The following is a 144,179-nucleotide window of genomic DNA, read 5'->3' as shown; positions in this document are numbered from 1 at the left end:
ATGAGTCAAGGCATTTGGGGCTCTGTTCTCAAATGTTCTGCCTTTGGCCTCCACCCCATCTCAGGTTTTCTAATGGAGTTTTGCCTTGGGGACATCACAGTTAAGAATTTCTGATTTTATTCACTTAGGATTAAGTGCTCACAGTTGGCTGGATTCCTCAAGATTCTGCTGAATACAGAAATAATTGAGAAATGCCTCCAGACATAAAATAGCAGAAAGTATGGGCAGAATTGAAGTTGAGATGCAATTCAAAAAAGGGCAACACCACCTGGGGAGACGATGTCTGAAACAGACAGTAAGTGAGCAAGAAAAATACTAGGAAGCTGGCTGCAAGTATGGCATGGCAATAATGGGTGGAAAAGCATATTTATGTTTGTAATGGGATTCAGTAACAGAAAATAAACAGACTGTTTGGGATGGGGCACACACACAAAACAACACCAAGTCACAGCATATTGGGGACATTGTCTCTATGGTCTTTGGTAACACTGTTCTTAAAAAAAGGACTGTTCCGTTTTGTCAGCGCCACAGCAAAGGAGAGAGATGCCTTGGAGGAAGTTCTGAGAAGAGCAAGGAATGGGAAGGGTAATTGGCTTTGGGGGTAAAAGGTAAAAATGTATAATGCTTCTGAGGGACTGTCATAATAGTCTTCCATTACACTGTTAGAAACCAGAGACACCACGTGGGGAATGAAATTACTTGGGTACACAGAGTTTTGCTGGAAAATGACTGTATACGGTCAGGAATATCAAAATAGGTTATACTTGGGGATAAAGTTCTAGTAGAGAGAATCAATTTATTAGCAAACTGAGTCACCATGCTAGAGGTAAGAACAGCTTATACTTATAAAGTATAGGATATATATCTTTCCTCATAACTTTTAAGCATGGTATGCCTCCAGCCAAGCCATTTTTTGTTTTCTTCTTGAACATCTTTGTACTCTCGGGAGGGTCTTTGCACCTGCTGATTCTTTTGTCTAGATCAGTAGTTGCCGACTTTTCTCGCACCCCACAGAGATCACTGAGTGACTGGTTCTTTCTTCCTGTTCAAGTCTCAGCTAAAAGGTCCTATTCTCTTCTTTGAAAATGAAGTGATGAGTGGTTAAGTAACATGACAAGTATCACAGTGTCCCACTCCAAACCCTACCTTCCATTTCAATACCATTTTATTCAAAAAGAAATATATATTTCAAAGCAAAATGAGTGTGTTGATATCACAGGAGACAGAAAAGTAAGAGCCTCCCATCGCAAGTCTAGGAAAGCTCAACCAAAAAGGAAGAGCACCTGGTGACCACAAGTCATCATCTGGGATATCTTGAAGAAGGCTTTATGGTAAAAAATGAATGGGACCTTGTGAGAGCCACCAGTTTATACAGAATGTCAAATGGATAGACTTTCTGTACATTTTACCAAAATAATTATAAACCAGATTCCCGAGGTCTAATATCATTAGTCTCTGATATAGATTTTGGTACTAGGGAGTGGGTTAGATATTAATAATTATGCATATGAATATATATTTATGCATGTTTTATTTTAAGGAACAAGTTCATACAATTGTGGCAGCTGGCAAATCTGAAATCTATAGGGCAGGAAACTGAAGAAAGATTTCTATGTCACAGGTTTTTTTTTTTTTTTAAGATTTTATTTATTTATTTGACAGAGAGAGATACAGCGAGAGAGGGAACACAAGCAGGGGGAGTGGAAGAGGGAGAAGCGGCTTCCCACGGAGGAGGGAGCCCGATGCGGGGCTTGATCCCAGGACCCTGGGATCATGACCTGAGCTAAAGGCAGATGCTTAATGTCTGAACCACCCAGGAACCCCAATTTTTTTTTAAAGATTAATTTATTTTAGAGAGAGAGGGAGGGAGAGCAAGTGGGGGAGAAGCAGAGTGAGAGAATCTTTAAGCAGATTCCCCACCGAGTGTGGAGTCCAACTCAGGTCTCTATCCCACAACCCTTGGATCATGACCTGAGCTGAAATTGAGAGTCGATGCACAACGGACTGAACCACCCAGGCCCCCCCTATGTTGCAGTTTTATTATTTTTTCCATTTTTTATTATGTTATGCTAGTCACCATACAGTACATCATTAGATTTTGATGTAGTGTTCCATGACTCATTGTTGCATCTAAGGCAAAACTTCGTCTCTGGAAGACCTCAGATTTAACTCTTAAGGCCTTTCAACTGATTGCATAAGGACCATCCATATTATTTACTGAGTGTAATCTCCTTTACTTAACAAGAGCCGATTGTAGATGCTAATGGCATTTACAAAATATCCTCACGGCAACACCCAGATTAGTGTTTGATCGAATAACTGGATCCTACAGGCCAGCCGAACTGAAGCAGGAAACCAACCATCACCAATGCCTGTCTCGTTTATTTTCCATTTCCGGCTTAACATTTCAAATTACAAATGCATGGCAGTTCAGGTGATGTCAAGAATGTGAGAACAGGAGTGGGGCTCCTTTTCATTTTCAGTGCACATCAACATTTTTGGGTACTTTTTTAGTGATCGCTCTTTGTTAGGTTGGTGCTGGATTTGGTTTTATTCAGCTCTCATTGTTTCATTTATTTATTCCACAAATATTTATAGAATATTTATAGAATACCACTGGGTTCTGGGCGATGGAAAACAGTCTTTATCAATCAGTGCTTTCTGCAGTAATGGAAATGTTTTATAACCTGTACTATTTAAACCATTACCACATACGGCTCTTGAAGTGTAGCTAGTATGACTGAGGAACTGGATTTTTACTTTTGTTCAACTTAAGTTAATTTATTTTACATTTAAATATTCAAATGAAGCTACTATATTAGGCAATGTGGTTCTAATTTGCTGTTGCTTTAACTAAGATCTAGAGATCCATCAGATTATGATTATTGCTCCAGAAAATGTCAGAATTTAAAAGGACTTCAGAAGTCATTTGGCCAACCTTTTATGGATGAGGATACAGAGGTCAAATGAGTTGCTGAAGGTTAGAGCTTGTTAGCAACAGTGCAGGACTCAGAACTTGAATCAGCTCTCAGTCCACTGTTCATTCTCTTAGTCTATACTACCTCTAATTAGACCATTTGATTTCCCCTTGGAATCTCCAGCCCATTTAGACACCAAATAACAAATACCTATAAAAATGGAACTCAACCATGCATATGGTTTCAGAATGATTACATCTTGCCTGCACCATGGCAGAATGATCTGGCATTTTCTTTTTTGGAAGCTAGTTGGCTTGTGATACACCTATCACCTCTGCAGTGATGCCAATGGGATGTTCTCTCCAGTCATGCATGGCCCCCATATGCTGTACTGAAGAACACCATTTTATCTGTATTAACACTTAGTCATCAGCACTTTCTTCAGAGGAAAATGCAACTTGGCCCACATGATCCAACTTTCAATACCGTATCCTCTTTGATATATCTCTATGTGACAGAAATGGGGTGAGCAGAGCATCCCAAGACTTTCTCATATGGCCCCGATGGACTTTCTTGTACTATGAGTCTTTCTTTGTTCATTTCCACTGTGTAAAATAAACAGATTTATAGACAGCGTATCTTTGCCAGGACAGCGTTCTTGTTAAAATGAGCTTGATAACATTTTGCAATATTACCAAAGCAGGATGCCATATTGACTCTGTATTTAATTTAATATCAAAATATAAAATATAGGCCATGAGGACTCAGAGGAAAGTTTGCCTTTGCTTTTTTAAAATAAAGTAAATTTTAAAAATAATGGCAATCAGTTATGGCATGAATGAACCTGTGTCTTGTTATGTGCATTGGATTTGAGGAGCAGATGGAAAGTGTCTCTGAGATGAGAACGATTGAATAATATAATTTTAAACATGGTTTGCCAACAACCAATTTTCTGTCACAGTGATCAATTATTGAAGATGAAATTCTTATCCCAGCTAGAAACGAGGATTGTTATTTAAGGGAAGGAGATGATATTATCTCTTAGTGCAGAGTTTTATTATTTGGGGCCAGACGGCCACTATCTGTGATTGACACAACGATCCAAGTTCCATCATTCCTATGAGAGGAGAGTCATCCATCCATTGCTATCAGAGAACCAAATTTAGATTGGATATTTGAGCCATAAATGCAACTTCTCCAAATCTGCTCAGCTAAAAAAACAGAAGTAACTAACACTGAAAAATCTACAGGATAAATCATTACAAAATCAACTACAATTCAAAGACAGTGGATTGGGGTTGGGATTATAACTTTTATTTTGCTTTTTGAGAAAGTTTCAAAAGTTATAGTAAGTGCGGTAAAACCAAGTTCATTCCAATGATCTCTCTTTCACTCTTATTACCTTACCATTCTGGTATTAATTGGCTTGCTCTGAAATATATGATTAGGGATATAAATTTTTAGGGAAAGAAGATCTAGGGAAATTTGTTGTTTAATATTTATCAGCATCACTTTATATTGTATATGTATATTTTTTAAATTTTGATGAGTAAAACTATGTTTCTTCCTTAATCAGTCTTGGGGCACTAGTGGAACAATTAAAACATTCAAAACTATCAGCAGCAGTATGAATAAAATATCAGCCACCTCCTAGCAACATTTCATGTTTAAAACTTCCATTAAAGTTAACAGGAGTTTTGCCTGCACAAGGACTGCTGGTTGGGAAATCCATGCAGGAAGCCAATTTTTAAATGGGTAAATTAAAATCACATGCTCCCAGATGACAAGAATAAGCAGAATGGTGTTTACAGTGATATGTAACAATGGCCACAGAAGGTCTGATATGCTACAGACTTTTCCATTTTTATCTGTACAAAAACTCTTTCCATAAATGGCTCCAAAATTGCCAGTGCTACTTTAGCCAGGGAGTGGACAGTGCTCAGAGGACACCCTGTCAATGCCCAACCTGAACAGAAGAATGGAGCATGATCCCTTCCTCATGGTGCCATTAGATAATAACAACCATCCTACAAAAATGTTTAGAGAACCACCATTACCCAACTTTCACAGATGATGAAGCCAAGGTGAAGATCGAGTATGCAGCCATGTCCACACACAGCTTCTTCATGACAGAAAGCAGATTCCAAAAGTTGCTGAGATTCCTTGAAGCTAAATGGATGGGTGTGGAGCTTTGGCCTTAGTCCTGTTGGCTCGCCTCTACAAGCTGAACAACACCATATCTAAAATGTCCTTATCTACTCCTCTAACCAATTGTTACTGAGCATCTATTGTGATCCTGTCTTGGAGCTCTTGGCTATTTGAGGATTTAACAAACTTACATTCCTGGATTCAGTGTCACCATTTGTTTAATGACTTTCTTTCTTCTGTGTCAGTTTTGCTCTCTGGCACGCCCTCTCCACGAGGTGGCATTCCATGGCTATAGCTTTCCTTCTCCTAAACTGGGTATCCCATAGAATAAGGATGGTCTTGACTGATGGTTCCAGCAAAAGTCCTGAGGTTGAGTTTTACTGGATTGTTCTGCATCAGGTGCTTCTACCTGAACCAATGATAGTGGCCAGAGGGATTGAAAACTGATTGGCCAGGCCTTTGTCATACAACTGACCTTGGAAGAAGGGAGTGTGGGGAGAGCCTCATGTAAATTTCATTAGTGTGGGGAACAGAAAATTCTCCAAAGAAAATTAAGGTAAGAGGTAAGTTAAAGTGCTGTTCATTCTCTAAATGGGAAAATTGAGTCTCAGAGAAATTAAGTAGCTTGACTAGGGAAAAGATGGTGATGAACTATAGAGACAAATTTCTTTACTTCTAGCTCCTGAGAAAATCCTCCCATGCATCCATCACATATCGTGATCACTCAGGTCAGGAAGAAGTGTTCCATTCATCTTTTAAATCCATCCACTACAAATGGGAGAGAACAAGAGAAGCTACTAACCAGATTTTATAAACACCCAAGAGCCTTGAGTATATTTTGGCTGGGAAGTTGTTTGCTCACTTGTGTTTAATGAATGGCTCCTTATCTGACAATGCTGAAACACCCATTTAAACTACAACATCTGTATTTACGTTTGCTGAAGACACACTGTTATTAAGCTGAAAAATTGCTATCTCAACAGTCTCATGTGCTTTCAACTTTGTCTACCAAGGTAAAAAGTCTTTAACAAAAAGCCTTAGTGCTGTTAAGGACAAATACTGAGAATTCAAGGAAGACATTCTATTGAGGGGATGATGTAAGAGGAATTGTCACCCTGGGTACCAGTCAGGAAAATGCTTCACAGAAGAGACAGCTCAGCAATTATAGTGATTAAGATGTTCAGAATTACCCTTTCTTTATTGACTTTTCCAAGCCCTCTCTGTTTTGAAACACTAAACTCTAGTACCAAGCATTTCTGAATCTTAAAATCCCCATTATACCTTTTAAGATAGGTATACAGGGCAAGATTATTAGAATAAAAATATGTTGATTAAAAAAAAAAAAAAAACCTCTCTAAGAAGGAAGACAGAAGATGTGACTGCTCTGGATGTTTAGGGTGGCCCCAGAGTGAAATGCAGAGACTTGTCCAGATTTTTTCCACTTCCCTGAATTTTATAGGAATTCAGCAACATTAGCTTAATAAAAAAGCCATCAAATAGGTGGAAATTGAAGTCTGACACTGTGCATTCTATTGCTTCCTCATTCTGAATGACAGAACTGAGGATATCTTTCCAGTCCTGTGGGTGTAAATGGCAAGAAAGATAAAATGAGCAGGAGCAATGACATAAGGTTGCCATATGTCATGGTGTACTGCATGAGGATGGTGACCCAGGGAAAGGCAAGATGTCCTCCCAGGAGTGGCCGTCAGACTTGCAGAGGGCGGGTGTGAAAAGTTGAAAGTAAAGAACCTGCAGGAGGTGGCAGGACACCAGGTCACACACTGAGCATACAATGAAGCTTCACGTCTTGGGGGTGATAAAATACATGGAGTCCCATAGGGTCTGAGAGGATCAGGGAACTGGCTGAAAAGGCTGTGTGTTCTGGGGGGAGCCAGAAGGGAGTGACTATGGGAACTGGGTGGTGTGTGTGTTTCTATATCCAAATCTATACGTGTATCTGCAATTTTGCTTAATTACATAAGAAATAATCATAATCATAATGCTACATGTACATCACCTCATCTAATCTTCACAACCGCCCCGAGAAATGACATAGGCAGATCAGGGCCAGTATCCTCTTTCTCATTTTACAGATGAGGATACTAAAGTCTGAAGATATCAAGTGATCTGCCATAAGACGGGCAAGCATTTAATGGTAGACAAGTCCATGAAAATGTAGGGAGGACAGAGTACAGTGATTAATTGCTTAGACTCTGAAATCAAACAGAACTTTATATCCTGATTCTCCCTTATTTGTCACGTTACCTTGGGAAAGCTCCTTAACTCTGAGCCCCAGCTGTCTCAAAACAAATCTTTATAGGTGTTTGGATTTGATAAAATTAGACACATAAGGGGAGGAGTCAAGATGGCGGAGAAGTAGCAGCTGAGACTACTTCAGGTTGCGGGAGATCAGCTAGATAGCTTATCTAAAGATTGCAAACACCTACAAATCCAACGGGAGATCGAAGAGAAGAAGAACAGCAATTCTAGAAACAGAAAATCAACCACTTTCTGAAAGGTAGGACTGGCGGAGAAGTGAATCCAAAGCGATGGGAAGGTAGACCCCGGGGGGAGGGGCCGGCTCCCGGCAAGCGGCGGAGCAACAGAGCACAAAATCAGGACTTTTAAAAGTCTGTTCCGCTGAGGGACATCGCTCCAGAGGCACAACCGGGGTGAAGCCCACGCGGGGTCAGCGTGGCCTCAGGTCCCGCAGGGTCACAGAAGAATCGGGGGTGTCTGAGTGTCGCAGACCTTACAGGTATTAGAACGGGGAAGCCGGCTACAGAGACAGAGCCGAGGAGTGACTCTCAGCTCGGGGTTACCTTAAACCGGTCGCAGGCTCGGTCAGCTCGGAGCGCGGCCGGAGGCCAGGGTGATGGGAGCAATTGGGCGCTGTTCTCTGATGGCGCACTGAGGAGTGGGGCCCAGACTCTCGGCTCCTCCGGGCCGGAGACTGGGAGGCCGCCATCTTCATTCCCGACCTCCAGAACTCTACGGAAAGCGCTCAGGGAACAAAAGCTCCCGAAAGCAAACCGAGCGGATTACTCAGCCCGGCCCCTGGTAAGGGCGGTGCGACTCCGCCTGGGGCAAAGACACTTGAGAATCACTACAACAGGCCCCTCCCCCAGAAGATCAACAAGAAACCCAGCCAGGACCAAGTTCACCTACCAAGGAGTGCAGTTTCAATACCAAGGAGAGCAGCGGAATTCCAGAGGAGGAGAAAGCAAAGCACGGAACTCATGGCTTTCTCCCCATGATTCTTTAGCCTTGCAGTTAATTTAATTTTTTTTTCAAATTTTTTTTCTCTTCTTGTGCCAAATGTTTTTTTTAACTTTTACCCTTTTCTTTTTTAACGTTTTTAAGCTAGTTTATCTAATATATATATATTTTTTTCTTTTTTATATTTTTTCTTTATTCGTTTTCTTTTTTTTAATTGTTTCTTTTTCTTTTTCTTTCTTATTTTTTTCTTTCTGAACCTCTTTTTATCCCCTTTCTCCCCCCTCGCAATTTGGGATCTCTTCTGATTTGGTTAAGGCATATTTTCCTGGGTTTTTTGCCACCCTTTTAGTATTTTACTTGCTCCTTCATATACTCTTATCTGGACAAAATGACAAGGTGGAAAAATACACCACAAAAAAAAAGAACAAGAGGCAGTACCGAAGGCTAGGGACCTAATCAATACAGACATTGGTAATATGTCAGATCTAGAGTTCAGAATGACGATTCTCAAGGTTCTAGCCGGGCTTGAAAAAAGGCATGGAAGATATTAGAGAAACCCTCTCGGGAGATATAAAAGCCCTTTCAGGAGAAACAAAAGAACTAAAATCTAACCAAGTTGAAATCAAAAAAGCTATTCATGAGCTGCAATCAAAAATGGAGTCTCTCATGGCTAGGATAAATGAGGCAGAAGAAAGAATTAGCAATATAGAAGACCAAATGACAGAGAATAAAGAAGCTGAGGAAAAGAGGGACAAACAGCTACTGGACCACGAGGGGAGAATTCGAGAGATAAGTGACACCATAAGATGAAACAACATTAGAATAATTGGGATTCCAGAAGAAGAAGAAAGAGAGAGGGGAGCAGAAGGTATATTGGAGAGAAATATTGGAGAGAATTTCCCCAATAGGGCAAAAGGAACAAGCATCAAAATCCAGGAGGTGCAGAGAACCCCCCTCAAAATCAATAAGAATAGGTCCACACCCCGTCACCTAATAGTAAAATTTACAAGTCTTAGTGACAAAGAGAAAATCCTGAAAACAGCCCGAGAAAAGAAGTCTGTAACATACAATGGTAAAAATATTAGATTGGCAGCAGACTTATCCACAGAGACCTGGCAGGCCAGAAAGAGCTGGCATGATATATTCAGAGCACTAAACAAGAGAAACATGCAGCCAAGAATACTATATCCAGCTAGGCTATCATTGAAAATAGAAGGAGAGATTAAAAGCTTCCAGGACAAACAAAAACTGAAAGAATTTGCAAACACCAAACCAGCTCTACAGGAAATATTGAAAGGGGTCCTCTAAGCAAAGAGAGACCCTAAAAGTAGTAGATCAGAAAGGAACAGAGACAATGTACAATAACAGTCACCTTACAGGCAATACAATGGCACTAAATTCATATCTCTCAATAGTTACCCTGAATGTTAATGGGCTAAATGCCCCAATCAAAAGACACAGGGTATCAGAATGGATAAAAAAAAAAAAAATCTATATGTTGCCTACAAGAAACTCATTTTAGACCCAAAGACACCTCCAGATTTAAAGTGAGGCGGTGGAAAAGAATTTACCATGCTAATGGACATCAGAAGAAAGCAGGAGTGGCAATCCTTATATCAGATCAATTAGATTTTAAGCCAAAGACTATAATAAGAGATGAGGAAGGACACTATATCATACTCAAAGGATCTGTCCAACAAGAAGATCTAACAATTTTAAATATCTATGCCCCTAACGTGGGAGCAGCCAACTATATAAACCAATTAATAACAAAATCAAAGAAACACATCAACAATAATACAATAATAGTAGGGGACTTTAACACTCCCCTCACTGAAATGGACAGATCATCCAAGCAAAAGATCAACAAGGAAATAAAGGCCTTAAATGACACACTGGACCAGATGGACATCACAGATATATTCAGAACATTTCATCCCAAAGCAACAGAATACACATTCTTCTCTAGGGCACATGGAACATTCTCCAGAACAGATCACATCCTCCATTCTAAATCAGGTCTCAACCGGTATCAAAAGATTGGGATCATTCCCCGCATATTTTCAGACCACAATGCTCTGAAGCTAGAACTCAATCACAAGAGGAAATTTGGAAAGAACCCAAATACATGGAAACTAAAGAGCATCCTTCTAAAGAATGAATAGGTCAACCAGGAAATTAAAGAAGAATTGAAAAAATTCATGGAAACAAATGATAATGAAAACACAACGGTTCAAAATCTGTGGGACACAACAAAGGCAGTCCTGAGAGGAAAATATATAGCGGTACAAGCCTTTCTCAAAAACAAGAAAGGTCTCAGGTACACAACCTAACCCTACACCTAAAGGAGCTGGAGAAAGAACAAGAAAGAAACCCTAAACCCAGCAGGAGAAGAGAAATCACAAAGATCAGAGCGGAAATCAATGAAATAGAAACCAAAAAAACAATAGTACAAATCAACAAAACTAGGAGCTGCTTCTTTGAAAGAATTAATAAGATTGATAAACCCTGGGCCAGACTTATCAAAAAGAAAAGAGGACCCAAATAAAAAAAATCATGAATGAAAGAGGAGAGATCACAACTAACACCAAAGAAATACAATTATAAGAACATACTATGAGCAACTCTACGCCAACAAATTTGACAATCTGGAAGAAATAGATGCATTCCTAGAGACATATAAACTACCACAACTGAACCATGAAGAAATAGAAAGCCTGAACAGACCCATTACCAGTAAGGAGATTGAAACAGTCATCAAAAATCTCCAAACAAACAAAAGCCCAGGGCCAGACAGCTTCCCAGGGGAATTCTACCAAACATTTAAAGAAGAACTAATTCCTATTCTCCTGAAACTCTTCCAAAAAATAGAAGTGGAAGGCAAACTTCCAAACTCATTTTATGAGGCCAGCATCACCTTGATCCCAAAACCAGACAAGGATCCCATCCAAAAAGAGAACTACAGACCAATATCCTTGATGAACACAGATGCAAAAATTCTCACCAAAATACTAGCCAATAGGATTCAACAGTACATTAAAAGGATTATTCACCACGACCAAGTGGGATTTATTCCAAGGCTGCAGGGCTGGTTCAACGTCCGCAAATCAATCAATGTGATACAACACATTAATAAAAGAAAGAACAAGAACCATATGATACTCTCCATAGATGCTGAAAAAGCATTTGACAAAGTACAGCATCCCTTCCTGATCAAAACTCTTCAAAGTGTAGGGATAGAGGGCATGTATCTCAATATTATCAAAGCCATCTATGAAAAACCCATCGCAAATATCATTCTCAATAGAGAAAAACTGAAAGCTTTTCCGCTAAGGTCAGGAACACGGCAGGGATGTCCATTATCACCACTGCTATTCAACATAGTACTAGAAGTCCTAGCCTCAGCAATCAGACAACAAAAGGAAATTAAAGGCATCCAAATCGGCAAAGAAGAAATCAAACTATCACTCTTCACAGATGATATGATACTATATGTGGAAAACCCAAAAGACTCCACTCCAAAACTGCTAGAACTTGTACAGGAATTCAGTAAAGTGTCAGGATATAAAATCAATGCACAGAAATCAGTTGCATTTCTCTACACCAACAACGAGACAGAAGAAAGAGAAATTAAGGTGTCCATCCCATTTACAATTGTACCCAAAACTATAAGATACCTAGGAATAAACCTAACCAAAGAGGCTAAGAATCTATACACAGAAAGCTATAAAGTACTCATGAAAGAAATTGAGGAAGACACAAAGAAATGGAAAAATGTTCCATGCTCCTGGATTGGAAGAACAAATATTGTGAAAATGTCTATGCTACCTAAAGCAATCTACAGATTTAATGCAATCCCTATCAAAATCTCACCCATTTTTTTTCCAAAGAAATGGAACAAATAATCCTAAAATTTATATGGAACCAGAAAAGACCTCGAATAGCCAAAGGAATATTGAAAAAGAAAGCCAAAGTTGGTGGCATCACAATTCCGGACTTCAAGCTCTATTACAAAGCTGTCATCATCAAGACAGCATGGTACTGGCACAAAAATAGACACATAGATCAATGGAACAGAATAGAGAGCCCAGAAATAGACCCTCAACTCTATGGTCAACTAATCTTCGACAAAGCAGGAAAGAATGTCCAATGGAAAAAAGACAGCCTCTTCAATAAATGGTGTTGGGAAAATGGGACAGCCACATGCAGAAAAATGAAATTGGATCATTTCCTTACACCATACATGAAAATAGACTCAAAATGGATGAAGGACCTCAATGTGAGAAAGGAATCCATCAAAATCCTTGAGGAGAACGCAGGCAGCAACCTCTTCGACCTCAGCCGCAGCAACATCTTCCTAGGAACATCGCCAAAGGCAAGGGAAGCAAGGGCAAAAATGAAATATTGGGATTTTATCAAGATCAAAAGCTTTTGCACAGCAAAGGAAATATTTAACAAAACCAAAAGACAACTGACAGAATGGGAGAAGATATCTGCAAACGACATATCAGATAAAGGGCTAGTGTCCAGAATCTATAAAGAACTTAGCAAACTCAACACCCAAAGAACAAATAATCCAATCAAGAAATGGGCAGAAGACATGAACAGACATTTCTGCAAAGAAGACATCCAGATGGCCAACAGACACATGAAAAAGTGCTCCATATCACTCGGCATCAGGGAAATACAAATCAAAACCACAATGAGATATCACCTCACACCAATCAGAATGGCTAAAATTAACAAGTCAGGAAATGACAGATGCTGGCGAGGATGCGGAGAAAGGGGAACCCTCCTACACTCTTGGTGGGAATGCAAGCTGGTGCAACCACTCTGGAAAACAGCATGGAGGTTCCTCAAAATGTTGAAAATAGAACTACCCTATGACCCAGCAATTGCACTACTGGGTATTTACCCTAAAGATGCAAACGTAGTGATCCGAAGGGGCATGTGCATCCGAATGTTTATAGCAGCAATGTCTACAATAGCCAAACTATGGAAAGAACCTAGATGTCCATCTACAGATGAATGGATAAAGAAGATGTGGTATATATACACAATGGAATACTATGCAGCCATCAAAAGAAATGAAATCTTGCCATTTGTGACGACGTGGATGGAACTAGAGGGTATCAAGCTTAGCGAAATAAGTCAATTGGAGAAAGACAGCTATCATATGATCTCCTTGATATGAGGGAGAGGAGATGCAACATGTGGGGTTAAGGGAGTAGGAGAAGAGTAAATGAAACAAGATGGGATTGGAAGGGAGACAAACCATAAGTAACTCTTAATCTCACAAAACAAACTGAGGGTTGCTGGGGGGAGGGGGGTTGGGAGAGGGGGGTGGGGTTATGGACATTGGGGAGGGTATGTGCTATGGTGAGTGTTGTGAAGTGTGTAAACCTGGTGATTCATAGAACTGTACCCCTGGGGATAAAAATATATGTTTATAAAAAATAAAATTAAAAAATAAATAAATAAATAAAAATTTTAAAAAAATTAGACACATAATGCATTTAGCACAAATTCTGGCCCAGAGTAAGTATTTGATAAATATTACTAGCTATTATTATTGTTATTTTCAGGCAGGTTACCAAGAAAAGATCCAGATATTAAGAAAGTTTGGGAGCCAGTTATCAGAAATGGTGTTCAAGCTAGGGACTGGGTTTTTGAATCAAGGAAAGACCTAATTATCAGAATTCAGACATAATATAAGATCACACATAATAGCAGACCTCTTGCTGGCATACCCATCATCCCTTCCTTCTTTTTTTAAGTAATAGTTCCTCCAGTTTCCTTTGGGGAGCTACTTCTCCAAAACTCCAGCCCAAGAATACATCTCTGGCAATGGTGATTGGTTTATTTAGCCTTGGGCAAGTGGACTAAGCTCACTAAATTGAAGTGAATCCTGAGACTTTCCTGTGAACTGCTAGCCAAGGAGGCACTTTCTTTCCATTGGGGCTGCTGAGAAGTAGGCAGCCATCTTGCCACCCCAGGAGGACACCTTCCTGATAGTGAAGTCAACATGGAGGAACACAAAGCTGAGAGATGGAGGGGAACCTGAGTCCCAGTTACATGATTTCAGGTAGCTGCACAGCAAACTATCTCTGCTTCTGGTGGAGGTTTTTTGTTTTGTTTTGTTTTTAGTTTTCTCTTTATAATTGAGGAGTTTGGGGTTCTCAAATCCAAAATGTCTTTCTTGCTCAACATCTGGAAATGTCTTAGATAATGGGGCTAATCTGTGCATTGGGAAGAGCCCAGTGGTCCCAGGTTGGTAAGAGGAAAGCTGCAGAGGTTAGGATATAAGCAGTAGCATATGCCCTACATCCCTCTATGAAGAGCAGGCCATCCCACTCCTCTCTATTCTAATTATTGTCCCCACAAAACCCCACTTCCTGAAAAATGTCCTGTTCCTAGGAGTTTGTGGAGGTAACACCATTCATAGGCTGTTATACATGACAAGTGTTTTCATGCTTTTCTGAGATAGATTCAAAGTGTCAGAGTGTCTCGTGCCCCAGACTTCAGAATGGGATTCCTAGAAAATGGCTTAATGTGTATTATATTGTTCTAGCTCACCAATTGTTCAGAGAATTCTAATTAAGTTCTGTCATATTCATCTCTTATTCATAATAGAACCCATTATTTCATAGCTCAGTTTAGAACAGTTAAATATTTCATTTGAGATATAAAACCCTGTTTACCACACAGGAACTCTGTGTAGATAAGGAAGTGGCATATATGAAAAACCCCTTCAGAATCAGCTGAGTGACAAGATCTGGGCTCTAATTTTAGCTCTGATGGAAAGACTGGGACAACTCTGACTTCTTTCCCCAAGGCAAAAATGAGAATGGGGAAATTGTTATACTTTGTTGAACCTTGGCCGAAGTATGAGGGAGACAATGTCTTCAAAGCACAAAAAGCACCTGGAAAAAGTCATCATATTATGTATAGGGTCAAGAACATATTCTGATGGATGAAAATACATAAGTAAACTGAATTGTTATGGCCTCAAGAGTTAGCACAGGGCAAACACTGAGGTGTATTCCAAGGATGCTCCTTCTCTGAAAGTCTTTTGTTTTACCATCAAGTGATCACATGGAGTTCTTCACAGTCAACACTTTCTTTGTTTCATTGCATTGACTGCTCAATTAATTCTTTAATTCACTACTTATTTCCCGAGATTTTACTATTTGCTCAACACTGGTGATACCAAAAGTGGGTCAAGCATGGTTGGTCATTCATTATTTCCCTGTCAATAAATACCTGTTGAGTACCTACTGTGTGTCAAGCAGTGGAGATATAAAGACAGGATAGCATGGTCACTGCCTGCTAGAACCTCTCCACTCAAATTGTGGTCTGGAGACCAGCATCCTCAGCATCCCTTAGGAGTTTATTAGAAATCCAAAATTTCAGGTATTGCTTCAGACATACTGAATCAGAATTTGTGTATTACCAAGATTCTCAGGCAATCTGTATGCACATGAAAGTATGAAAAGGACAGCATTAGGAAGCTATATATCATAGTGCAGGTTAGTGGGAAAAGAATGAACCAGTAGTCTAGAAACTTAGGTGCTAAGGGTTGCCAACTTTCTGCTCTGATGCTTGTTATGCAATGAAAGCAGTCACTATCTAGGCTATGACTCAATGCATTACCTTCAAAATGAAGAGAATAATATCTGCCCTTCCTCTCTTGTGTGCTATTGGGAAAACAGTTACACAGTGTTAGTGCCATCCCAAAGACGGCATTGCTATTAAAACATTTAAGGTTTAGAGAGGTCTCTGTAATATTGAGCCTAGCTGCCCAGGAACTGGGGTTTGATTCTGATTGAACAAGTTCCTGCATTATGATTCTACGTTAAAGCACTCTTATCTCTAGGACTCAGAGATGTGAATAACAGTTTTGTTAACATGCCAGCACGCAGAGAGGTTCTAGTGCTTTTTTAGCTATATACATACAGAAATGGTTATAGCAGACATTTTATCCATTCAAGTCATTTCAATAAAACTTATTGAGGGCTTGACTCCTGGGAAGAACCATGAGATATGGCAGGTTTGGTTCCCGCCCTCACAGAGTATTTATTTTAGGATGATGATGTAATATGCAAAATAACTATAACATGATGCAATAGGTAGGTGCTCTGAAAGAGGTTCTGACAATAAGCAAAGACACAGGTAGATTTGGAAAACACAAGAGATTTGTAAAATGAGAACATGAAAGATTATTTAGAGATTGCATTTCTATCACCTGCTCCTTTAGCAAACTCTCAGGTCATTGGGTTGTGAAATATCTACAAGTGTTGTAGAAAACTGTTAATAGATCACTAGAAAGTGATGACCTAGCTCCAGGTGGGAACAAACACCTTGTTTTATTATCCAACAAAGTAGAGAATTCAGACACATACCACTTAGGAATCTGAGCTCTTTTTTTTTTCTTTTCTCCTGTGTTTTGGAAAGTTTCTCCTGGAAAATGCCAACATACTGCTTATCTACAGTTTGAAATAATTATTAGAGGAAATCAGACAAGAATTTGGATGAAAGAAACAATGTATAAGAACCATCACTGAAGCCCTACATTACCATTTCATACCTCCTCCCATCTTGCTCTCTGAATTCCTTGCTTTTGAACAGCAAGGGAGTATACTCAGTGGAGTAGCAAGGATTTGATGATGATGGTAAGTGGAAAATCAATCTGAAGGAATTAAGTTTTATTACTGAACACTTAAGCGGTGGGGTAATCACTTAGAGTGAATTCCCCCATCAAAGGCTAAGCTGACCCCTGCCATCCATAAATCCCTAGCCTTCCTATTACACAGCGCATCATTTTAAAAAAGTGAATTAACTGGCTGTTCCGTGAGCCAGAGGTTTGAGGTTCCCACTTCCCCTCATTCAGCAGATTCTCAGCCTTAAGAGACATGTAGACTAGAGATACATCCTGTATGAAAATGTATGTATGAAAATGACTAAGTCAGCCCTCCGGAATGACTGCCAGCGAGGCCTGGAACAGTCTCAGGAATGAGAATAAGGAGGTCTGAAGTCTATTTTAGGCTCTCCAAGATAATCACCTTCTTCATTTCTCTAAATGGAAAGCCAGCAAGAACTGCTCCAGTTAGCATGTGATGGGGCAAACTCGTGAATTGCTCAAAGTTATCTTTGCCAAGTATCATCACTGTTTGCCATTCTGCCTGCCCTGTCTTCTCCCGTCAGTCTTCTGTTTCAATTCTATTTGTCCCTTTTGGGTAATTACTTCTTGCCCGTCCACCTTCCCCCCGGATCCCTTTGGTATGCATTGGTTTTTAGTAGCAGTAAGTATTCATGTTAGATTATTCTTCCATAATCACAATTTTATTTCACTCCACAAATAGGCATCGAGCACCTATTATGTGCCAGGCAAAAGACAAACAAAGTCCTTTCTTTCCCCGAGATTCCTTTTGGACAAGGGATGCAGATGCCATCCAAACAAACAGGTGAAATAGGTTCACTTCAATTAGCAGTTAAGTGGAAGACAGTTCAAAAGTCACATGATGATGGGGATGGCACGAACTGGGAGCCACATTCTACAGAGTCATTCTACACATTGTACAGAGCATTGAGTAAATGCTCAGTGAGGCAGTGGGAGATAAGCCAAGACCTCAGTGATGAGAAAGGGCCAGATCTGAGAGGATCATTCTGGAAAGAGTCATCACAGGTGCAAAACCATTGTTGGTGCCAGATTTTTAATCCAGGAGGTGCTTGGGTGTAAGCTGATAGGAAAGAAGGATTCAGGATTTATCTGGACGTTGCATTTGCAGAGCAAGCACATTCTTCTTGCTTATATAGTGTGTTGAAAGACTATACTTTCAGGGATCATTTCTATAGTTTGTTACTTATATAGTGTGTTGAATGTGTGCTTTTATTGTGAATGGCTTGGGGAAAGTTTGTAGAGATTTTACAGAGGGGAGAAGAGCTCCTTTGTCAATGGCATAAGGGACATCCTGCTCATGAGGGCTATGGCTTAGACACAATACAGGGTAGACTACAGGAAATTCCCAGTGTCCTAGACACACATACACTCTTTTTAGTGCTCCAGAAACATATCAGAATGCAAGAGTGGAATAATTACAGGTATTACTTTCAAGTCTGCTTGATTTTCATACAGAAATTTAGAATTAGAATTATTAATTACACATTTTCCCAGCATACCTCACACACTGTTGAGTAGCCTGTCATCCAGGTCACTCTTTTTCTTCTTGCCATCATCAAAATTTCTCCTCATGTAGTTATTACAGTGAAATTGGAAAAGTTTGATGACTTACTTTTTACCCAGTTGTCCTTAGGAAATAGTGACCTAATATGTCTATTCTCCAAGTATGTGCCTTAGAATAAGGGCAATGATTTCATCGGTAGAAAGTCCTCGGATGTGGGTGAGTGAGTCAAGCCTAAGTCAGGGATATCAGAGACCAATATTCAGTCAGGAGCCCTTCAGAACTCTTGATACTACCACGTAGCTCTTCTCCATGCATAAAGTGTTGCCTACGATCCTAATGTTTTAGAATACTGCTGTGGTTTTTAGGCATTTGAAAATTAATGGGGTGACACTCCATAAATGCCTAAAACTCAGCAAATAATGAAAAGAATTTGTTGCTACCTTTGTTTTTGTCCTCCTAGAGGGCCCTCTCTTGCAAAGAATTTCTTATTTCTGTGAAGTATAAGGCTTCTTCTGAATAAGAACACAAAACCAAGAATAATTATAATAGTAGCCAACATAGGTGGTGGTCTCTGTGTCCCAAGGTTTGTGCTGACTCATGCTGACTCACTTAATCCTTGCAACAACGCTGTGTAGTGGGCTCTGTTGCCCATCTCAATTTTAAGAACAAGAAAATGGAGGCACTTATGCTAAATTCACACACTTGTAAATGGGTGGATAATTCAGGAACTGAATATGTAACAACACCTCAATAAGAGTTTCCACCATGGAGTCACATCCCAGAGGATAGAATTTATTAATCAATAAACTCATCTGTCAGAATATGCCAACGGCTTCCACTGTTTGGGATGAGGGTGCCTTATCAAGAAAATTTATTCTTGTTAGAGAGTGCTATAAAGCTACAGAGAGGTTTTCAACTTTTAATTATTAAACTGAAATAGAATTTCAGATGAATCCCTCAGATGTGATTTATATTCTAATGTTTTGTATTGCTTTATGTACAGATGTCAGGAAAGATGACTCTAAATGAATTTTATAGCATTAAGGGAGGGCTCATGTCAGGAGGGCTCATTTCTACCGATGAAATCATTGCCCTTATTCTAAGGCACATACTTGGAGAATAGACATATTAGGTCACTATTTCCTAAGGACAATTCTCAGCTCCAGAGATGAAGGCCTGAAAGAAATCTTCACTAAAGCCTGAAAATGTCAGAGGTAAAAGGCCTTTCAGACTAAGTATTTGGCTTCCAAGGTAAAACTGCAAGTTAAGGCTAACAGCAGGGTCTGTCTCATCTTTTCTCTTTTTATTATATTTGCCTTTTTCTTATGAACTTGACCAAGAATTCATTGCCTAGAGGTCATCAAAATTATGTAACTTCTCTTAACCTAATTTTTCAAAGACTTTCAGCCCTTGCAAATTTAACTCAGAAACAGTCTGGGTTATTTTTCTAGTTGATACTATACCATTTCTCTCTCTCTCTCTCTCTCAAAAAAAAAAAAAAAAAGCCTTTCAAAACAACAGTTGCTCACAAATAAAATAAAAGCAACTGCCCATCTGTCATTATTAGTCTTTTAAAACTAAGAGTTGTCTTTCTAATTTCTCTTCAACTTATGACATACAACTCAAAACACCTTTTCACTGACAGGCTATGTGGTTATTTCAAATACTGTCTAAAAACTCTATAAAGAGATTTGATTAAAATGGAAGCACAGATGACTGATACTCTTAAAATAATTGCTGTCTTAGTGATTCAACATGAGCCCTGCCATTTATTACACTTTTAAGTGAAATAATCTAAATTAAAATCTTCTAAGATCAATAGCTCATTTTTTTTTTTTTAAGCCACAGCACATCCTTAATGCATTACCAGACCGGATAAGTCATATTTTCAGAACTTGAAAGTCTACAGCAGCTCAAAACGAATGTAGATGTACAGAAATATTTTACAGTGGGCCCCTTTTATTTATTTATTTATTTGCACAAATATATTAAAAAAGATCAGCCATCCAAAGTGTAAAATTTCTCTAAACGTATCTAGTTTCGTCTCTCCCTGTACCTCCTCACTTGAAAGATACAGTTTTTCTTTTTTTTTTTTTAAATGTGTGAAACCACTCATCAGTCTGGTCTTTTATCACCTGAACAACAATTTGAGACATTCACCTTTGCATTACTGTCAGGTGATAGTAAAACTTTGGTGAACATACAGAAAGAAAATCATGCAAACAATTCACTGAAAGTTGACACTCAGTCAAAGATGTGGTATTGGGAAAATGCAAAGGGCTCTGAGCCTCTGAGAGAGGCCTAATGTCCTTGGGGAGTCAGAATTGATAAAAATCAAATATGGCGTCCCCTTCTGTGCAGCTTCCATGCCAAGGAACAAAGAAGCCCTGATTTGGAATGGACAGATCCAAGTTTTCATTACCTCTATCAGTAAGAGGGCTCTGGAATGGGTTCGAGGCAGGCTCTACTGACAGGCTAAGAGAAACCTGGACGTGGAGCTGGTAAACGGGGGGACCAGCACTGGTGGGTTGAGGTCTAATCAACCATCACAGAGTTGTGTTCTGCTCACGAAGCAATTCACAGTTTTTGCTGTTGTCTCTACCACCTGTAGTTCATCTGCTTAGTGTTCAGGAGACATCTGAGAGCGACGCTGGGCTAGAGTGCTTTGGAAGCATTGCCTCTTTCCTGTCTTTGTAGCTCAGACTGAGTTTGTAAAGGAGAAAGAAAAGGAGGTGCCTGGCCAATGCCAGGGTTCTGCTTGCTAAAGTCTCCCAATTCATTTGCCACGCCCACTTCAGTCAAAGAGGAAGCTTAGGGGAGTGTGAGAAGAACATATTCTCTTTAGAGGGATCCTACTCTCCGACCACGCATTCAGCCATCCTTCCTTCCTCTGTACTGCAACCCTCTCTGCTCCCCGTTTTTGCATCACCTCCTTGGGTCACAAATGTGCTCACTGAGCCCAAGTTCCATTCTGCATGGTTAATACCATGTACAGTTCCTCTCTAGCATATTCTCGGGGAGCCTAGCATCTTGAGAGGTGATGCTGGGCAGGTGCGATATTATGTTAGTATCGAATATGAAGTGTTCCTACAGTGTTGTCTCTGGTATGTGGACTTCTACAGAAATAGAAACCAGGGTATTAGAGGGCTCAGTTACATCTAACACTGCTTTAGTGGGTGTTTATACTCCAGCTAATTACTTCCCAGTAACTAAGTTTTAGAAGCAGTAGTAAGGCTGGCTTTTGCATGGCCTGTAGACTCATTCTCCTTGGTTTATGGTTGGATCCTCCATGGGAAAATGAGATTAAAAGACACATTTACGGCTGCAGAGTTTAGGCCCTTGCATCCTTTAATAACAGGTAACATGTCTTGAGTTTGAGGAAAGGTAGGTGGTCTTCCAAGTGCTATTCATACTTCATCTCTTTTAATCATCACAGTGATCCAGTAACTTAGATACCGTTCTGATCGTTGACCTTTTACAGATAAGAAAACTAATTAAACTACAGGCCCAGTTGCCTAGCTCCTAAGTGGCAGAACTGGGATTCAAAGCCAGGTTTCTTGCTCCCAGGGTCCCCTCAACCACTGCCCTACAGCCTCTTCTCAATGTACTCATTGTAGTTTCTAACAGCTGGGCTCACTATCTATAAGAACTCTTCATCTGAGGACAGATGTTCATAGTTGGCCCCAGATGAACCCATAGTGGAGGCAGGCAATTTTAAACATTCTCACATTCTCATTTAATAAGACTCAGTATTAGCTTCCACACCATATTCTAGCTCTGGGTGTCCACTGAAGACTCCTGAGCTGCCTGACCCCTCACTGAAGCTCGAGTCACCTTTCCCACTAGTGGAGGACCACAGAGCCTTGCAGTGTCCTCAGCAACCCTGTTGATGACGATACTCTGCCTTTGTTCCACAGAGGACCCCAGTCCCCATTCGCCTTCACGGGGCTCTGACATTGAATTGGTCATCCCTCTCGACCATTAGAATGTACACTCCTTTGGAGAGTGACCTGTTAGACTCAGCGACCATTGCAGCATCAGTGCGGGGCACACTGCTTGGCATGGAGTAGGCATGAACCACACACTTATTTGCTGAATGAATTAATATGAAGTTTCCCCATCTTCTGTCTCACCTTAAAGTGTATACCTCAGGCCAGTCTCCATCTCCTCCACCTTCACTCTTTGTTCCTTAGCACTGGAAATGAAACTTCTTCTCTTGGACCTAAGTTTTAATACATGACAATTGATATTGAACCTTCCCATTTACTCAGATGACACAGACTAAAGGTCTACTCCCCTGACCAGATGGCTTCATGTTTTAAATATGTGATCTACCTGATTTTATGAAATGCATTAACAGACATCAGAATGACACTAATGATGGCATTTACATAAACAGGCTATCCATATTAAACTAACACGATAGAACCTTTAAATGTAACATTAATTGGAAACCTGAACTAATTCTGTTATTAGCCATTAATACCCTGAGGACATCAACATACTTCCTGAAATGCTGAAATGAAAGTTTGTGGTACTTTTTTCATGTGCAGAGTAATATGAAAATCTTGCAACATAAGTCAATAGTTGACTTTTGAATTTATGCTTTATTTAAAGCAATCACCTATTTCACTGGATTCATTTTGAATGGCATTTTAAGGTATTATTTACCTAACATAAAATTCACTTGTTTTATGCCTGCACCTCAAGGAGTTTTAGTACATTTAGAGTTGTGAAATTTCATCACATGCTAATTGCAGAACACATGTCATTCTTCGTGTACTTCACATACAATAGTTGCTTATTTTGATTTCTCAATTCATTTTCAGATGTGGCGGTACGAACCACAAAAAGACACTGAAGATACTGTAAACTATTGATGAAGCTGAACAAAGAAACAGCACAAGGTATTAGCTAGTCCAACCAATATACTGACTTGCTGTAGGGAAACCTTCCTTCTATCATCTTTTTGTTTGCAATTGGGAAGCAAGTGCCTGGTTAGTTTCATTTACTAGGACCTTGATTGACAATGTCCAAGCAGAGGCAAAGCTGGGGAGGGGAATGGGTGGGCAAATTCTTCAAAAATGGTCTCTTTTCAGGCTTGGAGTCTTGTCAAAGGGTAGAACCTGTTTTATGTGGTCATTCCCTGACAGTAAAACCTATCTAAGGGAATGCAATCTTTTGCCATAGGGAGCAAAGGGTTGTGCCAGACCTTTGTGATAAGATTACTGTGTTAGACTGAAGAAGTTAGATTATGCTATAGAAACAAACAAGCCGTAGGTCTCCACTGTTTACAACAACAAAGCAGCACGTTTCTCCTCAGATTACAAATCTAATTACCAGAAAGTAATTTATGTGACTTTCCCCCTTCACCCACTGGTAATTAGCAATACGACCACATGCCTTTTTAAGAGGGCAGAGAAGTCTTCCTCCATGTCCAGAAAGAGAGGACAATTGAAAATCAATGGATGGCAGGAAAGATTGTCACGTACATAGTACTATTTCATGAAATGAGGGAAGGAAGGTCAAGAGACCAAAACTGTAGCATCAGAATTCCTTTTAGTGAGAGAAGGCTTCTCATTTGGGAAAATATCTTGATAAGCATTTTAATGTAAGGAGAGAGAGAGCTACATAATGGCAACAGAAGATTATCCTCGGGTTACTGTGAAGGTTATAGGTTTAAGTATTTGCTCTGATTCTAAGAGGAAGAAAAGAAAAGAACAGAAAAAGAATGAAGTACCAGAACCTAGCAAGATGGACAGACTGAGGCAAAGTGAGTGAAAGGTGAAAAATCTTTAAACCTATTAGTACAGGGACTGAAGTATCTTTTTGGAATACTGATGCTTACGGTCCCATTACATAATTTCACATGGCCGCAGTTTAAATTTCTCCTTCTCCTCTGGCCTCCATTTTCACTAAATCCTCTATGTTCATTAGTGTGCTGGGTGCATAGATTCTTTTCTGTGAAAAAATGGAGAAGAGTCTTTTCTGGTTTAATATGTTGCTAAGAGAAGATAGTTTACATGGAAGGAGAACCAGACACCTTCCAACTCCTTCTGTTCCTTTCTATTCCTCAAGAAAACTGCCAAAATAAAGGGAAGTACTTGGATTTCCATAGGCCATGGACTGTAGGGTTCAAAGCAAATATCTCAGAGGCCAGAAGACCCCCCAGTTGGTTATATCAGCATATATCCAGGATTTTTAGCAGATAAGAAATCTAGGTGTTTAAAGAAAGTTCTTTGTTGCATTTACTGAGATTATTTAAATCTAGTCCTCAAAATTGGAAATGTAACTTTGTCTTATGGGCTTTAGGGTTTTTTTTTTTAATTTCTTTATTTTTCCATTCTCTTATACTTTCTGCATTGTTCCTTCCTCATTGCACATGAAGGGACACCAGCTCAGATTTGCGTGTGTCCAGTGTGGTTCGTGGAGGAAGCAGGAGTGTATGCCACCAATTTTCATTCCTATTCCTGGAGCCTTAGGACTCTAGGAATTTCTTTTCGACTCACGGAAAAAATCCACCAAATGTTGTTATGGATGGAGATATACATGGGAAACTGGTCACATCACTGTGTGGCATTGTGGAGAGTGGGAGGGGACCTCTCTCAGCGTGGTTCTTGAGGCTTGGGAAACCAACATGGCTGGGATGTTCAGAAATGCAAAAAAACTTCCCAGGTGGCTGTGCCCTCTTCTCATCTCAGCTGCAATTATAAGGCTGATAAAATGGAAAAATAAATATTTGTGCAATGACTGGGAAAAGCCAATTAGTTTTGCACCAATGAGAAATAATGCAGAGCTCCTCATGTCCTATAATAAATTGGCTTTCTCCGCGTATATTTTTAAATGTATACTGTTCAAATGTACTTAGAAGCTTACATAGCACTAGAATAAAGTATATCCTGAAAGTTTAGTAAGAGAAATAAACAATAAAGTTTCTATATTTTAAGAAGGTAAAATAATTAAAATAGCATCTAGTTGTGTGATATTTTAACTAGTCAACGTCAGGGTTGTCTCTTTTGCTTCCATGTGTCAGCTTGCATGATCTTCTCCTCTCTCTTGCTGTCTTTCTTTCCCCTTCAAGGAGGCATAGATAAAGCTAGGACATGCCAGTTAGCAATGCAATTTCAAGCTTAATACCCCTGCCAACTCCAAATTTTTTTCAAAGACAAAAAGTCCTGTCTCTTATAGTTTTCTTCTTATAAGTTGACTTGACAACTAGATCTAAAAGTACTTTCTGATTTTTGTGTTCATATTTGATCAGGCAGAATTGCCTATCTGATTACAGGCTGGCTTTACCTATGAAGTATTAACATGAACATCTAATTATTCTTATTTTACAGGAAAGAAAGCAAAAGGTTCAGAAAGGTTCCCCACTGGCAAGTAAAGTGATACCCAATTCTCCATGACTTCAAATGGTTTACCCTGAATCACTATGTAGTATTTCTCACCAGTATTTTCCATCTGTCCATCCATCCATTCATTCCTTCATTCATTGATTTAAAAAATGTGTATTTTTTTTAACCCATGACATACCACACACTCTCTACCCAGAACTGAGGACAGAACAGTGTGAAACAGCAGAACTCATTCCCACCAAGAACTTACATCTCATAGGAGTGGATGAGACCAGAAACAAAAACATAGAGAGGGTAACACAGATGGTGATAAGGTCTTCAAAGGAAAGGAAGAGCGCAACGTGGAGAGAAACTGGGTGTGGCTGAGGTCACACGCTTTTCACAGGAAGGTCTGAGAAGGGCTCCCTGCGCTGGTGGTTATCTGAGCTGAGACCTTACAATGAGAAGGTTACACCATTACACCTGTGTGCAGTTAGAGTGAGACAGGGGAGTGTTCCAAGAAGAGGCAGTATCGGGGAGGTGTCTAAGGGGGCCATTTCCAGGTGGGGGAGCTGACATTTTTGAGTGCCAATTTTAAAAACAAGATAACTGGTTCAGTGGAAACTGTCTACCATTGATTATACACATGCTGCTCTCTAGAAGAGAGGCCGCCCGACCTGCCCTCTGGATTTTTGTTGATTACATTAAGGCCACTATGACATCCTCAGGTGTTCAGTTTAGATAAACAACTCTAAAGTCTGTTTATCATCTGTATCACATTTATTTTTGAAACCTAGAAGAAAGTCTCGTGTGGAGGTTCTTAGGGAAAATGATGGGCAAGTCACACTTCTAATTAGTCTTTTCACATTACTTAATGTCTTAGTTAAATCACTTTTTTTTGGTAGCCTTCCCATTTCCTCTCATCTACTGAATAATAAGTTGCTGAGTGTTTGTAAACATTATGCTGAAGACGAGGAACTGAAATTCTCTGTAAAAGAGATATGCAGTGTAGAGTGAGGAGGATAATTTTGCCCTTAGGGTGTTGGAAGAGATATTATTTCTCGGGCACTGTCATTACTTTCACAATTAGATGAAGCCAGAAAAGATTCACCTTCCTGTGACATTTCCCTGAAAGATGGGAAAATATTTGGATTCATGTGACAAAGTAAATGTTTCATTTTAAGTTGTCTAACTGTTCAGAACAATGTTAAAAGCTTCAGTGTCTGTAATTTCAGGCCCTGGAGAGTGAGATTTTCTCTTTTAAGGCCATGAGAAACTGTAAGATAATATATGATGTGTAATGTTGTTTTTGATTGACGGAGCCAGATCTAGTAACCCAAGGGTCTAAGATAGGAGTTTCTAATTTCTAGTGTTGGCATTTGAAGGTAACTGGGCTGGTGATAGTCACTTTTATCCTCACTCTTCGCTCAGGTTTTGTGAATGAATGTTATGTTCTTTAAGTATAAATATGTTGGCAGTACTGTGACATGTTTGCTAGCTTGTGATTACTATGATATGTCACCCAGTACCAAATGGATTGCTTTTTCAAAGGCAGTCCTCCTTTAGATTATAAATTCCCAGACAGCAGGAATTATGTCTGTTTAAATCACTGGAGCTTAGCATAAACTTATAGCTTAGCTATAAGAAGCGGGAATTTTATCAAGGCTTGGGAGGAAGAGGAGGATGGGTTGATGCGCCAATCGTTGGGTTGAGCAATGGAGCTGAGTTCTCTCTTACGGCTTCTTATTTCTTCTTCTCTTCTTTCCCAGTGAAAGCAACTTCTGTGAATTTTAGCCTGTTCAATTTGCTAGTAAACAAGTCAGGAGGAGGGTGTGGAAGTGTAGTGCTGCAGAGTCATGGGGGAGTTATGGACCAGCCGCCACAACTATCAGATCTTCTTGCTCCAGTAGGCAAAGGACAGGCCTGGGAGTCTCCCAGCAAAGGCAAAAGGAAAGGAAATAGCTTCATTATTGATGCTTACTTTAACATTCACTCAACAGCAGCCTCATAAAAACTGGACAAACTTGGCTTAAGAAAGTGTGTGTGTATAAATTTTAGGGCAGGACATTGTAATGGTAGATGCGTATCATTATACACTTATCCAAACCATGGACTGGACAGAGCCAAGAGGCAAGCCTAACGTAAACCATGCACTCTGCATGACGACGATGATAATGATGGGTCCATGTAGGTGGGCCAGTTGTAACATACACCAGCTGGTGTAGGATGTTAGTAACTGAGGAGGTTCTGCATGGGAGGGGACATGGAGCACGTGAGAAATCTCTGTACCTTCCACTTAATTTTTCTGTAAACCTAAACTACTGTAGAAAACACAGTCTATTAATAGTTAAAAATAACATGCAAGTAATTAACTGTTGACAGGCCCATAAGATATTCCTAAAATATGCACTGAATTGAACTGCAAAAGAAAAAAAAAGTGTGTGTGTGTGTGTATCCATGAACACAAAAAGAAGTCCATGAAGATATTCAGGACATTCTTAAAACTGATTTATTTCCTGGATCTTAGCCTCGGATCTTCAGTGGAGAACATATCACCTATTGTCTATCTTTTTGAATTTTCAACATGTTTGACTGTGTATATATCTTACTTTTTAAACTAAAAATATGTTTACAATTTTATTTCTGTGGTATTTATCTCATGCTACATTTCATCTCTTTTATCTACAAATGACTTCTCAAATTTTAATGTATTTAACAATATTAAATACTTGGAAATAGTTTTGCTACTTTTGAAGGATGACGGGGATTATTTTTACTCACAAGTCTTCTGAGGTGGTTCAGTACTGTCATTCAAAATTTTCTGGTTAGGAAATTGGGGCAGAAAGAAGCAAACTTATCTACTGATTGACACGCTGAAAATCAGCAAAAGGAACAGACTTAGATCTTATAGCCCCCAAATTTACTAACTGGGTGCTTTCAGCATGATAGCATAGTCAATTTGGCAGTCGTTTCAGTTAAAATGGGTGGTTGGGGGGCACCTGGGTGGCTCAGTGGGTTAAAGCCTCTACCTTCGGCTCAGGTCATGATCCCAGGGTCCTGGGATCAAGCCCCGCATCGGGCTCTCTGCTCAGCAGGGAGCCTGCTTCCTCCTCTCTCTCTCTGTCTGCCTCTCTGCCTACTTGTGATCTTTGTCTGTCAAATAAATAAATAAAATCTTTAAGAAAAAATGGGTGGTTGGGCTGGATTCAGGTGTCCAATATGATAGTTCTGAGGAGAAATATCCTCAGAAAAGAATTTAATATGTGGAAGTATACCATATTGTCTAATAAGCCATTGGGTAGAAATTAAATAATCACATCTACCCGACAAAGACTTCGAATTAGTAGCTAATAATCACAGAGGGTAGAGTGGAATGTTCAAAGGCCTATAATCTGGTCAGTCAACCAGTCATCCAGTGGAAAGGATATATACAAACAGACAATGAATCCAATGTGTTCCTCTTAGGATTAATCAGCATACTTCTCTTCAGTTAGGGGCCTGGTCTTTATTAATAAGTTAAGGTAGAAATGGCTGTGTTGTATACAGCAGATTAAAAAGAACAATTCTTCATTTGCTGACAGCAACATCCATAATAATGATGATTCTAAGAAGTAATGAAGAATTAGTATTCATTGGGACATTACATTAATCATAGAATCGATTTCTCCTTCTGTTTCCTTCAGGAGAAAATGGCCAAGGGGCATCTGACATTACTTATTCACCAGCTTTCTTGGAAACTAACTTGTGACTAGGAAATGCAGGTTATGCCAAATCCCACTCTAACCAACTTCTATCAAACACTGTTCATACTGCTTTGTCATATTGATTTTTGTGGCATAAATAATATTTAAAATATGAGGACACTGTCACTGTGCCTTAGATATTATTTTTTGTGGTGGTTTAATCTGGGCATTTATAATGTTTAAAATGAAATTTTTATCTGTGAATGATGAATTATCACAATTCTGTGGAAGACTGAGAGAAAAATCTTAGTTTTAAATTCTGAAGGGTAAGGGAGAATGTTACCCTAGGTATTTAAAGCTTTAAGTAATCCCTTACAAAATGTAATACTCTCAATAATACATTATATATTTGTCCATGACAACTAAATACATATTTTTGCTCTCTTTTGGAGTTAACTGCCTCTGAAGGAAATGCAAGCTTCCATCCTCTCCCCCTGACCAATACCTGAGTGACTGAGTAGGGAATTTAGGATTGCAACATGCAATATGATACCTCACTCATGGGCGCTGGATGCAAATTCCAAGAACGCATCCACTGATGGTGGCGGAGAGACTCATACAGTTGGATTGGTGACATTTTATTTTTATTTTTTTTTTAAAGATTTTATTTCTTTATTTGACAGAGACAGAGATCACAAGCAGACAGAGAGGTAGGCAAAGAGAGAGCGGGAAGCAGACTCCCCACTGAGCAGAGAGCCAGACGTGGGACTCGATCCTGGCACCCTGAGATCATGACCTTAGCCGAAGACAGCAGCTTAACCCAATGAGCCACCCAGGTGCCCAGATTGGCGACATTTTAAAATGTAGGCTCACCAGATGGAAATCTGTTAATACCCAAAGAAGAGATGAATTAGCTAGCAGTGCGTTGTGGTTGTGCTTCCAAGCAGAAAACCCACCTGACGTCCCGTGATGCATTTTGGGTTTGATGTGAAAGCAATGGCTCCGTCTTTCAGGGGAAAGCTTCCAGGAGGCTTTTGTCTTGTCTTCTGGATGCTCTCCTGAGAGGCAGTCTTGTCAGCCTCGAGTCAAATAAATCCAGACTTGGAGATTCAGAGGAGAAGATGAGCTATGTCTTTGCTCTCTTGGCATTCATCTGGGGACTTGCTGTGAAAATCCTTCTCTGAAGATGAAAGGCCCTCAAGGCCTTCACTAAAGTAAACTGTACTCATAAAAATTAAACGGTAGCATTCCAGATAATGACAAGGGGCTCTCTCTAATTCAGGAATTCAGTGCTTTAGTTTTCAGTGATGTTTTTGCATATTTAGATCAAGGAGCTGGAACACTAGAAAGTATTTTTTTGTCTACCTTTTTTTTTCTTCAAAAGGCTCAAATAGGGAAGTAATTTTCCAGATAGACTAATACGAGTGTTTGTCAGCCACAATAAAAATGCTCAGATAATAATATCATGCATCCAACAAATGTCCAAAACAGTAACAACAGAAATAAAATTCTGGTGATTCGACAAAGCAAACCAATGGGATTGTTGTCTTAAAGCCAAAACCAGAATAAAACCTAGTTCGATTGAAGTTTTCTGTGTGAACTGAGAGGCAGACTGACATTCTAAAGTGGAGTGTCAGAGACAAATACTCATTAGCTACTCTGAGGGGCCGTTCTCCGTAGGCTCCTTCCTTGACAATTCGACACTGTAGTTCCAAGCTCTGTGCCTTCCCTTCTAACAGAGTAGAGACAGGAGCAGGGAAAACAAAACGCAGATGGTAAGAGGTAATCACGAAGTCTCCTAAAATCCTTTAGCAAAACTTAACCTCTTAGACATGAAAGCAGTGGGCTGGATGGGCAGACACACCCTCTAGGGGACAGTTTGTGTCTCCACTAAGTGCCAGAAGCAATCAGCAAGGGAAAGAAAAACTAATTGGATGAAATGGACCAGCTGAAAAGACAGAGAAGTGACCCTTCTAGAAACGAAGGTCATGGCCAGCCATGCTCCAGGATCCTCTTTTCAACGCAGAGCTCTTAAGGACCAGCATCCTCAAGATCCTGCAAGCTCCCCACCTTGGGGCAGCCTCCCCTGGTAGCCTTGAGTATTGTCCGTGTCCCTTCCGCTGGGATTAGAGCTGTTAGTCTTGGTCTCCCTACTGGCAGAACAGTTTATGTTATAGTGAATTGTTGATCCGTAATCATTTTAGGGAAGAGACTGTTGGAGATCATTAATTCCATCAGGGGTTGGCACAGAGCCTATCTAAATGAATTCTCACACACACACACACACACACACACACACACACTTCCCGAGACTGTGCCTTTTATCTTCTGTTCCCTCGGGCTTAGTGAGATGCCTGGCACATAGTAGTCACTTAATACCTTCTAAATAAAATCAAACTATGAATCATGCTAAAGCTCTAATTTTATTTATTTGTTTATTTAAAATTTATTTTTATCTCCTGCAAAAGGCAAATGATGTGTTTTTTCCCTCTGCTAGCCCCAAAAGAACATAATAATCTTCTGCCTCACAGAAGTTTGAAATTATAATGTTTTTGCTCAAGAATTTCAATTACATTTTTTTTCTTTCTGGGTATTTTTTTTTTTTTTCTGGTTAAATTTCTATCATCCAATGATGGTAACTTCAAGGTGACTGAATAAGGATATTTACCTTTTTTGCCATTAACATACTAAATTATCTTTAATTCATCTGCAATCTAACTACACAGCTAATTCCTTGACCTTCTTAAATGGTATCTCTAGATGGTACATGGAGGCCAAAATGATTGCTAATGTCATTGTTTTTTCATTGCCATTTTTCAAAAGAAATTACATTTTTTTTTTGTAGTTTCAAAGAAACCAGGTGATAACAATTTGAAGGAATATTTAAGGGTCCTTTTTTAAAAAAAAGCTTAAAAATTCATTTAAACTAAAAAACATAATTTATCCATTTTTCTCACCTCTGGCAATCACCTACTTGTCCTCTATCAACTTAGATTTTTGTATATTTATAAATTTATATATATACATATTTTATATTCCACATGAGATAAACATATTGTATTTGTCTTTCTCTGTTTGACTTATTTCACTCAGCGTAATGCCCTTCAGTACCATCCATGTTGTTACAAATGGCAAGATTTCCTTCTTTCTTATGGCTAAATAACATTTCATTGTATACACATACCACAATTTCTTTATCCATTCACTCATTGATGGACACTTGTGTTGTTTTCATATCTTGGCTAGTGTAAGCAATGCTACAAGGAATATGGAGGTGCATATATCTTTTTGAATTCATATTCCTGTTTTCTTTGCATAAATATCCAAAAGTGGAATTGCTGGATCTTACCGTAGTTCTATTTTAAATTTCTTGAGGAACCTCCATACTTTTTTCCATGGTGGCTGCACCAGTTTGCACTCCCACCCATAGTACACAAGAGTCCCCTTTACTCTACGTTCTTGCCAACACTTGATATTTTTAATCTTTTTGATAATAACCATCTTAATAGGTGTGAGGTGATACTTCACTGTGCCTTTGATTTGCATTTTCCTGATGATTAATGATGTAGAACATCTTTTCATGTACCTGTTGGCCATCTCTACGTCTTCTATGGAAAAATGCCATTCAGATCTTCTGCCCATTTTTTAATGATTATTATGTATTTTTTTTTGCTATTGAGTTGCATGATTTCTTTATTCCCTAATCAGGCACATGATTTGCAAATATCTTCTCCCATTCAGTAGGTTCCTGTATCATTTTGTTGATGGGTTTCCTTTGCTGTGCAGTAAGTTTTAAGTTTGATGTAGTCTCACTTGTTTATTTTTACTTTTGTTACTTCTGTTTTTTGGTGTCAGATTAAAAAAATTGTCACCAAGAACTATGTCAAGAAGCTTACTGGTTCTGTGTTCTTCTAGGAGTTCTTTTGTGCAAGTCTGTAATCTATTTTGAGTTAATTTTGTATATCGTGTCAGATAGTGGTCCAGTTTCATTCTTTTGCATGTGGCTATCTGTTTTTCTCGGCACCATTTATTGAAGACACTGTCTTTCTCCACTGTATATTCTTGGGTCCTTTGTTGTAAATTAATTGACCATGTATGTGTGGGTTTAATTCTGGACTCCCTATTCAGTTCTATTCATCTATGTGTCTGTTTTTATGCCAATACCACAGTTTTAATTACTATAGATTTATAATGCAGTTTGAAATCTATATTAGATAGAATCTAATCTCTATTAGATAAATGTGATGCCTCCAGCTTTGTTGTTGTTCTTCTTCTTCTTTTTTTAAGATTTTATTTATTTATTTGACAGAGAGATCACAAGTAGGCAGACAGAGAGGGGGAAGGAGGCTCCCCACCAAGCAGAGAGTCTGATGCGGGGCTCCATCCCAGGACCCTGAGATCATGGCCTGAGCCGAAGGCAGAGGCTTAACCCCCTGAGCCACCCAGGTGTCCCTTTGTTCTTCTTTCTTAAGATCGCTTTGGCTACCTGGGCTCTTTTGTGGTTCCATACAAATTTTAGGATTTTTTTGTTCCATTTCTGTGAAAAATGCCATTGGAATTTTAATAGGGATTGTGTTGAATAAATCGCAGTGGGTAGTATGGACATTACAGCAATGTTCTTCCAATCCATGAGCACGGAATATTTTTTCATTTGTTTCTTCTTCAATTTCTTTCATTAATGTTCTATAGTTTTCAATATACTGGTCTTCCACCTCCTTGGTTAAATTTACTCCTAGGTATTTTGTTCTTGTTGATGTGATTGTAAATGGGATATTAAAAAAATTTATTTTTCTGATCGTTCATTTTCGATATATAGGAATATAGCAGATTTTTGTGTAGTGATTCTGTATTCTACAAATTTACTGGATTTGTTTATTGGTTCCAACAGGATTTTTTTTTTAAGATTACTTATTTATTTGAGAGAGAGTGGACAGAAGGAGAGTGAGAGGGAGAAGCAGACTCCCCACTGATCCGGGAGCCCAAGGCAGGGCTTGATCTCAGGACTCTGAGATCATGATCTGAGCAGAAGGCAGATGCTTAACTGACTGAGCCATCCAGATGTCCCAGTTCTAACAGTTTTTTGATGGAGTCTTTAGGATTTTCTGTATATAGTATCATATCCTCTGTAAATAGTGAAAGTTTTACTTCTTCTTTTACAATTTAAATGCCTTTTGTTTCTTTCCTTGCCTGAATGCTGTGGTGAGGACTTCCAATACTATGTTGAATTAAAGTGGCAATGTGAGCATTCTTGTCTTGCTAATCTTAGAGGAATTGCTTTCAGCTTTTCACCACTAATTGGGGTTAATATATATGGTCTTTATTATGTTGAGATACAGTCCCTCTATGTCCATGTGTTTGAGAGGTTTTAATCATAAACAGATGTTTTATTCTGTCAAATGCTTTTTCTGAATCTGTTGAAATAATCATGATTTTTCTTTTCTTATTCTTTCTTATATCTTTCTTATTCTAATGCCATAAATCATGGCTTAGGTCCTTAGAATCCTCTCTTGCTTGTCAAAGTAAACAAAATAAAAAAGAGAAACACAGGGGCGCTGGGTGGCTCAGTGGGTTAAGCCTTTGCCTTCGGCTCAGGTCCCGCGATCGAGCCCCACATCGGGCTCTCGCTCAACGGGGAGCCTGCTTCCCCCCTCTCTCTGCCTGCCTCTCTGCCTACTTGTGATCTCTCTCTCTCTCTCTCTCTTTGTGTCACATGAATAAATCAAATCTTAAAAAAGAGAGAGAGAGAGAGAAACATAAATAGTTGTGAGAATGTGAAGCCAGCAGATAACTACTTCGGAATTTGCAAGATGAAGTCAACCAGATCTATCCTGGAGAGTGCATTTAGGGGTTAATTAAGTTTGCAGAGTGCTTGTAAAAGGAATTGTGGGACAAGGAGACTCATCAATAAGATATACACTTCATAAACATTTTAGCCACCTCGTCCCAATATTCTCCCCTACCAAAAAACTGCTAGTTTATTTTTGTATTATTTATTTGCATCAACCAAGCTTGATAAAAATATTTCCTTTATTGTTTTAGCATCAATATTTTATCAAGTTTTTTCAACAAATACAAATTACATTTGCACTGAAACATTTCTATAGCTCAATCTTTTTAAAAATAAAAGTGGCAAAAGAAAGAGTTATATAGTCCAATTTATCAAGGAGAAAATAAAACTCAGATGGCTCAGTTCATTCTCGCATAAAGTAAGAAATATCAGGAAATGGTTTGTGTTTTATACATGTTTACTTTAGATTAAAATGAAATTTCCACAACGTTCTTCAAGAGACAATCCAATTAAATTTTCAGTGTCTTTGTTTTCACATTCCTGGATGCAACTTGTGAAAAACTCACACTGTAGTAATAACCATAAAATCACCTTGCTAAGGAAACGCCACTGAGCTTAGAAATAATGTCTTTATAGTCTGTGTGGGAATACAGAAGTCCAGAATCTTCAGCAGGTGATTACACTGATTGAGTTCTCATTTCCTTCCTGTTTTGTCCTCTTTATGTAGGACACATTCTGAATTGCACTTGACTGCTAAGCAGGTAGAATGAGGCAGGCACAAATTCATTTCAGAATTCACAAATCACACATTATTTGAGCGCATTGGGCCTAAGAGGGCTTGACGGATTGACCTGAAGTCATAGCGGATGGTTCAAGTCCCCCAGTCTTCTTTATAATAACTTCTACTTCCTTGGTGGATTCTTCACTCATGGGTAATTCTTAGCCTCATGCTAAGACTGGGGTCAATTTCTCTGAGACAGTCAGGACATTTTACTTAGACATGGCTGAATCCATAGCAACTCACTTCTATACAACACTGATTATATGCCAGATGCTAGGCTAAGAGCTTTTATACACATTGTCTCTTTTACTCTTCACAAGCACTCTGTAGACAGGGACTCCATTAATGTGCCATTTTACAGATGAGAAACCGAAAACCACAGAGGCCAGGTGACTTGTTCAAGGTCACACATGTAAGGAAATGGTCAAACTGGAAACTGATATTAAGTGTATCTGATTTGAAAGCCCATGCATTAAGTCACTTTACTATACTGCCTCTCCACACAAATAAGAAAAAGCGAAACAGAATGAAAACCAACATGATTATTTTAAAACAAGCTCACTTTCATGTCTCTTTTTAAAAGGTAGCTACATGCAAACAACAGCAATATGAAGTGTTTCTGAAGTATGAGTTTAAATTTTGGGAATGCAAATCTTGAGAACTCAGTACTTGAGTGTCTAGGGAGGATCACGGTGGTTTTCCAGAAACACACCCTTTCTGCGAGTGAAATATCAAAATGATGTGTGAGACACCTGTGTAAATTATTTTTGCACAAGTATTAGTTACCGCTTGTAAAATCCTATAAAGAAATTATTGCCAACGACAGCTAGGGCTGGGGAGCTGAACCAGTTTTTCTGTCATGTCAGTGATGTTCTTGTGGCTGACAGGATATTTATTCCCAGAAGTAACTGTTATAAATTGCATTTTGCCCCTTCAGTTGCTACAAGATTGTGATGGTGAGTGGGCGGAGAGGACAACCTGTAATTCAGGATGGTTTAGAAGCTGGTTGCCTTGGAAACTGGAAAAAAAAAACCAGCATAATGCCCACCAAAGCTGACTGTCAAAAAGAGAAAGGATTTTCTTTTTTTGATCCATGTTGCTTTCCAAGTACATATTTTGTGAATTTTGCTAGTCTGATTAGGGCCATTGGTCCTTAGTGGGTGGCACAAGCCAGAGCAGGGCAAAGGTTAGTCGGAGAGGATGGGAAATTCTTCATAAACATTGTCCCAACAGAATACTGAGGGGAAGGGGGTGATGGTGTAGTTAGAATGAGTTTATAAGATGACAAAGTTATCAACAGGTGAACGTTTCACACAATGTGACATGCAGGCAATTCTTACTCATAATTTATCTACATTTAAATTTGTAGCAGGAAAACTTACTTTTTTTAACACAAAAGTTTTATTTGCTATAATGTTTGCTACTCTTATGCCACTTACACCAGAAGTTTTGGTTTATACTAGAGCAGTTATTTTCAAGGGCAGCACTTGGAAATTCACGTAAATTTGATGAAAGTAATTTCTTAATACTTTTAAAATATGCATATTAATTTTTTAATTTTTAAATGGCTCACACATGCACACATACACATTTTATAGGTTTGTGTATATGTGTGAACATATATTTAAGTAAATCATAGGAAATTGCTGATTTTAGACTGCATTAGGTCTACAAAATGGCAATTTTATATATTTCAATTTATAAATAAAGAGCAGAGATCACAGAACACATGTTTTTTTCCTCCTTTGTTGGGGTCCCCATTCCCTCTTCTCTCATCTCCACCTTACCCTTTCCTGTGTCAGTCCTACCCTACACTTCTCGTATATCCTCACTCTCTTCTTGCCCCGTAGGAAATTCACATTAACAACCTAGTATGTATCTCTGTGCTCACAGAATCATGAACAGATCTAAATATGTCTGTGCATCTATATATGTGTTAGTGACAAAACTTATGATGCAGAATCTCAAACTTACAGATTATTTCTTTTCCTGTTGATAGCTATGGCTATACATTCTCTTTCCTGCATTTGAATATAGCTTATCTTCTTTCCTTTGCACTTACATCTAATGGAGTTCAGCCTAATTCACTTTCTGACATTCATTCACTTGAATTCTATTTCTCTCCTATGTTCTAGAAACAACTCACAAATGATCCAAGCTGCAAAGCGTTGCAACATGTTGCACAGATGGGTTAGTAATTCTTTTCTGGTTTCCTACTTTGTATCCACAGAATAACCTATTATTTTGTAAAGTTAAGAGTAAGGATATATGAGAAGGAAATGCTTTGGATTATTCTAGTAACGCCAGACCCAGAATTTCTCCTGCAAGAAAAAAATGGCCTCCCAGAGCCATTTCTCTGGTTTCCATCTGTCCCAACCAAGCTAATGATTGGTTAGGCAATGGGGTCATACAGAAAGACCTTAGAATTTATCTTATGGCTGAGACTATTCGAAATCTTAAACATGAGGTACAGCTTCACTGAAGATGTGATAGGACACCTGAGGCTCTCACTGTTGGGCAAAGGTGTCTTCTCCTCTTACTGCTGCTGGAATTGCCATTGAATCCCATTTTCTTTTTCAGAGACAGTATTTATCCTATTAGGCTATCGTGGCAGACTTTTGCTCAGAACGATGGGCAGATTCCCAAGATGCTGGGCAGCTGGGCTATTCCTGGACTCCACTACTCTGTCTGAGTTTCCCACTAGGAAGCAAGTGTTGACAGAGGGAGAAGGAATGAGGACTCAGCGGTCGGAGATTTATGGCCTTTTCTCCAGTCTGCCTTGTGCATCTGTACAGATCTTGGATGCTCTTTGGCCTCCTCACAAATGCCTACCACAAAGGGCTGCTGCCCTCAGGTTATAGTCCCTTATCTTATTTGGAAAGGAAAATGCTTAATAATGAAATATAATGTGAATTCCTACAAGTTTGGGGGTTGAAGGTCCTTTGGGATCAAATCAGAAGATGCTGTTTCTGAGTTGTGATTTGTTTGCCTGATAGGATTTCCTTGGATGAGTCTTTTATCTTCAACAAAGGATACCCTAGCCAGGGAGAAGACAGATCATTCCAGTTCTTGTAGGTATGACTGAGGGCTGTAATTTATTTAGAAGCTGAGTCTGCCCTTTTTCTGCCTGTCAGAAGGGCTTCAAAGCCGCCACACCAGGAACTGTTTCAGATTACAGACCATAGCAACTAATGACCCATGTCCTCCCTTCAGTAGTGAAAACCGAAAATGGTCCTAGGAGAGGAGAAGTAAATCCTGACAGCTGCTTAGAGGTCATCTTAGAACTAAATCTCAGGAGAAATGTTTTTAGGTTGAGAGAGAGTTTCCCCCCAAAAAACGGCAAGGAAAAGAAAGGGAAAAACACGAGACTAGTGCCCAGAAGGGTGTCTACAGCTCACCCAGGTGTGTTTTGAAGACCAAATCTCTACATCAGCAATTAGCAGGAAACCTTGGAGCTCCTCTACCTCTCAGCAAACAGTGGAATCAGACAGCATCGGAAGCACACTTGCGCGCATATACACATAGACACACAGACACACACACAGGGGCTTCACCGGATCCTTCCTGCAGGTCTCTGTAGGAGAGGAGTTTCTGTGGGGGAGAGAATGAGACCGGATGATGGTCCAAGAAGGCTGTAATTTTGGCACACCTGCCAAGAACATTGATGTAGGAGGCTTGTTACTCTAAAGCCCAGAAGCCTTTTTATTTTTTTCTTTAGAAAGTATGTGAATGATTGTAAGGCTGCTTTGCTTCCCAAACTGGGCAGTGAGGTAAAAACAGCAGAAGCCACAACAACCACAAACAACAGCAGAAGTTCTCCTTCTGACCACCATGGAGTTTCTGGAAAGAACTTACCTTGTGAATGACAGAGCCACTAAGATGTATGCCTTCACCCTAGACAGGTAACCGATATCTGTTTCTGATTCACGACTTTCTGTGTCTTGAGTATTCAATCAATCCTTAGATCCTACTACTTCAAAATCAGAAACTTTTGCTATGCAACTCAGGGGCATTTTGCAAAATCTGATAAGCTGTTGACTGACCTGTATGATCCATATCCTGAACAATGCAGGATTTGATTCCTTAAATATCATTAAGTACACAAAGGATACTTAATTTTATTTATTTTACAATAATTTATTAAATAATAATTTATCATAAATAATTTATTATTTATATGATTAATAAATATAATTAATAAATAATTAACAAATAACTAATAAATATATTGTTTATTTATATAACAATTAATTAATTAATAATTAAGAAATATATTATTTATATTTATATAATGAATATAATTTATTATTTAATTTTATTTATTTTATATGATTTTATTAATATATTTTTCATCTCTAGTTTATCTTTCAGAAAACAGGCATACATGATCTAATCTATTTGCCTTTTTTTCTTCAATTCTTCCCATTTTTAAAGTTAAAAGTAAAGTTTACTAAATTATATTTAGAAAAAAATTAAGGCTTTTCAACTATGTGACAGAATTGGGGTTGCGTTGATTTTTAAACCAATTGCTGTTTTCTTAATCATGAAATGCCATAATCAGATGTACACAACCATAATGAATACAGCTGAATTTAATGTCCTGTGTAGTTCTAGTTCCATCTACTAGCTCCACAGTATCACGTGCACAGTACCACATTCATTCATCTTCCTCTTAACGAGCTACTATTAATTAAACACACCCGATACGTAACAGGAGGAAAACATGTCTACTCTCAGATCTCTGTCCTCTTGAAACTTGGAGCCTAACATGGAATGCACATAGAAAATAGGCAATTGCAAAATACCATAGAAGTGTCATTCTGGAGGTGTTTAATGAGAAGATCTCAAAGGAACTTAGGCATTAGCTAGACTTTAGGGGTCAGAGAAAGCATTTCAGAAGTGATAGAGTAAGAACTGAAAAATGAAAGTGAGTTAGAGGAAGGTTAGGAAAACTCCACATAGAAAATACAGTTAGGGGACATTTTCCAGTCTGAGATAATTTGCCTGGTAAAAACAGACACATGTAAGAGTAAGAGTTTTGTGTGTTTGGGGATTCAATCTGAATGAGGAGCAAAGAGAGACATGCTTAGGACAGATGAATGAATGGAAATCTAAAATGATTTCATGGTTAGGAGCAGGGCTTAGGAGAATACATACCCATTAGTAGTATGTGTAATGTTTGTGTTTGTTTCATGGAACTAAATTCATATTCTGAAGAGGAGCAACATTATGTTTGATAGCATCAAATGTTTGAACAACTGCAAGGGACTTTTTTTTATAGGGTCTTTATAATTTTGTTTTAAAAATATATGATACACAGACCTGTATCCCTGGGGCAAATAATACATTATATGTTAATAAAAATAATTAATAAAAATACATGATAGAATCTAGCATATCTATTATCTCACATTATAAGAACTATTTTCTATTAGATGTGATTTATTAAGACCACAAATAACAAAACCTCATGTTAGATCAGGCAGAAATTTTAGACAACGAATTGTTATTACTATAGGCACTGTTAATAGAGCATCTCTACGTTATCAAAATAACACTATTTCCCTTCTCATTAAAATAGACCATTAATGCTCTGCTACACAAATAAAGCCAACCTTTTATAGTTACAGGGTCTCTTTCCCTTCCTAAATGGGTATGATTTTCAGGATATATTGATGAGAGAAACTATCAAATGCATCTTTATTTTCTTTTCATATAGAAACAGTTATACCTGGGAGAGATGATTTATGCCGATCCCTCCCTTATTTTACCAGTTAGGAACCTGAATGCCAAAGAGAAGAAGTGTCTTTCTTAAGGTCAGATGTCTAATTATGACAGAGTTGGGATCTGAACCCATGCCTTCTGTTTGTGAATTTAGTGTCCGTTTCTTCCTCTTCCACCTCTCATTCACACACATTTTCACCTTGTGGCCTCCTGAATCCCTAATCTATTTCTCTCTGAGGACACATGGACCTTGATTTCTTATTTGCTTCCTTTTATCATCTTCCCCAACCACCTTTCTCATATATTTTCTTCTGTCTCTATTTCCCAGACGACTTTGTCCTCTGATATTCCTTCTCTTTTTTCCTTCCTTCTCTTTTCTACTTATAATCAGGTTTCAATTTAAATTGTCAACAGCTATTGAGAAACTTAACCTGAAGGAATTTTTATTCTCTAATTCTACAAAAGGAGTGTTTCATTTATCTACTGCTGGGCTACCAACTAGTCTCAGAATGTAGTAGCTTCAACAGCAATCATTTTATTATCTACAATTCTTGGGTCAGTGAGGTTTGTTCACGGGGCTGTATTCTGCTGGTGTCTGGGATGTGGAAAAAGTTCCAAGATGGCTTTACTCACATGTCTAGGAGCTTTGTAACGGCTTTTAGTGAGTCTTCACTCTCCTTCCCATGACCTCAAACTTTTCCCCCTTAAAGGAAATTCATATTTTGAAGCCCAAACTCCATGTGACTATGCTAGAGACGGGACCTTTAAAAAGCTGTTTAAGGTTAAATGAAGTCATTTGGATGGAGCCCTGATATGGTAGAACTGGTGTCCTCATAAGAGGAAAAGATATCAGAGATCTCTCTCCATCATGTGAGGATATAGCAAAGCAGCCATCTACAGACCAGGAAGAGAGCTTTTGCCAGAAATTGAATTTTCCAGCACCTTAATCATGGACTTTGAGTCTCCAGAACCATGAGAAAATAACTTTCTGTTGTTTAAGCTATCCAGTCTGTTATATTTTGTTATAGCAGCTTGAGAAGACTAACACAAGGTTCAGCTTTAACTGGATCAGACTATGGAGCAATTTATGCCTTAGGGCATTTTTGAAGACAGGCATCAATAAGTGATTAAGTAGGTCAATAGTCGGATGTGATACCCATTTAGGCAGAGCAGCCAGAAGCTTAACAGTGAGACCATGGAAAGAGATGGTCAAAGCAAACATGATTAAAATGATCAGCATCCTTGGGCTGGGTGGAGGAGATAAAGATGACTCTGTGTATGCCAAGGCTGCACCCTCTTGGGAAGAATAACAGACATTGCTCATGTAGGGGACATCAGAGGAAAGAGAGTCCACTTAATTAGACAAGCCATTCCTAAGCAAATAATAGAGCAAACAAGTAAACATCAGCAGCAATGGGTCTTTGGGGATCAGAATCCAGAATTGCTACTGTGTATTATCTAAAACATCCAATTTCAGGCTACATATTATAAGACCTGGAAAGAAACAGCAAAAAATAACCCATACACAGTAAAAAGAGCAGGTAATAGAAACTACCTTTAAAAGAGCCCAGATGTTGGACTTAGCATTCAGAGATTTCAGAGTAGTCATTACAAATACGATTGAAGAATTAAATGAAATCATGTTTTAAAAAATTAAAGAGAGGAATGATGGCAGTGTCTCATCAAACAATGCCAATAAAGAGATAGAAATTATATAAAAAAGAGCCAAATGGAAATTCTGAAGTTGAAAGTACATTAAGTAGAATAAAAAATTTGCTAAAGGGGCTCATCAGTAGATATGAACTGACGGAATAATCAATGAACTTGAAGACAGATCAACAGATATGCAACATAAGAACACAGAGAAGAAAACAAGGAGGAAAAAGTAACAGAACCTCAAGGAAATGTGGCACATCATCAAATGCCTTAACACACACATAACAGGAGGACCAGAAGGAGAGGAGAAAAAGGAGGAGAGAAATATTCAATATATTTTGAGAATATTCAAAATATTCAAAGAAATAATGGTTAGAATTTTCCTAAATTTGGTGACAGTATTAATTTACACATCCACAATGGTTAACAGACACTAAGAAGAATCAGAGAAAACAGATCTACACTCTGACATAGTGAAAATACTGAAAGCAAAAGATACAGAAAAAATCTTGAAAGCATCAAGAGAGAAAAAAAGATCCATCATATTCAGAAGCACCTCAGTAAGATCAACATCTGACTTCTAGCAGAAACAAAGTACCTGGAAGGCAGGGGAATGACATGTTCAAAGGGCTAAAAGAAAAAAAGAACTGTCAACCAATCAGTTTATATCCAGAAAATCTATCTTCTAAAATAAAGGTGAAATGAAGACATTTCCCAGATGAGCAAAAACTGAGAAATTATTTTGCTAGCAGACTCACTTATCAAGAAATAGTAAGGGAAACATTTCAGACTGAAAATAAATGACAACAGGCATTAACTTGAATCAACACACAAAAGCCAAACAGCATCAGTAAAGGTAATTATGAAAGATAGCATATTTACTCTCCTTTCTTCTCCTAACTGATTTAAAGGCAAGTTGCATACATAACATATATATAATATTAGATGAAATGTTGAAGATATAGAAAGATACAAACTACCAAACTAACTCAAGAGAAAACAGAACATCCAAGTAGATCTATAATAAATAAAAAGATTGAATTAGTAATAAGAAAACTTCGTGCAAAGAAAATTCTAAACCCAGATGTCTTCACTGGTGGTCTTTACCAAATACATAAAGTAGAATTAATACCAATTCTTCACAAATTCTTCCAAAACAAAAAGGAATGAACATTCTCCAACTTATTCTGTATTTCAATATTTCATTTATAGCAAAATAAAAAGATACCACAAGAAAATAAAACTATAGGTCAATACATCTTATAAATAAACATAGATTCAAAAATCCCTCTACCCAATACTAACAAACTGAACACAAGATATAAAAAAATTATGAACTATGGTGAAGTCAGATTTATCCCAGTAATGCATATTTGATTTAACATTTGAAATATAATGAAAGTAATACACCACATTAATAGAATAAAGGACAAAACCCACCATATGATTATCTCACTAGATGCAGAAAAAGCATTCAATAAAACTCAACAGCCTTTCATTATGGTGACATTCACCAAACAAAGAATAGAAGGGAACTTCTTCAACCTGATAAAAAGCATCCATGAAGCTAACATTAAACTTAGTAGTAAAGATCTGAAAGCTTTCTCTTAACATCAGGAACAAGACAAGGATGTCCATTTTACTGTGTGTTCTAGCCAGGGAAAACAGGTAAGATAAAAATAAAAATAAAAAGCATCCAGATTGGAAAGGAAGAAATAAAATTTGATACTATTTGCAGATGACATCAACTGGTATAAAAAAATCCTACAGGATCCAATTTTTATGGAGCCTCTGAAGCCCACCTTTGGATCTTTTGCTTAGTATTTCAAGGAGCAATCTCAGCTCAAAGTAAGTTAATATTAGAGTCTAGGACAACAAAGCAGTATTTAAAGGTAAAAAATTGGCCAGGTTTCTTGCCTTTTCTTCCTGTGGCATTGCCCTGAGGCTGTACCCTTAGTAGGATTCCTGCCTTGTTCTGACTTCTGCACTGCTCCAGAGTAAGTTATTTCTCCTCCTTACTTACAACCTGGTTTTCTCTGGCCACAAGATTCATGAAAAATATAAATAAAGCAAAGCTTCATATGACATCAGCAAATCAGTGGTCATATGAATACTGTCAGAACAATCAGTGACCCTGTCTTGCTCATGTTGCCTTCTCAGCACGAAGAAAGAGGAAACCTCTATCATGCTTTCTTTTTGGTTCTCAGGCTCCTCTGAGTTGATGGTCATTCGTGACCCACACTGCTACATGATATATTTGTTATTATCAGGGCATGTACCACATTGCAAAGGCAAGAATGTATGGATACAAATACTCTAGGTGCTTTTTGCCAAATGGTTCCTATTCCAGCAAAGGAGATTATTTGCAACTCTTAGAATGTTCAAAATCCTTAGTGCTATTAACATCATCAGTACAAACGTTCCAAAGTCAATTTGGTGATATATACCAAAATCCTTAAAAATATAGATACCTGTTGACCAAATAATTCCCATTTTATGGTTAGGTTACATTTTGAGAAGATAATAATATACTGAGTAAAGATTATTAACCATAAAGATCAACAGCCCCACCTATATGAGCAAACAACTGGGAAAGAATGAAGTGTTTAATAAGAGGAAATCAGTTCATTATGTATGACATACTCTATTAAATACAGTGCTCTCTATACGTTAGAAATAATAGTGTAGAGTATTTAATAAATAGAGAAAATGGCAACAACACATTTAGCTAAGAATCATGTTCCAAAGCTGTATCTTCAGTAGGATCCTAGGGTGACACTGTCATTTCATCCATAACCCATTTCAGCCTGTCCCCACTGAGTTGCAGTCATATGATCTGGATAGCATCTACCCCAATCTCAGCTCCAGGAGTCAGCATGGTAGGGTTTAGCCAATCTGATTATAACAAGGTCTAAGCCAATGAGCCCATCCACATTCTTCTGGCTATAAAGGCTGGTTCTCATTTGGCCAAATCAGCATGCAACTCAGGACTCTTGCTTAGGCATTGGGAATGGACACTCTCTCTGCTTGTATAAGAAAAGGCAGGTGCACAATTCTGATTACCCTGGGCAGCCATTCCACTACCATGGGGAAAACCAGCCTGCGGTTAAAGTGTACTTGAGAATGCAGAACGATGCATGTGGAGTCTTCCTAAATCAGGCTAAAGACTGATACATCTCGATGTTTTCAGTTGCAGAACCAATAATTCCCATTTAATAGCATGAGCTTTTTTCAGTACTTGTAACCAAAAACATGCTAATTACACATTCTGATTATGTTTTAAAAAAGTGTGTTTATATATTACAAAGCTAAGCAAAAAAAAATATCAGTAATAATTGTCTTTTGGAGGTAAGGTTACCAGTGATTTTTCCTTTGCTTTGTTGCTTTTCTGGAATTCTAGATTTTCTGTAATGAATGTATACGTTAGTTTATTCAGGAAAAACCCAAATAGAATGATAATTAGAGTCATAATAATTATCATCATCTAAGCCAAAACCTTCAGAGCTTTAATTCCAGATGGTGATAAGACAAATGAGCTCTCCAAGTGGAGGTGAATTTATTTTTCTTTTTATATCTTTCAAAGTCATGAATGCTAATTTCTTAATTCTAAGAATCTTATTAATGTCTTCTAATAAGTTTATTAAGGAAATGAAAGTCTGATCAGCTCAAGATCCATGGACATTGATATTGGTATCAGTAGAGGTTGGTTTCAGGTGTCCTAAAGTTCAGGTAGGGAGGCAGGGTGGAACCCAGTGGAAAAAACACTAGACTTAGAATCCCAGTTCTGCTGTTTCTTGATTATATGGCCTCAGGCAATTACTTAACCTCTCTGAACCTTGATTACTTCAGGTAAGAAACTATGGGATTGGACTTAATGTTATCTATAATATTTCCATCTACGAAATTCTACAGTTCTATACGTGGTTCTAAATAATGCTTTATATTTGAGAAGAACTTATAGGTGCTGCCTGCTTTAGGAAGTATAAGTAAGTTCAACTCCCAATACAGATTTGATAGATTGAGAGAGATTGTCTGCAAAGCTGTGTTAAGAGGGTTTCTGAGAGTCCACATGGATTCAGCAGCAGAAGGAGAAAATGATCTATTAACTGCTGCTGTGGAGAAGAATGGAAGAGTTTTGGCATTTAATAGTGAGTATTTGAATCATCAACTTGGCTCCCATGCACATAGCCAATATTGCCCTGTCCACTCCCCCGTTTTTAATTTGTAACACAGGATCCAAAATCTTTTCAAAGCCCAGTAATTTGGAAGGAAATGCATCAAAGTGTATCTGCTTCCCTTCACCTGTTCCTTTGACATTTCTTAGTCACTGCTGGTATAGACTGAATAAGACCTTGGCTGAATAAAAGCAAAACGTTTAGTAGTTGAGAATTCAAAGGAAATTTCTTGCTTGTTCCTTACATTGGATATTTCTTGTGGAAGGAGCTGTGAACAGCAACTTCCCAGCTAGTTAGCAGATGTCCCAATATCAGTTCTGAGAATGGGCAGGGCTGACAGTGACGTATTTGTTTGCAACCATGCTCACTTCTTGCTTCTGTCAAACTCATCCACAGTGTGGAACTCCAGCAGAAAGCCTTGAATAAAGATCAATGTCCTGGAGAGAAGCCAGAGGAGCTGGAGTCAGGAACCATTTATCACTGCCACAGCCACTCCAAGGCCACAGAGAACAGAGCAAACAAGCAAGTTTACGCCAAGTGGAAACTCTGTGCTGCTTCAGGAATATGCTTTGTTTTCATGATTGCAGAGGTCGTGGGTGAGTATTACTTAAAAGGACTTTTCTGATTAAACAAGCAAACAAGCAAAAACCTCATATCACTGCAGAAGGGTTATACAAGTTCCCCTTTTAAAGGAAGATTTCCTATTTTTTGTAAGCACTGAGTAAGTGCAGAGTAAGCTCATTGTAGATATGGTGGAAAATATTAGGAAACAAAATAAAATTTATCACCATCCCACATTTGAGTAATAACCTCTAATAACAGTGTGCAGTATTTTTGTACAATATATTTTTCTATTCATAACTCTGTTTTCTTAACATAACTGAGAGCATGCTGAATGCTTTTGACCATGCCATCAAATACTCTTCAAAAACATTTTTATGCCTGAATAATATTCTATAATAAGCTCCACTGTGATTTATATAACCATCTCTCTATTAGAAATTCAGGGAGTTCTTTTTATTCCTGCTATGGACAATGCTGCAGTGAAAACTCATGAATAAAAGTCTGCCTGCCTCTCTGGTTAATCCCTTGAAAGAGATTCCCAACAGTGGAAAATTGATAGAAGGATATAAATATTTTTATTACTTCTTGATGCATATTGCCAAACTGCTATCCAGAAAGCTGGATAGCAATTCATATGTCTGCCTGCTGTATGTAAGAATGATTCTCCAAATCTTTACCAGAACTTATTTTAATCTTTTAAAAATCTTTGTTAATATATAGGTGAATATGCTTTATTTTATTATTCATTTTTTTGGTTACCGTTAAAATATTTTTTGCATGCTTATTAGTAATCTAGATTTCCCTCTGTTGATGCATTTCCTGCTTGCCTGTTAATGTCTCCCATTCATTTGCTTTTAGATAAGTTTATAATGCTATATATTGATTTCTGGGAGCTCTTTATATAGTTAGGATATTGAACTTTTTATATTTGTTTTAAGTACTTTTTCAGTTTATGGTTTACTTTTTAATTTTTGGTTTCATGTAGATAAGTTTTAAATTTTATGTATGTAATTGTACCAAACATTCCATTTTGAGCTAACTTCTTTTATTGCTCTTTCATTATGTTAGTGCTTTGGTCCCTGTCTACTGAGAAGATAAATACCATTTTGTTGTTCAATATTTTGCCTTTAATTTTAAATCAGTGTGGGATTAGATTTGCTCTAAGGACTAAAAATTCTTTTTCTAAATGACTAACAAAGTTTTCAGCATTATTTCTGGAATAATTAATTACTCTTTCCATTGATTTTTGATGTTTCTTTAATCAATTATCAATATTTCTTAAAGAATAAGGGTTTGGTTCTAAGGTATTTCATTGATCTGCATTGTTCTTCTCTGTTATTAGTAACACATTTAATTAATGTAGATCTACGTGTTATAATATCTGTTGTTCTTTCTTCATTATTCCTTGTTTAACAGAAAAAAGGAAAAGCCCATTTATTTCTGTTTATCATTCTAATTAAACATGAAAATCATTGTGTTCAGTTCTCTCCAAAATTAGATTATGATTTTACTGAAATGTAAGTTAATTTGGAAACACAAATCTTTTTAAAATACTCAGTTTTCTCCTCTAGGAATATGGTATGTTTCTCCATTTATCCCAATTTATCCATTTATCTCTAATTTGTTTTGTGATTTTAATTAGTTGGCATATTTGTATGTTTTAATAAAGGGGCAGCCTATTTCTTGCCAGGGTTATTAGGATGTGTTTGATTTACTCTTTCCAGAGGTGAACGGTGTCTTCCTTTTTTGCATGTCCTCTTTTCTAGGTGGTTACTTTGCGCATTCTGGAAAGTTTTCCATTTTGCATGTTCATTTTATACTCATCAGTGTATTTGCATTATTTTCCTTCTAAATGTATCTCAACCCACTTTCTTTGTTCCTCTCTCATCCATCCTCCCACCTCCTAGGAGATAACACTCACTTGTGCAAAAAAACATATTTCTCTTCTTTTTCAATAATTATATCTTCTGTATGTTTCATATTTTATCATGTTACATAATATCTTATGCTAAATCAAATCTTCTGTGCAACTACCTGTTAAATGAAATATTTCCTGAGAGGGTAAGTATTTTCATTATGTGAATGAGGTTTTTAAATGATTAACAAATAACCAAGGATACTTATTAATTTTTATCAAGTATCTTTTCTTTTAAACATACTCTTAAAATTTTTTGACTCATTGTTGATGTGTTTCATATTCAGAGATTTCCTAATATGATATGGTCTTTGCATTTCTGGCATCATAATGATGGCATTATGATGCCAGAAATCACCTAGCATCATCTATTAATACTTATTATGCGCCAGAAACTGTGATGAGTGGTTGTCATTGTGTTACCTTCCTTAATCCTGTCAAAATCCCTGAGACGTAGGTCTTCCTGTTATTAATTGCACTATAGAGATGAGGAATCTGAAATGCAGAGTTAAGTACTCTACTTGAGTAACACACCTTATAAGTTCGCAGGCATTCTAATTCAGGGGCTCAAATTCCTGGACTGTCATTATCGTGCCTCTCAAATAGCCTGTGGTGGACCATTCTTTCAATGCCTTGCTCAATCTGGGTCACTCGTATATCCATTAGGATTTTTTATCTTTATTGATGATTGAAATTGATAGTTTTGTTTGGAGCTACTTTTCTAAGTTTTTTAATTAGAGTTATGCATATTAAAATGAAAAGTTTAGTTTTAATGGTACCTTATTTTAATAAAAAAATGGAAATGATTTATATAACACTGTAATTATCTCTTCCTTTTTTTAAAAGAAGTTCCTGGCAAACTATCTAGCTTTGGAGACATTCTTGGAAATAATTTTTAAAATATATTTATTAGCTTCCTCTTCATTTTTTGATGTACTCAAAATGTCTACTGCTCCAGTAAATTTTGGTCATTTATGTTTTTCCGAAGTCAGCCATCTCATAGAAATTTTCCAATTTATTACCATACATTGGAACATGACAGTTTCACATTAACATTCTCTTGTTTATTCTAGCTACTTTCTCATTTTAATATTGTTTATTATTTTCTTTTCCTTGATTTAACTTGATAGATGTCTAGTTTCTTTACGTTATTTATATATGTGTATGTGTGTGTGTGTATGTGTATATAGAATATATTATTATCTAAATTTTTCTTCTATTTTTAATTCACAATTTTGGCTTTAAAAACATTTGTTGGTTCCTCTTTCTTCAAGGTCGTAGTCTTATTGTGTTTTAGTATCTTGAGTTATATATTTCTCTGATTCTTTTTATCCTTTCTTTTTATTAATAATAAAATTATGTTTAGTTATGAACTTAGTCTGAAAGTTTTTATATGCAATGTAGCTTATCTATTATCCCCCACCCCCAAATAAAATAAAGAACACTAGGAACAACCTGGCATGTGGTATCATAAGATACTCTTACTCCATTACCAGAATTACCTGTTACACTCCTACCAATATTTTGGATTAATTTTCCTTTACCCAAAAGGTGGGCTAAATTAATAATAATCTAAGACTGGAGGAAAACAGAACCTGCTATAGTTTTTGTTTTTGTTTTGTTTTGTTTTTGTTTGGTTTGGTTTTGTACTATCACAGCTAACAATCAGAATTTATTGGTTTCTTAAACCTCTTGAGTCTTATGACCTATATATTCATACTCAGACTTTTATACTTTCTGAAAACTGGAAAAGAACTTAGATTCATGCAGTCCAAGAAAAACCAAGAGTTGACACATGATTTTCCAGTCAAAGATTATAAAAGTAATTGATACCACATACTTTCTAGAGCCAGGCTAAGTCTTTTGAAGGGACCAACTTAATAGCTTGATGAAGTTGCAAAGAATTTACTTCGAGTAGTTCCAATCTAAAAATTCACTTGGAAAATCCACTGACATTTATGCCAGAGGTATATATTTTTTTATTAGTTAAATTCGTAAGATCATAGACAGTATTCATGTAGTTCATGTAGGAGATGGATAAAATGGAAAATTTAAAAAACAGAACCTATTCAGAATGTGGCTTTAAAAAGGTGGTATTCTGGAAATTCATAGCTTTCCAGATAAAATACTGGCATCACTGCATGCAAACACAGGTCAGCAAGATGTATACACTGGCTTTTTCTCTCCAGTACTTTCCCTCTCTGCTGTCCCCAGAATCCATGTAGATGCTGAGAACAGATGGCATCTTCTCCCCAGGCGATGTCTATTCAACAGTCTGAAATGGGATGGTCTCCCATTCATAAAACTCACTTTTCTCCTTGTGCTTTTCCTATGCCCTGTCATGTTGCTTTAAAATGACTTCTATTTTTAGGGGAGAGGGGATGAAAAACTATTCACTTGGAGTGAACAAATCAATCTTCCTCTTCTCTCTCATTCTTAATCATTAATTAGTCCATAAGTTCTATTCTGGCTTTAGTTTGGAGCCAGAAGAAAGTGATGTTGTCAGTAAAGGAATGAAGTGGAAACTGACAGACTCATTTAGAATTTGAGCTGCACTCATTTTGAACTGATCTCCCTAAAACATTGCTCTCATCATGTTAAATCTGTCTTCAGAATTTCGAGGGTTCCACTTTGCCTAGTTCAGTGTTGCACCATGTTTCCCCCAACACGGCAAGCACAGGAAACATTACTGTACTGGGGTAGGCCCACAGGCGTGTTGTAGCAGGGAGAGGCTGGTTCAGGGGCTCTCTCTGTGCTAGGGTCTCTTGGCTACCCCAAGTGAAAAGAGAGCAACATATTCAAATGCTCTGGCATTCTGGAAAAAAAATGAAAAATTCTTACTTTGACTTTCAAGTCATTCCACCATCTGGCTGCCAAAGTGACCATTAATCTCTTTCTTTTATGACGTCACTAATGACTCTTCTGTTTCACCTATTTACCCATCCTGTGCAAAATAACTGTTGTATCTTAAAGTCTCTGTAGCTTTTGCTTATGTCTTTTTATTTGGGTGGAAAAGGACTCTCCTCATTGCCCACACTCATCAAAACCCTCATCCTCATTCAAGACCCCAACCAGACCTCACCTGAAGCCATTCTTGACCAGGACAGAGAAAGCAACTGTTATTCCCTGGTCACTTTTGGGATACTGGGAGGGTCCTCATACATGGTGTGAGATTTGAGACAGGCCTCAAAGTTTGAGTAGGAATTGAAAAGTGGGCCAAGAGGGAGATGAAAAGTCCTTGCAGAGGGAGGGGCCTCATGAGCAGTACCTGATCACTGCCGTGGTCCAGGAGGTAGTAGATATCAGCCTTGCCTGGACAGATTTTAAGTGGGTAGGTCAGCAATAGGACAGGAAATCTGTATTGTTGGAAAAAAATTCAAGTGACTCTTGATGTGTCGCTTCATCTGGGGGCCACTGTTTGCAGTGGTCAAGGATTGCCTGTTACAGAAGCTTCCTCGTACTCACTGTGCTGACTGCAGTTCTGGTCCTTTTAGACCAAGAAACTCATGCTCAGAGGCAAGGCTGGGTATGACATGCCAAGTGAGACTACTCAGAGTCTCTGGGTCTTTCTTATAGGGAGACTAGAGGAGGGGAAAGCTCTCTATCCTCTACCAATATTTTGCTGCGTATACACTCTACAGTGCTGTTCGACCTTTTGGCTGCAGTTTCATGTTAGGGTCTTATAGTGTGAATGATGGTGCACAGCTCTACATGATTGACCCATCAGGAGTTTCATATGGTTATTGGGGTTGTGCCATTGGCAAAGCCAGGCAAGCTGCAAAGACAGAAATAGAAAAACTTCAGATGAAAGAAATGACCTGCCGTGATGTTGTTAAAGAAGTTGCAAAAATAATTTACATAGTACATGATGAAGTTAAGGATAAAGCTTTTGAGCTAGAGCTCAGCTGGGTTGGTGAAATAACTAAAGGAAGACATGAAATTGTTCCAAAAGATATGAAGGAAGAGGCAGAGAAATATGCTAAGGAATCATTGAAGGAAGAAGATGAATCATCTTCTTCATATCATCATGATGATAATACGTAACATTTCAGCACCTATTTTAAATTTCTAATACAGTCCCATGTAATAACTCTTTAGCCCTATGGATTATCTCCCAATTTTCATTAAATTTTTGTCTTGTAACAAAAAAACCCTGGTGCTTTTTTTTGTTATATATAAACCTGGAGCTTCCCAAGTCCAACCTTCCTTGCTAAGGGCGAAGTAGTCTGTCTCCAGTAAGACAATAAATATCATAGAGACAGAGCAGAGCCCCCAAATGTATTTTGAACTTTAGGATTAGGCTGCACTTGATCCAATTCTTCCCAGATTTGTTCTCAGTTTTTTTGTGCCAATAAATCATTATTTTGTTGTTGTTGCTGAAGGTGGTTTGAGTCAGGCATTTATGACTTACAACTGGACCTCTTTAAGGTCTATCTAAGTCAGTGATGTAAGATAAAAGATGGCGAGTAAAGAGCAGAACTAGAATGGTAGTTGGGTTCAAGAAAGACCATGAGGTCTGGCTGGAGAACCTGATTAATTCTGCAGGCCTTGCCGAATAACTGACATTTAGAACAGGGGAGAACCAGGTCATGGGGCTGTGTTTCCAGAGAGAACTGGCCACAGAGCAGATTGGTAGAAGCAATTAAAGAAGGCAATGAGATTAGTGTGTCTGCTGTCAAGGAAGCTGTTGAACTGGGAATCTTTCTGATGACTTGTGAAAATTCCTAATTATGGAAAGGCCTTAACATGCATATATACATCTGTATCCTTATTTAAAAAGACAGAAATATGGACACTGAGAATTCACAAGAATCAGCTCAAAGATGGCCAGCACTGGAAGCAACTGAGAATGGCCGGAGAGAGATGTGCTGAAGGAGGATTGTTTAGGGTGTGAAGCAGAGTTGGGGGACTCAGGGGATTGCTAGACAGGAAAGCAGAGCAGGGACTGCCCTGGGAAAGATAGTTAAGTATCTCAGAGTACAAAACTTCTCCTAGAGAGAGTTATGGCTGGGTGGTTTGATAACCACAAGCTTTACTGATAAGGAGGCTTACTTTGTACTACCATCAGAGTATCTCAGAGGCTTAGGCCCATTATAATTTTTGAGGTTCCTGGTTATTAAAAATTTTAAAAAGTGTCCAAACACATCTGTGCGAACTCTGGTGTGTTTTAAATACTTGTTAAGTAATAACTCTATGCATTGAGTTTTTGATAGTATAATTTTGTTCTTATAGTATTATGCTATTGTCATATATATTATTAATATACTATTATATAGTATAATAATGCTATTCATAAGACAGTTAAAGGATTTTAAAAATATGAATTTATAGCAGACAGCAGTGTCATCTAGTAATGGGACACAGGCTAATGTTGTCAGTTTTGCTTCTTTCATTCTGGTCAGAATGTCTCTGTTCTCCACAGAACTTGTCTTGTGTACTTAACACCCACTCTCTGAGCCTGAGGTGAGTATGAGATGCAGGCCCAATGGCTCCCCCAATGTCCTCTTACCCCACAGGCCCTAATAAGAGTGCATTTCCAGAACTCAGTCCTTAGTGCCTCTCCTGTCTTATTGTCAGTACACTGTTTTCTCCATCTTGTCAATAATCCATACATGAGTGCTCCTGCCTTCCTCATGGCCTCCTTGTATTTCCTTGGCTCTTGATGTTGTGCCTTAAACTCACAACAAACCTGACTCACAACAAACTTACAAACAAACCTGACTCCCTCCAGGTCAGCCTCCACATTGTCGGCAAAGATCTCTCTCTCCAACACAGATCTGAGTATGTCACAACCTCGCCTCAAAATCATAGTAGATACCCCATCCCATAGGATAACATTCAAAAAAATTTTTTTTAATATTCAAATTCTTTAGCCTGATATAGTTTCCCACAAGTGGGTCCCCAACCCACATTTCCCCACTCCTATTTCTGGTTATTCCTCCGATACGCCACACCTCTCGCTTTTCCACAATGGCGCCATCTTCTTTCATTTCTGTTTGTTGTTTCTGCTCTTACCCTCCCTGAAAAACTCTTCCCTTCTAGCTCAGTCTTACCCCTCCTTCTTGTGAAAAGTTCCTCAGTGCTCCTGAGGAGAGCAGTTGTCTGACCCTCTAGCCCACCACACATGTCTTCAGCACAGTGAATGTTGGATGATGAGGGCACTGAAGACGGGGACTGCAATGTGTTTAACTTTATCTTTCTATACCCCATCCCTGTACCGCACACAGCAAGGGCTCAATAAATACCAGCTGGGTGGCTGCGTTCATTGTCAATAATACCCCATGCTTTCAGAAGCAAATGCGAGTTCAGTCAGAAACTATCTCTTGGACACAGTTTTCTCCATAGGACTCAGCATGATTGCTCATGGTTTTCTGGACTGTTGTTATAAGTAGCAATGATGGTTGCAAGATGATTCTCACTTCCCGGGCCTCCATATAAATATGCTTCTTCCAAAGCAAGTTCTTTTTCTCACTCAGTTGCCTCATGATTCAGCTGAGCCTGTTGAAGAGCCCTTATAGGACTCCATTTCCTTGCCTTAAGCTACAACTTGAGCCCAGCACATGGAGTTGTCACCATCGTTCTTTGCTGAGATGGTGGACGGCTGCTAATCTGCATGTAGCCATTCTTCATGGAAGAAATAATGCATTATTAACACAGCTTTATTATCAGACCTGAGTTTGGCAGATAGAACAACGTTAGAGGATAATTGGAAGAAAAGCCGATTTGTTAGCAAAATGTTGCTTTTTTGGCTAATGAATCATGCTGATTTTTTGCACTGACAGCTCAGTAACAAGCTTGAATGCTACTTTGCTTCAGACCATTAAACTTTGACAAACCAGTTATTAACTACAGCTAGAGCCAGTGGTCTGTGGGGATTATTGCAATTATGAGCCATACATGTAATTTTTAAAAATCATTAGTTGAGACAAGGTGAGTCTGATGATAGAGGGGCTGGTGACTGATAGTCCCTGTTGCCTCGTCATACGCAGGCAATAAACAGCTGCTGGGAGGACAATGGGTCAGCAATAGCTCTTTTTGGGGGAGAAGTAGTAAGAGCAACAAAGATTGATCTCCGACAACGAGCCCTGTTTGGGAAGGAAGAGACAAAAATTTCTCCTGACTTCTATTTGGGAGGCTGGAGGTCTTTTCCCGAAGGAGAACTAGGAGGAGGTAGAGAAGGCAAACCAAACAGAAAGAAAGACAAGGTAGAATTGCCACTGCTTGGGTTCTCTTCATACACTTTAATGGGTTGTCTTTACACTCAAGGACCCCTGCAGAAGGTGCCTGCCCTTTCCTTTACTGCTCCCCACTATTCACAATAGGGATCATGAACTCAGACGGATATACATACACATTAGTGGAGCAGAAGGAAGTGGTAAAAACAATGCTAAAATCATAAGTCAAATACAAACACAGCTGTGTGCCAGACCACAGCCCCTGGGTTATAGACAGAAGTCGAGGTCCTCAGGCTTAAGTGCAAGACTCTTCAATCCAGCCCTCACCTCTCCAGCCTCATCTTTTCGTATTCTTTTTGAAGTCTTATGTCCCCATCTTACTATGATGTTCTCTAAATGTGCTCCACACTTTCCAATCTCTGTACCTTTGCTCTTCCAGGAATGGCCACTCCCTTGAAATCCATTTCTACGTGTTCGCATCCTATGCACTCTCTGGGTGTCATTTTCTTGTCAAATGGGAAGAAGAGGTAGATGGAATCCATGTTAACACTTTTTCTCATAAAGTTTTGTGAGTCTGTGGCATCGTTCACTAGCTATGGTTAGTATGCGTGTGAAGCTAGAAGCATTCTGGGGCTCTAATCCCATGGAATGTTCTGCATCCCCTAGGTGGGCACATTGCCGGGAGTCTTGCTGTCATCACAGATGCTGCCCATCTCTTAATTGACCTGACCAGTTTCCTGCTCAGTCTCTTCTCCTTGTGGTTGTCATCAAAGCCCCCTTCGAAGCAGCTGACATTTGGATGGCACCGGGCAGGTACAGTTCACCCACTGAACATTCACGCCAAGGAGCTGGGCAGTCAGACCAAGGATAAAAACAGAAGAGGCAAAGGAAAGCCTCATTCAAAAATCCTTAGAGGCATGTTGGTGCACAGAATGTAAAGGATGTGAGTGTGAGAACATGTGTTCTCGATGTTGATTTGGCAAAAAGATAAATTGTGCTCCCCCTACTCCAATGGGACAATAAGAATATCTGTATGGCTTTAACAACCACCCCAGCCCAAGGTCTCAGTGTATGGTAACAGCCACCATACCATTCATTAGGCTACTCTGCATCTGGGAGGGAGGATGACATAAAGCTTCTACCATTTTGCCAACTAAGGGACAGAGAGTCCAAGACAGCTGGAGAAATTAAAGAAGTTCCCACAGGTAAGTTGAGAATAGAATGTGAAGGGGAATTTAGGGCAGAGCAAGGCTGACAGAGCCTGCCTTCCTTGAAAGCTACCATCAGATACAGACCACAACATATATACTGACAGTGTGGGCTGTGGTTTTTCAAGCTTAGGCTGGTAGGAAGTTCTAATTTCACACCAAATAATTTATCATCACAAGTGTTTTGAATTGCCTTTCTTTTAACATTCAGAGAGTAGGAGAAGGAGAGCGAGAGAGGAGGCAATAAACATCAATAAAAAGAATTTGTGACAATGTGACCTGAAGATGCTTTTCAGTCCCTGAATAGTGCTACGTTTGGAAAACGTGTATCTTTGGCTGAGTACCTGCCGTTTTTCTGTATACATTTTCACATGTACTTCCCCCTTTCTGATACTATTGGTCAAAGCTGTTTTGCAAACATACGATGTTTTGTAAACATGGACAGAACTTAGAATTTAGAATCCTGCTTGTATTTTCTCATCCTGGGAATGGAAGCCCATGAGCCTGGAAGACAAACGCTGTTCACTAGAACTCTCTGCTTCAGGAGAAATGTTCTATCATTTAGAGTATAATGTGGCCATAGAGTACTTTATTTTCTTTTTAATTTAAATTTTTTTTAAAGTAGGCTCCACACCCAGCATGGAGCCCAACATGGGGTTTGAACTCATGACCCTGAGATCAGGACCTGAGCTGGGATCAAGAGGCAGATGCTCTACAGACTGAATGACCCAGGTGCCCTAACAGAGCACTTTCAACGTGGCTACTGCTATTGAAGAACCGGATTTTTAATTTTACTTAATTTAAGTGGAAACAGCTACATGGGATGATGGTTCCCACAAGAGGCAGCACTGCTTTAGACATAAAGGTGAAAATGAACTAGCTTGTCCACATGTAATTTCATGGATGGCTTCGCTTAGGAAGAAGCTAAGTACAAAAAGTGAATTTATTAAAAAAAATTAAGTGGCTATTAAGACAGGCACCATGCGGATGTGGTAACAATCATGAAGGTTGTGTTTTGTAAATGACTCAAGTCTGGGAAACAATAGCCCCACACTAGGAAGCGATATGTTACACTGTTCTGCTTTAGAAGAGGGAAGGCTGAAAGTCCGCAATGTGCCTGGCCACTGACTGCCAGAGGATTTCTAGACCCTCCTTGGCTTTTAGTACCTATTTATAAGGTTAAGTTAAAGATCAGGGTGAGGTGTTAAGAACTCTTAAGTGAGTAAAGGTGCTTTATTCAGCCTGCAGACTAAACACTATCTTATCTTTAAATATTCATGTATATGTTTCCACTCATACTTCTTTTCCATATGTCGTTCTTAAAATGCAGTCAGAGTGTTGATGCCTCTGAGCTTGCCTCTGTGTTTGTAATACATTGGGTTGGCAAATGAAACTCATTTTCATCAAGTGCCCTCTGAAGCCTTCCCTTGTTACTATTTTATTCCACACAAGGTACCAGTACTGGCAAATTGTAAATGTTTTATGGCGTAATTAAGAATTTCTAAACACATTTTACTCTTTGTGTCTCATTATTTCATCCCCTAATAAGTTTCAATCATTTTAGCACCTGTTTAAATTAAAATCCCCAAGGAAAAGAGCGATGGCAGATAGCAATTAAATGCTCTAAAAATTTGCTAGAAATTACTTAGTAATACGGAGCATAATGAACTCAGACACTGGTGTTTTATGAATGCAACATTCAAGTGCCTCATCTTAGTGCTAAAACCCATCCATACTTTCGCTTTGTGAATCACTGAGTGAACTAGTTTAAAGCCTCTTTGGGGTGGGGGGCAGGGTGTCAAGGAACTTTAATGTCTTCAGACTCTTGGGAGGTTAAGGTGATTCACAAATTCTTTGTGTTTGGGTGTCTGTGTGCTTGAATCCCTAGAGATCCTTGGCGCCCTGCTGTCCATCCTGTGCATCTGGGTGGTGACCGGGGTCTTGGTGTACCTGGCATTTGAACGGCTGCTCCACCCTGATTACCAGATCCAGGCGACTGTGATGATCCTAGTTTCAGGCTGTGCTGTGGCAGCCAACATTATGTAAGTCTCCCCACCCACTGTCCATCAACATTGTCTTCAACCCTGTGTGGACGCAGATTGTGCGGTTTGGGTTGATGTTGTTTGTTTTTGTTTAATTCCTCCACTTGTGAAAATGATAAATTGAATACATTGCCAATGGGATAGGGCAGAGGCAGGATCTGAGTCTAGATCCACCAGGTCCGGAATCGAGCTCCTAGCCAGTCGACTCTCTCCTGCTGCTGATGGTCCCATGCGGGATAGGACTTATTCCTGTCTAGCTTTTTGTTACACAAACACATTATGGGTTCCCAGAGGGCTGGGTTGGAAGGCCTCTTAAATTTTTATTTACTTCAGTTCCTTTTCTACTTTTGAATTCTCTTTTGCAGCATCCCTATAAAACAGTCATCAGTGTCATATATTTTAAAGGAACTAATAATAGGGAGTTCATTTTTCTCCAAAGCAATTTATTTTATCTTTATATCATTGTGACTGCATGAAAATTCCTTCTTAAGCTGCATTAGCTAAACTCTCTCTTTAGTTTCTACCTGTTGGTCCATTCCCTTATCCAAGTAGTCTTAATTCATTCTCATGAGACATGTGATGTCTTACTGGACATGTGATCATTGCCATATTGCTGTTCTCTTACCCAGATGAACTATCTGATTGTTCATGACAAGGGGGTTTTGAGGCCAGGCCTTTGATCTTTTTTGGTTGATTTGCTCCTTCCCATTTGATAGCTTGAACCGGGCAATGCTATTTAAAACTGTATTATCTATCTATGTATCCATCTACCTATCAATCATCTGTGGTAGACAGAATAATGCCCCCTCAAAGATTTCCACATTCTAATCCTTGGAACTTCTGAGTATGTTAACTTACATGGCAAAAAGAATTTTGCAAATGTGATTAAGTTAAGGATGGACTTTGAGATGGGGAGATTATACTGGGTTATCCAGACAGGCCCAGTGTAACCAGAAAGATCCTTGTTAAGAGGGACAGTTGAGGTCAGAGTGGATGGAAGATGCTGCATTGCTGGCTTTGAAGATAGAGAAAGGATCCTGGAGCCAAGGAATATAAGTGACCTCCTGAAGCTGGAAAAGGTAACACAGCAAATTCTCTCCTAGAGTCTCTATAAGGAATGCAGTCCTGCACACCACTGACCTCCAGAACTATAACATAATACATGTACATTGTTCTAAGCCCCAAAGCCTTGTGGTAACTTGTTACAGCAGCAAAAAAGAGACTCATACACTATGTATCATCTGTCTTTCAATGTAACATGATACATGCAATGAGGTAGGCTGGTACATGAAAGTGAAGAAGACAGTGACAGAAGAAGAATTGCATTTTAAAGAATGTCTTTTAAGGGAGGGCACAATGGAATCCCTGGTATTAGGGGAAAATCTAAACGTGTACATTTTGGAAAAGCTCCTCAGTTCACTCTAATCCCTTACCTTGTGCCTGCCTCAGTTCCTTTCTTCTTCGTGTGCAAATCATTGCTCAAAATCTCTGAGATTTGCTAGACCACTCTGAGAGGGGTATTGACTGCTATTACTGAGTAGATCCCTATTTCCAACCTGCTAACTTGAAAATGTGTTTCATATTGGCACCAGGAGAAAAAAGTATATGGAGACTAATGCAAATCTATCTCCACAAGGAGACAGATAAGGCAGAGCACATGTGCTGCTGATTGGAGGTCAATAACATTGTCTTTGCATAAGGAGAACAGTATGTCCACAAGACAGCAGGGAAAACAAAAATATTAATAATTTCATGAGAGTCCTATGTCATACAGGTTGTGTTGATGCTACATGAATATGAAGGACACACCTAGGTAACTACCCCATAAATTGAGAACCCTGATGATCAAGTTTGAGTTTCTAAATAGATACCATCCAAATTTTCTTTTTACTGCAATTGCTTTTGAACTTTGACCTTAACGCTGCAGGTGCTTCTCATACTTGGGAAGACAAGGGAATGGGAAGTGGTAACTTCCCTGTGCAAGTAGGTAGTTATTTATGGATAAAGATACTGAGTGACTATAATGTTTTCTCCCAGAGCTGGGATTACAGGTTTCAAGTGATGCTAGATGCTACGTTGTCTGAATACAGAAATATCAGTACCAGAATTTCAATCCAACTCGAGTGCTTTGTCTGACTGTTTTGTTAGCCATAGCACCACTTCTTAGTAGACTTGCTAAAATTACAATTTTTAAAAATTTATTTGGATCTTTTTAAAATCTCTGCCATCTCCATCATACTTAAAGCTACTTGGGGGAGGGACCATGTCTATTTTACTCACCTTTATACCCCAAGCATTTAACAGTGCCTGCACACAAGAGCCCCAAAGGAAGTTTTTTTTTTTTTAATAAAATGAGTAAAAGAATGAATGACAATATGATAAGTACACATGAATAGACTTAGAAAAAGGATATGTTTAACTGTCAGCCGAATCAGGCTGTCTGAAGATTCTTGAGTGGAAACTATTAATTAAGGGTGAATTTCTGCCTTAGCAGCAACTATCTAAAAACCGTGCATTAAGTAATGATCAAATAGCAGTCATTCTACCTTATGGTGATGACCTTACATTTTACAAGACACTTTACCGGCGAATAGACTGGGATACCTGGTACTAAACAATAATTTTTTAAAACTTTGTTCCAAAATAAAATCAGGTACATAATTTATAGTGCCTAATACTTATCTCCTTGACTTGGATAGGAGATGTTAAATTTTACAATCTGTTCTATATAGGAAGAGAACGAGTCTGCAGCTCATACTCTTAGGACCATATAAAATATACATATGTTTATATGTATATATTTCTCTCTATATATTTCTATATGCATTTGCATGTTAAATTACATACATATTTACATATATATTTAAAATACATTACTATATTTTAGTTTCTTGTTAATAGCTATATATATATATAAACACATGACTATCATCACTGGCCATTAAAAACTTATTCAGATTTTAAGTTCTCATAGGAATGCACAAAATTGGGTGGCTGGGTTATGGACATTGGGGAGGGTATGTGATATGGTGAGTGCTGTGAAGTGGGTAAGCCTGATGATTCACAGACGTGTACCCCTGGGGCAAATAATACATTATATGTTACTAAAAATAATTATAAACACTTTTTAAATTATTTTTTAAATGCACAAATTAAGTAAAATATTTTTAAAAATCTGACCTTGATGAGATTTTTTTCCTACCCTTTTCTGCAGCTTTTTGCATTTGAAACCAGTACATTCATTTAGCTCCCACCAAAGCTCAGCTTTAAGCCTAGCTTAGTGCCTGACACTCAGTAGACCCTCGATAAATACTTCCTCTCCTCATTGCCAAATACTTTCATCTAGGAAGTGATGCTTTCCAGTTTTCATGTGAACCAGAGTAGCATTGGGTAGATGGAAGAGAAAGCCAAGGTAAATTTTGTTGTCTGTCCTCGTATAAGAATTTAAAAGTCTATGATGCGTGTATTTTCCAAATTAGTCCAAAATAGTACATTCTACAGCATTAATATTTCAACTCTCTGAGACCCAGCATAATACATGCTCTTGCCAACTCTCCATTATGCTGCATAGGTTTTCAAGGGCTAACCTCATGTGTGCCAAGAACACCCTTCTCTCTTTCAGGTTAAGTGTGATTCTGCACCAAAGACATCCCAGTGACAATCACAAGGACGTGCAACCTAATGCCAGTGTCAGGGCAGCTTTTGTGCATGCCCTTGGAGATCTCTTCCAGAGCATCAGTGTGTTAACCAGTGCACTTATTATCTACTTTAAGGTGAGAATGTTTGCATTTACTCACTGTCATCCTAAGTTTATAGATTAGGTAGTAGAGAAGCCGACCTGTCAAAATTAACTTAAATGAGGGTGGACAGCCTATGTTTGCCTATACCAACTGCTCTGCAGGGTTTACACAAGCAAACAAATATTCAAAGCCTGAAAACTTAGCCTTTCCAAATTCCTAAGTGCTGTGCTTTCAACTGTAGGGCTACAGTATTTCCAGAAAGTAGTTCCTTTTGTCATGGAGTTAAGGTGGACAGCAATGGGACCATGGATACCTTAAGATTCTTGGGTTGTATGCAACAGAAAAGATGTCTGGCTTGCTTAAACAAAGATATATTTATTGGATGAAATTTACTAGATGTACTCTTGGACAGAAATCAAGGTAGAAATAAGGGCAACTTTGGGTATCTCAGATTTTCGAAACTTATCCACGTTCTGTCCCAGGCACCAATGCAGACATGAATGTGACTCAACCAAACTTTTTCCTCTATCTCTTGTCATTCTGATGGAGATTCACATTTCTGGGGAAAAGAGTCCAACAGACTAAGGTTGGGTCTTCTACCTGCTGCTTGGCTGGGGAGGGAGAGCACCCGACCAAGCGACTGCCCCACCAGTATCACCCACAATGGGGAAAGATAATTCTCCTCCCCAAAGGAGGAATTAATAAGAATTATTAATTAATAAGAAGTTGGATGGATCATGCATGCCTTTGACCCTAAACAAACATTTGCTACAGATATGTTATATCAGGAACTAACAGAAGTGGGTTGGGGTGTAGGTAGGGGGTAATGAAGAAGAAGGGCATTAAGCTCTGTCATCTGTATCTTGATCATCCAGTTAGCAAGGACCAATCATTTTTACTAAAAAATGGAAACACATAAATAAAAATTACAAAGACATTATCATTGAACGCTTTACGTTTAAGGTGAAAGTGATCAAACCTGTACTGGTTAGTGGAGTTGAGAGTTTCTCAGAGGTACTGAGGCATGGACTTTTCTATGGAACAGAACTTCATCAAGGGCAGAAGAGCAAGTTAGTCAGCCTGAGGCTAAGGGTGCCAGTGGTGAGACAGGGCAAGAATGAGGCCTCAGCTCATACTCTTAGGACTTAATCAAAGATGCCTGCTGCAAATATATGTCATCCTGAAGAGGGAAAGAAAGGAACAAACCCCAGTCTGCCAAGACCAAGCTCCAGCTGAACCTCGGTCCTATGCAACCTCTGGGCAGGACATACTCTTTCTTCCCAACATGAGGAAGGCTGGAAAACCATTGAATATTGTATAAACTTGTGCGTATTGGGGCACCTGGGTGGCTCAGTGGGTTAAAACCTCTGCTTTGAGCTCAGGTCATGATCTCAGGGTCCTGGGATCAAGCCCCGCATCAGGCTCTCTGCTCAGCAGGGAGCCTGCTTCCCCCTCTCTCTCTGCCTATCTCTCTGCCTACTTGTGATCTCTCTCTCTGTCAAATAAATAAATAAAATCTTTTTTAAAAAGTGCATATTTTCATCACATACTCTGGGCTTCTATTAATTTGAGAAAAGTCAAATCAGGCCTTTGGAGAGAACACTCAAGGATATTTTCCCTGTATTTCTTAAATTTACTTTTGACATTTTTTCAGTCATGGATAGTTTGAAGCTTAAAGAAAGATTGAGTCTCCAGGAAGTCTTGGCTCTGAGTTGAAGGTCAAGTGTCAGGGAGGTGAAAGGATGCTAGTGTGAAAAAGAAGCAGGGACATTTACTTATTCTATTAATCAGACTTTTTGCATGGAAGGCCCAAATTCAGTTAACTGAAGTCCCTTTATTTTCTAGCCAGACTATAAAATGGCTGACCCAATCTGCACATTTGTCTTTTCCATCCTGGTTCTGGCCAGCACCGTCACTGTGTTAAAGGACTTTTCCATCTTACTCATGGAAGGTAGGAGTGATTTTATTATTATTTCCAGGGTCAATGTTTTCTCTTCCTTATAATCACAGAAGGGAATGGCATCAAGACATGTTCACCATTAATTCACATTCTAAGGAAAATAAAAATTTATAAGGAATTTTGTGAAAACAAATATTATGATTTTTATTCATATGGGAACAAGTAAAAAGAACTGGCTTCTCTTTCCTCCAGCAACTATTAAATGATATGGCACAGTATAAAAACTATTTGTACAAATGCTAAGGACAGATATTGAGGGAGATATTGCAAAAATATAAGGTCCTCACTAAATATATGGAAAATACCTAAGAAAAGTGGAATGATTTCTCTTGCATGCAGCATTATAACTACTATAAAGGGCTTGCCTCAAACCCTGGTTAGACCAGGTCAGCAATGTTCCCATTTCAGTGCATCAGAGTCACTTGGGGTCTGCTGGGTCTACCTCACTATTCCTAACCAGTAGGTCTGGAGAAGGCCCAAAAATTTGAATTTCTAACAGGTGCTGATGCTGCTGGTCCAGGGACCACACCTTGAGAACCACTGGAATAGTCTTTTCATGGCACTTAAAGGGTAACTACGTGAGGGCACTAGAAAATTTAATCAGAATTAGACGTTTGCTTCACATCAAGCATTTGGATGATATAACAGATATAACAGATCTGTTATATCAAGACCTTGGCTTGAACTTTTCTTTTTTGTCCAGCACATTTTGACATAAGGCCAACACAGCCTCAGAGCACAGGTGCCTTGATCAAAGCCCACACTTCCTTAGCATTCACCACCAAATACACATTTAAGGGTTTTGTCCTGTTGGCCCCTATAACTGTTAGAGTACTTGTACTTAGTGAAGTTTTCTAAAAATATAGAAAGGTACAAAATTAAAGAAGTTTCCCCACTCCTCCACCTTTGAAATCTCAATCACATTCTTCAAGGGTAACACCTACTAGTAAGTTGGCATGAACATGTCCAAAAATATTTTGCATTTACATATATATGTACCTGAAATATATATGTACTTATATACCGTGCGTCTTTTTTTTATACAAACAGAATTATGCATTGATACAATATTTTGTTCTGCACCTTGCTTTCTTCGATTGGAGGTCTTTCCACATTAGCACATACAGAAATACACCCTATTCCTTTCCATGGTACAAATATTCCACTGTCTGCGTGTACCTGCTTATTGCTGGATATTAGAAATATCAGTGTAATCATAATTCTATACATATATATATTTTTAGTGCTTGTATATCTGTAGCATAACTCCTAGAAGTGGTATTGCTATTTCAAAAGTTATGTGCATTTTACAATTTGATAGATATTGCCATTTCTGCCAAAGATACCGTATCAATTTCTCTCCCACCAACAGCATTTGAGAATGCCCATTTCCTCACATCCTCACCACCAAGTATTACCAAAATGTTGATTCTTGTCTAATCTGATAGGTGAAATATTATAGGTTATTGATTCCATATGCATTTCCTTCATTACAAGAGATATTGAGTGATTTTTCATATATTTATTAGTCTGGGTAATTATTTCTTAAACACTAATTTGGGTATTTTCCTGGGTGCATTGATATGTCTGCAGGTTCCCCCTCAGGAAAAAAAAAAAATTCTAGTATATGATGGAGCACTGAAGCCAGTGGGAACATACCCTCTTGCTTGTCAACATTATTTTATAGAGTAAAATAATTAACAGTAGATTTGTTTTCTCCACAAAAGTAAAGAGATAATCAAGGCAAGAGGGAAGGGGCTAGTGGGATTGTGATTCCATCTCAAGGGTCCGAGACAATGGCAACAGGTCTTCAGAGGGTCACATGACACTCCTCAGAGATGACACATTAGGCTTAATAGTCAACTCTGGGTTGTAAGACTTAGTCTCTAACATTCGTGTAACATTTCATACTCAGAGCATGAACATGAGAATCTGATGTCCCCCTTCTCTATCTGGCCTTAGCAATGGTTCGTAACCTCTCTGACTCCCAATTCCCTCTCTTCCAATTAAATAGGAATTGTGACACTGATAATTAAGCTATTAAAGTCCTTATAACTATTAAGTAAGCTAATCATTATGAATACAGTACTTAGCCTAAACCTTGACATATGGTAGTTTCTCAATAAAGGTGCATTATTATCATTACACTACAACAAGGTCAACCATGACTCCATACACATTCTATGGCTAATCTAAGAAATCTTTTAATTTGTTTCTAGTGCCCTGAGCTTTGTGCAGCTCACAGAGTAAAAGAACATGCTCTTTACTACCTCCATTAAATAATATGAAGTAGGATTAAACTAAACTCAAACTGTATTAGCCCCGAGAACAAAATCCCCATGAGCAAGGTTTTAAAATACTGGAAAAGGAGGGTTAAGGATTCCCTATTCCTTTAAGTAAGCTGTTCTTGAGTATCTGTTTATTTCAATCCTTTGGGAAGCTTTTTAAAATACTTATGCCCAGGCCCCATATGCAGAGATTGTGATTTAACTGACTCAGGTCAGGGCTGGCTTTGATATTTTTTTAACACGCAGCCAAGCTTGAGAACTCCTGCAAGGTAGAGCTGCACAGTGGTTTGTAAATGTTAATGCAGTGGTTCTCAGATTTGGCTGTGTGTTAGGTACCAGATGGGCTGTAACAACAGTGATGCTTCATTTTATCCCCAGAGGATCTGACTTAATCGGTCTTGGGTGTACCCTGGTAATCAGGATTCCTAAAATCTCCTCTGATGATACTAATGTGCCTTCAAGGTGGAGAGCCACTTTGAAAGCGTGTCGATTTCAGACCCCCATCCATAGACATTTTCTTCGGGACGACTGGAATGGAGCTAAGGCATATTTATTTTTAAGAAACACAGCAGGTGTTTGTGTTTTGTATATATGATTGAAGTAGAAGCTAAAAGGTGGTCCTCCTTAGAAATCTCTTCTACAGCATTCTCTTTGGGTCATTGTTAGGTGGCAGGGATTTAATTATTCCATCAACTGGCTTTATCAGTATTATGCTGGTTGAGCTGATCCCCCCCGCAAAAAAAAAACTGCATTAAACTGATGTGTTTTATAATTCTAACTCACCATTGGCCTGGCTTCTCTCTAGCCAAAGCAAGGACACTTACACTTTCATATCCTCTCATCTTCCAAATGACAATCCTTGCAATATCGGAAAAAAGTGATCCTTCTGCCCTGAGATTTCACTAAGGCTGGAGGAACCCCAGTTCCTGCAGCCTGAAACAATAGCTGATTGGCTGACAGGGTCCCTACCTTCCTCTCTGCCTCCATCCCATTCCTTTCGAAGCAAGGATAATGTCAAATTCTTCTATTATAAGATCCAGACATTAAACCCTGACTAATGCACCTAAATCAATAGCAATTCTATAATCTGAATAATAAGATGGCATTATAATGTTAGTATCAACTATCAACACAATTCAGTAAGTGACCCATTGGATAACCACTATTTACACAGCATTGCAAGTGTACAAAGAACAGACATTTTCCCATTTGCTCCTCAAAGAACTCAAGTGTACCTACTGCTCTTACCAGCCCTATTTTAATCACAGATGTGCTGAGGATCCAAGAAGTTCCAAGATTTCAGTAAATTCATGGTAGTTGTGGTCAGAATGCTAACCTGAAATTCTTTGATACCAAGTCCCATGTTTCTTCATTTTGCTTTCCAGAGTGTATGCAAAGATCATTATTAGAAAAAGCTCAGTTGGTTTAATAACACACCCTGAAAACAGAGAATGATTACTATGGTTGGGTATTGCATAGTAAAGTCTGCAAACGTTCTTTGATGTCAAACTCTTTGAGTCACATGAATCCGAATCGTAAGCATCTAAAGTCAGAAACTAGAGAAGGGGGAGCACGTTGACATTCTGGAGCAGATTTTGCAGCCCTATCTAGCCATGTGGATGAGCTGTACTTCATTAACTAACGAGCAGCCCCCCTCCCTTTCCTCCTGTCAGGGGTGCCCAAGAACCTGACTTACGATGGGGTGAAGGAGCGCATCTGGGCGGTGGACGGAGTGGAGTCGGTGCATGGCTTGCACATCTGGTCTCTAGCCATGAACCAAGTGATCCTCTCAGCTCATGTTGTTGCAGGTCAGTGCATTCTATAAATAACCCCCAAAGTTCAGTCCTTGTCCCGTAAGCTCAATAGTTCCCCTCCTTTTTGTAAAGCTGCCCTCAGTGTCCTTTGCCTACCAGAACAACGGTTTCCTTTTACCAAAGGCCTTTGAAATCACCCCTTGTCAATGTTACTGTAGCAACAATATTGAAGGCACCCCCTCAAGGTAGCAGGTAGAATAAATGGTTTAAATGCCTCCCAGACTTCAAGGTCGTAGACTCTGAAAATTAGACCTCGCCTGTTTGACTTGGTGCCCAATCAGTTAAATAAAGGACTGAAAATAAAAAGGGGACGGAGCCTAGGTCCCCTCCTTAAGGTTCTAACAAGCTAAGAGACGTGCTAGCAGGGTTTAATGGCGGTTCCCCTCACTGGATAGTTAGAAATTCTGTGATCATGGGAGATAATTCTTAGGACATTGGGTTTATTTTAAAAACTATTTTCTCAGGTAGAAGGTGATTTGTTCGTTCTGTGTCCTTGGGCTGGGAACATAGGCAGTGGGGGAGGGGTGGTGAGGGCCTCCCTCACTGCCTCAGGAGACAGCTCAGGCGAAATGGTATGTCAGGCAGCTAACACATAACTCTAGAAGTCAGAGGAAGGCCCCGGCAATGACAGCAACAGGCATTTGAGGACTCTGCTTTCTTAGACAACCTCATCTCTGCTGAGAGGCTCAGATCTGGCTATCGGTAATTTATAGCATCCACGACACCAATATTTCACTGCAGATGGAAGAGTCTAGTAAACAATCAGGTTACTACGGAGGGAACCTGACAGCCTCTTGATACATTTTTGGACAAGAGGAAAGATGACAGTGAGGTTGCTGCTCTAAGAAAAATCTGGGGGAGCTCTAAATGCTCCCATAATATAATGTTGATGAGATACAAGGGCTACAACCCCAGAGATCTCTGGTGACTGGTGGAAAGGGCTATATGAGAAATAAACAGGTTTGTGTTACCTTTCTTCAAGCCTTATCCTCCCTTCTACGCTCAGCTGCTAAGCGTGCCAGACCCCAGAGAGAACTGTGGGAGAGTTCCCATAGTGATGGGTACTTTGCTGCACTTGAACTTCCCCGTCTTGTCTGTGTGAATGGAACTGATTGTCAGAGCCAATACGGCTTCTTCTGAGTGCTCTGCTTATGTCCCTCCCCATTGGGTGCAAGACAAAGTACTTGAAGAGGGGAAATGGAGCAGTCACCCAGGTGTGTGCAATCAGTGCCCATCTCCCCGTGGTCCTTTCTCAACAGCAGCCAGCCGTGACAGCCAGGCCGTTCGGAGAGAGATTGTTCAAGTCCTCAGCAACAGCTTTACGGTGCACTCACTCACCATTCAGATGGAATCTGCAGCCGACCAGGACCCCAACTGCTTTTTCTGTGAAGACCCCCGGGACTAGCTCAGTCACAACGTCAACTGTTCGGGTTTGACAGGCCACTATATGCTGCTCTGCAGTTTCCAACACAGAAGAAAGAAAGAACCAAAGGAAGAGGTTTGAGAAATTCATGATACAGTCCAGTGCACATTTTATCCTTCTTCATTGAGCTCTGCCCACCGTAAATGAAACTCCAGTGAGATTCATCAGCCAATTGGATGATCAACTCATCGGTCGTTGTGTTCAGTTACAGCAATGTGTGTATAGCCTGTCCCTGACTGGGGCTGAAATAACGGCTGTTTGTAACCGGAGGCGATAAAAAGTTCCCCTCCCTTCAATAACGCGTCCTGAGGATGGGTGGGTAAAACTGAAGTTGGGAAAGTCTTACTGGGAGTTGGCCCCTAGGAATTCTCCCGAAACGTGCGAAGCAAAAGAAGAAGAGCAAAGTTCAGGGGGACTCTGGAGGTCTCAGACCTCACTATAAATTGACTCTCTCACGCGGTATAATATGATTGGGAGCAGTACCTTTGTGCTTCCTACTCACATCACTATTACCTAAATGGGGGTAGAAAGGTCCTCTTTCCCTTTTGTTTACAAATTATGTTTTAATATGTCTGAAACTAGGGGTGACTGGGTGGCTCAGTGGGTTGAAACCTCTGCCTTCGGCTCAGGTCATGATCTCAGGGTCCTGGGATCAAGCCCCGCGTTGGGCTCTCTGCTCCGCAGGGAGCCTGCTTTCTCCTCTCTCTCTGCCCACCTCTCTGCCTACTTGTGATCTCTGTCAAATAAATAAATAAAATATTTTAAAAATATGTCTGAAACTATTGAATGACATTTTACTTATCTGTATAAAAGCTCTGGACAGATGAAAAATTATGAAATTGTTGCTTTTTGAGTGTCTTCCTGTAGTATGACCTAATAAGAAAACAAGGATGCACAGAACATCAGAGTTCTTATCCCAGGTCACCTGGAAAATAATTTAGTCAAAGAATTAAGAACTCCCAGGTCTTCAATAATATTGTTGGAGTCCCAACTACTGTCCAGATATTATACTAGGCTATTTAGATGTGTCACCTCATTTTATTTGAATGCCAACATTGGAAAGTTAGAATTAATACCATCACTGTATAGCTAAGGACATAGGCTCACAGAGGTTAAGTACCTCAACCAATGTCATTTATTTGCTCATTCATTCAAAAATAATTTGTCAATGTGGGCTATGGACTGAGCATTGGTGAATTATGTCAATATGGCCTTTGTGTTCGTGGAGCTCCTTCCCTTTTGTTGGGGAGACAGGCATTCCACCAGTAACCACCAGGAATATCCTACGAATAGTGGCAAGTGATGAGAGAAGAGAGCTTGATTTAGAATGGGGCAAGTCAGTGGAGAGCCTCTGTGAAGAAACAGCATCCAAGTTGAGACTTGAATAGGTAAGTAGGTGATAGCCAAGTGAATTATAGGAGGAAGTACATTCTGGAAGAAGCAGGAACATGAGTGGGCACCAAGGAGAAAGAACTTGGTGCATGGGAGGAAATGAGAAGGCCCTTGTGGCTAGAGGGTGCGTAAGGGTAAGGGGTGCGTTAAAAAACATGGAGGACACAGAGGAGGAGAGAGGAGCAAGTGCGGTGGGCGAGGCAAGATCCTCTCATTCAGAGTCATTGATTGTATCATTCCATGCTTCCAGCACTAACTGTAACTCACCACCTGGACACAGTAAGGTAAAATAAAAGATGTGCAGGCCTATGTCCTGGAAATCCTGAGCAGTGGGTCTGCTTTGGAACCTAAACTTTTGTATTTTTTTTTAATAAATCCAGAGACAGTCTAAAGATTAGTTGGAGTCTAAAAGAACTTCAACAGGGGTGCCTGGGTGGCTCAGTTGTTAAGCATCTGCCTTTGGCTCGGGTCATGATCCCAGGGTCCTGGGATCGAGCCCCGCCATCGGGCTCCCTGCTCTGCGGGAAGCCTGCTTCTCCCTCTGCCACTCCCCTTGCTTGTGTTCCCTCTCTTACTGTTTCTCTCTGTCAAATAAATAAATAAAATCTTAAAAACAAATAAAAGAGCTTCAACCAAAGGAGGTCACTGAGTGGAGGATTTAGACACATACCCAGATACCTACAGGAGTATCTTGAATTGCAAACATGACATTGGGGTATAAAGGGGCATTGCTGTGTGGGCATGGCCACTGAGGCTTCATGTCATTCAAGTGAAAGTCACTTTGGACTCTGCCTTATCTCTGGAATTTCCCTAGACAGATAAAGAAAAGGGCATTCTAGACAAAGAATGGTCTAAATGTTAGCTGGAGTCTAAAAGAACTTTAACAGGGCCACCTGGGTGGCTTAGTTGTTAAGCGTCTGCCTTCAGCTTGGGTCATGATCCTAGCGTCTTGCTATATGGAAGGTATACTCATGCTACCTGTTAATTTCTTTACATTTTATTTATTTAATTGACAGAGAGAGAGATAGTGAGAGAGAGAACACAAGCAGGGGGAGTGGGAGAGGGAGAAGCAGGCTTCCCACTGAGCAGGGAGCCGGATGCAGGGCTCAATCCCTGGACCCTGGGATCATGACCTGAGCCAAAGGCAGACACTTAATGACTGAGCCACCCAGGCACCCTTACCTGTTAATTTTTTTTAAAGATTTATTTATTTATTAGAGGGAGAGAGAGAGAGCGCGCACACACAAGTGGATGGGGCAGAGGGAGAGGGAGAGAGAAACTTAAGCACTCTACATTGAGAATGGAGCCTGATGCAGGGCTTGATCTCAGGGCCCTGAGATCACGATCTGAAGAGAAACCAAGAGTTGGACGCTTAACCAACTGCACCATGCAGGTGCCCCTGCCTGTTTATTTTTATTTCTATGTGGCAAAGGAAACTTTCAACTCTGATTTTTAAACCTATATAATTTTTACATTACTATTATTAATATTTTAGAGAACAAAAGTTATGCCTTTGATGATTTTTATGTCAATGTCAGCATCTAGCAGGGCGCTGGAGACCTAGCAGGCATTAAATAATTATCGAGGCAATGACTGTGGGGCTTCGTGTGAGCCCTGTCGTTATTTTTCATTTACATCTGTATTTTTCTGAAATTTTGAGGGCCAAAAAAACGTTGACTTTGATGGAGCAGGTCACATCTGTGCCATCTCTGCAAATCAATCAGCTCTGCTGAAGTAGCTACTTAGCATTCTGCTGACAATCCACCCTGCTCGGCGGAGACACATAGACTTGTCCCTCACCTCAGTAAGCACGTTTAGGCAACCAGAATTAGAGCCACTCAGGTTTCTAATGGGTCCTGCCTCAGCTGGCTCTCAAAATGGAAGGGATAGTTCATGCCAAATCATCTCTTCTGTCTCAAAGGCCACTGAATGGTTTTGCTTTTCCATATTCTGCGTAGGCCAGAGCCCTTAAGACCTGGCAAACACACAAGTTCTCGTGTAATTGTTTGCTCTTCTTTCTTTTTGAGATCACATTTATCTTTTATGTTAGGAACACACCAAACACACCAAATGCCAGGGAATCATAAAGTAGGGGGATTGCCCCAAAGGAATTGCCCCATGGCCCCTAACAACTCCTGCTATTTCCCTGAAATTCAGCCTCTTTTGTCAGCTAGATTGAAAACTCTAGATGGTAGATGTTTGGGGGGTAAAGTGTAAGGCAATCTGCAATGGGAATTTTAAGGATTTGAAGATGAAAGAGCAGATGACACCAAGTGACTTTAGGCACCATGCATCAAGTTTGAAAGTCAGCTTCTCCCTTTGCCTCTTCCCTGGAGTCCAGGATTGTGAACGCCAGGCCATTGACATTCCTGGAGTAGTGTAGTAGAATTCTTCACTTTATGGCTTTGCATTCTCTCTGGCTATCAAAACATCTTCCACATCATTCAAAGAAACACACTTTATTCTTCAGAGTATGGAAATCAGGCCAACTTCATTGCCACCCTCCATCCTTAATATGCTTCTCTGTCATCCAGCACCCAGTCAAGATTTATCTAGGACTCTATGGTGATGTTAGGGCCCATAAAAGAAATTGATGTGTTCCATATGTTTGGTTACAGATGGGAAATGGGAATGTTGAAGGACATGAAGGAGAGAATGTTTGCACTTTGAACATCACGTCTGTAGTTAGATTGCCTGAGTTTGAATCTTAGCTCTTGCTTTTATTAGCTCTGTGACCTCGAGCGAGTTACTTTAATGCTCTGTCCCTCTGTTTCCTGATCAGTAAAAGCTCCCTATTCAGATGTGTGAGAATTTAATACATTAGGACATTTAAAGATGTCAGGCTTGTGCATAGCATGTGGTTGGCACTCAGTAAATCTTCACTTTTATTGATTATTATATACGAAGTGAGTGCCTATTTATGTGTGCACCAACACAGACATTTATTTCATCCCCACTTTTAAAAGGTTTTGAGTCTTCAGCACAACTCCCACAGGAGAGTGGCAGAATCACTAGTGAGAAGTGAACAGCTCTTTTTCTCACGGAGCAATTGAGGCTTGCTGAGATAAAGACGTCTACTGAGGTCTTCGCCTAGTGGGCGAGGCATGGATTCATTAAAACAGTGAAGTCCCATTCTGATGCACTCTGAACACTTCTACTTTTTAAAGCAAATGCTGAGTTAGTCACTTCAAGTACATTTATTAACAAAGTACAGCTGTCCAGTTCAAGAAGACAGAGTCATGGATCTCCCGGACCCTTTCCCCTGCTCCTGTGAGGGTCCCTTCCTTGGTTTCTTTCTCCTAGCCAGTTTGTCCTGACCAGATGTGGTTCCTTCTTCTGGCTTCTAGATTGTCATTGGCCTGGAGGCACCATTTTCTTATCTGTTAAATTTTGCAGGGCCAACAAAGACCTTTAGCACTCAGATGTCCATAAAAACAAACAAACAAACAAAAAACAAACAAACAAACAAAAACCACCTGGCATATACATCTGATAGATTCTTGGAGAAGGTGGCTCTCCAGCTCCAGCCCCACCCACTGAACTACAGGCCAGAGAAGCCTGCACAAAGACTCATTTTCTGCATTTAGCTTTGAAGTACCTTCAGGAAATGATTTTCTGAGCTCATCTCCCTGCATTCCCTGTTTTGGATCACAGGGCAATCTGTTTAAATGACTAATTACAGAAATCATTAAAGGCACTAAGCAAATGTCTTTGAATACCCACCTCCCAAGTTTTACAAGTCCTGCTTGATGTGACAGTGATGAAACCATTTAATAGTCCAGCGCAGGCGGATATTTAAAAAAAAAAAAAAAGGTGACCATATGTAGCTCAGTTTCCTAACTTTCAGATTTCACACTTAACGTTTGTCATTCTGTTACTGGACACCTGTTTAAATTCTATTTTAAAATGTTAATGTATTTTGTTTAGAATGAAACCAGGAAAAAGAGAGAGTTTGGGTTAAGTCATCATCTTTTATCACTAAAATCATGGCAGAAAATATTTCTCATAACACCAATCAGGACTCTAATGAGAATATCTTCCTCCATTCTCAATCTTTTATTGAAAAAAAGAACCCGAGGGAGCAGATTGGGCTAAAGGAGATGGAACATAATCTAAGAATCAGGGGCACTTCTGAAATCATCTTGGTCATTGCTATGAAACCCCAGTGAGGAAAGGATGGGGGTCAGAGGCAGTTGTACCCCTTGACAGTCATAAAAAACAAACACATTTGTGCTTTGTCACCCATAAAGGTCAGGAAGTAAAGAGAGATGTCACGCTGAATTGCACCCTTTTCAGGTGTGTCAATCAAGCCCTAGGAGACAATGTTTCAGCATAATTGCCCTGTATTTCCTTCCTTCAAAGAGATACCCATTTGCTAAAAACATAATTATCCTGTTTGAAGTCACTGAAGCCATGTGGTTGTTGTACACAGTACAATGGGCCCTTCAAGTGTTATTTCCCTAGATTGTAGAATTTAGGCAGTTTTGGGGTATTACGGAAGAAGAAAGGGCAGCAGTTGCACTGAAGATATAAACCACGGTGAGTTAACCTGTACAAAAGAATCAGGATCAGATGTGACTCCGGGGTCTTGTTTGAAGTTGAACTGCATTCTTCACATGGCAATCTGTAGGCAGTTACTAAGCTAATACCCTGTTTCTTTTCCATCCCGACTCTTATTTTTTCAGAGATGAAGAATGGGTTTTATCTGGCATATACATGCAAATGATGAACAAGAATTTCTGTTGCTGCCCCATTCTCCACTCCACATTTGTCTTTGATGTGGCAGAAGCCTACAGTCAAAAAAAAAATGAGTACCCTGTGTTGACATTTCTTTAGAGCAATATTTTCTATGAATAATTAATGGCCTAGAAAGATGAAGTGTCCATTTCTAGTTTCCACTTTCTTACAGAGTTCAGCACCTTGTATGAATTTGGAATGGGAAAGGACACTTCAGATTTCCTTGGCTCAGTAAGCTCTGAATTCATAAACAGAAGCATATTCTCTTTCCATTCAATCTCCTACAAACACAAAGCCATAAAGAAGATTCTTCAGGGTCTTAGATTAGATCACCTTTAATGTTGACTAAAGAGAAAATTCTAAGGGAGGCACTATGATCAAATACAATTGATGAGGATACATAATTGTTTTCCTCCTTCTCCTCTACCCTTCTCCCTCTTTTCTCTCCCTTACCCTCTCCTCTCTTCTTCCTTTCCTCCTCCTTCCTCTTATCATAATTATTATTTTGATAGCTTTTAAATAATCTGGAATTTACCCCTTATACTATAGTGATGGAGAATGTTTTACCTGGGTATAAACATTTGCACAATAGTAGAGATATTTCCACATATAGATTTTGAAGAATACTACTAATCCCCTACCCTGAGACTTCTCACTAATTTGTTAACTCACATAATTCATTTTTCAACTCATTTTACTAATAGTTATTGATCAACTACATGTCAGACACAAGGTCAGGAAGTACAATATTGCTTTTGTTTGTTTATATTAGTCTACAAGACTTTCACTTCTATCATGGATTAAGAAATGGCTGCATAACTAAACCCTGGAGGTCCTGAAAAAAAATTAATACTCAAATGCTAGGCACCAACTCTGAAAAGTATAAACACACCTGCATTACTCCTCCCTTGAAAAATACATTCCATAAAGCTCTTGCTCAGGTGCAGTCCAATCATGAAATTAGTCACATTTCCTGATGCAATCTTACTGATTGTTCCAGAACTTGAAGTATTTCACTTCCCTTCTTTCTCCAGTTACTGAGCTATCAGTGTCTCTAATACAATAGCAAATATTGGGCAGTGACTTGAGGATTAGATGAGCTTGGAATGTTAGTGCTGGAACAGGTAAGATTAAATACTTAGGAAAAAGAATTAACCAAGAAGGGAGAAATATTTGCATACTGAAAGTGATATGACACTGATGAAAGAATCTGAAGTAGACATACATAAATAGAAAGACACCATCTGTTTAGAGATTGCAAACATTAATATTGTTAAAATGGTTATACTACCTAATGTTATCTACAGATTCAATGAAATACCTACCAGATTTCCAATGGCATTTTTCACAGAAATAGAAAAAACAATCCTCAAAGATCTGAACCACAAAAGAACCAAAAAGCCAAAGCAATCTTGAGCAAGAACAGAGCTGTACAAGAACAGCAAGAACACAGGCATCACACTCCCTGACTTCAAATACATATCACAAAGCTACAGTAATTGCAACAGTATGGTACTGGCATAAGAACGGTTGTGCAGACCAATGGAGATCTCAAAAATAAATCCATGCATTTATAAGGAACTGATCTTTGACAAGGGTGCCAAGAACACACAATTGGAAAAGAACAGTCTCTTCAGTGAGTAGTGTTGGGAAAACTGGAGATCTACATGCAGAAGAATGAAACTGGACCCCTATCTCACACTATGTACAAAAATCAACTCAGAATGGATTAAAGACATAAAGGTAAGACCTGAAACACCAAAACTACTCAATGAAAAGATAGGGAAAGAGCTTCTTTTTTTTTTTTTTAAGATTTTATTTATTTATTTGACAGACAGAGATCACAAGTAGACAGAGAGGCAGGCAGAGAGAGAGAGGGAAGCACGCTCCCTGCTGAGCAGAGCGCCCGATGTGGGGCTCGATCCCATGACCCTGAGATCATGACCTGAGCCGAAGGCAGCGGCTTAACCCACTGAGCCACCCAGGCGCCCCAAGGGAAAGAGCTTCTTGACATTGGCCTGTGCGATATTTTTTTAGATATTACCTGCAAAGCACAGGCAGTAATAGCAAAATAGACAAATGGGATTACATCAAATTAAAAACTCCTGCGCAGCAAAGGAAACAATCAGTAGAATGAAGAGACAACCTGTGGAATAAAAGAAAACATATGCGAATCATACGTCTGATAAAGGGTTAATATCTAAAATATATAAGGCACTAAAATAGCTCAATAGCAAAAATCAAATAACATGATTTAAAAATGACAAAGGGCTTGAATAGGCATTCCTTAAAAGAAGATACATAACTATAGGAAAAAAAACAAAACAAAACTGAGGGTTGCTGGAGGGGAGGTGGGGGGATGGGGGAACTAGGTGATGGGGATTAAGGAGGGTCCATGATGTAATGATGTAACATACACTATATGTTAATTAACTGAGTTTAAATAAAATAAAATTGGAAAAAAAAAAAGAAAACACACAAATAGTCAACAGGTATTCAAGAAGTTGTTCAGCTCCACTAATCATCAGGGAAATGAAATCAAAACCACAATGAGGTATCACCTCACACCTGTTTGATGACTATTATCAAAAAGACAAGAGATAACAAGTATTGGTGAGGACGTGGGGGAAAGGCAGCCCTTGCACGCTGTTGGTAGGAATGCAAACTGCTGCGGCCATTGAGGAAAGCAGTATGGAAGAGCCTCAGAAAGTTAAAAATAGAATAAGTATATATGACCCAGGAACCCCAATCCCACTTCTGGATATATAACCAAAGGAAATGAACTCCGTATCTTGGAAGGGACATCTGCACTCCTGTGTTTACTACAGCATGATCAAGAGCTAAGATATGGAAACAACCTGAGTTGCCTGTTCATAGATAAATGGATAAAGAAAATATGCTGCATGCACACATACAAACAAACCCAGGAATATTATTCAACCTTAACAAAAGGAAATCTTGCCCTTTGCAACAACAGGGATGAACCTTGAGCATTATGCTGAGTGAAATACGCCGGACACAGAAGGACAACTACTGCAGGATGCCACTTATATATGGGATCTAAAAAAGATGAACTCATAAAAGCAGAGAGTGGAATGATGGTTGCCAGGGGCTGAGGAGTGGCTCAATGGGGAGATGTTAGAGGGTACAAAGTCCCTGTTTCTGCAGGATAAATAAGTTATGGAGATCTAACTTACAACGTGGTAACTATGGTTAAAAATACTGTATTATATGGGGTCCCTGGGTAGCTTAGGCATTAAGCATTTGCCTTCTGCTCAGGTCATGATCCTGGGGTCCTAGGATTGAGCCCCGCAATGAGCCCCGGGCTCCCTGCTCAGCAGGAAGTCTGCTTGGGTTCCCTCTCTTGCTGTTTCTCTCTCTGTGTGTCAATAAATAAGTAAATAAGTCTTAAAAAGAATACTGTCTTATATACTTTAAATTTGCTAAGATAGCAGGCCTGAAGTGTTCTCATCACACATACTCACACACACACATAAACACACGGTAACTACTGAAGCGATCGAGACGTTAATTAGCTTGATCGTCATAATCATTTCACATATTCAAAAAGTCAAGTTGTACATCTTATAGACAATTATTATTTGTCAATTATCCCTCAATAAAGCTGTGAAAAAAAGAAAAATAGAGAATAAAGAGTGGGGGAAGGTGAGAGGAAGGGATGGGGCAGGATTGGGAATCTGGAATTAGACAAGTTATTAAACAACAACAAAAAAAGTGAAGATGTCAAACAGGCAGTGTTTATGAGTCTACAGTTCAGGAGAGAAATCTGGGCTGCAGTTACAAAAGTAGTGGTTTGGTAGGCTCCTCACAGTTATATAGGTGTCCATGGTAATGAAGGCCATATTATGGCACTTGGAACATTTAGCCTCTGCTGTAAAGGAGGAGAGAGAGGGGAGAGACATGCTGGCTTTTAACCACTTCTTAAACTTGTCACTAGGAACACCTTTAAATGGACACATCTCATTTCTTCTTAGAGTTCACTGGCCAGAATTAACCCCAGCCTAACTGAAAGGAATCTGGGAGATATAGGTAAGCGCATGGATTATTGGTACTAAGAGTCACTAAATCAGAGAAAGGAGAGGATTGCTAGAATGGTATGCATGGATAAGCAGGAGGGGAAGGATTCTATTGTGCAAGTGTTGGGACTGGGTAATTTATCTACAAACCTGAGATTCTACAAGAACAGAAAGAACCCTGTGGGTTTGTGGACAGGTTCAGTGGAAGCAGCCTGACATGCTCTTCTGCTTGCTTCATTTTTCTAAGTGAAGGAGGAAGCAAGGTTATCAGCAGAGTGTGACAATTGAGGAAGAGGTATTGGGGATTTAAAGCAAGAGGAAAAAGAGTGAAAGAGTCACCCAGTAGAGAGGACAGTGGAAGGGCAATGATGAGAGCATGACCAGGTAGCTGTGCTAAGCGCTTGCCTCTCAGCTCCCAGCTCTCTGTACTTGGCTTCATGATGCTGGGGTAGGGATGGTGTTCATTGCAATTCTCCTTTGCTGGCTGCTCCCTGGTCAGAGGCCCTGGAGGGAAACCAGAAGGCCACAGGGAGGAAAAGAAGACTTTCTTCTTGTCAGTGTCCTGCTTGATTTTCTCCTGATCTGTGTCAACCAGCAATGCTTCTTCAGCCTGCCATTGGGAGCTTGTTCCAGTTTCAGCAGTATTTCAGTTTGCTGTTTATCTAGTACTCATAGAACCAGTGTCATCACAAAACTCAGAGCACAGCATTCAGCTATATTCCCTCCTCAGAGGTCTCAATCCCAGCTCCACGGTGGCTACCCCAGGCTAAGAAGCCAACATCAACTGGTCAGTGCCTCATCCTCATGGGACAGAGTTTTAGTTCCAAGGGGGTTTACTGCTCTAAGCTTCTGATTTGTATTACTTTCCCAAGTCCTAAGAGTGTCAGCTGCTTTCTTCAGTTCTGTATTTTATATTTTAGTGTTCTCTTTCTGCCCTCCAGTTCTTCAATACCTAGTTGAAATATTTATGTGAAATATAAAATAATAGAGAATAACGAACATGGTCTCATTGGACTCTGACTGACGTAGTGGCTGTCTGACCATGGGAAGGCTATTCAACCTACGTAAGCCTTTGTTCCATCACTGATAAATGGATTAAGAACACCCACCATATTTTGGTAGTCCTAAGGATTAAATGACTCGTGAGGATTAAAGCACTTAGCAAAATGTGCTACTCAAAGTGAGTTCTCAGTAAATTTTAGTTGTTATTTTTCTCTGGCGGGTTACCCGCTTAGATGGTCCCTCATCTGGAAAGCTTTCCCTGACATTCCACCCAATGCCAATTATTCCATCTTCAGTGCTACCCTTACAACTAGATATCTGCTTGTGCTTGTGCTTTTGTCTCTTTGTATCATGTCTATTGTGTTTATATGCAACCCTCCCTATTTATCATATTCATGATGAATAATAACACCTAGCACATGGTCTAGCACAGAGCAGTATTCAGTGAATTACCCTATCCAGCGTAACATATTCTTGTCCAGCAGACATGAATCATCATTATAGATGATGAAGCATTTAATTCTTTCATATGTTTTGTTGTAAACATTAGATATGCATGTATATTTATATTCTAGCCTTGGATTCATTCACCCCTGGTTCTAGTCCAGTACATTTTTTCTAGCTGCATGGTTTTGGCTACATCATGAAATAGAGCTAAGTTTCTCATAATACTGAATATGGCCACTTAGATCACAAGGTTGTTGTGATTGTTAGGTAACTAATGTGACATCCTCACTGTGGCCTGCACATAGCATGGACTGAGAACATAAAAAGTTTCCTCTTTCTGGGAACTAGATCTCTGCTTTTAAAACAATGAACTTGTTAGTAACCACACTGATGCAGTATCATAGAAGGTGTGGGTTCTTTATTTTAAATGAAAGATTAATGGACTCACTTGAAGTATTCAATGATCAAAATATGCCAAGAAAAGACCTCTGGCCCATATCAGGGGACCTTTAAAAACTAGATTCATTCTGTTGAGTATACAAGTATTTTAAGGAGTTGGTGGAAATAAATAGGAAATGGAAAAAGAAGGGAAAAGGGAGTTTCCAAAAAAAGAGGAGGTTATAATGCAAATTTGTAGGACCTGACAATATTTGGAAGGTATTTACAGCAATTTGGATTGAGATAATGCAAATAAAATGCCCAACATAAATAAGTGTAAAAAGATAAGTATAAATTCCTCTCCTTTCATGTACCAAAACAGACTAGACTCAGAGACTGAAGAGATAATGGGGTGGAGGATGGAGTATGGGGTAAGAAAGAAGGGTAAGAAGAATGAACCCAAGAGTGTCATAGAACAGAAATTTACAGAGATAATCTATAGAAACAAGAACTTCACAGGCAACATGATGTCAATAAAAATGTATCTTTCAATAATCACTCTCAACATGAATGGCCTAAACTCTCCCATAAAATGGCACAGGGTTACAGACTGGATAAAATGACAGGACCTGTCCATTTGTTGTCTACAAGAGACGTATTTGGAACCTAGGGATACATCCAGACTGAAAGTGAAGGGATGGAGAACCATCTTTCATGCCAATGGGCCTCAAAAGAAAGCTGGGGTAGTGATTCTCATATCAGATGAATTAGATTTTAAACTAAAGACTGTAGTCAGAGATAAAGAAGGACACTACATCATTGTTAAAGGGTCTATCCAACAAGAAGATCTAACAATTGTAAATATTTATGCCCCTAATACAGGAGCAGCTACCTATATAAGACAACTGTTAATCAAGATAAAGAGTCAAGTTGATATGAATACATTAATAGTAGGGGATCTTAACATGCCACTCTCAGTAATAGACAGATCATCCAAGTAGAAAATCAATAAAGAAACAAGAGCATTGAATGACACATTGGACCAGATGGACCTCATAGATATATACAGAACATTCCACCCTAAAACAACAGAATACTCATTCTTCTTGAATGCACATGGAACTTTCTTCAGAATAGACTACATACTGGATCACAAATCAGGGCTCAACCGATACCAAAAGAATTGAGATTATTCCCTGCTTATTCTCAGACCACAATGCTTTGAAATTGGAACTCAACCACATGAAAAAGTTTGGAAGGAATTCAAACACTTGGAAGCTAAAGAGGTTGGAGATAATAAAGAAAAACTGATTCACAAGCTACACACACCCTGGGTGGTGGACATTGAAATAACATGATGCAAGCATAAGAAGAGATGGCGTTTCCTTCCATGTTTCATGATATCGAATAGAAATGGGCAGAAATACTAATGATAATGTAGGGCAGAATTTAAGTCACCCTAAAACTATCTTAGCTTTTTCATCCACTTGTTATTTAATGAGTTTATTTAATGAGTTTATTTAATGAGCGTTTAGTGGCTGCCTGGTATGTGCTAGGCTCTGTGGTAGGCACGGACATCCAAGACTGACGATGACACTCACTCTTTAATGGGGAATATAGGCAACAGACCAATAAATAAAGACTTAAATGAGAAATTCTCAGATATTGATAAATGGTATGAAAATAAATTAAGAAAACTTAATTTAAAATATGAGAACCAGGTGGTGGGTATTAGAGAGGGCACGGATTGCATGGAGCACTGGGTGTGGTGCAAAAAACAATGAATACTGTTATGCTGGAAAAAAAAAAAAAGAGAGAGAGTCAAAAAGCCCTGAGTGGGAGACCTCACCTTCCTCAAAGCCAACAGGCAGGAGGAAAATAAATATTCCAAGGGAGGGCTCTTTTCACATAGGAGTTCCTCTACTGCCATCTCTCCCTGCGCCAGCAACAACACAGGACCTGCCACCACAGCCAACCAGAAGTCACACAACCTCAAACTCCTGTTCTCCAGTAAACTTTTGTTCAGAATAATCCTCTCCAATTTTCCACTAAAACCTAGTAAAAGCTGACCTTCCCATTGTCTCTTTGGACATTTTTATGATTCTCCATAGATTGCATTTCCTGAATTATAATTCCTCTGTTATGCCCTCCAAAAAACTCATTTTTTGACTAGAATAAGATTACTCTTCATTTTGTTTAAAGTTAGCAGTAGTAAGAAGAAAATCAAACCAGAAGATTTGGTAATGAGTGGGGATGCATTAGAAGGAGGTCACAGCATGGCATACAGCGTGGTCCCCCAGATCCTTCAGGTGTAGTTGACTTACGGGCTGAGCCTGAACATCAAGAAGGAACCAGCATGAAGGGGCAGAGGTAAAGGGAGGCTGGCATGAGCAAAGGCCTGATATGAAGAATCTGACAAGCCTGAGGAAGAGAAAGGAAGTTGCTGTGCCTAAGCATTGTGAGCAAGCCTGGGGGAAGAGCGATGAGCTGGGCTGGAATGGGTGAAAGCCTTGTAGGCTGTGGTAAGGAGCTAGAATGTTAGTAAATGCAAAGCTCTCATTGGGGTAGAAGGGGAAACTGCAGCAGAAGTTTGGCATGCTGTTCTTCAGCAGGTTTGTATGCTTTGGCAAAACACATTTTCAAACAAATTGATCAAAGAGCACCCAAGCACCAAGCACCCCAAAACCCCTTGTAAAAAAATTCTTTGGTTTTAACACACACACAGGGAACTCTCAGAGAAATACAGCCCATGTTCTGGGTCAGGAGAATCACTAGGTGGACATGGGAGAGGAGATAACTAGTTAGTCTCATCTTCATGCTCCTGGGATGCATCTCTTCTTTGGAGCCCTTCTCCTATCTGCTACCATCACCATTTAAACAAGATAATAATAAATAGAGCCACACTCGGCTATCTTTCCTTTTTGGCTATGACGGTATGGTTTCCTCCAATGGGTCTGCAGAAGCGGCCCCTTTCCTACATGCAGCCAAATGGGAAAAGCCATGGTATGCAGACCATCCCCACCATGAACTTCAAGGCCCATTTCCTATCCAGACCTGATCTGGGACAATCTTAGCCTCCATCCAGAAGAGGAATTTTAAAGTTTATTAAGCAAGTACACAGGCACAATGCTTCTCCATAAACCTTGTGCCTTTTCAAAAATTAAGTTCTGAGAACATACAGTACATGCAAGATTAAAAAAACCAGACTTCTCAGTATGGGTTGGGTCATCTGGCTTGATTTTATTTTCCAGTTTCATCCACTATCACTCTTCCCAAGCATCTTATACTCACAGCATACTGAGCTCCTCATCGCGAGTGGCCGTCCTGATTCATGGCTCTGTACTCCAGCTCACTTCCCCCATCTGAAATACCATCCTTCTCTTCTCCTCCTTAAAAACTCATATTCTATAAACTTCAAGTTATAAATACATTCCAGTGATATAATGTACAGCGTGGCAACAACAGTTAATAATACTGTATTGTATATTTGAAAGCTGCTAAGACAGTAGATCTTAAAAGTTTTACAACAAAAGAAAACAAACTTGTGTCTATTTCCGGTAATGGATGTTAACTTATGGTGATGATCCTTTCACTATACACAAATACACACACACACACACACACACACACACACACCCCAACCATTATGTTCTACACCTTAAATTTATACAATATTATATGTCAATTGTATCTCAACAAAACTAGAAGAAAATACAAACTCCTATTCATCCTCTAAGGCCTTGCCAAAGATCACCTCTATCCGAAGCTTCTCTTACTTCCACCCTCCGAAGAGTTTGTTCCTCCACCTTGCTTTGGTTCCTCAGCATTTTGTGGGCATTTATCATATTCCACAAAAAAAACCTTATTTACAAATTTGACTTTCCCCATTAGGTTTTGAGTGTCTCAAAAGCAGTGATCTTTATCTCATTTAGCTTTTTATCCTCCCCTAGAACCCACCCTTATGCCTAGCATCTAAGTAATCACAGGATTGTTTACTGAACAAATAGTTATGGAATATATTAATTTTTAAAAATATTTATTTATTCAGGAGCACCTGGGTGCCTCAGTTGTTAAGCGTCTGCCTTCAGCTCAGGTCATGATCCCAGGGTTCTGGGATGGAGCACTGCATTGGGCTCCCTGCTCAGCAGGAAGCCTGCTTCTCCCTCTCCCACTCTCCCTGCTTGTGTTCCTCTCTCACTGTGTCTGTCAAATAAATAAACAAAATTAAAAAAAAAAAAGAGGTGAGGGATGGAACAAGCAGAAGGAGAAATTCCTCAAGCAGACTCCCCACTGACCTCAGAGACCAACTCAGGGCTTGACTACATTCCCTGACCCATGAGATCACAATCTAGGCCAAAACCAAGAGCTCAAACTCAACACACACAAAACAGATAATCATGTCAAAAAATGGGCAGAAGACATGAACAGACACTTCTCCAAAGAAGACATACAAATGGCTAACAGACATGAAAAAATGTTCATTGTCACTAGCCATCAGGAAGAGTCAAATCAAAACCACATTGATATACCACCTTACACCAATTAGAATGGCCAAAATCAACAGGACAGTAAACAATGTATGTTGGAGACAATGTGGAGAAAGGGGAACCCTCTTACACTGTTGGTGGGAATGCAAGTTGGTGCAGCCACTTTGTAAAACAGTGTGGATATTCCTTAAGAAATTAAAAATAGAGCTACCCTATGACCCTGCAATTGCACTACTGGGTATTTACCCCAAAGATACAGATGTCGTGAAAAGAAGGGCCATCTGTACCCCAGTGTTCATAGCAGCAATGGCCATGGTTGCCAAACTGTGGAAAGAACCAAGATGCCCTTCAATGGATGAATGGATAAGGAAGATGTGGTCCATATATACAATGGAGTATTATGCCTCCATCAGAAAAGATGAATACCCAACTTTTGTATCAACATGGATGGGACTGGAGGAGATTATGCTGAGTGAAGATTATGCTAAGTGAAATAAGTTAAGCAGAGAGAGTCAATTACCATATTATAAGAGTCAATTATCATATGGTTTCACTTACTTGTAGAGCATAAGGAATAACACGGACATTAGGAGTTGGAGAGGAGAAATGAGTTGGGGGAAATCAGAGGGGGAGACAAACCATGAGAGACTGTGGACTCTGAAACAGAGGGTTTTGGAGGGGAGGGTGGGGGTGTTGGGTGTGCCTGGTGATGGGTATCATGGAGGGCACGTATTGCATGGAGCACTGGGTGTGGTGCATAAATAATGAATTTTGGAACACTGAAAAAAATTAAATTAAACACACACACACACACACACACACACACACACACACAACACGCAAAACCAAGAGCCAGATGCTCAAACAATTGAGCCACCCAGACACCCTGCAGTATATTAACTTTTACAATATAGGAGTGGCTCATGGACCCCTGCCTGAGCCTTTAAGGAAGTGGAACGCAGGGAGCAGATGGGAATAGAAAGTAGCAAGTGTAACAAGACAGGTGTCAACAAAGCCAATTCGGTCATTGTTAATCATTCACAGCAACTGTGAAGCTGTCTCACTACAAGTAAAATGGGGATAAGAATCTTCTTGACCTTTTTTTACCCCCTGCACTTGTTATGGAGATCAAATGGGAAATCACAGGCAAAAGCACTTCATAGACTATAAACTATCATATAATCGGGGGCTATTATTATTAGTCATTATTATTACTGCTACTCCTAACTGCAGTGATTACTACATGGCACCCTCTTGTAGGAATTGTATTATATAGATTTGCCTCTTTTCATAGGCATATAGCCGCCCCTTCTCTGCTCCCCAACCTTCAGCATATATAAAATACATGCAGTCGTGTACACAATGACTATTTGCTTCTCTGAATTGTGGAGAATTGCTTATTGAGATCTTCCTGTATGACCACTGACTAAGAGGTTGCAAATTCAAATCCATTTAAGCCAAGAAATAATTTTTCAGGTGGTAACTACCACACTCTGTTTAGCAAACACTGACTAAGCAGCTTTTGTACACCTGACACTATATTTGAGGAACCCAAAGTAATTCAATGGGACGTGAGACAGGGGTCTGATCAGAAGTTTTCTCTGGCACTGTATGTCAAATTTATAACACAGGATTTTAATAGGACGTCTTGCTTAACTTGTTGTGGGAATGTGGACACAGACTTCTGGGAAGCCATTTACCTGACTGAAGCAGGTAATAAGGAAAGCAATTACAGGATACATTTTGTGACTTAGAATAGAATCCTGTTAGTAATTAACATGTTGGAGGAGACCTGTTCTGATGTTATGCTGGAATTCAGGACACCCTTGGCCTTCAAACAATTTTTGGGAGGGTGGGAGGTCAAGGACTGGGTGGCTCTAGAAGGCACGCTTGGCCCAAGAAAGCCAGCCCCTCTTTCCTGACAAGTAAGAGAATGTGGCATCTCTTCCAGGGGAAGTATTACTGGAGTGGCAAAGCCAAACACTCCCAAATGTGTTCAGACCTCTTCAAGTGAGGGTTTGGCAGTGCTGTTTATTCAAATTAGGGTTTTGATTTATTATAAGGGAAAAGTCTCTGTTTTCCAGTGGATCAATCCAGCTGACAGGAGTGAGACGGGGCAGAAGAAAAAGCAGCGGCCTGATTGATGTGGGCTCCTGTACATCACAGGCCTTTTTACAAGAAATTAGCATCTTAGGCAGGAGGGCTTGGAGAATTTTAATGCTAAATTGATTAGGAGCCAAATAATTTGGTTTAGTCAGAGGCCCCACAGGTTTCCTGGGAGCCCTGACTGCACTGGGCCAGATGGTCTTTTTTTGCTGCGCTGTTCCCAGCCACACACCCAGCCAGCTCTCCTCAGAGCCTGGGAGGCTGCCCCCACTACCTTCTCAGTGCTCAGTGAATATTAAATCATCAAAATAGCAGTAGTGGCTCCAGGTCGGCATGTCCCTTCTGAAGTCTTAGACAGTGGTCAGGTACTGTTTTGAACTGGCTGCTAGAGTGACAGAATAGGGTCTAGCCTTTTCCTCATTATAAATGATAATCATGATAGCAATATATTGTTGATATAATATCACTAATAATGGTAACAGTAGCTAGCCAGGTGTCAGGTGCCAGGATGAGGAATTAAACACATTTTCCTATTTAACCCTCAACAAACTTCATGACGTACATGAGCTGTCGTCCACGTTGCAGATGGGAATGGCTCAGGGGGGGTGAAGGGACTGGTCCAAGCAAGTAAACTATGGAACATAGACCCAAACCCAGGTTTGTGTCATTCCCAAACACATGCTCTAGAACTTTATGCTGCACTCCTTATTTCTCATCGTGGCTACATGCATAACATGAAGATGTAATTTGAGGGACAAGGCTCAATTGAATTTAGGCTTTTGAATTTGAATTTGGAACCAAAGGGGCAAAACTGCTTCGTAGTCACAGAAGGTAAGGGGGTGAGGTAGGGGCTGGAGAAGAGGACTCAAAGTAAAGGACTCCTTTTTTCTTTTTTTTTCTGAGAGAAAGAGAGGGGGAGAGAGCACAAGCAAGCAGTGGGGAGGCACTGAGGGAAAGAGATGAGAGAACGTCAAGCAGGCCCCAAAGAAGACATTCGTTGGTCTTAAAAAGTCCTCAATTTATTCTACTTAAAGAACGGGGAATTAGAATTTTATATGTATACAAATATGTATATAGTTTTTTAGTAGACTGGGTAGAAAATTGTATTTGTGTTGTAAATATATTACTTATTTTAAAGATTTTATTTATTTATTTGAGAGAGAGAGAGAGCTTGAGGCTGTGTGGGGGGGAGGGGCAGTGGGTGAGGGGAAAAATGGGAGGGAGAGGGACAAGCAGACTCTCCACTGAGCACAGAGCCCAATGCAGGGCTCCATCTCTCCACCCTGAAATCATGACCTGAGCCAAAATCAAGAGTTGGGAGCTCAACCGACTGAGCCACCCAGGAACCCCCTATTACTTATTTTAAAAAATAAACCTTGAAAAACCATCACCTTCAATGGTTTAAAATGCTTAATTAATATATACTTAATGCAGAATTGTACATCTATAGTCTCTGAATTTTCTGTATGCAAAAATACGCAAAACAAAATCAGATTAGCTTTGTCCACAGTATTCCCCTTATTTCTTAGTGTGGATTTGGGTGAGGCAGACATTTCTTTAGAATTTCAAAAAAGACACCTTTCCATATGAGGGTAATCATGGCTCTCTTGTACAAGTCATTTGGTGGAAACAGAAAGTCTAGACTTTCCATACATTGTAGCCATCAGTAAAGGTTGGTTGTAGCTGCTAACTGAATCATAACCACCCACGAGCCCAAGATCTGGGTCTGACCTTGTGCATCTCACATTAAGGTAATCAGACCATGCCATCAGAAGCAGACTACAGGATGCCTGGGCAGGTAGGGGGTGGGAGGAACTTATACTAAGTAAAGAAGATATTAATCCAAGCCTTGCTATAAGGCCAGAAACTCAGGGAAGGTATATGACAGCTTAATGGAAACTGCTGAAATATGGACTGTTTCCCATTTTTGCAGAGCCTCATAAGTGCAAAATGTCTTATAGGTGCAGAAAGTACTTCTGCCAGTGATGGTCACATTTGTCAAAAGGCCTCCTCCAGCAGTGCAAACCCAAGGCAGATAGCCGACTAGGGATTTCTTCTTGAAGTCTCCAGCTACTTTCATTCACTCGTGTATCCAGCTGATGTGACTGACGTATGGAACGTGCTTGTCAATCTGCTCTCCTCGGAAATGCAAAGCTATCATTAGAGGCAGCGTTAGCTAACGGTTTGGGGAGCTGGAGCCAGACTGCCCCGGGGGTGAATCCCAGTTCAGCTTTTCCCTGGTGGTCTCATGTCAGTTACTGAAATTTTATAAGGCTGAAGTTTTCCATCTATAAAAGGGGGGGAAGATAGAAGATTATCTACCTGGTAGGGTTGTAGAGTTAACACATACAGAGTACTTAGACGAATGCCCGGCTTGTTACTATCATGTCACACCCCAGCTTCAAATTCTTCACGTGACTTCAGTGTTCTTAGAATTAAATCTGAAACGCAAACTTCCCTGCCCATCTCTACAGTCTTATGCGCCACCTCTCTTCCTTCCTTCTTCTGTTCTTACTCCAGCCACACTCCCATTCATCGGATGTCCCAACTTTGTCCTTCAGGGACGCGGCAAATTCTAATCCTCTGCTTGGAAAATTCCCACCTTCTTCCTTACACAATCAGGGCTAAATTCTCACTCAGTCTTGATTTAAATGGCACCCAATTAGGCCTGGCTTAGATCCCCTATATTGCATTCCCATAGCATCCTGAACACCTCCTTTGTAGCACTGATCACATTTATAATTAAACATAGACTTTCTGCATTTCTAAAATGTCTCTCCCCCAACCCTATATTGACTGTAAGTATTTGCTGGTGATGAACGCAACCACTGACCTTTAATAAAGGTGGAAGAAATATTGGATAAAAGATTGAATAAAGGCGGGCCTACCACGATTAAGGGCTGGTACCTCATGTTATACAATAATAAACTCGGTTTGCAGTTTATCAATATGGGCCTGATTGCACAAGTCTTTGTAGAAGCTTTTTGAGGTAATAGATTAGTTTATGGCAGGGACTGCTGCCATGGTTTCCTGGGTGTTTAGGTATCTCCAAACTCATCGAGTCATATGCATTACATATATACAGCTATTTCCATGGAAATCATAACTCAGTAATGCAGTTTTTTAAAAAAAATGCTCAACTCTGATACTTCTAGGCTGTTTTTTAAAAATTGAGTCTAGTAGCTGTTCGTGTGCCTATAGCCCCACGAAATTCTACAGTCTTCAAAGACAGAAGCCAGTGGCTGAAACATACGGAATTGAACATAAATAAAGCAAACAGAAATCATTTAACTGAAAATAATAAAAAGGATTGGTTATTCTGTACAACAACAAGGATTCACTATTACAAATGTATGTGTAATATGTATGAACTCCACTAGGAGTTGACACTTAAGGGGTGTTGTGACTTATAATCATCTAAGTGCTGGAAACGCCCGGGGCTAGGAGAGCAGCACCTGATCTCTCTAGGCCACATTCCTGATAAGCCTCAATGCCCACTGCTGGGTGTCATTTGTCACTCTGTTCTGCTCCTTTGCCCTGGGAGCTGTTAAAATGCTTTCTGCTCAGGGTCAGCCTATCTCTAGTTACCACATACTCCCGTGTTCCTTCTGCCGAGAAAAGGTCTAGGCGGCGTTTTGTTGCTGGAAGTTGGCTGGGTGGATCTGCCTTATTAGCATTTCGGCCTGTCCTGTATCCTGTGGGCTTCTTATGAGCGAGGCTTGAGCGTCTGTAGTTAAAGCCACCGGTCATCTTGGCCCAGGGGCTTCAGCCTAGCACTTGTGCAATATATAAGTCAGCAAGATTTCAGGTTCTCTAGGAACAGCACAGAGAAGTAGTTTAGAGCAGGAACTTGGGGAGTCAGATGGCCCTGAGTTCAGTCTTGCCTCTGCCACATGTTCCGTGTGGTTTTGAAGACTAGACTCAGTTTCTTTAGCTTTTAAAAGGTGATGGACATTGGCGAGGGTATGTGCTGTGGTGAGTGCTCTGAATTGTGGAAGAATAATGATTCACAGACCTGTACCCTGGAAACAAATGAGACATTATATGTTAATTTAAAAAAATTATAAAAATAAATAAAAGGACTATCTCACAGATTGTCAAGGGATTTAGTGAGACAATATATACAAAGTGATCAACTCGGTGTCTGGTATTACTATTAGTGTATTACTACTACCGGTAGTACTATTACCGTTTTCAGTTAACCCTGAGCTGGTAGAATTTCCCCAATCCACACGACATAGGGCAGCTGCCAGACTGCTGTCCTACAATGAAAAGTGCATTAAAATATCTGAAAAATGGTTCTGTTCCCTTAGGAAAGACTTCCTGCAATTCTTTCGCATCTTCATGTTGATGAGACCACTGTGGTTCAAATAACATTGAAGGGAAGAAGGGCAGATGAAAAACGAGGACCGATGAAAGACTTGTAAATTGAAAATTATACTTGAGAATCACATGGAAGCCCTTGCTATCTATTTTGCAAATTAGTTTGCTTTTTGAATTTCCAAAAGGCTCAGCTTCACCAACTAGCAAGTCAGCAGGAAGCAAAATTTTTGTGAGTTTCTTATATTATCCCGCATGTTCTCAATAATTCACTTCATAAAGTATATAAACACACATTTAATAGATCTTTATGAAGAAACATAAAGGCTCCTGTTTGGAGTCTTGATTTTCAAAATTACCATCTTTGCACCAGGCAATTGTGACCCAGGGCTATTGGGGTTGCGGGAGAACAAAGAGGTCTGATGAACTTTTTTAGAGCTGGTTGTGATCTCTGCCCTCTGACAAACCTTACTTGTAGCTGCAAGAGGAGGCCCTTCCTCCTGATCACAGGATAGGTCCAAGCAGCTTCAGGCTCATAGGCAAAAAGGGTCTTTCTTGTAGAATTTCCAGGTAGAGGGATATACGCATGTTTTTTATCTTGGATGGATTGTTTGGAATTTTATTTTATTTTTTGCTGTTGTTGGAATTTTAGTCTACTCAATTGGGCATGGGTATGATGATAAAGTGATTGACCTAAGTCTTGAATACTTAATCCAGGTACTAGAGTCATTGCCTTATTTGCTTGTGGGGCTTCCCTGCTCTCCTTCTCAGGACTTGGGATCCACTGCCATGCTGACTTTTACTTAATCTTAAAGATAATCTTTTTTTTAAAGTATTTTATTTATTTATTTGAAAGAGAGAGAGACAGAGATAGCAAGAGTGGGGAGGAGAGAGAGAGAAGCAAGCTCCCTGATCCCAGGACCCTAGGATCATGACCTGAGCCAAAGGTAGACACCTAACCGACTGAGCCACCTAGGCACCCCCAGATAATCTTTTATCTTAGCAAAATCTCAGGCAAAAACTTATATTTAGCAGTATCTGCCACCATTGTAGGTAATTTATGGAGGTATGTTTATGATACATGTAAATATATATTTTCATGGATATATATACACACATACATATATATTCAAATATAACATATATATACAAACAAAGCATATATATATGTAATTGTGTGTGTATATATACATACATATAGAATGTCTAATATAAATACATTTATATAATTTTTGTAAATTTGCCTTATAAATGTCATGTCACAAATATTTCTATAGCTTTTTAAAAGATTTTATTTATTTAGTTAATATTTATTATTTTTTAATTTTTTTAAATTTCTTTTCAGTGTTCCAGAATTCATTGTTTATGCACCACACCCAATGCTCTATGTAATACGTGCCCCCCACAATACCCACCACCAAACTCACCCAATCCCTGCCCCCATCCCCTCCAAACCCCTCAGTTTGTTTCTCAGAGTCCAGTCTCTTGTGGTTTGTCTCTGCCTCCAATTTTCCTGATTTTACTTAAGTAAAAGCTTTGAAAATGATAAATAAATAAATAAATAAATAAATAAAATGGGCTACCGGAAGGAGTGATCTCTACTAAGTGTTCCACCTCCATCTAAAATTCGTCCATGATTTGGTGTATACTCTGCTAATGTATAAAACTCGACACTCTCCAAAGTGAGAATGAGGGGGCACAGCCCATCAGAATCCCATGGAGGAGTTCATGTGTGTTGGACCAACTGCTCAGAGTGAGACATGATTCTGGTGACTCAAAAGTGAAGTTCCTGGAAGTCAAAGATTTCTGATGCAAAAACGGGACACTCTGCACTTAAACAATAAACACCAGAAGTGGTTATTTATTAAAAATTCACAAAATAATCGGGAGGGAGACAAACCGTAAGAGACTCTTCATCTCAGGGTGCCTGGGTGGCTCAGTGGGTTGGGCCTCTGCCTTCAGCTGGGGTCATGATCCCAGAGTTCTGGGCTCTCTGCTGGGTGGGGAGCCTGTTTCCCCCTCTCTCTCTGCCTGCTGCTCTGCTTGCTTGTGATCTCTCTCTCTCTCTCTCTCTGTCAAATAAATAAATAAATAAATAAAATCTTAAAAAACTGAAAAAGAGACTCAATCTCACAAAACAGAGGGTTACTGGGGGAAGGGGGATAGGGAGAGGGTGGTTGGGTTATGGACACTGGGGAAGGTATATGCTATCGTGAGTGCTGTGAAGTGTGTAAATCTGGGGATTCACAGACCTGTACCCCTGGGCCTAATAATACATTATACGTTAATAAAAAAATAAAAATTCAACAAAATTATGTTTAAACTATCTCAACAACCCAAAACAGGGAAACGGAGGCTGCTCCAGACTGCACTAAAGCCAGTGGGCTCAAAGGTGTTATGGCCTGACCATAACCCCCGTGGAAATTCTCGAGGCCTCACATCTTAACTGTGGAGATGAAATCCTCCACTTAGCTCCATGTGGCACAAAGCCCAGTTGAGGGCTATCTGTGCAAAGGGTCAGAGGAGAGATGCGGCTTTCCCCCTTCTCACCTAGAGAGAAGGGATGTCTCCTGAGACGACGAGCTGTGTTCCCTTTCATTGCTTAGGCTTCCCGGACAGTGCTAGGACTGTGAGCTGTTTGTGACTCTATTAGGATTCTGCTTTCTCAACCTCAGCAGCCTTCTGTGGATTAACATTCAGAAGTTTCTAGCACACTAAATATGACTTCTGCTGTCTTTGCTCTTTTGACATCAGGCAACGATAACTCGTTTCAGACCAGATGGTGTCAGTTTAATCGCTGGCAACTAATGTAGCATGATACACTAGTGTTGACCCAAAGTACATTATGGGTAATTTTCTGAGATTTTGCTTTGGAAAGGAGAATGGAGAAGGGTTTAGAGAAAAAAAAAATATTTGTAGTAGTATAAAAATCTGATCTAAATTTTTTTTTTCTAAACCAACATAAAATATGCCTATATTAACTACTTAATAGTAGTACTTATCTTCTATTAAAAATCTAAAATATGTCATTGAATGCAATTGGTTGCTTTATTTTTAATTAAAAATTGTTCTTACTTTCTTTTTTCGGTCTCACTGATTTTACATAATATACAAAAATTGCACACAAATAAGGCATTCATTTTGATTTATATTGGGACATAGGCATACACCTACAAAAACAATACCACAATCAAGGTAATAAAGATATTCATCATCTTGAAATGATTTCTAGTGTTCCCTTGATTTTTTTTTTCTTCTAAGACTTATTTATTTGAGAGAGAGAGAAAGAGAGAGAGAGCATGAGCGGGGCTTGGTCCCAGGATCCTAGGATCATGACCTAAGCTGAAGGCAGACGCTTAACCTTGACTGAGCCACTCAGGCGCCCTGCTTTATCTTTTTTTAACCAGGGATCAGGGACAAGCGCATTTAAGATGAGATCTACACTCTTAAGAAGGTTTTAAGGGCACAACACCATATTGTTAACTCTAGGCAGTATGTCACAGAACAAATCTATAGAATTTACGCATCCTGTGTGACTGTGGCTTAACACCCATTAAACAGCAACACCTCATTTCCCCTGCCTCATCCCCTAGAAACCACCATTCTATTCTCTGCTTCAATGAATTTGACTATTTTCTATAACTCAGATACATGGGATCACGTGGTATTTTTGTCTTTCTGTGTCTGGCTAATTTCATTTAGCATAGTATCTTCCACCTCCATTCATGTTGCTGTAAATGGTAGGATTTCCCTTTCTTTTTAAGGCTAAATAATATTTTATACACCACATTTTCTTTATCTACTTGTCTACCAATGGACATTTAGATTGTTTCCATATCTTAGCTATTGTAAATAAATGCTACCGCAAACATGGTAGTGCGGGTATCTCTTTGAGTCCCTTGTTCCAATTCTTTGGGATATATATCCAGAAGTGGGATTGCTGGACCCTATGAGAGTTCTATTTTTAATTTTTTGAGGAAACTTAAGAGTGTTTTTCCAAAGTGTAAGTATCAATTTACATTTTTATCAACAGTGTACAAAGGTTCCCTTTTTTCCACAGCCTTGCCAACACTAGTGATCTTTTGTTATTTTGGTAATAGCTATCCTAACAAGTTTTGATTTGCATTTTTTTTTCTTTTTTTCTTTAAAGATTTTATTTATTTATTTGACAGAGAGAGAGACACACACACACACAGAGGGAACACAAGCAGGGGAAGTAGGAGAGGAAAAAGTGGGCTTTCTGATGAGCAGGGAGCCCGGTGTGGGCTTGATCCCAGGACCCTGGGATCATGACCTGAGCCAAAGGCAGATGCTTAATGACTGAGCCACCCAGGCACCCCTGATTTGCATTTCTGATGATTAGTAATATTGAGCACCTTTTCATATATCTATTGGCCATTTCTATGTCTTCTTTAAAGGAAAGTCTGTTCAAGACCTTTGCCCATTTTTAATCCAGTCATTTGCTTTTTGTTATTGAATGGTAGGCGTTCCATATACATTTTGGAAATTAACTCCTTATCAAATACATGGCTTACAGATCTTTTCTCCCATTCCATATGTTGCCTTTTCAGTTTGTTGGTGTTCTTTGTTGTGTAGGAGCTTTTAAGTTTGATGCAATCCCTCTTATTGATTTTTGCTTTTTTTGCCTGTGCTTTTGGTGTCATCTCTGTGAAATCATTGTCAACATCGATGGTATAAAGACTTTTCCCTCTGTATTGAATCCATTGACTTCCCTAAGTACTGAATGTTTGCATTTGCTGACTTTTCTGCTTAGAATATGCTTGTCCTCACTCTTTCCCATGATGTGCTTCTTCACAGCTAAGCTTACACTATGCAAGTGGTGCCCCCACAACCTCTGAACAGTCACACCTGAGCACATCCTTTTGTTCATGGCTCTAGCTACCATCTGTCATGACAACATTTATTTGTTTGCCTTTGTGGTATCAGATTGAATTGAAATCTCCATAAGCATCTTTTAAAAAAAAATTTCTTTTGTTCCAGGTGCATTGCAGGAGTTAAATAAGTAGAAGTTGACTAAATGAATATTTGACTGTGTTTAATATTCCCAGCAGCCCTGGGAGATAGATTAGTCCTTCCCTGTGGTTATAGAACAATTGAATGTGTCAGAATCAGCTCTCAGACCATGTCTGCCTGGCTCTGAAGGCTTTTCTCTTTCCAGAAACGCTCCTTCTCGTAGAAAAAGGCTCAACTGGCAGTTCTTAGAAGTCTCTCTCTATTTCAGGGCACAGAAGTCATGCTCTACACCAAGCTAATTTGTTTGTTTGCCACCTCCTCAGCAGCTGGGGTTCCTGACATTAGCCCTCCCCTAAAAAGCCAGTCTTTTTATGTGATTCTCTCCAGAAGGCCAGAAATCAGAGTGTTTGTACTTCCCCTTGAGTGGCTTCATCTTCAATGATGAAAAATTAACTTCATCGTGCTGACTAGCAAATGGGAAACCCCTGTCCTCACTATATTTATTAACAAAGCGTTTCACTTCAGAGATAAGGAAGTTATTCTCCTCAGAGAGGGGACCCTAACAGATTCAGGTTAGTTTTTAAGCATTATTACTTAATTGCAGTCACAACCTGTTTCACATATAATTCTTGTTTAAGGACACCCTCTCCTGGAAGAACTTCTATCACAGCAACTAGTGACCAGGGTCTCTAGTACTTAAAAATGACTCAGACATTGGAAATGGATTAGTTGCCTAGCTCCTCTCCTGGGCAATTCAAAATTTCTGCATCTTGCACACTTGTACACTCTCATTTTGAGGGCTTTGAATGTATTCTTATTCCAATTCAGAAAATTTCACTATACAACTTGAAGATTTTTTTCTTGTTATTATGTTTGTTTGTTTTTCTGTCAGCCATACTTCTCTCTCTGCTTCTGCCTGAATTATGACCAGAAGCTTCCTCTTTTTGCCTTTTTCCTGTGTTAAGGTAATGGGGGTTATGGTTGGCTTGTCTTCATGATAAATGCTGTTGGTTTTCTTCCTCAGTTTTTAATCATGGATGTTGAGAGAGATCTGTGCTCCACAAGAAGCATTTTTTGGACTTAATCGTCATGCCCGTCTAGGCTGGGTCAGATGCACCTGCTGTGGGATTTCACTGCACTCTCTCCCTATCTCTCCTTCTCAATAGATTATATAAAACCCATAACACACTTGACCCATGCCAGACATTGCTCTTTCTTCTGCTTCCTATCTTGATCATATGAATAAATATTAGTGAAAATAATAAATGAATGGATGGATTGCCAGTATTCTTCTCTTGCCCTATAGGAAACTAGAAAAAGAGTAGTTGGAATTAAAATTGTGTTCAGTAAGTATTTAATAAGTAGGTGAGTGATTGCTTGTTTTGCATTAAGCCTTGTGACTGACTGTTACTTTATCCCCAGTTATTTTGTCTGTGGCTATTATCTTTTCATCAGTAACACTCAGTGAAATAACTTGAAGGCCAGTGATCAAATCAAATTTATGCCTCCAATTCAAATTATTGAGCACCCACTTTGTTAAGGCACTGAAGGGAATATACAGGTAAGAAAGACATGGCCCCTGCCATTTAAAATAAAAAAGACTAGAACTACAGTCTTGTAGCTGTGCAGGTAGAAATACAGTAAGGGCTAGTAATCGAATAAAAAGTAAATGATATGACAGTCCAATAAAGAAGATGATAACTTCTGTGTCCTAGGTCTGAATTAGGAGAAATTTCTTTGACTAGAAATATAAATAAAATATAGTTTTCCTTTTCAGAAAAGTTAAAATGAAAAAGAGTGGGATATGTTTGGCTGGTGTATCAGCTTGCCACAGGTTGACTGGATCTCTCTACTCTCCCCCAGGTCCTAGTAGGGAAGCCTCTATGATACTCAGAGCGGCTAATGGCCCCTCACCTTCTAGGACTGACAATGGGTCCGTGCTGGGGCCAGCCCTGGCACTACTCTCCCTCATTAACTCCCTAGACTTTCCCCTTCTTTCTAAGAGCCCCAGGATTAGACAGACAGTCCTCAGTGACTCAGTTTGAATGTCTGTTTACTACCAGGGCAAAGCTGGAACAGGGAACTTACAAAGTGTTAAGCACGACACACTTTCTAATTTTTTTTTTCAGATTTTTAAGTTTTTTTATTTGAGAGAGCACAAGCAGAGGAAGGGGCAGAGGGAGAAGGAGACTCCCTGCTGAGCGGGGAGCCCAACGCAGGGCAGGACCCCAGGATCAAGACTTGTGCCAAAGGCAGACACTTTACCCAATGACTCACCCGGGCACCCCCTGATTTAATTTTCAAAACAAAACTGTGGGGTAGGAAGTACGATTACTGCTTTAAACATGAAAGATACTCATTTCTGAAATATTAATTGACTTACAAAGTAGCAGGGGGACCAGGTAGCCCGAGTCTCTGTTTTTAGTCCTTTATTCAACCGCCCTTTCTAACTATGGAAACATGACTTTAGCAGGTTTTTCTTATTTACCTTTATTTTAGTGCTCAAGGCCTATTCATTACTTCCCACCCCTCACCTCCTGCCTTTACACGCTCAGCATATGTGCATTTTGAGGCACCTGCCTGCCAACTCTTTTATGGATAGTCTGTGAAAATGAAAGCACAGAGAAGGCCATTTCTCATCCACTATAGGTACGTAAGAGTGGCGAAGAAAATAAAGTTCAATTCTTGCAAGTGACAACCACAGATAAAAGATCTGATCAAACCAGGAACTGGAGAGTGGGTTGTAAATCAAAACAGCACAATATGCAATCAAATAGATAGGAATGGGAGTGACCAGGGCTCTTTCCAATCTATATATTTATCTACTCTGAGCAAAAGCCTCAGGCTCCGGGGAATTTGAGCTCCTAGAAATGCCGGTTCTCATTGCCAAGCAAGGTTGGGTACTGACATGTTATTTCCCATGCCAGGCATCAAGCTGCCAGTTGTGGTCCTCGTGGCAAAATCTACCAAATGGCAGAAAAGGCTGCAATGGAAGGATGCACGTTTTCCATGAAGGTAAGAAAAATAACAAGGCCCCCGAATGGAAGCATCCACCAGAGTAGGGGCTGATGTCTTTGACAGGAAACGGGTAGAGGCTGCTTCATTGGAATACCATGGGACGGTGGACGGCATTTCAATACCATGACCGTGATGCCATTTTAGATCCATAAAGCCCTTTCTATTCCAAAGGAGACAGTGGGAAAACCACAGAAAGCACTGTATGTTTTGCCAGGTTGGGGCTAACTGCCCTGCTGCAGGACAGTTTATGGTCTGGAGACTGTAATAGGATTATGTGGGGGTATTTATCCTGCTTTTGAATTAGCACTTTCCTGGTTCAAGAAAGATGGTATCAGGCAGCAAATATTTGTTTCACAATATTTAGGCACATGAAACATCATGTTGCTTTATTTCCCTAGATCAAGCGAAATGTGGTTCTGAGTGCCCCCTGGGACACGATGGGATAGCCAGTATCTAGTATCTAGTATCATTATCAAGGAGCTTTTCTTCTTCATTCTGGTTGCTCTGGGTCCGAAATGGCTTATGCCACCCAATAAACTTGAGCAAATATACACACCATGCAACTACTCCTATAATCAAGTCACAGAACATTTCTATCACTCCAACAAGTTTCTGGTACAGATTTTTTTTTTTTTAAGATTTAATTTATTTGACAGATCACAAGTAGGCAGAGAGGCAGGCAGAGAGAGAGAAGGGAGGAAGCAGGCGACCTGCTGAGCAGAGAGCCTGATGCGGGGCTTGATCCCAGGACCCTGAGATCATGACCTGCACCGAAGGCAGAGGTTTTAACCCACTGAGCCACCCAGGCCCCCCTCCTGGTACAGATTTATAGGAAATCTACTCCCTCTACTTCTGGCCAAAGGCAACCACTGATCTGCTTTTCTGTTACTGTACATTAATTTTAGATTTTCACATAAATGTGAATTCCATATTCTATAAAATGTGTTCTTTTGTTCTGGCTTCTTTTGCTCAATAGTATGTCTCTTTAGGTTCATACGTGTTATTGTGTGTATCTATAGCTTATTCATTTCTTTGTTGAGTAGTATGTCACTGAATACTTTTATCACAATTTATCTATTTACTGTTGACAGGACTTTGGGTTGTTTCTATTGTTTGGCTATTCTGAATAAAGCTGCCATCAACATTTGAATACCAGGTTTTGTGTGGACATCTTCTTTTTTTTTTCCCAGTAAAAACCTAGGAATAGAACTGCCAGATCTTATGGTAGACATGTTCACTCTATAAGACACTATGATCACTTTTCCAAAGTGAGAACACAACTTCACATTTCTATCAGCATTATTTGGGAATTGTATTTGTTATACAACCTAACCAAATCTTGGTATTTTACATCTTTTTTATTGTATCCATTTAATCAGTATATAGGGGTATCTCAATTTGCTTTTAATTACCATTTTATTGATGACTGAGGATATCAAGCATCTTTTCATTTGCTTATTGTTTATCTTCTTTTGTGAAATCTGTCCAAATCCTATGTACATTTTTGTCTTCTTGTTCTTGAGATGTAGGAGTTCTTCATAGATTCTGGATACAAGTTCTTGCTAGATATATATGCACTGCAAATATATTCTTTTCTTTTTTTTAAGATTTTATTTATTTATTTATTTGAGAGAGACAGAGCGCGAGAACAAGCAGGTGGGAGGAGCAGAGGGAGAGAAAGAAGCTGGCTCCCCACCAAGCAGGGAGCGTGACTCGGGCTCTGGGATCATGACCTGAGCCAAAGGCAGATGCTTAAACAACTGAGTCACCCAGGTGCAAATATATTCTTCTAGTCAGTGGCTTGTGTTTTCATTTTTGGAATGCTGTCTTTCAAAGAGAACTTTCTACATTTAATGAAGTCAGACCTATTAATTTTTAAATTATTTCTGCTTTTTGTGTTTTATCTGAGAAGACATTGCCTCTTTGAACTTTGTAAAGATTGTTCCTTGTGTTTTAATCTTGTATTATCAGAAATTGGCAGCATTTCATCTCCTTATGTCTTTGTTCCTAGTTTAATTGCCTATTCATTTTCTAATTCTCTTGCCATAAAATTATTACTTATTTTTCCCTTCCCTTCTTTTCTCTTCTTCATTTCCTTTCTCTTCCATAATATTTTTAAGTACTAAATATAGTTTTGAAAACAGAACAAAGATTATTGTCTGTCCATATCTGGTCTATGGTAGGAAAAGATAATTTAAGATCTATGCCTCATTCAAGTGTGTGTTTTGAACTCTCACTGCCTATGTTGGGAACCCCAACCCAAAATCTTAAATAAGAATGGGATCCAGAAAGTGCCTGCCAAAAACAAATGCAAAGTCACTCTTAAAAATTGCTTCTAGAATCCAGATCCCAAAATATACTTGATTGAAACAGTGACAGAAGAAATCAGCTAGATGACCCTGTTAAAAGAGAACATGTGAAGGAATAATCCAAGTGCATTAGAATCAACACACAAAAAACTGCAGAATTACTGTCATTCATACTTGAAGTATTAAATCATTAGAATGACAATCTGAAAAAATAAAATAATTATATTTAAGATGAATAAGAGTTGAATAAAGGAATCAAAATCATCAAAAACATACAAGATACTACAGAAAAAGAATAAAAGAGTTAGAAAAATAAACATTAAGAAGTAAAAAGGTAGACTACGTCAATGAAGCTAGAAGCTGGTTCTTTGAAAGAATTAACAAGATCGATAAACCACTGGCTAGACTATTCCAAAAGAAAAGAGAAAGGACCCAAATTAATAAAACTATGAATGAAAGGGGAGAGATCACAACTAACACCAAGGAAATAGAAACAATCATCAGAAATTATTATCAACAGCTATATACCAATAAGTTAAGCAACCTAAAAGAAATGGATGCATTCCTGGAGACCTATAAACTTCCAAGACTGAAACAGGAAGAAACTGACAACCTGAATAGACCAATAACTAGTAATGAGATTGAAGCAGTGATCAAAAACCTCCCAAAAAACAAGTCCGGAACCTGTTGGTTCCCTGGGGATTTCTACCAAACATTCAAAGAAGAAATAATACCTATTACCCAAAGCTGTTTAAAAAAATAGAAACAGAAGGAAAACTTCCAGACACTTTCTATGAAGTCAGCATTACCTTGATCCCCAAGCCAGGGAAAGACCCCATCAAAAAAAAAGAATTTCAGACCAATATCCCTGATGAATATGGATGCCAAGATTCTCAACAAGATACTAGCTAATAGGATCCAACAGTACATTAAAAAGATTATCCACCGGGGCACCTGGATGGCTCAGTGGGTTAAGCCTCTGCCTTCGGCTCTAGGTCATGATCTCAGGGTTCTGGGATCGAGCCCCACATCGGGCTCTCTGCTTGGCAGGGAGCCTACTTCCTCCTCTCTCTCTCCCTGCCTGCCTCTCTGCCTACTATGATCTCTATCTGTCAAATAAATAAAGTCTTAAAAAAAAAAAAAAAAGATTATCCACCATGACCAGGTAGGATTTATCCCTGGGATGCAAGGTGGTTCAACATTCGCAAATTAACCAGCGTGGTAGGACAAATCAGTAAGAGGAGAAGAACTGGTCCTCTCAACTGATGCAGAAAAAGCATTTGACAAAATACAACATCCTTTCCTGATTAAAACTCTTCAGAGTACAGAGATAGAGGGAACATTCCTCAACTTCATAAAATCCATCTATGAGAAACCCACCGTGAATATCATTCCCAACAGGGAAAAGCTGAGAGCCTTCCCATTGAGATCAGGAACACAACAAGAATGCCCACTCTTGCCATTATTTTTCAACATAGTACTTCTAGTACTAGAAGTCCTAGCAACAACAATCAGACAACAAAAAGAAATAAAAGGTATTCAAATTGGCAAAGAGAAATCAAACTCTCTCTCCGCAGATGACAGATACTTTATGTGGAAAACCCAAAGACTCCACCCCCAAATTACTAGAACTCATACAGCAATTCAGTAATGTGGCAGGGTACAAAATCAATGCACAGAAACCAGTTGCTTTCTTATACACTAACAATGAAATTGTAGAAAGGAAAATTAGAGAATCAATTCCATTTACAATAGCACCAAAAAAACATAAGATACCTTAGAATAAACCTAACCAAAGAGGTAAAGGATCTATACTCGAGGAACTACAGAACACTCATGAAAGAAATTGATGAAGACACAAAAATATGGAAAAACATGCCATGCTCATGGATTGGAAGAGTAAACATTGTTAAAATATCTATGCTGCCCAGAGCAATCTATATTTTTAATGCCATCCCGACCAAATTCCACCAGCACTTTTCAAACTGCTGGAAAAACCAATCCTAAAATTTTTAGGGAACCAGAAAAGACCCCGAATCACCAAGAAAATATTAAAAAAGAAAAACCTGGGGGTATCACGTTGCCTGATTTCAAGCTTTACTACAAAGCTGTGATCACTAAAACAGCATGGTACTCACACAAAAACAGACACATAGACCAATGGAACAGAGTAGAGAGCCCAGATATGGACCCACAACTCTATGGTCAAATAATCTTTGACAAAGCAGGAAAAAATATACATTGGAAAAAAGAAACTCTCTTCAATAAATGGTCCTGGGAAAATTGGACAGCTATGTACAGAAGAATGAAACTCAACCATTCTCTTACATCAAACACAAAGATAGACTCGAAATGGATGAAAGACCTCAATATGAGACAGAAATCCAACAAAATCCTAGAGAAGAACATAGGCAGTAACCTCTTCAACATTGGCTACAGAAACTTCTTTCAAGACACGTCTCCAAAGGCAAGGGAAACAAAAATGAAAATGAACTTTTGGGACTTCATCAAATGAAAAGCTTCTGCACATCAGAGGAAACAGTCAACAAAACAAAGAGGCAACCCACGGAATGGGAGAAGATATTTGCAAATGACATTACAGACAAAGGGCTGATATTCAAGATCTATAAAGAACTTCTCAAACTCAATACCCATAAAAAGATAATGAAGTCAAAAAAATGGGCAAAGAAGACATACAAATGGCTAACAGACACATGAAAAAATGTCATCATCATTAGCCATCAGGGAGATTCAAAACCAAAAGCACATTGAGATTCCACCTTACACCAGTTAGAATGACCAAAATCAACAAGACAGTAAACAGTAAGTGTTGGAGAGGATGTGGAGAAAGGGGACCCCTCTTACACTGTTGGTAGGAATGCAAGGTGGTACAGCCACTTTGGAAAACAGCATGAAGGTTCCTCAAAAAATAAAAAACAGAGCTACCCTATGACCCAGCAATTGCACTCCTGGGTATTTACCCCAAAGATAGAGATGTATGAAAAGAAGAGCCATATGTACCCCAATGTTCATAGCAGCAATGGCCACAGTCACCAAACTGTGGAAAAAGCCAAGATGCTTTTCAACAGATGAATGGATAAAGATGTGGTCCATATATACAATGGAATATTATTACTCAGCTATTAGAACTTTTGCATCAACATGAATGGGACTGAAGGAGATTATGCTGAGTGAAATAAGTCAAGCAGAGAAAGTCAATTATCATGTGGTTTCACTTACTTGTGGAACATAAGGAATAGCAAGGAGGACATTAGGAGAAGGAAGGGAAAAGTGAAGGGGGTGAAATCGGAGGTGGAGACAAACCATGAGAGACTGTGGACTCTGAGAAACAAACTGAGCGTTTTAGAGGGAGGTGGGTGGGGGAATGGGTAAGCCTGGTGGTGGGTATTAAGGAGGGCACGTATTGCATGGAGCACTGGTTGTTATATGTAAACAGCGAATCTTGGAACAGTACATCAAAAACTAATAATGTACTGTATGGTGACTAACATAACAACAACAACAACAAAAGAAGTAAAAATGTACAACCTCGGAACCTAAAAATTCGATAGATGTGTTTAACATCAGATAAACACACAGAATTAATGAATAGAAACATGTGTCTGAGAAAAAAAAATCAATAATGCATTGTGAATGAAAAAGGATGAAAAATAGGAAAGCACTGTTAAGAAACAAAAGAGATGAGATGAAAAGGTCCAAAACACACCTCGTAAGAATTCCAAGTGGAAACACTAGAAAGGATGGGACAGTGGCAATTCTTAAGAGATAACACCTGTCAATTTTCTAAAATTAATGAAAAAAAAAAGGAATCAATAAATTAACAGTAGAATGATACTGAAGATTATTAATGAAATTTTTAAAAATCAGAGAAAAATAGATGACTTCTAAAAAACAAAAACAGTTACACTGAAATTGTAATTCAGTTGTAATTCTCAAAAGAAATAACAAAGATCCGAAGACCTTAGTTGCTGGGAGAAAATAGTGATAATCTAACTTGAACTACATAAAAGTGTGTATGTTAAAGACATATGCCTACAAAATGGTAACTGCATATAGTTTGGCAAATAACAGACTTCATTCAGGCAATTTCTCATTCAATTGTGATAACAAAATTATGATATTTTCAGAAAAAAAAATGGAAAATTTTCACCTAAGGATCCCTGCAGGAAAAAAATGCAGTTCAGGAGAAAGGAAACCATAGACAGAAGACAGAGAGGAATGCAGAAAGCAGTTGCACATATAAATAATTTAACATGTATAGGCTGACATCTAAACAATCATGAGCTTCATTAAGCAATCAAAAATAATGATAAATGGATTACATAAAACTAAGGGATAACTAAAATATTAAACAAAAATTACATGAAATTAAAGGACAGGAAATTTGGTTACAAATTTTCTAATAACCATACATAGTTCAGAAAAGGGTAAAGATAGTAGTTTCCTTTATATCTTCTCAAACATGAGAGAGTATTAAAATTTTAATGGTGATCTCAGAAGAACAGAAACCAAATGTATAACCTAATGGAATAAAGGAGAAAAGAAATCTAGACTAACACATTAGTGGGCAGAAAGGAGAATAAAAGAAATAAAAGGGGGAAAAAAGCCGACTAATTGAAGAATTAGATAATAAATAAAAATATATCAGCAATAAGAATACACGTTAGTAAATCAAGTTTGCTATAAAACATAGTCACAGCTTCATTAGAGAAAAGAAAAATCTGTTTTGTTTATTATTTTAACTCCTGAATCCAGAATGAGGCCTAGTATTTAGAAGGAGCTAAATAATGCTTGATGCTTGTTGAAATAATTAAAAATTGGATTGAAATCCTATTATACTCTGTTTACAAGAGACATAGTTAAAGCAAAACAAACAAAATACAAAGCAGTATAAAAGAAAAGGACAAGTAAAGGACTCACCAAGTTATTACTAATAAAAGGGAAGCTTATATAGTTATAAGAATAACACAAAATGCAGTTAAAAATTTACTAGAAATGAAATCATCATTGGGGATAGAGTATCATTACATACATCAGTCAGACAGGATAGATTTTGCTGCACGAAAAATGAACCCAATCCCAGTTGTTTAACATGGCTTGCTCACATTTTATATCCATCACAAGGGAGTGTGGTATTCAATTCCACATAATTCCTCAGGATCCCAGGCTGATAGAGTCTCCACTATCTTGAGGCAGCCCCATCAGAAGTACAGAGCCTTTTTTTGCCATGGAAGGGTAAGAAAGCACCAGAAGGTCTCATAAAATGAACTAAATGTTTCATCCTGGAAGTGACATTCACTTCCCTCAGCCTCTTTTTTGCAAACTGGTTCCTTGGTCTTGCCTTACTACAAAGAGCAGGTAAGTATAGTATTCTAATGTATCCAGAAGGCAAGCACTATACATGGGTGAGCACTAGAAATTACCGTCATAATCTGATAAAAGAACACAGATAAATTTTTATATGCCTAAAAACATGTATAAGGTAATATTTAGCACATTTTTAAAAAAAAGTCAAATATACTATCACAGTAGGCTGTTTTTACACACGTTTCTCAGTAATTGATGGGTTAAATAGACAGTAAGAATAAAATATTCTTAAAACACACAAAAAAATTTGAATGCCTCATCTAACAATTAGATCTAGAAGACATATATGTAATCCAGTACCTAACAATTAGAGAATGCTCATTCTTTGCAAATATACAAGTTTTGAAAGAACTAGTTCTCAAACTAGAATTTTATACCCAGTGATAATATCATTAAAAAAGGTAAAAAAACACTCATCAGACATAAAAAAAACTGAAAAAGTGTATCACTTGCAGATCTATGCTATATTTTTCTCTAATTATTTATAAATGATAGCTTAAACAAAAATAGTAATAATGTAGTATGAAACTTTTGATTTATGTAAAGGCAAAACCCATGACAATAAGAACACAATAATCTGGAAGGGAGAAATGAAGTTTACTGTTCTTCCAGTCTTATACTATACTGTGAAGTCAAATAATATTAATTGAAGGTGGACTAGAATATGTTAAAGATGTCTACCCTCAAAGTTACTAAATAGTAATAATTTTATTATAGTAATAAATAGTAATAAAAGTAATAAAAATAGTAATAATAAAAGTTAGTCAATAGTAAAATTAAGAATTATGGCTAATAAGTCAAAAAAGAAGATAAAATGGAAGCATAAAAATATCACCTAACACAAAAATGGGCAGAAAGAGGGGAAAAGGAAGAAAAAACAGGTGAGATCAATAGGGGAAAAAAAAAAAAAGCAAGATGATAAATGGAAATCTAAATGTATCAATATCCAGATTAAATGTGGTGGTGGGAAAGTAAAGTGGTATAACCATTTTGGAAAATAGTTTCACAGTTTATTAAAAATGTAAACATACACATAACTCAGGATCCAACCATTTCACTCCTAGCTATTTACCCAAGAGAAGTTAAAGTATATATTCATACAAATAACTGTTCACAAATATTTATAGCAGCTTTATTTGTACTATCTTTAAATGGAAAATACCCAAATATCTATTAACAGGTGCATGGATAAACAAACTGTGGCATATTCATCCAATGTAATGCTCCTCAGGGATAAAATGGAATGGACTACTGATGTGCTCATTGCTATGGATAAACTTCAAAATAATTATGTGAGCAAAAGAATTCAGACAAAAAGAATACCTATTATATGATTTAATTTTTATAAAATTCTATAAAATTCAAACTAGAGTGACAGAAAGAAGGTAAGTGGATGCCTAGAGGTGCGTGGTGAGTGGGAAGAGTTGGAGGATGACAATATATTCATTTTCTTGGTTATGATAATGGTGATGGGTCTATATATATCAAAACTTAAGAAAGTATATAGTTAAAATACATGCAGTTTATTCTGTAATAAACCTGTCTTTAAAAAATCCCATTTCCACTTCCTCAAAAATCATGGCCCACCTATGTGCTGTTACAAGAATAATTTCAAATATAATGACATAAATTAGGGGTCAGAAACTATGGCCCATGAGCCAGTCACCATTTTGGTAAATAAGACTTTACTAGAACATAGTCACTAACACATTCATTTACATATTATTTATGACTACTTTGATACTGCAATGCTAGAACTGACCAGTTTTGACAAAGACCACATGGACCACAACATGTATATTTATTTGTTTTGTTTTCTTTTGTTTTACGTGCATACTACTATTTGAGTTAAGAACTTGTTTAAATTTCCATTTCTGGCAGTGTGGTGGAGTACATTATCAGAAAATCCTCCTGTAGCAAAACACCTAGAAATGCTGATGAAAATTAGAATTTTAAGATGCATAGTTACCTCACAAAATAAATAAGGGAAATCTCTAGGAGCTACAAGGAAGAAGGTGAAAATTATACAGTTGCACTTGAGGTGGGATTGGCATTGGGACAGGTCTATAGGTTTCAAGCAGACATGATCTGATAACTATACAGGAGCAGGAGATAAGACCTACAAGCCTTTGCAAAACAGTATTGAGCCACGAAAGGCACATCCTGATTGAACTGGTAGAGTAGAGATGATTTAATCACCATCAGGAGAAGAAGATAAAGCAACTTGTGTATTTTGACTTGGAATTTAGAGAAGGGGGGGGTCTCTCTTAAAATTGGTAACCATATGCATTTGAGGTTTGACTTTATATTACCAGCATTTTCAAGAAAACTCTCAAGTTAAAATTAACAAAAATTCCAGGTTAGTGATACTGAGGCACTTGTTGAAAATAAATATCAAATCTATTTCTTGGGACATATCCTAAATCCAGACCTCCTCGGATTTTCACAAATGAGTTTCCTAAAGATGTGTTCACAATCCAAAATTACAAAGCTCAACTGAAAAACAGTGGGCAGGCAAAATAGGCAGTAGGTTAGTCTCCCAAACACCTGACATAAAGCTTACGTGGACTATTTCAACTGGGGGGAAAATAACACATTTAATTAAGTTAATCTAGTCATTATTTACTTCCTTTGAGCTATAGTCTTCAGCTTCATAAAAGTCACTGCTGTGTGTCACAAAATAATAAAATTTTTAATTCACAAAAAATATGTGAACTTCATAATCCTATATTTCAAAGTTCTGACTCACTGAACAATTTCACATGCAGTTTTCTGTTTTATAATATAACTCCTACAGAATTCTAATTCTTCCATTGCTCTTGTTCTTGAGATACAATAAATACAAACAACACTGCACCTAACTTGAAAATAAAATTGTATAAATCTAGAGGTCAGTACTAATCTGTGCTAATGCAGGAATTAGGAATTTAGTTTTTGGATTATTTGTTTCATATTAAGCTTCAGTGATTTTAGTACATGGAGTGTGTGTGTGTGTGTGTGCATGTGTTTTACATGTGCATGTGTATTATGTGTTGTGTGTTTTACAAAGCCTATTTAAAGATTAGATTTTTAAAATTTTTTAGTTTTTTATTTGGGGGGGTGAGGGGCATAAGGAGGGGGAAAGAGGGAATCTTAAGCAGGCTCCACTCCCAATGCAGAACCCAATGCAGGGATGGATCTCACAATCCTGAGATCATGACCCAGGCCTAAATCACGAGGCAGACACTTAACTGATTGAACCATCCAGGTGCCCCTAGATTTTGTTTTTAAAACAAGTATTTGAAAACCAAAGAAAATTTAGGGATGAGGGAGAGGAGATGCAACATGGGGGGTTAAGGGGGTAGGAGAAGAGTAAATGAAACAAGTTGGGATTGGGAGGGAGACAAACCATAAGTGACTCTTAATCTCACAAAACAAACTGAGGGTTGCTGGGGGGAGGGGGGTTGGTAGAGGGGGGGTGGGGTTATGGACATTGGGGAGGGTATGTGCTATGGTGAGTGCTGTGAAGTGTGTAAACCTGGAGATTCACAGACCTATACCCCTGGGGAAAAAAAAAATATATGTTTATAAAAAATAAAATTAAAAAAAAATACAAAACATAAAAAAAGAAAAAAAAAGAGCCAAATAAAAGTTTTTACATGAATAAATAAATGAAAGGATTCATTTTCTAAAAAAAAAAAAAAAAGAAAGAAAATTTAGGGAAGAAACTTTTATCATCTCATTTTATTTTTATTCAATAGCCAAAATTCAGGACTTTTTTTTAGCTTGTCAACAGTCATCTTCTTTTAAAAGCCCAGTTTGTAAGGTACTATTTTTCTAAGCCCACTTATGTTCTGTATGAACCATGAGTTGATTGGTACAACTTGGCAATGACCTTGCCTATTTTATACTAAACACTGAACCTTACCTGTATGTTAAGTGGGTTTAGGATTGTTTTATAACTACTTTCTTTTTCCAGTGGTGCTCTAATTACAATTCATACTCAGTCTGCTGCTCTGACAACTAATGTGAGTTCAGTAGTTTCAAGGACTTCATACATTATTTGCTGTGAGCACAAAGACTCTTGGCAAAGAAGCAAAGGAATACAAAGACTGGTTTTGCCCAGGCACATTTCTGGAAACTATATGGATATACAGGAAAAAGAATCTAACTACATCCACCATGGTTTCCCTACTCCACCCCAAATTATAGTTTGGAATGACCCTCTGTTATGTAATAAGGAGGGGGAGGGGAAAGAGTCCAGTCTTTGTATAGATGTGGTTTGAATGGAATCAATCCAGGAATGCTTAAAGCTTTGTGGGAGTGATTAGGAAGTTTCCTTTTAGTAGAAACAATGAGACTGTCAACTCTGAATTTCAGTTATTCTTATTCACCATTGAAAACCATGAAGTGCTATACAGGGGAGACTATATGGCTTAGGCTTTCACATACTCTAATTAAGGCAAACTACACCTTTTAAAAAAACAGAGTTAAGAAATATCATAATAGCACAACTCAGTGGTGACTTTACTGGGGCACTATTAGTGGGATTGGCCCAGGCTGAACTGTGGGATAGATGAAGCATGATTTTTGACGCCTAGAACATTCCATTTCTAGGATCCTCCATATAAGTCAATCCTTCCAAAGAGCCTTGGTCCCACAATACTTTTTCAATCAACCTTATCCATCAAAACTTACTGGGTTATTTCATGAATCTTTATTGTGCACTTCCAATATTTTAGTTTTTGGGTAAAATATGCTGAGATTTTAACAAAGGGAAGACACAGGCAACTGAGCAAAAATGTATAATGATGACAGATCATCACTTTGATAGAAAGGATGCGTAGGGTGCTCTGAGAACACAAGAAGGGCCCCACATGTGTCTTGGAGGATCCAGAAAGAAATCCTGAGGGAAGAGACATCAGGCTGAAACCTGGAGTAGAAGTTAACCAGGTGGGATGGAGGGTAAGGGCATTCCAGGTAGGTAAGAGGCCCAGAGGAGAGAGCATGGCATGTTTAAAGAAGGACAGTGGTTCTTGCTCGGTGTTCATCCAAACACCCCAGACCCCTCTTTCAGAAATGCTTGGCAGCTGTTACTTACAAAAACACAGAAATAATTCTGAAGGATACTTTTTATTAAAGTGGTTGAAATTAACGTTCCGAATTTCATGCCAGTGACTAATCCTCCACAGTTAACACAGACCGTGGAGATAGAATCTTCCTTTGTGAGTCATTTCTGGAGTTAATTTGGTCCCTCCTTCAGTAAACATCTGATGAACATCTCCTCAGTGCCAGGCACTATGCCAGACACCAAGGCTAACAGACTGGGTTAGGAGAAGCTTCAGCAGAGAGGACCACTCAAGATTTGCCATTTCTTGAGCCAATTTCATTTGTTTAGAACATTTCAAAAATAAATGTTCTTATTAGAAAAATTCTTTTCAAGAGATGTGTCCATTTTATTTTTACCATATAAAACACTCATTCGTGTACCCATTCTTTCAGTAAGTACTCAGTAAACACTAATTATGAAAGAGGACAATTTCATCTTCCATGGGGCTTAAAGCCTGTTAGGGGAGACTCCTATAAGTCAACATGCACAGCGATAAGTAACTAATTGTTAATTAATAATGAATGATAAGGGTGTCCATTAAAGCTCCAGAAAGGCTCTATGAGTGCTCAAAGAAGAATATCGCTTACCTCCACCTAGAGAGGCTATGGAGGGCTTGCCTATGGAGGAAGTAATATTTGCTTTGTCTTAACAAGTAATACCAATTTTGTGTTTTTCTCAGAATTGTAAAAGAAGGCAGGAACAGGAAAGAACTAGCTTAGGTATTGGCTAATAAGAAATGGTCAGGACAAAAGCAACAATGAGCAAGAAAAGATCATCATGGGACAGGAAACTGTATGTGCAAAAATACGGAAATGAGGAGTATAAGATAGTTTGACATGACTGAGACATGTGGGTAGGTGGTAAGATGTGGTGGCCCATGTGACTGGAGACATAGGCTGGATGATAAAGCTCATTTAATCCTCAAAACCACCTAAAGTAATAAGCACCATATTATCTAAATGTCAGCTCAGTATTTCCATTTGAAAGTCTACCTGGCCTTTCAAACAACAGGTACAAAACCAAACTCCAGTCTTCCTCTTCCCCACCCCACCCTTGCCCACATGCTGCTTCTGCAGATTTCTAGAACTCAGTACACAGCATCTTCATATGCCCAGTTGCTCAGGATGAAGTGATTCTTTACTCCTATTTTTGTCACATCAGGCATCTTTGTCTATAAACCCTACTGATTCTACATTCAACATCTACCCAGAATTCAGCATGTCTCATCACCTCCTGGCCAAACCACCATCATCATCTCTAGATAACCACTGCTGCCTGTGAAGTTCTCTCTCTACTTCTCCTGACTTGCATCTTGTCCCTTTCTTTTATCAAACTAATGGTCAGAAGGACCCTATTAAACTCTAAAATCATATCAACTTGTTCAAAACCTTGAAATAGCCTTCCATTGACTCAACATAAAGGGCATATTGGTACAAAGGATGACAAGCCCTATAAAACCCATCCCTGCATCAGCTCTTCTTCTTTACCTCTTATAACTCCCAGTTTCCCATTTTCATCAACCACGTCAGGCTCCTTGTTTTTCCTGAAACTTACCTGTCCTCCCATATCTGGCTTTTTTACTTGCTTGCATGCCCTAGATATTCCCATGACTCATCCCCTCGTTTCCTTCTGATCTTTGCTAAAATGTCACAGTCTTGAAAAGACCATCCCAGGCTCCCCTATTTAAAACTCCAACTTCCACCCACCTTTCTGATCTCCTTTCCCACTTTACTCTGTTCCATAGTATTTTATTTACTTAAGTTTTTAAAGTTTTTATGCACTTAAGTTTTTTGTTTTGTTTTGTTTTGCTTTGTTTTTTAAGATTTTATTTGTACATAATCTCCACACCCAACATGGGGCTGAAACCTACAACTTTGAGATCAAGAGTTGCATGCTGTACTGACTGAGCCAGCCAGGTACCCCAGAAATTTTTCTTCACATAAGTTTTCATTGTCTAAACCCTCTTAGAATGTAACTAATTTAGGGTAGAGCTGTTTGGTTTGGTTGGTTTGGTTTGGTTTGGTCACCGATGTGTTCTTAGTACTTAAGTACTTAGTACTTAAAACAATTTCTGACACATAATAAAGTCAAAAGATACTTGCTACGTGAATACATTGTTACAAATGAGGGCCACAGAGAGGATATGAAACTTGATGAAGGTCCTACAGTGACTTGTGTGCCATGCTGATCTTATCCGGTTATCTCACAGGTGACAACGTTTCTCAGAACTGAGAGGCTACATCTTTTTAGAAATGTTAGAGCCTGAATCAGAGTGCAGGACTAATGAGGGACAGTGGAGTCCTTTAGGTCCCTGAAGGGACCTTGGTAGGAGAGTGAGCCCCCAGAGCTGCCTCACAGGGCTGCAAATCTTGTCATCTCCAACTAGCCAGTCAGGGACTCTTCCTGCCTTTGTCAGGCAGGGAATTTGCTTCTGCTTCTTTTTCCTCTGGGTGGGGAGTTCCCTTTGAAGCTTCAAACAGGGTAGGTAGGATATGAAGGACTTTGGAGGTGTTCATTATGAGATGGGCACCACTGGGCTAAAGGAATGCTTTGAAGACTTGCCTCTGAAAAGGTCCTCTGATGGTTCTATGGGGTTTGCCTTTTAGAGGCTCTATGGGAGAAAAAAAAAAAAAAACTTATGATAAAAATTACCTATTCTGCTTTGACTGTTTCTTGATAAATATGTGTGAAATTTAAAATCTCATTTCAAAGGGGGGAAAAGTGATCCTTGTTCAATGGAATTCTATGGAAAAAATCCAATTGGAGAGAAAGGGGATTTATCTATTGTCAATGCATCTTTATGCAGGAAGACAAGCTTTGATGTAACTGATAGCTTGGTTATATAATAGCCCATGAATACAGAAACGGCATGTGATGTATTATGCAGCACTGGAGACCAAAAGTTTGCTTCTCTCAGACAAGAATGAAAGTTCAGCCTGAAAGCTTTTGTTGAAAGAGACTTTCTTTGTAATAAATCAAGAGGACCTGTTAAAGTTATCTTCAGTAGGCACCTCATATACACTTTGGAAAAAAAAAAAAATGTTAACTCATTAAGCTTAATGGCCCCCAAAGCATCCCATGATGCTACAGAAGCTAAACCTTTAACAAAGAACTTCACTTCTAAGGAGGTAAGTATTGAACCTACAAAAGAGAAATTCTTTAAAGTGGAGATTAGAAAGCTGAGCTATTATGAAAGAGCCAGAACAGAAGCTAAGTCATTCTTTACTAAGGGCACTTAACAATTCCAGAGATGGATACTACAAATTGTGTACACTGGGAAAATCACTTAATAATGATCACCTGCCCCCCCCCAAAAAAACCATAAAAGATCATATCCCCAAAATGGGTCAGGAGGAAAAGCTGCTTGGATGGGTAAGTTCTGCTAAGAACATCTGTGTGTGTGGGGGGGGGGTACGTGCATATGTGTGGGGCACAGGCCAAACAGGCACCTGAAAATGGCATGAATTGGCAGAAAAAGCAATGGAACACAAGAAATGCCTAGGAAGTGACACTAAGGTCTTTGATCAGTAGTGTGCAGATAAAGCGCTGAAGAATTTCCAGTTCTGGGGTCATGATTTCGGTACAGAAAATGTAAAACTAAATGCTAATGTGGGACATAACTGCACGTAAGGGGACATGATGCATTCTCAACTCTGCATTAAATGCAATAGTAAGAGTGGTTAGCTCAGGGCACCTGGGTGGCTCAGTCGTGTAAGTGTCTGCCTTTGGCTCAGGTCATGATCCCAGGGTCCTGGGATTGAGCCCTGCCATCAGGCTCCCTGCTCTGTGGGGTGCCCACTTCTCCCTCTCCCTCTGCAGGCCACTCCCCCTGCCTGTGCTCATTCTCTGCATCAAATAAATAAATAAATAAATAAAATCTTAAAAAAAAAGAGAGCTATTAACCCAGTGTCCATCTTATAATAAGAGCTCCAACACTCTTAGCTATCATAATTACTATTATTATTATTAGCCTACTATAGACCAACCTTTGTGTTAGCAGATTTACATGTGCTATTTGACTTAGCTGCACATACAGATAGTTAAAAACATAGAGTGAAAAATTCTTTTAAAAGGAAGTTGAACAGCGACAAATTAAAATATCAAGGAATCCAGATATGAATCAAAAAGACCTAATTCTCTATTTGTCTACAGATAATATCTTTCACCTGACTGTCTGAAACCACCAAAGTGAATGAGGCATCAGGCAAATATACGGCATGCCTTACGTCAACTCACTTTTCTCCAATAGTTCAGATGTTTGTCTTCCTAATCTGTGATGGCCAGACACTTACTTACAGTTCTTTTCCCATCTTTTCTTCTGCCACTGAAACTCAAATTCCCACCCGTCATTCACGGACATACTACTTGTCTCGTTCTTGTCCAAATTATTTGCAAAGATGCTGTAATTTAGTGTGGGTGAGTTGGGGGAGTGCTACAGTTAAAATTATTGCTAGCCTGAGGTTTCATTTTGGGCTCCTGATAAGTCATTTCGAATGTGAGCCGTGTCGAGTACATTTCAATTTATTACTTTTTCTAAGTGAACTAATCTAAATTAAAATCTCACCGAATCAATACCTCATTTTTATCATGGAGCATTCAGATTCTACCTCCCAATCATTCATCTATCGTTCACTGTGGCTCAGAAATTTCTAACAATGAGGTGCTATTTCATATCAAATTATGGAAATGACACATCTGTAGCCTGTTGTTTCATATATATGAGCCCAAATTCACAGTAAATGTTGCCTTGCTCTAACCCCCTCATTTTATTTATTCTGTAGAACATTCCCATAACTCCTATCGTGAGGATTATCTAATGCTTATTATATGTTCATGACATGCACGATTACAATCTGAAAACTGTCACTAAAAATGGTCTCATTTGTTTGGCTTCAGTTCCTGATTATAGTAATAGCCACCAGCCTAGACAAATGGGGGGTTATTTTCAGGTTTTTCAAATGCTATTCAGTGCCCTTCCCCCCAGTGTATTCATTTTGAGTATTTCCTTTTGGTTTTTAAAGGTCTTGTGTTGATTTGGAGATATTGCAAAGATTTTTAATGCACATGCCATTCCCCTAATATATTTTCATTTCTAGTGACCTAGAAAAGAACAGAAGAAAAAAAAATGGTGCAAGGGGAATTTATTCTCATGACAGAGTGTTTAAAAAAAAAAAAAGCTTTCAAGGGATTTATTTAGTCAGGTCTCGTCTTTTCCATTATTCTTTTATGTTCCACTTGTATTGCATAGTCTATGGCCAATCCATAAAAGAATAATAAAAAAAGCTGCACTTTATGCAACCACGTACTAGGATGTCTGCATAAAACAGGTGATGCATATATTTTATGTACAGAATTCCAAATGGCTACTCATATTTCTTTTCTCTCTCAGCTTTCAAGTTTGAGTTCATAGTTTGCCAAGAGCAAAAGATCTTCAATGTATATGTTTCATGAGGGCAGGGACCGTGTCTGTCTTATTCACTGCTTGATCCCAGAACGTATGATGAGCTCTGGCACATAGTAGGATATCAATAAATGCTTAAAAATAACCTTCTCTAATTTACTGTCGCTCAATACCTGAAGCAAGTGCCCCTGTCACTCTTACTGCCTAAAATCCTGAGAAATATTTGCAGTGAGACATTCTAATTTCCTGAATATATAAGCACATAGTTTTTAAGGATGGTAATGCACTTGCCACCTTAAGAAAAACAAAAGAAAATTCTAAGTACCGTGGCTTAGTGGGAGACTGCCATATGTGATATTGAAGAAAAATCCAAATAATGAAAAGGAGAGCCACCAAAGATGGTGAGAGTTACTCAGCAGTAGGTTCTATGCTGACTTGAACACACACATACACACACACACCATCTGTGCCTTTGTCCTATAGTCTCTAGAAAATTAAAGAGGATGTATGCTTCTTAAGTTGGAAAGGATAAGACAGTCACTGACTTCAAGATGTTCATAGTCCAGTTGAAGACAAAGCACACAGACATTTTAAAAAAAAGATAACTGGGAATACAAAGCTAAGTATGATGGATGCCTAGTAGAATGTGGGGAAAGATCCTACTGGATTAGGTTGGGTGGGGTGGGGGGATGGGTTGTTGGTGCCTGCAAGGTTTTAGACAGGATGTAAGTCCTGAGAAAAAAATGACATTAATGAAATTGGAGAGGAAGCACATAGGGGCCATGAAAGGAGAGAAAGAATGGAAGTTAGTTTGGGAAGGAGGCATGGTGTCAGCTAGTGATGCTGGATATAAGCACAATGCTAGCTAGCAATGTTCAGATGCAGCAGCACAGACAATGCAGGTTTGTTCTGGGAAGTAATCGATAAAATAGTTAGGTCAGGGTTTATGCAAATATCAGTCATAATGAGAATTGGGTAGAATCACTTTTTCCAAAATACACAAATGATGATGTTTATACACAAGACTATATCTGATTCCCAACTGCAAATGAATCATTTGGCCCAAATGTTGGCTGAGACATTATATTCGCCAATGAAAACAGGGGCCAAAAACTAAATAGAGATGTCTCACTAGTCCTAGGAAACAGATGGATTTTGGAGAGTTGTTCTCCATGTTCCAGGCTCCATTCTTTTTGTAAACTGCCAATAACAGAAAGTGAATAAGAAAGGGACTGAAAGCACTGGGCAGAGGGCAATGGAGGAGAGTGTGTACCTGGTGATTTGTGTGGTTAACTCTGCTGCCCGAGCACAATTCAGGGCAACCACACACAGTATCCCAAGCTCTTCTCACCCAGGAAGCCAGAGGCGCTCACCTGCTGTCTCTGTGGCTCGCTCAACACTTGATGAAAATATATATTCAAAACTAGAATGGAAGCACAGCGAAGGAAAGAGCTGGCTTCCATGAAAGTGGAGCAGATGGAGCTTTGTCTGCCCCTGAACATCAGGGCATCTTGCCCTAATTGTCTCTGTGGAGCCACCATAAGATTTTCCCTACAGAGGGGAGAGGACAGTACTCAGGTTTCCCCGAGAGTTGTGGCAATGTTCAGTAGTTCCATCCGTGGCTTACACATCAAGACTAGGTCAAGGCCACACATCCCATTTTTAGAAACCTATGGAAAGACAGGTACTCTACACATCAAGACTAGGTCAAGACCACACATCCCATTTTTAGAAACCTATCGAAAGACAGGTACTCTACACATCAAGACTAGGTCAAGACCACACATCCCATTTTTAGAAACCTATCAAAAGACAGGTACTATACACATCAAGACGAGGTCAAGACCACACATCCCATTTTTAGAAACCTATCAAAAGACAGGTACTACATGGATAGGAACTACAGTTTACAAATGGGGGGCATAAAATAGCAAAGATTTGCTAACAACTAAAATATCCAACCATAGGAGCTTTGCTAAGTAAAATGGTATTACATGTATGTCTTAGAATAGTGAGTGCGTGGCCTGAGAAAGGAGATGACAGTCTACAGGACATTAGTCGAAGTTCTTTGAAAAAACAAACAACAAAAAAGAACGCCCTGTTTAAATACACTTCAGAAACACTGAGTTAAATGAAGCTAGAGGATACTGTTACTTGATTCCTGAGAACTGTTAACATATGAAGGTACCTGGGGATTCTCCTGGCAGGAGATGGAGTAGGCTAGCTTTCTTGGGATCACAAATTTCCTTAGGGGTGGAGGATAATCCTGCCCAGTATTTTGAACACTGTGAAACACTCGAGAATGACTGAAAGCCTGAGACTGGGATTTATACCATAACTTGCTTTGTTTTTTAGTCTTGATGGGGAGGAGTAAAGCAGCACCCTCTGCAGAAGTCAAGGGTAAGCAGACTTGGTATTTGTCAAAGTCCTAATGACTCTGGTTAACTCTGGTGTTCAATTCTGGTATAAATAGTCATTTTTAAGGACACCATTTAGAATTTTTGAAATTAATGTGAAAAAAATGTATTCTTGGCAAGAGCAGCAAATTTTATTTAATCAGCATCCCATCCATCACTGCATAATGTATGCAGTCTCTGTAAATGCACAGGAAGGTGTGTAAAGCAGAGCTGATGAATTATGGAAACATTATACCTATGCTTAGTGCATTAAACACTTTCTGCTAACCCTTCCCCTCAACCTCCCAATAGATACAGCCCATATAATCCTAGGTAAACAAAGCCCTTTAATCACCTTTAATATTCAAAAAAGAGAACACAATTAGCTAATGTGCATAACAATTTAAAAATATGATCACATTTTCCTGTGTGCTAAACTCAGCTGTATTATTGTTTAGACCAGGTCGCTAAAATAAGGGAAAAAGTGAAAATTTGCTCCCGACTGAGGCTCCTATTAATTTTACATATTGTATATTCTACCAAATTGAATAATTAAAAAGTAATTCTTAAGTTCAGTGCTTCCATCATCAATAAGGTGGATGACATTTATCATCCAAAAGGAAATAACAGGCACCTGGAACTGGAAGAATTTTAATTTTCCAGTTGGTTATTTGAAGTTAAGCTGAAAGAAGTTAAGCACCTATTTATAATCAAGCTATCTGAACAAATCAAATGTAAATTACATACAAACACAGAGCGTTGGTCATTTATTTGCCACGTGAGTGCATTTTTCAGTGCTCTATTATAATGAAGAAATTACTAAATTCCGGGTTAAAATATTTTGCTTTGATAATTTGATTTTTTTTATAGTATGTGATCTTGAGAAATTATTTAATGAGTAATTGCTTAACGTTCCATTTGCTGTTTTCTGATCTCCAGAATGAACCTACTATCTATCAAGCATTTACTACGTGTCCGGCACTGGGCTGATCCCTTCACAGACCTTACTTATCTCACTGAAGCTTTATGACAGCCGTCAGGTATTAGAGTTAACAAACAAGGAAACAGAAATCCTGAGAGGTTAGGGAACTTTTCCCAGCATGACTCAGAGAATTGGCTTTAGGGAACAGATTTGAACATAGGTCTATCAAGCTTCTTCTTGACAAAATGCTTTGAAGTAGGCCTTTCTGATGATGAAGGATAAAAATGTGCTATGGTGAGTGCTGTGAAGTGTGTAAACCTGGCGATTCACAGACCTGTACCCCTGGGGATAAAAATATATGTTTATTAAAAAAAAAAAAAAAGTTTGCCCTACCATGGCCCAAGTTTGTATGAGGCTTGTAGCACACTCTCTTTCCTGAAGATGGATGGATATCTGTATCTGTATCTGTATCTGTATCTGTATCTCTATCTCTATCTCTATCTCTATCTCTATCTATTCCATTCTACAAGCTCTTCTTAAATATGATGTTGATAATCCTCCACTGAGAGACAAAGTGTTTGTTCCCTTCACTGGACTGAATTCTAATTTCCTAGACCAATAGAATGTAAGACACGTGACACGGATGGCTCCCAAGGCTAGGTCCTAAATGGCATGATGGTTCTACTGGCTCTTTCCTTCTCTTGGATGACTTGCTCTGGCGGAAGCCAGCCACCACACTGCGAGACAGTCGGGTAGCCTGGGAGACAATCCCACAAGGAGAAAAACAGGCTGCTGGCCAACAGCCAGCACCAACTTGCCACCTCTGTGAGCACTTTTGAAGTAAATCCTCTGGCTTTAGTTAAGCCTGTGCATGACTGCAGCCCCAACCCAAATCCAATTGCAACAACCTGGGGACCCTGCACTGGCATTGTTTATCCAAACCAGTCCCAAATAACTACCCACAGAGAGCAGGAGAAATAACACATGATTACCATTGTTTTAAGCTACAACGTTTTGGGATGATTTGTTACATAGCAGTAGATGATCCAAGGCTCAAATAAAAGTTATGTATTTTAAGCTCTATAAACTGTGTGTGAATTACTTATAAGTCTAAAGCCTGCTTTCTAAGTGCAATTGGGTGTATATATTCTGACCTGGGAAATTTAGGTAAATACGCACTTTCAACTGAATAATCTGGACTGTGGCAGTGACACAAATCATCTAAACCCTAATTTGCATCAACTTTAATGGCATTAGAATAGCAGCCCCAAATAGACTTCCGATCAGACAACTCTGGAAATGGAGAAAATGCAAACAATATGTTTCATTTATATTGTACTTCACAGTTCACAAAGACCTTTAACAGACATCTCAGAAACTGATTTACTGTGAGGCTAAGGAAGCTTAGGCTTCTGGGCATCTGGCAGGTATAGGTCCCTCCCGAGACCCTGGCAATGTGTTCAAATGTTCTGTGCTTTCGTAAAATTTGCAAAAGTCAGTATTTTAACCACAATTTGTTGCAATCTCTCTTTACCTTCTCTCACATGTCTATTTTTGGCCACTTTCTCTGTAGTATTTTTGACATCTCTCTAAAATAAACTTGAGCCGGATGTGCAGTTTTCTTAATGTATTGTGATTTCTTTTCTTTTTCTAAATTTCCACATCCATACCTAATTTTGTTTTTATAATTTAGCACTCCTCTTTTTAACCAGCATACCTCAAATTCAGTAAGTTTCAGTTCCCACAAAACCTGGGTCTGCCCTTGATGACCTTGTGTTACTATCACAATAGCCTTGTGAGGCTATTAGGGGACGTGTTATTATGGCAATTTTATAATGAGAAAACTGAAATTTTGAAATTCCAAATGACTTATCTAAGGCCATGTAGTTAAGAAGAAACCAAGAAAAAGCTCAAACCCCAGATTTCTGATTCCTGGTTCAGTGCTCTTTCCACCAACCCACGCTTCTGGAAGCACACAGCCTCTCCACGTCTCCTTCCCTTAATTTCCCATCGAAACTGACCCAACCTGTGTCCCATTCTTCACTGTCCTGGTCTCTCCTATGAGTCATACAATAATGTAATTCAACTTCAGTTTACCACAAATAATTGGAAACATCATCATTCAAGAACTGCCTTCAATGCTAATAACCTTAGAAATGAGCAGTGTAGGAATTTCAGGTACAAAGGCAGGATCCTATAGGTTACATTTCAAGTGTAAGACTTTCTCCAGTGTTCTCAGGTCTCATAATCCAATCGTACCTCAGACTAGGAAAAGGAATTCTAGGATACAGCAAGTGTAAAGGAAGGAAACTTGAGGACACTGGGCTTTCCTGTGAGAGTGCAGAAGTACGCCCTTGCAGACAGTTTGGTCGCCATCATCTAGATCCTACTTCAGGAAGCTACCCTCGGCTTCATGCACCGCTAGTCTGGCCAACCTTTCCCTCCAATGAGTGTCTTGTCTCCTTCCCAGCTCAAAGTGTCGTCACTCTGCTTCTCGTCAGAACGGGAGTGCCTGCATTTCTGTCTTCCAGTGAAAACATAGTCTGTTTTGAAAACTGAGTTACCTCATTGAGGCCTCTTCGATCCTTTTATGGAGCTAACAAATCAGAAACCTACTTGTTGATTCAGAAGCGGGAAGAAATAAAGCATCCCCAAGGGCAAAACTGAACTGGATAGAGTTGAGGCATTGGAACAATCGATTTCAACTCACTGTAAATAGTAATAATGAATGCTCCGAAGAGGCCTTCCCAAAATGTCCTTCAGCTGGTAATTTATTTCTACTCCTTTCCCTCTTTAGAGGCAAACTTAATGGACTGCATTTTTGCAGCAAATCTTAATATAACAGTTACTATGCAGATGAAGTGACCCAGTCCCCTTGACGCATGTGTCTGATTTCCATTTAGCAGGAACGGGATGGAGGCAGGAAGGAGCAAATATACTCTAATGAAGATGTGGTCTTCTCCCCCACCACACTGCAAAGTACAGATTCTGTGTCATCAGGATTCTTCTATTAGCTTCTTGCAGATCTCCCTCCAAAGACAGCAAATTGTGGGGCCATCTTTTTTTGGGGGGGGCATCTTTTTTTGATTCCACTAATTGCATTTTGGCTGAAATATCATTTCTCTATTGAACATTATGAACAATATTTACAGTTCATATATTCTGTATGATTTTAATCATTTATTCTGTTTCAACAAAAACAAGTAAGACATTAATTTGTCTAGCTCTTTTTTCTTCAGTTTATATTTAAAAGATCCCAAATGGTCTTTCTTCCTCGCTCTTCTTTGCCTTATCCCAATTTTCTAATGAACCGCTCATTAAAACACCCATTAATCCGCAAATCTGCATATCATTTTGACCTTAAGCCTTCTTGTCCCTCTCACTTCTTAATTGTCTCAGGATTCCCAGTCTTGTCCTTACCAGGTTCTATTTTTAGCATCTTTACTTTTTATACTGAGGTTTAAAATTATATTCATCAGTTTTCCAGGGGGCTGTCCCTTGAATATGAGCAGTCAGACCTGACCAGATTTCCTGAGGGCTGGAAGCAGCTGCTGGGCAGCAGTGTGGCTGCCAGTGCCCGGGCTCTGGAAGGAAGCAGGTTGGCTGTGAGAGAGACGTGGAGGGGACAACCCAGTGATGCTGTGAGCACCGTGTGGGCCCAGACGAGAGAATCTGGGACAAGAGATTTGTGAGTGACCCCCATGAAGACCTCAGGAAGACAGGAACAAGAAATTTTAGGATGCCCTGCTGGGACCTGCTGTGTCCCTTCTTCAAGAAAACCCACAATAGAAGGGATACATTATTTTTAAATTTTTCCTGTACCCGAGGGGGTAGTTTGGGAGTGGTGTGGCAGAATGCAAAGACTGTGGTCATCAGCAGTGGGGTAGCCTAGAGACATTTTGGGGGACAGATCTCTCCCTCCCCATGTCTTGGTTCACAGTCCTTACCCACCTCTGCCTACTGAGCAACCCCAACCACACCAATAAGAAAAGATCCTAAAAGAGACAGGAACTGCCTTGGGCTATAGTTCCACTGACTAGAGGCATGGCACCGTAGTTCAGTGCCTGCTGTGGGCACCACTGTTCTGTTGGCTTTGACTCCAGCAGCAGGTGGGATTCCATGGCTCTGCTAAGGAAGTCATTAGTGAGATTTAGGAAAGAGTGGGTATGACCAAAGCTGCCATGCGTGAGCGTGATACTTCCTTTCATACCCACTCTGGCTCTGTTATTCACTCTCAAGAAGTCCCTTTCCCCTCTCTGGCAAAAGGCCCGTAGACCTCGTAGGCTACCCATCAACAGCTTGTGCATCAATTTGGCCATTTATGTTTCTAGAACAAAGCTTTCTCTTTAACAGGCTTTATGAATAAAACAGGAAAATTGGTGATAAATGTGTGTTCCAGTGTTTCTGTCACTCTCCTGACATACTTGTGTGTATCACTTTCTTTCCCATGATATATATAATTGTTTTAAAGGAGGAAGACTTTAGGAGCACCTGGGGAGCTTAGCTGGTTAAAAGTCTGACTCTTGATTTTGACTCAGGTCATGATCTCAGAGTCATGAGATCAAGCCCTGCATCAGGCTCCACACTCAGCAAGGAGTCTGCTGGTCCCTCTCCCTCTGCTCCTTTCCCTGCTCATGCTTGCTCTCTCTCTCTCTCGCTCTCTCTCAAATAATCTTTAAAAAAATAAATAAAGGAGAAGGACTTCAGACAAAGAGCCCTGAGCCACATAGAATCTCAGTATCATTCATTCCTAGCTGGAAGTCAAGGGCTTTATGTGTTGCACTGACTTAAAGTGCAGGAGGGAGTTTCAGCAGGTGTTTGGTTAGTATCTTCATGTGTTTGTAGTTCGTTCTTTTTGTCAGAAAAAAATCTCAACCCAGTGAAATGGGTTGAACACGTGGATGGTTCTGACCCCTGTGCCAGATTTCCCTTCCTCCCTTTTCCCCTCACCCCCTGCCGTGTGACCTTGGGTAAGTTCCTGAAGATCTGGTGCAGTCCTATGCCAGAGGGAAGACACAGGACCTGCTGCATGCTGCTGGTGTCGGGCTTAGACAAGAGGGCCCGTGTAAAACCTCAGCTCCCTCAGGTGCCTGGAAAAGAGTGTGTTAAGAAATGGTGCTGTTGCTGTATTATTAATGGCAGAATTAAGGCTAGAGCTTTTCTCATGCTTCTTCTGGACTCTTACACTTCCCTATATGGAAACATACATGACCAGTCCTCACTTTTCTTGGGCTTTCCTGCTGTTATTTTCACTGTTCCCTCACCAGTTGAGTTGTTATATATGACCAGCCCAGGCCCAGATAGTAGCCCGGCCAGATCGCCTCCTCTGTGAGTGAGCCAGTGCACACGCATAGAGGAGCACCCAGGCTTCTTTCCTGTAGGGTGGGATGGATTTAGATGGTCTTATGGCTCAATACTGCGGTATCACCTTGTGTCTCTCTCTCCCTCTCAGACTCAGCAAAAAAATGGTTTTTTTCTCTGTCCCCTCTCCCCACTCTTTTTTTAATCATCTCCTCTGCTTTTTCCTCCATTTGTTTGCCTGACAAGCTTACTCTCCTGTCTCCTTGGTCTTTCCTCTTTCCCAGTCCTGCCTCCTTACTGACAGATGAGCCTACTGGATTACATGCTTGGTTCCATTCCACCAACTATATGCAGCAAGCTCCCATGGTCTTTGCCTCAGTCTGGAGGTATCATACAGGGACAGAGTGGCACACAGATGCTGGTGGCAGGATCATCTCTCACAACAGGGGCACTGTTGGAATAAATATGGGAACCAGGTGCCACTGATGGTGCCAGTACAGGGTCCCTAGTCCCCAGTAAAGGAATCCATGAGACCCACAGTGATATACTATCCGATGAATGACTGCCATCTGGATGCTCAAGTCAGGCCAGGAGGGCAGTAAAGTCAGGGTGCTTGGTATTTAATTTTAATTTCCTCTGAATAACCCAGAGTGAATTTTATAATTTGCAGTATTATAAATTTTGTCAACATGTAGGGAATTAAAACACTGTTTATCCAGGATACTCTGGCTAATCATACCCTAGCTGTCTTTCTGATTGCTGCTTCATTTGGTTCATACTTACAAGGGAAGAAACATCCTCCAGAGAAAGCATTTGTCTAGATGAGCTCTGAAACCAAAGCAGAGACCGAACTACTGAGGATAATTGGGCTTAGAGTTAAAATGTGCATGCTGCTTCCAGGGAGAAGTAAATCTATGGATACTGAAGGAGTTGAGTTCTTATGTATAACTGAGATCAAGAAAAAAACTTTATTTTCCCAGATTCCCTGATCATTCAAGGCCCTTACCTCTACATCATTTCTTTCATTGGCTAAGAATAAAAACTAACCTGTCTTACCAAAAATTCTATCAACTAGAGAATTCTACTAACCAGAAATCTCTATTGTTGGTGCTTTGCTAGTATAATTTCATATATAATTATATGATACCTATAACCATAAAATGTGAATGTATATATAATATATATATATAATTATATATATATATTATGCATGTATAATATAGAGCTATTGGTGCTTTGTTAGCAAAATTAAATATGAAATAGGTAATATGTAATATATATGGTTGTAATAGAGAAACTCACGGTTTGGTTAAATTATGAAGCACATCTCTAATAATTTAGTAAATTCTTTTTTCATTTCAGCAAATATCTAAGAAACTTCTGTTCCTTATATATAACTTCTGTGAGACAACCTGCAGTCGCAAATTGTATGCAGTGGGTTCCCAAGGTAAGGATATTTTATTGTCATTTAATTACTTAAAGATTTGTGTGTACAGGCAGGATCAGATTCGGTTTTTCTTTCTTGTTTCTTGAATGCTGCATATTACCTGATATATATGACCCCTTATATTATAATCTGTGCGAAGCACATCTGTTTCTTCTGTCTATCTAGCATGTCTTCCTCCTTATGGTGAATTGTGCCCTAATTCATCTTTGGGGAACCACCTCTCCCTACTGTGAACAATAAAATAATATATATTTAAAGGATATATATTTACTCAAATAGCTTCCACAAATAATTCACTTGTTTTTCTTCTTGGATTGTTTGTAGGTCAAGTGGTTGCCTTTTATCTCCTCTTCAACACATTTCTTCTTCCCCACAAATCAATGAAATTGAGGCCACTGGGGTAAGGCTTCTCTCAAATTCATAGTCCAAGTGGTTTGTTTTCAGCTCTGCCTGCCTCTGCCCTCCCTTCAAGAGAGCTCATTCTTTCCTCTGCATTTGGTTTTCTAGGGTCTCTATGACTTTTACTCTCCTCAGTCAGGAGAGTGGAGAGCAAAGGAAGTTAACCGGGGCACAGGACATGTCCACCCATCGAATAGGCATAACACCAAGGCACCCCTCTTCCACAACTATTCAGTAGATTTGGGGGAACACCTGAGCTACCTTCCCTCCTTAAGCCAGAGACTCAGCCACCTAACGAGGCCCTCATTATAATAGTGTCACCTTTAACTCAAGCCCCCAGCCTGGACCCCCAGAGTCCTGTCTTAGAATGAGGTAGCAACACCATTAATCCACGGGAAAACCTCGAAGATTTAATAACATTTGCTTTCTGTACTGCAAGTTTTACATCCCAATGACTTTTTGGAGGATTAATTACAGTTTTCTCTAACAGCAAATTGTGAAACTTGGTAGTTCGCTTTATTTTGCTGCAGGGATGATACTCATTTGACAAAAATTAAGAATTTAAATAGGTGCCCTAGGAGCCCAGGTAGCTTAAGAACTCCCCAGGTCCTCTTTATAGTTGAGTTATGCTCTACAAGCTCCTGTTAGAAGAACTGCCTGTGACCCAAATGCTGTGGAAACGGCTTCTTTTATACAATTCCTAGACGCTTCCTCCCAGTAAAAACCTGGCCATTAGGTGGCCCGTATCCTTAGGAGGCAATGTCATCCCTGTCTAGGGACTCCACCAAGATGTTTCTTCATTCATGACTGAATACACCATTTTTCTTTCAATTTTCCTGATGGGAAGCACGCATCTCTCTCATGCTCTCCTGCTCTCCTTTACTTATTTCCCACATTGTATATCATGGAAGATCCTGGAAAATGGAGAAGGCACATGGGCTGTTGCCTTCTCTGAAAGTGCCTGGTTTGAGTTCAAAGATAAATACTTCCCACTCCTCATCCTCCCTTCCTATACTGTGACTCTGACCAGGAGTGACTTCTAGAAGCCAGAAATAATTCTGGGGCTGAGCGAAGAAGTGGCTGTTTTTATATCATCTGCATCTAGTCAAAAAGCTTCTTTGTGTCCGCTGTACTACCAATGAATTCCTGAAATAAATACTGACGCTACTTTTTAGTAAAGACCTAATGATCCATGCGTTTAAATGTGGACTGACCACTTCCTGCGTAACTTTGGGCAGGCTCGTTATCTCTCCATGCCACAGTTTTCTGTAAAATGGGAACTGATTATAATGGTACCAATCTCCCAGGGCAATGGCGAGGTTGAAGAGAGGCAATCTGCAGAAAGTGCTTGCCACCGCTGCTGTACCTAGTAAATGTTCAGTGGATGTTGGATATTAAATTGTTATAGTAGAGCCCACTGCGCTGAGTCCCCAACCTTGACTCAAACACGCACTCAGTGGCTACTGTTCAGGCTTTTCTTGTGTCTGGGCTACAGTGTTGAATAAAATATAGCTCTTATCCTTAGGGGAAAAAGCAGTCAATCCAGGGCAAGACTACAGAATCAGTTAGATAGCCTACAACATGGTTATAGACAGTAATAACCATTAACATTTATCGAGTCCTTAATACTACGTTGGGCACTTCACATGAATTACTTTATTTAATATTTTCAGAAACTTACGTGGGAGGCACTATTATTTATTGTTCAGATGAAGAAATAAAGGCTTAGAAAGATGAAGGAACTTTGGAGCTGTCAGACTCCAGACATTATGCTTTTCTCCATTTTTCTTTACTGAGTGCTGACATACCAATACGTACCATGTGTTAAGAGTACCCACAGATGAATGAACTCTGTATTTCGAGAGGCTTTGAAGACGAGGGGATACTTGAGCTGGGTCTTGATGGAAGAAGGAAAAGTTACAAGAACCAGAGTGTGGCCATAACATGATGGGATCATGGGTGCAGAGGTTGGGAAAGGGTGATGGAGGGGAAGGTCCACTGGGAAACGGCCTGAGACATGGTGCTAAGGAATTTGGACTCTGGCCCTGTGTTTGAGATAAGTTTTGAAGAAGTGTTAACACAAGATCCAAGCAAAACAAAATTTTGCCAACACAAGGGCCAGGAATGATCCCTGAACAGAACTCATCAATAAAATAAAGGCAATGAGTCCTGGACATGGAGAGAAGGTAGGCATACAGGTCTGGGGAGCACATTTTTTTTTTTTTTTTGCAAGCTTATTTGGTGACTTCCTGTCTCCCCCACCAGATTGATGATTTTATAAATGCAGTGACCATGCTAATTTTGCTGACTATTTTAGTTCCAGAACTTAACATCATAGTAGATGGTCTGTGCATGTGGGTCTTGAAATTTTGGATGACTAAAAGCCCAGAAGAAGGGCATTGGACCTTGTGCATGGTCAGGAAATCCAAGGGAAGGGATTCTTGATCTGAACCTTGGAGGATAATTAGACATTAACAAGCAAATGGTAGGAGAGAGAGATGCACTGGAGAGGAAAGGTCATTGGGCAAAAATATGGAGGAGCCGGAGCATGGTGCTTTCAGACAGTGCAATAGCTGGTGTGGCTAGAACAGGGTTTCTCAGCCTACAGTGCTGTTGACATTTTGGCCGAATGAATCTCTGCCATGTGTAGCTGTCTTGTGCATTGTATGATACATACCGGCAGCCCAGTCCTCCACCCAGTAGATGCCACCAGCATCCCCACTCCCCCCAGTTAGGACAATCAAACACGTCTCCAGATACTGCCAAATGTTGTCCCCCTCCACTGCCAATTCAGAACCACTGCTGGGGCTTTTTCGAGTGAAGAGAAAAAAAAAATATGAGGACCTAGCACAATAGAGAGAAAACAGGGTAGATTTCCAAAGATGGTTGTGTATCATGACCAAAGTGGATGGGCTTAGCCTGACCCCAGTGGAAAATTCCTGAGGAATCCAAGCAGAGCAGGGTCATGAACGCAGCCATGTGTTCAGGGAAAATCTCTTGGCAGCTGCGGTTCGCAGAGGGTGAGGCTTGTCTACAAGAAGAACAGGCTTTTTGAGTCCTCCAGGCAAGACATGATGAGCCCTGAACCGAGGACACTGCCAGAGAAGAGGAGGGGAGTGGAGAGTTCTTTGGAAGTTCTGTTAAAGCGACAGAACCAAGAGATGGTGTCAGTGCAGATGAGAGGAGATGAAAGGGAAACATTCAGGGGTGCGGGGAAAGCTGACTGAGACACCACTTGCTGGAAGCTAAGCAGTTAATTCACAAGAGAAGGGTGCTAATCGAATGAACAAGCGTGAAGAGAAAATGCCAGCCCCAGTGAAGAAACACCGCCAAAGAGAGCACACGCAATCGGAGAGAGATTCAAGCCGCCTTAGTCAGGTGCTCCTGAAAATGGAGTCTAACTACATTAAAGGATTCAGACAGAGGGAAACAGATGGTCGCCACGATGTCCTCAGTCACTTGACAAGCTGAGTAAATAACTGTTGCCAGGGAAGGAATCATAAAAGCAGATTTTGCCAGCATGAGCTGCTGCCATGCGTGGCCTTTGGTTCCGAGCGTGCTTCTGGAGGCAAGGGGAAAGAAATAATGGGGAGTGACAGAGGGAAATCAATTAGCCCTTCACAGATGGGCCTTCCACATCCTAGACACCGTTATTGTCACTAATCTGAAAGGTTAAAGAAGGCGGGAAGAGAAATGACACGGCAAGCGTGGAGCCCAGGGCCTTGTGCCCCAGCCTCACAGTGGCAGGAGGGCGGGCCCCGGCCCAAGGCGGCCATGCCTGTGCCTGGTGCTCAGGCTCAGCTCCTCTTGAGGGTGTGGAAAGTTAGGTTTATGGAAGTGAACAGAGGCAGCTATAGGTCCTGAAAATTCCACCGATCAGATGAACCTTATGGGGTACGAAGGGTTTTCATGCAGGGAAGAGATGGATGGGCTGTCTAAAACAGGTTGTTGTTGTTGTTTTTCCCCATGAAATATATTATTTCCACAAGTTTATATTACACAGATTTCTGTTTTTTAGTAAATATCCAGCACAAAAGGCTGGCTAACAGAACAGGAAGAGTACACAAAAGAGATTAATGTATAATTAAATGTGAAGAATTGTGTAAGGTACTTAATTCTAGAGTCTGGCTTCACGTAATGCTCCACAAATTGAGATGGAGGAAGAGAGAGGAGGAGGAGGGGGAGGAGGAAGAGAAGGGGCAGAAGAAAGAAAAAAAGGAGGAGGAGAAAAAGAAAGAAAGAAGAAGAAAAAGAAATATGTAAGAAAAATCAGCATATTTTTTTTCCACCAGAAAGAATATTTATCAAGCCAGAGCCTGGGGTAATAATTGGAGGTTTTGCTAACGTCTCTCTTTTATCGTTCATAATTGAAAAGTTACTGACATTTCTTGGGCATCTGAAGATGAGTTTAATTTATTTATTTTCCAAATTCGCTATCAATAATATGCACGAAGCCATACCGTGCCTAAATGAGACTTCAAAAGCAGTTGCTATAAATAAAGAAATTACTTGCATTTTTTATAGCTCTTTACGTGATTTTATTTGATCCTGACAACAACCCTGTGAGAGAGGCTGAGGACGTGTTATTTTCATTTTTTTTTTTTTTGCAATAGACACAGCAATACAAATTTATAGAGCCTAATGAGTTTCCCAAGCCTTCCCCACTCACTGGGATTGAAAATCAGGTGATTTGATTCTCCATCTCCTGCTCCTTCCACTACAGCACAGCACTGCCAAAGGGAGCCAGATTGAGCTAGAACCACGAGCCCTTTATCTTTCAAGCAACTCATCCCCACCAAAGCCATCTCTTCCCATAGCATGCCCTACTTGATTTCTCTTGTTAGCCCATATCACTAATTAAGACTAGTAAAGTTCACCTCTTCTAGAAAGTTCTCTTTGATTAATTCTACCTTAATTAACTCCCCTTTAGACCAAGAGTACCATAATTCTTAGTTTGTACCTATTTGGAAATTGCATCTTTTTAAATAGTGATTTTAGCTATAGTAAAGTCTTTTTGACATGCCTCTCAGTAGTAGCAAAAGGTTTGTAAAAATATTTAAAAATTTGAAATTATTATTTTGTAAGTGAAGTGGGCTGAATATAAACAATTTCATATAGGTCAGCTTAATCTTAACCGCCATTTTGTAGAGATTACTTTCTTCCGGTTTTCCCTTCCTCTCACACTATGCTTGTCTCAGCTAATTGCTTGCCCCGGTTCCAAAATAAAAAGGTGATAACAGAAAGCAGAAGAAAAAGAACCTTTTCTGCCTTTCAGTTCTCAAAAAAACTTAAAGGAAAAACAATGAACTTAAAAACAGATAAAAGCTTTGGGGAAAACACTTTGGGTAAAAAGCAAAACAAAACGAAACAAAAATAACTACCTTTCCACCCCCTTCGCTCGGGGGAAGAAAAAGAAAAGGATTCATCAGACCGAGAAGAGCGGGGAGGAACAGGGCTGAAGAAATTAGAGCAAACCCCATGTATATGTGTTTCAATGGTCTGGGACAAGAGGGCTGAGGAGCGTAGACTGTGAGAAAATCTTGATGTGCTCATCACCACACTCCTCTCGAGAGAGCACTGCCCATCATTGGTGGATAAAGGCCATTGGGAAACTGAGGCAGCGTCTGAAGTCTCCCGGGATGGTGACCCCCAATGGTGCCTACCTCAAAGCTACAAATACTGTGGTTTGATAGTCAGTAAACTAGGCTGATCCTTGATCATCCCAAAAGGAATGGCTCCACTCTGTGCCCAGAGACGACGCGTGGCTTGTACGTACTTTCCTCTCTCTGGACAGCTCTTCCCCTTTGCGTGCAAAGCCCCAACTCCCAACACTGTCTATTTAGTATCTTTGCAATGTGCTTGACCCATTCGCCCCAGGCAGAAATGTCTTACAGGTGTGCACTCGCCATCTTATGCTTGCATATGAATTTAGAATGCAAAGCACTTCTCTATCTAATCTTTCTTTAGATTTTTCCTACAGATTTTTCAAATAGAAGAGAAAATGCTAAGAATTCAATTCTTTCTTTTTATTTTTCCCACTGAGTCTTCAAGAGGGGATACTTCCAGATATTATGAGGACATTGGACATCTCTCAGCCATTTTAATATTGTGTTTGGAAAAAGGGAAGAGACTCAGTAACAGAGTTATATAGAGTTAGTTGTGTTCCAGGTGCTTCCAGAAGATTAATCTGGCATCGGTGTGCAAAATGGACACAGTGGCAAGAAGCCAGGTTTGGGGAGCCTTTGGTAGTCATCTGGGAATGAGATGACCTGTTCAGAGATGCCAGGTTTTAAAAATTATTCTTTTAGTGATACATTATCTAAAACCTGGGCTAGTCACTGAAACAAATAAATTATTCATTCATATGTTTCTCATTCTCCGATGCCCTGAAATGATTAGGCCAGGAAAGATTTATGCGACACATTTAAAGGCCCAAGACAGACTGTTGAAAGAAGGAAGATCAATTTCATGGAGATTGCTTCCTTTTGTCATTAACACTCTCCCCCTTCTTGAGACTCCTTCCCATGTGGTGTCTTAGCATAATGTCAGAGCTCTCATCTGAATAGGAATTGTAAAGAATTCTGGTTTTGTAGTTTTATGTTGATAAAACAAAAATGGACTTTCAGCGAGAGTTAGCATGGGAGGAAGTTAACTATAGAAACCCATGGAAAATCTCCAACACTTTCATGAGCTTTAAAGGTAGACTCTGTCGTTCAGAGGCTCCTCAAACCTACACTGGTCCCCACCCCGGTATCAGTGGGCTATGAACATAACTCCACTTACAAACTACTTGTGTGCTGCTTATCTTGAATTTTATTTTCCTCTTTACTGCCCAGCTGCTCAAGCCAGAAGTTGGACGTTGTCATTCCGCTTCCTCTCCTTCAACCTGCACATCCCATCAGTCACCAAAATGCTGTAGCTCAGTGGCTGTCCCATGTTAGCCTGTATCAGAACTGCCAGGTGGGCTTGTTAAAGCACAGATTGCTGGGCTCCGGCCTTGGAGTTTCTGGAAGGATGCCTGAGAATCTGCGCGCCTGGCAAACTCCCACGTCGTGCTGTCAGTTCAGAGACAGCAGTTCGAGAACTACTACTGCCCAGTGATTCCTGAGTGACCTGCCATTCCTCTTCCTCTCTTTGTTGCTCATGGTTTGAATTCAGATCACCAGTCTACACCGCCTGTATTCTGGTGGTGACCAGAATACAGGCGGTGTAGACTGGTGATCTGAATTCAAACCATTCAAAACACAAAGCTGATTAAGTCACCTTCCTGATGAAAAGTCGAGGGGCTCCCTAAAGCCCAGAAAGAGAATGTTCATCTTCCCCACCCCTTTGAGGCAAAAATGTGAATCCTATTGAATTCCTACAGTAAGTAAGGACTTCGCTCCCTCTAGGGCTTTAACTTTTCAGGAACCCTATACACCCTCTGATTCTGTCATGATATCATCCTTTCTGTTACCCTCCCTCTTCCGTGTTTAGATATCATGACTACGTAAACACCATTCACATCTCAGCGGTTCATGATTAACTTTGTTTCCCTGTTTCCCCGAACAACGTTTTGTTTCCCTGCACTTCACAAAGAGCTTAGAAATGAAATTCTCTTATTCTTTTAAAAATGGAATGGGGAGGAGTGTGAGTTTCCTCTCACTGCCATAACCAATTGCCACAAATTCGGTGGCTTAAAAGAAGAGAAATTTGTTCCCTTATAAATACAGAGAAGTATGAACTCAAAGTGTTGGATCTAAAGGGGAATCCGCGGCTTGTCTCTTGGAGCTTCTGGAGGCTGCAGGCATTCCTTGCTTTGTGGGCACATCACCCCCATCCCTAGGTCTGTGCTCACACTGCCCCCTCCTCTTCGGTCTCAAACTCCTTCTGCCTCTTTCTTAGAAGAATGTATATCCAGGAGTGCCTGGGTGGCTCAGTGGGTTAAAGCCTCTGCCTTCAGCTCAGGTCGTGATCCCAGGATTCTGGGATCGAGCCCCACGTGAGGCTCTCTGCTCCTGGGGGAGTCGGCTTCCTCCTCTCTTTCTGCTTACTTGTGATCTCTGTCTGTCACATAAATAAATAAAATCTTCAAAAAAAAAAAAAAAGAAGAAGAAGAAGAATGTATATCCAGATAAACCAGGATAAACTCCTCTTCTCAAAAGCCTTAGACGTGTCTTTTGCCATGTTCATGTAAGGGAATAGTCACTCTTTTGCCCTGTCAGATAGCATTCGCGGGGTCTAGGGATTAGGGTACATATATATCTTTTGGAAGCTCCTATTCAACCTCTTAAAAGGAGATTTATTTCTAGTTTTTTTTAAGGTTTTATTTATTCATATTAAATTAAACAGAGAAAGACAGAATGAGCAGGGGGAGAAGCAGAGGGAGAGGGACAAGCAAACTCCTTGACGAACGCAAAGCCGGACATGGAGCTCGATCCCATGACCCTGAGATCATGAAGTGAGCTGAAATCAAGTCAGAAGTCTAACTCACTGAGCCCCAAGCAGCTGTCCCTACTTCTTATTTTATATTCTGGAATAACTTTTATAAAACAGAGAGGAATCACGCCATGAAACTTCTTGTAAAATCCCGCAAGCATTTTGAACTAATTATACTAATTATAAAAATCTTTTTTTAAAAGTTATTCAATTCCTTTAATGTTTAGAGATCAAATTAAGATTTCTTTCCCTTCTTAAATCAGGGATGTTGTCTAATTTTGTTTTCCTAAAAAATGGTTCAGGTTCTCTGAGTTTTGAAATGTACTAGCATAATGACATTTAGAATATTCGGTTATGGATTTGTCATTGCTCCTGAATCTCTAGTTACCTTCTTCTTTTCATGCCAAATGCTATTTACGAAGCTTTCCTATAATTTTTAGAAAAATCTTGTCTCAGATGTCTCTACTTTATCAGCCCAGAAATGAAACAAAGTTGCATTTTTAATGCTTTGTTATGTCTTTGTTTGCAATCTTATAAATTTTTACTCTCATTATTATTTTTCTACTTTCTTGGGTTATTTGGTTGCTCATTTTCTAACATTTGGAGTTGCACTCTTATGTCATTAATTTTAAATCCCTTCGTAGTTTCTATGTAGGCTGGAAAGGCTATAAATTTCCCACTAACTACCAGTTTAGCTGCATTTGGGAAGTTTTGACATGTAATCACTTTTATTTTTCACTTTAACTATTATAATGTTTTCTACAACCCATCAGTTATTTAGTACATTTGAAATTTTCCAAATAAACTTTTACAATTAAGTTCTGATTTTATTGCATTGTTGTTAATGAATGTGATCTATATGGTATGAGTCCTCTGATGTCTGTTGAGAATTATGCTGACTAATTTTTGGTCAGTTTCTGAAAATGATCCCTATAGTATAATAGGTATTTTCTAGATGTCTAGAATTGAGTATAATATGTATTGTCTAGATGTTGGGTATCAGTCAATCCAACACATTTTGTTGTCCAAGTTTATTTTCTTTTTCTGTTCTGATCTATATCACATTTATTTTGTTGTTTAATTTTTTAAATTTTATTTTTTCAGTGTTCCAAGATCCATTGTTTATGCACCACACTCAGTGCTCCATGTAATTGTTGTTCAATTTTATGTCGTAATTTTTTGATTGCTTGACTTATATACTATAAAAAGAAGACTGTTAAAAATTTCTTATCATGGTTACAGATTTATGGATATACCTTTTCTTATAATTTCACATTCATGTTATATATTTTGAGTATCTGCTATTAGGCACACACAAGTTCAATACTGACATACATTTCTGCTGAACTATCCCTTTGATTATTATACAGCAATTTTCTTTATCCCTAACACTGATTTTTTTTTTTTTGGCCTTAAAGTGATATTCTGATATTAATAGTCACATCAGCTTTATTTATGTTAGTGTTTCTCAAGTATATTTCTAAATAGTTAATTTTAGTACTGGGAGAAGTCATTATATTTAATGTGTCTCTTTAAAAGAAAAGAACACATAACTCTGCATATACTCATAATTGTTACTGATCATTGTGAGTTTATTTCTTGTGAGTTTATTTCACCTTTTGAGGTTTTTCTTTACTTTTTTTCTCTTTCTGCCTTCTATTAGAATGTTTCTTTTTTTTATTCACTTATATCCTTCTTCTATAGGTTTGGAAGTTTTATCATTCATAATGCATTTCTACTTAGAGTTTAGTCTTTTCACCTTGGGGAAGATGCTTAATCTTTCTTTGTATGAGTTTCCCTACCTGTAGAAAGGAGTTGATAGTAAAATATTCCTAACAGAGTTACTGTTAGAATTCAATCAGAAAATATATCTAACACATTCAGATAATTAGCATATGGTCTATTTCATAGTAAACATTCAATAAAAGTAGATTGTGGTTATTATTATTATGACTAATATTTCGAATATTTGCTATCAGTATCTGAAAACCTTCCCAGACACTCCACTAACTGAAAAATTTTGAGAAGCAGATTGTGTATTCTAGTACAATAATGCAGTTTACTGGTGTGCGAGAAGTTTAATTATGTGCCTTCCTGCTCAAGCTTTTTTAGTGGGAAGTTGGAATATCAGCACTGTGGGAAATTGACTGATTAGCTCAATCAAGATCATCCTCAAAGATGACTCCAAAAATATATCTGACCACTTGTGGCTGAGGAAATCAGTATTTGGGAGTAGGAGGAGTCAGGCAGAGGAATCATTTTCTCTGAATTATTAGTCCTGTACAAGAGGGATGTTATCTGATAATGCCCTGTGGAGAATTCTTCCTGTCACCTGCTGAGTTTTGAAAATATCTCTTCAAAACTCACTCTGAGAAGATTTTTGTTTCAATCTCTGGGATTTGGGGTATTTATCTGCCCTTCAGAACATATTTTTTTTTCTAACACAGAATATATACCACAGAACGAGCTATAATTCTTATGAAAACGTACTATTGAGGGGTCCTGCTGAGGCACTGGTTCTGGCATAAGGGAAAGAGCTGTTTCAAATAACCAGGTGACAGAGACACAGACTAACTGCTCGTGTTTCCCAACCCTCAAAGAATGACGCATGTACTTTGATTGGGCACGGGAGACCCAACATGACAGAACATCCTTCTTTCCCTCCTTTGTGTTTGGCTGAATGGCTTACTAGTCAGGCTGATCAAAAGCAGAACCCAGAAGAGACTAAGTTTGTCTTCGGTAGTACTCCATTCTCTACCTCTAGCAGACATGTGCTCACACATGCACACACACACAAACACACACACACACACACGCATATGCACGCACACACACATTCATATTTGTGCACACATACAGGCTCGCTTCTCCTTTCAGCCTCTCCCTTCTCTTCCTACTGCCAGTGTTAAGAACAAAGTTACAATTTCACAAGTTAGCTCATTCCATTCTTCAGTGGCTCCAACAGTTAAAAAGATTAAAGCCTAACGTTGTCATTCAAAATGTTAGTGCGATCTAACAATTTGTGTCATCCGTCTTTTATCAGGATGCCTTCTGTATGTTCACACAAGGTCCTGAGAAAAATTTTGGACAAAATATGAGTCACAGCAGAGCCTGCGATGCATCATTAAAGATGTCTTTGTTGGTCTAGGTACTTTGGGTATAGTCGATTATTAAAAAGAAAAGCACAGGCCCAAGATAGAGTCACTTACACTAGGCCAAGTCACCAAATTAGGGCTTAATACCTAACCTGATTCTAGTTTCAACCTCCCCTAGAAGTAGAGGCTTTACCTGTCAGTCAGAATTTCCTGATCAGCACCAATGAGGGAATCTGTCACCAAAACCCTCTCTTTTCCCCTAAAGGAAGACGAGGTAGTCTACACGGTAAGACTCTCTGCCCTGGGGCGCCTGGCTGGCTCAGTGAGTTAAGCCTCTGCCTTGGGCTCAGGTCATGATTCCGGGGTCCTGGGATAGAGCCCCGCATCGGGCTCTCTGCTCAGCGGGGAGCCTGCTTCCCTCTCTCTCTCTCTGCCTGCCTCTCTGCCTACTTGTGATCTCTCTCTCTCTGTTAAATAAATAAATAAAATCAAAATTATTAAAAAAAAAAAAAAAAAGACTCTCTGCCCTTTCCCCCAGAAGGGAAGGTGACGTTACCTGAGACAATCCTTTCTTTTGGTTCTAACTTCTTGCTCTACCGTCCTTCCTTTAAAAACCTTCCATTTTGGGTGCCTCTTCAGGAGCTCCCTTCTGTTTGCTAGATGGTATACTGCTTGATTCATGAACGGTTTAATAGAGTCAGTTAGATCTTCAAACTTACTTGATTTAATTTTGTTTTTCAACACATTCTCAGAAGCTCAGCTTATACTCGGACACCTCTGTTGGAAACATTTCATGGCTCTGCATCATCACCATGTTACTTAGTGTGGTCCATGCTCTAGAACAGGACTCATACTGTTTATTTTCAGTCTGCAGCAAGGTAAGGACAGGACTTGAAAATAAGTTTATGGTTACCACAGGGATCTATGTCAGTTTAATCTCATAACTAAAGATATGGCTGGTCTCTTGTACCCTTATTTTTTCTCTAATTATTCATTTCAGTGTGTTTTACAAATTTACTAGCCCATAATAGAATGAAAATTTTATTTTATTTTTTTCAAGATTTTACCTATTTATTTGACAGAAATCACAAGTAGGCAGAGAGGCAAGCAGAGAGAGAGAAAGGGAAGCAGGCTCCCTGCTGAGCAGAGAGCCCAACGTGGGGCTCGAGCCTGGGACCCTGAGATCATGACCTGAGCCAAAGGCAGAGGCTTTAACCCGCTGAGCCACCCAGGTGCCCCAGAATAAAAATTTTAAAATAAAAATAGCTCTTTGCCAAAAAAAAAAAAAAAAAGTTTGAGAAGTACTGATCTCTAGGATCAAGTCCCAGCTCTTCGTATGGTCCGCAGGGTCATTTGTGTCCTGATCCCTGTCCAGCT

The 144,179-nt window shown here is 39.3% G+C and overlaps 1 protein-coding gene and 1 pseudogene across 1 annotated transcript; both read left to right on the top strand.

Annotated features, from left to right (window-relative positions):
- The first annotated feature begins 18,109 nt into the window (after positions 1-18,109).
- Positions 18,110-18,180, top strand: LOC116868437 (annotated as a pseudogene).
- Positions 18,181-39,886: 21,706 nt separating this feature from the next.
- SLC30A8 (solute carrier family 30 member 8) lies at positions 39,887-71,885 on the top strand. The gene is made up of 8 exons (XM_032858742.1): positions 39,887-39,957; positions 48,007-48,206; positions 57,931-58,077; positions 60,361-60,514; positions 64,137-64,287; positions 66,100-66,205; positions 70,176-70,310; positions 71,576-71,885. The coding sequence occupies exons 1-8, from the start codon at positions 39,887-39,889 to the stop codon at positions 71,719-71,721; spliced, it is 1,110 nt and encodes a 369-aa protein (XP_032714633.1). The 3' UTR covers positions 71,722-71,885.
- The last annotated feature ends 72,294 nt before the right edge of the window (positions 71,886-144,179 follow it).

Source organism: Lontra canadensis, unplaced genomic scaffold (genome assembly GCF_010015895.1).
Source record: "Lontra canadensis isolate GAN:19392208 unplaced genomic scaffold, GSC_riverotter_1.0 scaffold15, whole genome shotgun sequence".
NCBI lineage: Eukaryota > Metazoa > Chordata > Mammalia > Carnivora > Mustelidae > Lontra > Lontra canadensis.
The sequence above is the reverse complement of the archived record's forward strand: the minus strand, read 5'-3'. Positions and strand labels throughout refer to the sequence as shown.

Excerpts from the sequence above, each read along its gene's own strand:
- SLC30A8 (XM_032858742.1), top strand. The coding sequence starts at position 39,887 with ATGGAGTTTCTGGAAAGAACTTACCTTGTGAATGACAGAGCCACTAAG. Across the intron at positions 48,207-57,930 it reads CATGATTGCAGAGGTCGTGG|GTGGGCACATTGCCGGGAGT; the intron begins GTGAGTATTACT and ends TGCATCCCCTAG. Across the intron at positions 60,515-64,136 it reads GCTGTGGCAGCCAACATTAT|GTTAAGTGTGATTCTGCACC; the intron begins GTAAGTCTCCCC and ends TCTCTCTTTCAG.